At 48.0% G+C, this 142771-nt stretch overlaps 2 protein-coding genes across 4 annotated transcripts; both read left to right on the forward strand.

Moving 5' to 3' along the window:
• The first annotated feature begins 36848 nt into the window (after positions 1-36848).
• Positions 36849-118702, forward strand: LOC108934662 (zinc finger protein 609-like). Of its 3 annotated transcripts, none has more exons than XM_018752663.2 (9): positions 36849-37358; positions 61096-61957; positions 98596-98821; positions 108353-108440; positions 109695-112038; positions 112289-112667; positions 112804-113133; positions 114176-114254; positions 114795-118702. In XM_018752663.2, the coding sequence occupies exons 2-8, from the start codon at positions 61211-61213 to the stop codon at positions 114247-114249; spliced, it is 4188 nt and encodes a 1395-aa protein (XP_018608179.1). In that variant the 5' UTR covers positions 36849-37358; positions 61096-61210; the 3' UTR covers positions 114250-114254; positions 114795-118702. The 3 variants fall into 3 exon arrangements, with proteins under 3 accessions (XP_018608179.1, XP_018608180.1, XP_018608181.1); XM_018752664.2 differs by lacking the exon at positions 36849-37358 and adding an exon at positions 43108-43156; XM_018752665.2 differs by lacking the exon at positions 36849-37358 and adding an exon at positions 48923-48994.
• Positions 118703-129958: 11256 nt separating this feature from the next.
• LOC108934542 (GRAM domain-containing protein 2A-like) lies at positions 129959-136510 on the forward strand. The gene is made up of 9 exons (XM_029256335.1): positions 129959-130139; positions 130495-130598; positions 131220-131376; positions 132171-132313; positions 132412-132474; positions 133846-134008; positions 135087-135180; positions 135957-136064; positions 136456-136510. The coding sequence occupies exons 1-9, from the start codon at positions 129959-129961 to the stop codon at positions 136457-136459; spliced, it is 1017 nt and encodes a 338-aa protein (XP_029112168.1). The 3' UTR covers positions 136460-136510.
• The last annotated feature ends 6261 nt before the right edge of the window (positions 136511-142771 follow it).

Here is a 142771-nt window from a genome sequence, read left to right on the forward strand (position 1 = left end):
CTCTCCTGCACTAGGCTTCATTATGTTGTGCCTGTGCAGCAGTGATTTGTGTTGAGCCTACCTCTCTCCCTGCATCCATCCACCCCCCGCTGCTCCCCACCGCCCGAAACCATTCTTCCCGTACCGCGCATTTTGCCGTCAAGGAGAGGTCAGACAGACTTGATTCTACAACACAGGGTGGAATATTGCCAGCAGGGTCTCTAGGCAGTGAGTGACAACTCGACTAGCTTTCGCATTTTTTTTATGGCATGAAAAATAAATAAGGCTGCTCCAGCAGCCCCAGAATTTTATTAGGTTTTGGAAACAGCCACGTTTTACATCATAAATTTCCATGCCATTTAAAAATTAATTGCAGTTTTTGTGTACCTCTCACTTCCACCTCTTCGAGGTCTGCTGCAGACCTAGAAAATTTACAGTGCGTGAAGACGGTCTGCACAGGATTGGCGAAACATGCTCAGCTGTGGCCGTTTTATCGTGACAGATTTACTTCCCACACCACTGCGGATCTCTGCGGCGTGTTTAAATCCTTGCTTTTAACCAAATACTGAAAAGGTTCGTATCCGGTTTACAAAATAGCAATTTTTTTCATCTACTTATTAAATCATTTAATGATTTAATGTGAAATGTGAAACAAACTCAGCTCTTTTTTCTTGTATTTTTGAAGGGCAATTTTCTTCATTGAAACTGATCCTCTGTGTTTGATTTAAAAAATAAAAAAAATCAGTCTGAACGTTTTGATTTTCAATTGAATTTAATGAAAGGTGTGCTTTCACAAACTCGCAGAATTTTTAAATTTGCCACATTCTCAAGAAGGCGGCTGAGCAGCCTGCTGCTCTTCTCACTTTGTCTGAGCCACTTGAGCGAGTGCGCGGAATAACTTCCAAACTGCAGTCATCGCAAGCTGTGCTCTCGGTGAGTTTTCCTTTGCGCTGCGTTTATCACCGAACGGGTTCCGAGAAAACGCTTGTCTCTGCGCTCCGGGATGGACTCGAGGACTTGACGATCAATAGGTGTCCTGCTGCGTACGCCGGCTCCGCCGGTACACCTGACACACAGCTTCTGGCGGAGACACCTCGGCGAGGGGGGCCGAGGGGCGGCGGTGCTGCGAGAGCCCAGATGAATGGCGGATGAGGGCTGGTTCAGCAGGTGGTCTGATTGGGGCTGTCAGCGGGGATGGAGAGGAGCCTCTCGCTCCCGTGGCCCCTTTCCTTGAGCCCCACGGTGTGCATTATTAATGGCCGGGCCGCAGCGGGCGGATTAATATGCTGCCCTAATCTGGCTGACATTTACCTCCTTTATCTGGGTCGGCGTGCAGTGGGGGTCCTCGCGGGCCCGCCGCTATTGCGTCGGCGTGGCCCCCGGCCCTCGGGCCCCGGTACCCCCGGCTCACCTCGCCGGGCGCGAATCCGTCTCGCTGACAGGCGGCGAGAGGAGAGCCGCCCCGACTGTGGCGGATCACAGATTGCGGTCGGTACAGCCGCTTCCTCCGGCTGCTGATCGGAGGGCGCTCTTCCTAGAATCGCTGTCATCATTAATCTCTCCTCCAGTGTCCGCTGTTGGGCTCTGCCACTATTGTTCATGGCTACATCATTGGCTCCGACACACCATCCTGCATGCAACAACAGCCCCCGGGAAGGGTTCCCAAAGTCAAATCGGGAGGCTGCCTCGTAGAAAAGGCACCTTAATTCGGCAACGGTCGATACGGTGGAAAGCAACGCGCGGCGGTTCCTTCCCCCAAGGGCACCCGGGGCAGCGGAGCAGCGGACTCGCGCTCCTCGCTGTCGCTCTGCTTGCGCCGGTGTGACTAATGAGTCGACGGAGGTCTGATGGCACCCCGCTCTCGCTCCGAGTCTGCCGAGGCAGGAAGCGAAAGCAGGCGGAAGACACGGTCATCACGCTGCGGTCGAGCCGTTAGCGAATGATGAGGCGTCTCACTTCCGACAAATCGCTCTGTGACGCCCTGCCTGAAAACCGATAGCCGCGTTCGAACGTTTGGTTTTGGACACAGATGTTTACAAACACTTTGGTCGGGTCGAGCCATTAGCGGACATTAAGGAGAAACGAACCCTGCCAAACCGTCTGCTCGTCGAAGGAGCTCCAGCCCATTTTTGGTTTTGCCTTTTTCCGTGTCAAAACTGGACATTTTTGAGGTTTCATGGGAGGCTTTCAAAGAAAAGCTGAACTCCCACAGTCCTCAGTGCTCTTTAAAGTCTCATTTTAGAGCAGATGTGTCAACTGTTCTCAGGAGAATGCCGCTGGCTTTTGGGGAACCGAATTATGGTTTTTTCCGTGAATCGGGATGGAGGCTGCGGTGTTAGCCGGCACTCAGACCCTCGAACGTGTAGCATCGTAATGCGCTGCAGCTCAGTGATTACACAAGGACTAGTCTCTCTCATTTAGACCGTGATCCCGGGGTTATTTGGACAAGCTGGCCTTACGAATCGAGCAAGATTCAAATTCAAAAGCATAAATATTTGCTCGAGTCCGTCCCATTTGTGTCCTTAAAGTAATATGTGTGTAATGTACGTGCCCCGTGAATGAACGGTGGCCCATGAGTCAAAGCCGGTTGCGTCTGTTGACTTAGCTGATGCTGATGGGAGAGGCGTCGCACTTATCGTCACAGACCCAGCTGCACGCGCCGCTGGGAAGTCGCTGGAGTGTATTGTTTGTCGAGCTGCCAGCGCAGGGTGTTGCGAGCTTCTCCTGTGTTCGTCTCGCCTGCGGCTCCTCGGAGGAGGTGAAGTCATAAATATGGCTTTGAAAGAGGAATTCCTCAAAGGCACGGTAATGTGGAAACCATGTTACAAAAATAAAGCACTTCAATAAATCCCGGATTGTTGAGCAAACATCTAAACACGAAAGCCGCGGCACTCCAAACGGTATCACAGTTGCTTTTAACCAGCTGGAACCCTTAAAACTCCATATTAACCCTTACATTTCAGCTGATAGCGCCCGTAGTTGCCTGGACACTCATCCAAAGTGTACACAGACACGTGTGCGGGCTGATCCTTGAACACAGGAGATGCTCGGTCTTCCCAACTGCGCGCGAAGAAGAGTTTAATCTTATGCTGCGGTTCTCCAAACTGTCAACTAATCTGCATTTTGGCATAACTGTCTGCGCTCGCTTTCAGAAGAAGCCAAGCAAGTCTCTTTCTTGGAGTGGATGGGAATGATCCACTGGCAATGTTTCAATTTACAAATCCACAGGCATGTTTTGGAATATTAATCATTTGATGTGTGTATCCTTGCGGTGTGAGAAATAATTATGTAAACCCGTATGTTCCCAAATTACATACTGTTTCATATAATTAATGTTCCCTCTCCAGTTGATTTTTATATGCATCGCAGCATGCTGGAATATTAATTACAGCACAACATGCATGCACAAAATGCAGTAAAAAATGGTCAACTCTCCACATGTGAGCGAAATATTGGGAAAGACACCTTGATAGTGCATGGGCAATAATGTTTGCTTAAAGAGATACTTGCTTAAAGTTTTTAAAATGAAGCACAAATGTCTGTTCTTTTCGCATAAACACAAAATGTGCCATGTTCCAAGTTGAAAAATGCAATATTTATTTTTCCTTCAGGGCATGGAATATATATTTTTCATACAAAGACATGGTGGCTTTGCAAAATCAAAAATCAAGGTGGGGGGTTGGGGTGCCTGGGGCTGGGGCTGGGGCTGGGGCTGGGGATGGGGATGGGGATGGCGATGCGGGGGTGACAGGCTGAGGGGAACAGGGGAAGAGGGGAAGAGAGAAGAGAGAGAAAGAGCGGCTATTCATCCTATGGTAATTCTATTTTCCGACATCCTCATCCATCTCCCGAAGAACGGGAGTGAAATTGATGTTATTAACCCTCCTCGGCCCCGGTGACACGCAGGGGCTCTCTGCTGTGCTTAGGAGGGAGAATTCCCCGCGCTCTCCCCCCTTTTTTCTCTCTCTCCCCCCAGCAAGAGGGCATTTTCCCTCGTGCATGTTTTCCATTCACTCCGAGGCTCTAAGCTGACAGGGGCCCTTTTTTGTTCCGTGTCCTTTCTCTCCTCCTACCCCCTTCTCTCTCTCACCCTCTCCTTTCAAGCGAGAGTCTCCTCGGCAGTCGCTGCTCCAAATCAGGAGGCCTCTGCCAATGAATCCCTTTTATTTGGCTGAGATTGAGTGCAGCCAGGCAGGCCAGCCGGCCGCGCAGCCCTATTACCGCTGCGTCGCCGCGCGGGAGATTGCTTGTCTCTGCCTCCTAATTGCGCGCCGCGGCTGAAAGGCAGCGCCGTGGCGAGCGCCGAGTGGGCGGCCGCGCTCACGCTCATCGCTCGGCTGGCCGGCTGTTAAAAGCCCAGGTTCGCCTCGGTCTGGGGGAACGGGGATGCGATTGCCGAGCATCCTTTCAGCTGCGCGCCCACCCCCGGCGCCGCCACCCCACCCTCGCACCCAGCCTCCCCTTATCTTGTAAAATTTCCTGGCACCGCTTCTCTCTCTGTCAACTCTCTCGCAGTGTGCAGGCCGTGCCTCTCACCCCGGAGGAGTGATTGCCTTGTCATACTGGCAATATCCCAGCAAATTGAAAAGAATGATCCATTTATTCTCCTGACGCTTGTCTGAAGCTCATTGTGACTAAGAGCATCTTTCAGCTTCCCTCACAGAGCGCGTGCGTGTCCTTAGAGCTCTGTGTTACGCTCTTATTTTCAGTGTAACGTAGCACATGCTGCACCCCACACGCACGCACACGCGCACACACGCGCACACACGAACCAGGTCGTGCAGAGCTGCTGGTAATCTGGGGAAAAGTTGTCGGACGACGCGGAGTTGACGGTGCGCTCCGAAGGGCCCCGGTAATCCCGTCGGATCCCATTTTCCTCAAACGCGGGGCTACCCGACCAAGAAATTCCTCGTTTCGTAATAACCGATCAGTTCGGCCGTGATTTGTGGTTTCCTCCCGCCAGGGCAGAGGAGTCCGGCAAGGAACGCGTGACGCACATGTACAGCGGTGCCGCAGTGAGACGGTTAATTTGTGTTATATTTGGTACTTCAAAGGTAGCCGCGGCGGTGTGCGGATCATGTGCCGTGGCCCGTTCATTAGCATGATATGGAAACAATTATGGGGGAGGGGGTTCTGGGTTCGACAGCTTTAAAAGTGAATTAGTTGAGTGAGGATGAAAGGAGCTGCGAGTGGCTGCGTTTCACATGAGCTCAAGCAGCCTTTGATTCGCAGGAGGGCGATTTGCTCAGATTCCGAGGGTCACTTTCAGTGCGTTTTTTCCCTGCCTTGGACTGTAAAACGGCCCTTTTTCATCCCATTGAAGTTTTAAAAGCTACAGTGTGCAGATTCGGTGAAACAATAAATTTCACCGCTAATGGATTGCCTTTTATGTGAAAACACTTATCCGTCTCCATAAATCCAAAAAAAAGACCATACACATTTAAAGAGCTTACATAAGAGTATGACAGAAAAGTGAAAATGTTGTACTTTTACTTACAAACCTCAGTTTGATTCAGCTCTCTTTAAATTTCAGATTGTCTTCACTGGTTCTCGTTTTATACACCCGGATATTGCTCTCAGGTTTTTGGGACGGACGGATGGACGTCTGACAGATGGATGGACGGACGGACAGATGGACGGACGGACGGACGGAGGGATGCTCTCTGGTACTGCTAACCAGTGATCACGTTACTAATAAAGCCCATGCCTGAAGTTTTCTCACGAGAGGTTTTCTGCGATGTCTTAACAAAGCGATGCTACAGAAACGTCACACTGATTTACTGGCTGTAATAGGTGCAAAACTGATAAAAACCTGTGTCGCGTCCAACGGCGTTAGAAGTGCAATAAATCCCACATGCGGCCGAGCTTCCGTGAAATGAAGGTGAGTGCAAATAAAGTGCAACTCCTGCCTTCGCTTTTCCTCCTCCTCAAGTGCGCCGTTGAAGCTCGTTACACATGTTTTTCAAAAGCTGCGTGCATGTTTTCTTCTGTAGTTGCATGTGTTTTATATTGTGGGCTTTCAAAGAGGTCCTCCAGGAGAGCATCCCAACTCACACACACACACACACACACACACACACAACGTCTACAGCCGCCTGACCCAGGCGGGGTCACGGAGAGCCGGAGCCTAACCCGGCGATGCAGGGCAGAGGGGAGGGACCCACGGAGGGACCTACCCCGGACGGGACGCCAAGCAGGACTCGAACCCCAGACCCAGCAGAGAGCAGGCCCCAGCCAAACCCGCCGCACCACCGCGCCCCCGGCATCCCGACTTCTTGTCCAAAAGGTCAGTTGTGCGTCAAGTCAAACACAGAGTCTTTCAAGGCAAAAAACGAAAAATACAGTCCTTGAGGAAACGGGAGGTGCGATTCCACCGAACGCACCGGGTAAACACTATGTATCTTGTTTTTGTTGCTCTGTTTTGCCTTTCTGTTTTTTTCTGGGATTGGAAAATGTATGAGCGCGTTTCTGATTATACAGCTATCATGATGTGTGCTTTAGCCAGCAGCCTTTAAAGAGATTAATTCATATCGAGAATATTATAGTATCAATCTTTCATGCGTTGTCACGCATTGTGAAATATAGCTTTGACGATGGTGAAGGCTTCCAGTTAAGATCCTGCATACGATGTTGGGTAATATACTTACAGGGATCTGTGTCTGAGGTCAGGGAGACGCTAAATAAAGAGGCTCCATTACCGCCGCGGTCGCTCTGGGAGAAGACAACGCTGAGGCGCCACTGCTCTAACTGCCCCCCCTCCCCCGCGCTCCCTTCGCATTCCCCGTTCTTCTGCGCGTGATTGAAAAGCGCTGTCAAGAATGGCCCCTGCAGAGATGTAATCCTGTCATTATCTGACTCGGGGAGAAATGGGAAGAGTCAAGCCATCCTCCAGACAGACTAGAAAGATTATTCCATTGTGGAGAAATTGTCAGTCAGTCCCCTCTCACCTGAACTCCCAGTCAGCGACAGAACGGAGAACAAGTTCCATTGTAAGGGTGGGAATTAATTAAGCCCTGGCCCAGATGTGTTTTTTCTTTTTTTTTTTTTTTTTTTAAGTTCTCCACGTGTGCTGGAGATGGACCGGACTCACCTGCGTTCCGCTCTTCCTGTCCTTTTAAATCACCGGGAACACCCGGACCGAGAGTCCGCGGTTGTCTCCTTGTATTCCCACGGCCAGTCGGTGAACCCCGTCGATGTCAAGATCACGCTTCTTCATACATGGGTCCGGCTAGGCCCTCACCGGAGCTGTCGCTCACACACACACACGCAAGCGCGCACGCATACGGAGGCGATGTCAGACGGGCGTCGGCAATGACCGTCAGGTGGTTTTCCAGAATGATGTATGATGCGTCACACACTCTGCGGTGTGTGCAGTCATGACATTATCACCACTCCCACACACACCCACACGCCGGCCTCTTAAGGAAAGCACGAACGCGTTTTTCAATCGCTGAAACGCTGAATAAGAAGAAGAGGGCCACCTGATTTCGGAGCCTGATTAGCAGGGCAGCGAAAAATAATGGACCAAATGGACCTTCCCCATTAACAGCGTGTTCCTACCTGTTAGCACTCTGTCTCCAACACACTGCTCCTTCAGGACTTTTCATAGAACACCGACCCACCGACCCACCGACACAATGCTTTCCGCAAGAGATCTCTCTACTTAACTGAAGGTGTTTCTCTGCCTTTGCTGTCGTCTTGTTTTGGAGTATTTCGATATTTGGGAACCCTTTGGAAGTATCCAGGATTCTGCATGAAAAGCTCCTAAAATGTGATCTTATCCTTGTCTAAGTCATAATTAAAGCAGGCACTGATATTTAATAAATGACACATAAAACATTTTACGTTTCCATATCTTGACTGAAAAAATTGGTCATTGATGGGGAAAAAAAAGGATATGAATCTCCAGGATAATGACATCTCGATCAGTTCAGGTGTGGCTTTGACCTGCTCTGCCATATAAAAAAGAAAAAAAAAAAATTTCATTTGTTTAGTATTTAGCTGACACTTTTTCTCCAAAGCCACTAAAAAGGGTCAAGCAATGATTCATCCGTGTAACAGGTTTTGTTTTTTTAAATTTACTGCCGCATTACAAAGTAAGTATATTCATCAAGTGTACGAGGAATTAGAAAGACAATGGGAGAGCGCAGAGCTGACTGAAATCAGGTTTTAATTTTCATGACACCGATGCGTTTTGGCAGAATCCCTTCATCGGCGTCTAAACGTATTACATGAGCTGTGACACGTATAAAGTTAGGGATCATGTAACAGGCAATGACATCACGACATGTACAAGTTGGACAAACAGCAAGGTAAAACACCAAAAGGTTCCCCATAGTGTGTGAGTGACAGATGGAGAGAGTGTGTTCAACTGATGCATGGATGAGTGAGCCAGTCTAAGTAGTGTATCTAGCAGTGTAAGTCACCGCGGTGAACACGATGTGTGGGCTCATAACACTACATAGAGTTCATCGGAAGTCGCTTTGGAGAAAAGCATCTGCTAAATAAATAAATGTAAATGTAGCCCTTTGGAATTATCCAGAATTCTGCACGAAAAGCTCTTAAAATGGGATCTTATCCTTGTCTAAGTCATAATAAAAGCAGGCAATGTTATTTAATGAATAAGAAGGAATTAGATGGAATTAACACGAAGCTGGTGCGTGACATGTCGATACGATAAATACAATATGTACGTCTTGTAACATCTCTATACATATATCTAACTGTAGGGCAACTACATCAAGTGTATCAGGCAAAAGGAGAGATGTGAGTTTGACCTCAGTTGGTGGAGCGTGAACGAAGCGGCTCTAACCGCTACGCCACCTGCTGCCTCCCAGCATTTTAACCGTTTTTGTAACCAGATTCCAAGGACTGATTTCAGAAGAAGAATGACGAGACGGTGACGAGTGTCCTCTGACAGCGGACACTTCCGTCCATCGCGGCACCGACCTGCCTCGGCTATTCCGGCACGCCCCCCCGCGCTCCGAAGGCCTCGACGAGGGCGGTGCGGGTGAGTGCGGAGTCGGGTTCCCGAACAGGGCGGCCAGACATCCTCGCTCCATCTGAGCAGGGGGAGACCGAACGGCACGGTGCCGGGGCGGTAATATGATGTCGCTCAAGCTCGGGGACTAATGAGAGCGGATCGGCGAGCGTGTTCGCGAGACTTGGATGCTGATTGGACCTTCCCGTCACTTCTGCTCGGCCGTCTCATTTCCCCACGTTAAAGGTCACCCGCTGCTGAAAGCTGAGGACGCCCTGACAAGCGCTTGCGTCCGTGCGTGAATATTTTATGCCGAAGTCGTGAATCCTATTACTTGTCGGCCCAGGCGGCTCTTGTGGTTTTTCTGTTTCTGGTGGAACGATCGCTCCTCAGCCTCCAAACAAGGGCATCCCGTCAGCCCTGCGAGTTTCGCAAGACGTCGCCAATCCGCTCACATCTGGCACCCAGCTGCTGCCCCTCTCCGCACGTCACTAACCGCTCTTCGGTGTGACCCGGCTCATCTCGGCCTCCTCCCGGGCTGTTTGTTTGGTCATTTGTTTAATTTGACCATTAGCTGCCGGTCCTGCTGCGGTTTGGCAGATGCACGCCAGCTCTCCCAGCACTTCTCCTTCCCCACCAGCCACCCAGGCTTGTTCCGCTGCATCACCTGTGACTCAGCGGCCTGCTTCTCCGCATTCCTGCCAGCATTCATAACAAATTCTGCCCTGAAGAGTGCTTTGGCCGTGATAAATACAATGGTTTCGGCACTTGCCGCGACACAGTACACCTATTGAAGGTTTTCAAAGGCTGAGGTGCCTTTAAAAGAGCCAAGGCTTTCAGGAGACGATCTGAATTTGCGAGTCGGTATCAAATGGGGCCAGTGTAAGCACGCCCGTTATCTTTCAGCGAGGCGCACGTGTCGACGGTGCCATATCCCAGCTGTAGCCGGGCAGGAATGAGTTTTAATAACGGTCTCTTACACCATCACCTTGCGGTAACCTCGTAATTCCGGGGGAACGGGAGCTGCGGGCCCCAAACGGAGAGACCTAATTAACGGGCCTGCAGCTTTCCTCTGGCGGCGGGGCTTGTTATTTTTCCTTTATGTTTTTTTTCCCTACCTCATCTGCTGGGAGAGAAAAAGAGGAGCGGTTATTTATTCATGGATTCCATTTAATATTCATCCATTTTCCGGGACTATCCGGGTGCAGAGGGGAATTTTCTGCTCCGAAGGCTGCCGTAAAGAAATCCGGTTTCAGGTCCGCTGAGCCCAGCTGCCGGAGGGTTCTTCCCCCTCCTCTGTGTTTTACTCTCCGAATGCGAAGCGGGGCTCGGAAGTGACGGGACTTGTTTATTACAGATCTGTCATTCGGCTAATGGGGAGAGCGGAGCCGGCCGCGCCGCTAATGCGGGGGCCAGCCATGCGCTCGCTCCGCATGCGTACGCCGCCCCGTTGCCAGCCAGGCTTGGCCAGGCCTTCTTCCCTCCGGTGCGTCTGGCTCCCGGCGGCTCACGTACGCAGGGAAAGGGCCCGATCCGCGCTCGCGGGACACGCGGCCGCCTTTAGGAGGCGCTGACACGTTTGAGTTCCGGTGCCAGCAATTCTTCTTAGCGGTTTCCTCTGCAGTCGCACGGCTGCGACTTTGGCACCGTTTGATATCTGTGCCGCTTTTTGCCGAAGCCAGTTTTGCGGCGTTGCGCTTATTAACGTTGCTGAGTTTATGGGGAAATATAACTCCTCGCCATCGCACTGGAAGGAGCTTGTGCGTAGCGGGCGTCACTTCCCGATTTTATTTTCTTGTTCGGCTTCCCCTCATCACGAGGATTATATGGGCGTGATCAAAGCAACGTGGCGCAATCAACAGAACGGAGCCTCTTCGAATCGTAAATACGATGGCTTTATAATGAATCCATTTCGCTAGCGTGTGTTAAGAATCTCTACACAACACCCCGTACTAAGCAACTGATGGAAAGAACAAGAGAAAGTTTAATGTCAAATATGCTAAAATGTGTGAAATGCTTTAAATTTTAATGTAACGTGAACCTAAGAATGAATCATGTGCCGGTGAGTCGTGTGTGTAATTCGCCCACCGTGAAGCGTCACGCGGCACTGGAGTGTCGTGAAGAGATGAACAATTGGCTCTGCCTTCTGGCCCAGACCTGGCTTGATGGCTCCATGCGTCTCTGCCAAAAGCGCATCCATCCGTCCATTTTGGCTCTCTCTCCCGGAGAAATGAAATCCCTCAAGCGCGCCTCCATTTTTAGCAAAATGCCCCTTGTTGCTTTAAGTGTATTTAGTTCGGGCTGCCTGAAAAGAGAGATGCCATTAGTCCTGCGTGAACGCAGCCGGTGAGACAGAAGCTGGAGTCGGCGAGGGCAGGTTTTACAGTTCAAGTGAAGACTAAGCAAACGAAACCATGAAAGCCCTTTGTGGCTTAGCACCGACCTGGGAGCGCAGCTGACGTTTGCCCACAAACTGAAACCGGCCAGGACTCACATCCTCCTTGTAGCCATTGGTCAGACCCCCACAAGAGGCCCCCGGAAGAGGCCGATGAATAATACAGCGCGAACCAGAGAGCCGGGCCCCGGGATGCGGTCGGACGAGCGCTGTCCGGACGGGCCGTCTCCCGCTTTTCGAGTAACGGGAGAAGCCGAGGGTCGCTCTCGGGGAAGGTTCTGATCACGGGTCGCAGCCCAGCACCTACGCGGCGTTCTCCGACGGCTCCGATGGTCCGGCCGTCTGGTGGCGGACGGTCTGGGAGCAGACCGGAGCGCGTAAAATGAGCTTAAATCCGAGCTGTCTGAAGGATAGATGGGAGGCGGGGAGCTCTGTGTTTTTTTTTTTTTTTTTCCTGTCTTAATTTGACTCTAATTTCCTGAGACAGTTTGTAAGGAAATGTCTAGATGAAACAGTTGAATTTCAAATGGGGAAAGGTAACAGCCGAGCGAGAAAGGGGGATAATTGTCTCACTCCCCGCGCTCCCCCCGACCCCCCCCGGCCCCCGGCTGCATTTAGACGCATCCGCCGAAAACGTACACCCGATTGTCACGGGCGGCCAGAGCTCCTGACTCAACGCCACTTAGGAGCAGCTGTATTCAAAAACGGGAGGCGAGCGCGCTCCCCAGGCTCATGCCAGGGCAGCCATTTAAGCCTGTGATTAAATTTTCATGTCGGCGCGGAGAGGGAGCGAGATGGATCTGTAGATGCTAAGAGGAGAGAGGCTTTTTTCGTGAGGTGCGTTTGGAGGGGAGAGAGCGCAACGGCTGCTCCTCGATCACGGCCCGAGCCCGCGAGCACCGCGCCGTTGCTCCCACCCGTCGTCCCCCAGCCCCCCGCGCCCACCATGAATATTACATCAGCGCATGACAGGCCTCGAGCGAAGCGCACAGGGGGGCGGGGCCACGTGCCCGCCAACAGTGGCGGCGAAGGTGGGCGCACGCCAGGCAGGCCTCCTTTGCGCCCCGACATCTGTCAGTCGTCCAAATCCCCCTCCCGCGGCAAGGCGCCAACGCTTATTGTTACGCGGGCGGCACCATTTAGCGTTCAAGCATTAGGAGACGTTCGCCGTCTTCACAATATGCTCGCGCGCGTGTGTCGTCGAGCGTTCCTGTATTCGCTGCGAGACGTGCTACTTCCATTGATATTTAACGTCGGTGACACTTACGCGGTGTTTTGTGGCACAAGCGACACTGCCGGGTGAGAACTCTTTCCGCGCGTCTCTTCCTCGTAAAGAGATTTCACGCTTGCGAACGGCGAGCCGTCGAACCTGCCTCGGCCCGGTTCGAGGATGCGAATTTGCTGAGGGGATAAGGAGGTGGGCTAAACCCCGTCACCTGCGAATTACCGGGAGCTGCAGATCAGCTCGTTGCAGCATCCGCAACGTTTCTTTCGTGGCCGACTGCTTCGTTGGCGCCGATACGGGAAGACGGCACGCGGGACACCGTTCGGTTCTTCGTTTTCTCCGGAAGCGCTGCTCAGCACACCCAGCTGAAAAGTAGAACGCGGCCGCTAAGGGAAATATGCAGCATGTAGTGCCTTGAGCTCGGAGCACCCGCGTTTGAATCCCACCTCCTGCAGGCAGTTACCCCGAACTGACACAGTAAAGAAATGGGTAAATCTTCATTTACGTTTTTTTACGCTTATTCGTTTAGCGGATGCTTTTCTCCAAAGCAACGTACATCTCGTAGAAAACGCAAATTTGTCCATTACCTTAGGAGAAAGAGACATAGCTGCAGACGTGTGATTAAGTACAGTCGGTTAGTTTCTTTCCAACGTTCATCGTGAAACTTCATCGGAATATCGACGATTCCCGATCACCTTCCTCGTAATTTTTTTTTGAGATGCACGTAAACATCGTGTCGTCATAAAATCAGCGTGAGCAGGCAACGGATAAAGTGTTGTCGGTAGATGAGTACGCAAGGTGAACGTTGTCAGTTGATATCGAGGACGGCGTTAAACGAGTAAACGGTAACGATGTGCCCTGTCTTCATAACGTGAGCTTTTCGGCATCGGCTCGGCCTGTTAACGTAACAACTTGTGTGCGATCTCCGTTATTTCACGACAGCTGGACGTGGCGCTGCGCTGCAGACACACCGGAACCGGGGTGCTTCTGAGTTAATTCGGAGCTGCAGCCAGCAGCGGTGGGGCACGAGAGCGAGCCAAAGGCAGCGCTGCGGGCACCGGATTTGACCGCAGCTCTCTATCAGTCCTGCGCCGGCTCCTTGCGGCTCATGTCTCTCCCCTGTCATCCGCTACTCAGTTTTCCAGGGAGTCCATTATGTAGAGTGATATCCACTTAGCGGCGGCGCACTTATTGCCAGCGTGGCGAACGTTCGGCCGGCCGCGTGCTCCGCGGTGCCTCGCCTGTTCAACAGGCCACATCCTCGGGGAATTTCAATTTGCCGGAAATTCAAAGAAGTAGTTTATACCCTCTTCACTTTTCCTGTTATTTAATTCCAGCCACTTCTTACATAAGCCATTAGTAATACGTGATTCACTTGCCGCTGTCACCGCTTGAGTCGTTAATGAAATGCTGGAGGAAATGGCTTATCAGCGCAGAGGCAGGAGAGCCGCGCCGGGTTCCCGTTCGCCGCCGACGCCTACTCGGCCGGCCGTTATTGGGGAAGGAGAACCGCGAACGGAGGAGACGGTGGGCAGCCGAGATGTTGTTCGGCGCCTTTCCCTCTCCGGTCGCTTTCGCTACGAGCGGGAGGCGAACGTCACTCGCTATCTGTGCCCAGCAAGGCGCCGACACGTTGAGTTCGAGGCAGGTAAGCGTGCACGCAGCGCGCGTCTTTGGCCTCGGCTCAACGGTTTCGGCTTGACGAAGGAAAAAAGGAGGGAGGGGCACTAAGGAAAGCAGCAGTGAGGTGCGTGCGCACATATTTTTGTTGGAATGGGAATATTATGCGGCGGAAGCGCAATCGCCGCACGTGTTCCGGGCCAAACCTTTCGTTGCAAGCACGAAGATCACCAGCGGCATGAGGAGAGAGAGTCATTCACAGACAATCCAGAAGAACCTCGCGCGAAGCCTGACGCTTGGGAACGCACGAACTCGGGCGAAACGGAGAGCTGAACTCCTTTTCTCGGGTTACAGCAGAAATGCAACACGGATCGATAGAACTGTAAGAGCGAAAATAAGAGACGACAAAACAGGCAGCGAGTTGAGCGAACGACGGTAATTTAAGCGTTAGAGAGAAAAATGAGAGATGACGAAACTGGCATCGTTAGCTGGATTAGCTTAACCGTCCGGGCGGAACTCGACAAAACGCTCATCACGCGCAAAGTCGGCGTTTTTTTATCTGGGAAATTCGAAGACGCAGCGGCGACCTCCCGGCGCGAGGAGCACCCAAGGTGTCCTGCTGACCCCGTGACCCCGCCGTGCGCACCGGTAGCGACGGCAGCGCTCGGGCTAAGCCGTCGCCGGGACCGCGGCTCCGGATGGCCTCCGGCGCCGCCTCGGTGAACCTGGGGACGTGTTGTTTGTCTCTGGCTGTCAGATATGCCTGGAATTTCCCTTGCAGCCAGCTGCAAACCCACGGCACGCAGGGCATTCGCATTCTCTCATTAACACGCAATGATCTCGCACACGATTCTTCACGCACAGGCTGTCTCGCACGATATTGTACGCGGCCTACAATAACAACACGATTCAAATAGTTTGCGTTTGTTCGGCAAACGGAACGTGTACGTCTTCGATAATCCGTTTCACGTTAGCGGCACGATGTGTTAGCGGCCTGCCGAAAACTATTCGAGCAAAGTAAAAAAGGAAAAAAAAGAAAAAAAACATAAAGAACTACACTGATTCATTTCACAGACACTCCGAAAGGATTTGCATTTGCGATGATCCACATTTACGTTCGCACAAGATGTTCGGAAATGGACACATGGTCATCGCAGCGCAGTTATCATTGTTGGGTACCATGATTTTACTACCGCTTACTGCTTATGACAATAAATGAGTAAACTTATTGCAAATATCAATAAAATGTAAATAGAACCTATTATTTGCTTGAAGTCATACATTTAATCTGAAGTTTTAAGTGCACCTGGTCGAAATTCTCGCCTGGGCCGAAAAACAAACATTTGATGTCCGGATGGACCGATGAAAGAAAAAAATTGAAATTTTTGGGTCCTGCCCGTCACTATTTGAAGAAACAGAGAGAACGAGTCCATGACGTTTGATCGTGTGGTCTGGGCTCTGTGTGTCGTGCTCTGGGGTGGCTTTACCGGTCACAGAGTTGGTCATCCTTACCAAGTTCATGGGGACCTCAACCAGCACGGACATCGTAACACACGTCAGAGAGACACGCCTTTCCATGAGCGTTACAGCCAGACGGGGGGGGCATCCTTCGCTACCCAGCAATACAACCCGAATACACGTCACAGCTGGGCAAGAACTAGCTGGCGGAGAAGACGTAAATCATCGTCAAATACGGATTCAAACTTTTGATTTGTACTGTATAATAATTCTATGCCGCTATAAGGAGATCTTGACTGACTTGCATTTGAGCTCAGTTTTGACACCTTTCCTCAAGTCTGTGAGTAATTTTGCAGTCCTGAGGGAGAGGGGAACTTTCTTCCACGAGTAAGTACATTATTTACCGCAATACAGACATTTATAAATGATGGTCTAAAGCTTGGTTTTCATTATGAGTATTTTTCTCTTGTAAGGGGGGTGCGGTGGCGCAGTGGGTTGGACCAGGTCCTGCTCTCCAGTGGGTCTGGGTTTCGAGTCCCGCTTGGGGTGCCTTGTGGCGACCTGGCGTCCCGTCCTGGGTGTGTGCCCTCCCCCTCCTGCCTTACGCCCTGTGTTGCCGGGTTAGGCTCCGGTTCCCCGCGACCCCGTATGGGACAAGCGGTTCAGAAAGTGTGTGTGTGTGTGTGTATTTTTCTCTTGTATTTCTTCTCTTGTATTTCCAGGGAGTTGCTGTAACATGTCATACTATCAGCTAAAAAACCGTAAATTATAGAGAATATACAGTACACGTCCACGATAATTAGTAAATTGCGTGCTTATTTAACCATGCGATTCGGAAGTCGAAATTTCAGCTTCTTTAGTTGTGTTCTGCAGCCAGTAATCTTGATGTCTGGGTGAGTGAGCCAGTGTCAGTAGTGTATCTAGCAGTGTAAGTCACCACGGCGAAAAAGGTGTGTTGGCTGATGACACCACATAGAGTTCATTGGAAGTGGCTTTGGACAAAAGCGTCTGCTAAACAGATAAATGTAAATGTATTTCTTGAGAACACATTAAGGCAGCTGAGCACTGGCACAAAACCCCTTCCAGGCTAAAACAGCACACTGAAAAGCTCGCTCTCGTGTCTTTATCTTATACGCTGTCTTTGACGATGCAGCCCAAGAGGGTGAAGAGTGCAGATAGCATGTTTGATAAATATAAACTAAGAAGGAACACTTTTTTGCTTGGCAGAAAAAAACCCAAAAGAAATTAGGCCATCTCTTACATTGTCAAGCATTTCACAAATCCTAATTCCCTAATTATATTTATGGACGGTTTTCAGTTCCTCCTTTACTTTGCGTTGATGGGCGATCAGCCGTCCCTAATCAGTCAGGCTTGCTGTACCACTTGAATGGGTGTTTAAGTGGCACAAAGGCTGGCTCCAGCGCAGGCCCTCTTCAAAGCCCTTCCTTCTGTCATCTCAACGGTGAGCGCCTCTGAATAAACTCAAAGACGGCACGCTTTTGTGCTCCTGTGCCGAGCGGACACAAGAGACCGCGTTCGCGGCAGCCGTAGAAATTATCGCAGCTATCTTGCAACATTTCTCGACGGAAAGAGGAAGATCGCTCTGTCGAGCAGCTTGGGGATTAGATTAATCCCTGTGTTTTATTATACTTAATTTATTCCCTCGGGACGTGTATAACTCATGTCAGCTCCTTCTGCGGGCCCCGCCCCCTGAATTAATTAGAAGACAAAGAAAAGGCTTGTAAAAACAGTGATTTCTACATTTTATTATGTAATATAATGTTTCTTTCTCTCTCTCTCGCTCTCTCTCAGACACTGCTCCCCGTAGCTGTGTTAGAGATTTTATTAACCCTGCCGGAACATGCGCGGCATTCGACTTGCGATATCTTAGTTAGTTAGCGTTGCACGGCACACGCCGCGACCCGCGTCCGGGAGCAAGCGCAGCGTTTCCGCTCAGGTCGTGCGGGACGCCTCCTCCGCATCGCCTTCCCTTCGCAAGCAGTTCGGATGGCTCGAGAACAAGTCGTGGCACGGAACGCTTACGGGCCGTGCGACTGACCGCTTCCCGCCAGGCCACCTTTCGATGCGTAAATGTCCAATTTCATCGAGTCTAATCGACTGATGAAAGAGCCCAAGAAGCCATAAAGCAACAAGGGCGATTATTTATGAAGCATCCGTTCAAAATACGATTACGAAGGCTGCGAGGAAACAAAGGATTACAAACCATATGGACTCATTATTCTTATTTCTTTAATGAATCGTACCGCTCTGCCACGGCACACTGTCTGTGTGTTTTGGCAAATGGGCCCCATCCCCCTCCCGCACCCCCTGCTTCCTCGCACCCCTCCCCCAGCCCTCTCGCCTCTATAATTATTATCAAGAGCTCCATTTAATTCCACCCTCCGCTCGCTGAGCTCACGACACGCTGAGCTGACCTACTTCCTGCTGTTGTCTGCGCGCAGCTCCTCAGTGGCTCCTCTCACCATCGACCCGGGCAGCGTGAGAGATCCTCCGGTGCAGAGGGCTCCCTGTCCGTGAGACCCCCGCCCCAGAGCACCGACAGGTCGCGAGAGATCGGTGCACAGCATCTCATTCGGAGATGTGTGCGTTATAGGTTCAGACACTAAGCTACTTATTTACCCCTTTGTACAGCTGAGTAATTTTTATTAAGGCGCTTCAGGGTAAGCACCTTGCTTGAGGGTACGACGGCAAGAGCAGGGGTTTCAACCCGGGTCCTTTGGTTACAACGCTTTTTCTTCTTCTTCTTCTTCTTCTTCTTCTTCTTCTTCTTCTTATTCTGCCTTCCACCCTTCCTGCGCCATAGGCCGCCAACAAGGGCTCTCCAGGCGTCCCTAAGAGCTGAGATGTCATGAAGTCTCCTCGTCGGCGTTTCTGTAGCCGGCGAGGTTTAGCCGGGTAACTAGGCCCGTGCCCGACCCTCCTCCTTTCTCGCCCGGGCCTGGGACCGTCCGTGGCGGAGTTCGAAGGTTTCCCGTTCGCCTATAAGTGCCGCGCGTCCTGCTGCAGACTGCACTGGTGCTCAGGCTCTTGCGGCGCGTGTCCCCCGTCCTCGGCGGCGTCAACGTCCCCAGCAAGCTGGAAAGCCTTTGAGTCGGGGGAAAATGCGCCGATCGTTGCTTCGGACATAAATAACATTCTTTTTAAATGTTTTTCTTTGTAATTTGTTCTGTGATGCAGAGCTTTCAAAGGCGTGTTGCTGGTTAGTGGTGGAAAACTGATGGCTTGAAGAGTGCACAATACAGAATAAATGGGCGAGCGTGATATTGCATTAAATAACTGGAGCTGTGAGAAAGAGAATAAAATTAGTTATAAAGTGTGTTTAAAGGAGGCTTATGTGCTTATGCTGCAGACTGTGTGCTGGAGCCGAGCACTTCATTAGCAATGCCGAACGCTCTGCCTCCGGCTGAAACCCGCCATAATGACACAGCTTCCTATAAAAGTGTGTAGCTGCACAGAAAATGTGGAGCCTTGGGAACAGAAATCAATCCGACCCGATGCCTCATTGGTAGTCTCCTTTGTTGCTAAGCATCCGAGGTGGATGCCAAGAAAAGGATAATTGATTAAGTATCGAACCACCTTCAGAAATGATGGATTCTGGAAGTCAAACTGCTTACCTGCGCCATCCCCACCCCCGGGGTGGTAATTGAACTACATGGCAGTTCATGAGCGAGGCAGGGCAATACATCAGCTGGCAGAGGCACAGAACTGACTCGTCGGTGCCCGGCGGCTTGTTTACATACAGAGGCATCCTCCTGGCCTCTGGGGCTCCCTCGTGCGTGATTGTGCGCGGCCGCGGCGTGGATAAGATGAATTTCGCATTAGCGGCATTCCCTTTTCGCATTATCTATTTATATGAAGGCAGAAAGACACAAAGCCCGGAGTGTAACTGTCTCTGGTGTGCAGCCCTGCCTCTGTGACAGTAATTTGTAGGGATAAATCTGGCTCTTGCGATATGTCTGCACCAGCCCCCCCCCCCTTCCCTCCCCCACACAGTTACAGTGATCTGGGGTGCAGAGCTCAACTGTTTGCACACTTGTGTGTCTAATCCAAGACATGACATGAAGACATCTGCAGGAGTAACAAGCCCTCCTCCACCGCACTCCCACCCCCCAGCCGCGATGTTAGACGTGCATGCGTTTCCCCTGATGCGGCGTACGACACCCCCGCGCTGACCCGCGGGCGCCAGCATGAGGACGCCCATCGCCGAAGCGCGGCGACGGCAACGGCCGGCCGGCCAGGCCGCGCCAGAGCCGGCCGCGGGTTGAAGGTTGCGGGGGAGCGCGGCTCCATTTCCATTTTTATGAACAATCCGGTTTCCCCTGTCAGGGAGACAGATGGATACGAGCGGGCGGATCAATGTCGTTCTGCCTTCAGCATGCCAAGGAGGCCGGCCCCTGCTTCACGGAGCGCTTGATTCCTGATACACCGCTCGACAGCCCGGGAGAGCGGAGACCCTTCCAGTTCAGCGCTTGTTCTCACTCTCGTTTTTATGCTGACATCCGTTTCTGCGTCCGGTGCCTTCGTCGGGGCTCCTTTTTCTGCCGTGCTCGGTGTTTGCAGTTTCTGGCGACTAGCGGAAACATACGAGTGTTTTTGGCCAGCATAGCTGCGGTGAGGCCAGCGTGGGCTGTGAGCACACTGGGGAAGCCCACTCGGGGAAGTATGTCTCCTTTGCATTTTAACTTTTCATTATGAGCTGTTAACCTTCAAGGGGAATTTGGCCTCCTAAGGTGAGAAGATTTATGACTGCTAGCAATTATCTTTGTTCAGCCGCTTCATCAGATTTCCCTGGAAGTCCCTGAAGTGAAAGAGAAAGGACTTTTTCAGGAACAGAGTAAACACGTCTTCTTTTAGAGTGCTTGCCCAGCGGCACGCCGCTGAATTTCGCAATCGAAGCTTGCTTGTGGTTGGGCGGTGAGGTGGCTGGGATGCTCCCACCAGCAAGGCTCACGGTGACACATGGCATCAGCCTGGTGGAGCCAGGTGAGCAGCACTCTCTTTCAGACTGGTGTATCTATAGATGTAGTCCATGGTCTTAAATGGCAAGGGTGTCCCGCAGCAAGCAAGACTCTCGACTTCGTCCGTCAAGTCGGCACGGCTTTGCGGCTTTGACGGAACGCGGAAAATGTGCCTAATTGTCTGCCTCCAAACTGGGAGAAAATTGGTACGAAAAACTGGAAAGCTTTGTTCTAAATGAATAATTGTACCTATGCTGGAAGCTCTCAGCAGTATAACACAAGTGACAGCACCAACGGCCCTGGGCTTCAACAGCGATTTATAGCTGCTGCGGAGTGTGGCTCGGTCTTTGCGGTTGTACCTATTAGACACATCCACACAGGTCCTCTGTCTCCACAACAGAAGGGCCAGGAAGTGTGTGCAGTATTTGGACCGCCAGAGGTTTGCTTTTGTCCCTTTGGCTCTGACTAGGAGTATTTTGTTTTCCTTGCCACTGTTGCTAACTGGCTTACTGTACTATTAATTATGCATATGTGTTACAGAGTAACTATCCCCGTTTAGCACTCGCACCTTGTTTGATACCGTGTCGCTCTGGTGAAAAGAGCACTTGGTAAAAAATAAAGGGAATTGAACTAATTTGATTGTTTTAAAATATTGTCAAGATTCATAAAAGGAAGAAGGTAGTACGTCACCATTTGCACTATTGTAGCAAGCGCCATCTCATTTATCTCTCGTTCTACCTCTACATGAATATACCTTGACGCTCAGCTTTTCAACATTTATGCTGTTCAGCAAAGCACGAAAACATGCGCGGTCAAGTCGCTTTCAAAACGTGCCGCCGTGAAATTTCAGTCAGTTGGTTCCTCAGCAGGACATATTTAAGTGATGACAGTAAGGAAAATGTTGCACTTGACTTTAGCCTGCCCCTCCATTTCTTGCTAAAGAACTCAATTACGGCCTAGAGTGACACAAGCGTACATACAATGATAGTGTTACACCATCTAATTAAAGCGTGAGAATGACTAAAGCGCTTCACATTAGCCGCTCACACCCAGACCTTTGAAAAGGGAGATATTGTCCCTTTATTTGGTCTGTGTTTAGCTTATCGGGGTTAAGTCTGCTCCTAATGAAATTTTAAAATGCGGACAATTGACAGAAAGCTCAGCTGAGATACTATTAAAGGAGGAGGAAGAATAACAGTGGGATCGGACCAAGGAAACCGATTCGTCTGGAACTGATTACTCCTCCGTTTCCGTGCCAACCGAAGAGCCGCAGGCGGTCGTAGGGGACGGTTTGGTCAGGAGAATCGCTCGCTCACGCACTGCTGTCGATGGCAGGAGTGCGGAGGGGTGGTGGCGGGGAGGGGCTGATGGATTTAGCAGGACCGGAGAGGTGACGGACAGACGTGAACCAGTTATTCCTGTCTTACTTCCGCCGAAGCAGGGGAGGTGTCTGAAGGTAATGTGTGTGTGTGTGTGTGGGGGGGCCTACTAGGGAGGTGGCCCGGGACTTGTAATGTAAGCAGCTCTCACTGCCTCCTATTTTAGGAGCAATAACGTCAGAGAGCTTGCATGCAACCGTCCGCACGAATTGCCATTTAGGCAGCATTCGCACGTGCGGCCCGGTCCACACACGCACGCATACACCGCACCGTAATGATCACATAAGCACATCCATACGAGTGTTTCTCTCTCTCTCTCTTGCACACACACACACACACACACACACACACACACACACACGCATGCATTGGGAGCAGATGTCTCTGTTTGCCCTTCCAGTAAAGAGGCCTCCCTCTCCATTCCTCTCCGCTCCTCTCCCTGCTCGTCTCCCAGGGGAGCAGAGCTGCACTTCAGCTGACCGTTAAACAAGCGCCACTACGCAGCACACACTCCCCACCCCAGCCCCCCCCCCCCCACCATTAGTGCGTGCATGCGTGTGTGTGTGGAGGCTCCGCTCACAGCCACCGGGCCTGCTCCTGCGCCAGGTCTTCCACAACAGCCCTGGTGTGTGTGTGCAGGGAAGGAGGGAGCACCTGCACACTTGCGGGATCAGCTTCCCCGGAGCGTGCGGGCTGTCGGCGCTGGCACATCTCCCCCACCGCACCGCTGCACACGTATGCAAATCCCCCCGAACACCGTGCCGTAGATCAACTTCAGTTTATTCCCCACAGAGCTCCATTCTGGGCTCTGCCTCTAATAAAGATTTTTTTCACTTCATAGCTCTCTGTCAGATGAGGGAGGGATGAAATATCCCAAACTGCATTTGCGGTTGCATTTTGGCACCGTGCTCAGAGGGGGATAGATGCGCTTGTCATAATCCCAAAGCCGACAGGTTTTTCAAGGTTTCTCAATACATTGTACGCTGCGCATTATGACGTCAAACATGCATCTTTTAAAGAAGAATTATGTCACTTGAACACAGTAGTAAGTCATGCAATTATAAAAGCTTTGACACACTCATAGTGAGCTGTTTTTTTTTTTTTCTTAACCTTTTTACATTGCTTTAACATCTTTACCTGTATGGTACGTTGTGTGTTACATTTTTCGTTTTTAACCGGATTTTTCCCCCATCTGTCAAGAATAATGCTAAATAGAGGCAGGACAGAAATTGAGGTCAGCGGATGAAATGCTGTGAATGTCTTGAATCGCACTTCCACAGGCAGCGACGTGAGTAATGTGTCCCAGTAAAATGACAATATCAAGCAAACAAGCTGTGTTTCTGTAATAGTTCTTCATCTGTTTCTGAATGCACTTTTGCATGCCCTGAGTTCTGCGTCGCTTCAAAGGAAACCTTCTGCCAAATGAATAAATTCAGTGTTTCAGCACGGGTAGCATTGCCAGCATTGCCAGTGCCTTGGATCATCTTCACTGGGTTAACAGACCAGCCATAGATGAACTTCTTCAGGGCAGCTTTGAAAGAAAGTCATTTTCTCTGCATAATTTTCTTTCCTCGGCACTTTTATTACAGAAAAGAGGCAGGTGATTAATTGGCTCGCAGACGGAGCCCAGGAGGAAATTTATTAGAGAAAACGGGAGGGATTATGACCCCGGCTTCTTGGAAGTGTTTTGCTCCACGTGAAGTCCTTCGGTCGGTATGAGTGACGGTGCAAGATTGCATTAGCTACACCAGGAGGCCTCCTGCCTATGGACAAACCCTGCTCGGTGCCCTCCCAATCCCCAGTGATCACCAGGACCCAAACACCATGTGGCAGCTGGGATTAACGTCATACCCTATTAAGGGCGCCGCTGCAAACTCAGCGTGTCCCTGCCTCGGACCCGCACGAGGCATCCCGGCACACTCGCTGTCAGGCCTGACAGGAACAGATGGGCACAAGGGGAATCACGGAGTCATCGCCGCCCTGAACCGTGACTGCGGGACGGGAGACTGAGTGGCGCTCTCGACGGGACCAACACCGCTTGTCAGCTTGCACCTTGACGTTACGCTCAAGCTCGCCGGCCAACAAAGGCAAAGCAGACGAGGGGGTGCCCGGGATGAGACTAAGAGGTAGTTTCTCCATGCTGAGGGATCATTTGGGCCGAATTTACTGCGGCGCAGAGCCGGGGAACAGCCGAGGGGCTGGGAACATTCAAACAAGGGTCTCTGTGCTGGGCTTTGATCAGGAAGGCAGCAACACGCAGATTGGAAACATAAGACCTGCGGGCGTGTTTCACCAGCTGTGCCCCATGTGTGTGTGCTTGACACACTCTTTTTCTGCAGGTTTCATTCCTCTCACGTGTAAAACTTTCAGCTGAGCTGCTGCAAAAGTGCCTGTTAATTCATATGTTAAAACCGCAAGGGGTAACGTGAATAACACGTGTACCACCAAAGCTTTAGGGTTGCCCCAGCTCAAGCCTTGTCCTGTTGCTCATCCTGATGCTAGCGTTTACTTTGGAGCATTTAACTGGGTGGTTTCCACTTGAAACGGACCGCGCGGTGGGGCAGCGGGTTTGGCCGGGTCCTGTTCTCTAGTGGGTCCGGGCTTCGAGTCCCGCTTGGGCCGCCTTGCGATGGACTGGCGTCCCGTCCTGGAGTGCCCCCTCCTCCTCCATCCTTGCGCCCCGTGTTGCCGGGTTAGGCTCCGACACTCTGTTTCAGACAGCGTGTGTGTGTTTCCACTTGAATTGTTTTTTTAAGTGCCTTTTTTTAGGATTTGAGCTGTAAACAAGTTCCTCAGAGCCTGTCCCAGACATGGCCCAGGGAGGAGCCGATAGTTCTTAGCCTTGCGAGCCGATCTCATCTTTCCTCATATTGTTAGCCCTGGTGTCCTTTTCCAGCTCTTTCCCTGGTCCGTCCTGTAATCTCTGCTAATTCCTGCCACCCTAAGCACGAGCTGGCCCTATAAGTCCCTGCCACCCAGGCCTAATCTCCAGCTCGCCTGTGCATGTCACCCCAGTGGCAGCTGTGTCTGTCAGTTCCTGTCACCGAAGGCCTCTTAACCTCATTTATATTTGCTACCAACCTCCAGAATCCTGTCCAGAAGTTGGTTGTATTTTCAGATTGGGTTGCTCTTGCTGGATAGAGGGTCCTTCCAGAATCGTGCAACTCAAGCGTTCCTTCGGTGTTCTTGCCGTTCTGCGACTCCGTTACACAGTGTCTCATAGTTTCCCCTGTCACATGCAAGAGGAACAACAGAGGGAAAAAGAAAGCTGTTAATCAATACCATACACGTGTCGTACGTCTATCGTGCGGAATTTCCTTCTCATGTGAGTGCGTTCATAGGAACCATGCAACGACCAAAAGAGTGGTTAATAAAGAGCTACGGCTGTAGAAATAAGTGAGTCCTGGAGCCCACATCATCGCTCTGCAGTTTGTGCAAAGAGCGTTATGCATCTGTCAATGCTCAATGCATTATGCATCAAGTGTTGGAAAGTCATGGTGCTGTTATGTATCATGGATGCGTTATAATGTGCCTTCAGTACACGACAGGTCACGCTCATAGAAAGTGCAATATTACTGGAAGTTTTTCTGGCGTTCAGAACGAGAATTTTTGCTTGATTGGAGGAACGAGATAAGCTGCATATGCTACCATCTGCATTTTTTGAGATATCAGCCTTACATTGCTGGGTTTGGACCTAAGAGCCACAGAGAGCCAGCGACTGATCCGAAACGGTGATTTGGCATGCCGGCAGCGGAGGATCGCACACCTGTTTAGTTCTGGGAAAATGGCCTTCCAGCACTGCTCGTGATCTCGGTGGGGGCGGCGGTGGGGGATTTGAGCCACGACAGCGGAGCGCGAGCTGCTCAGAACACCCTGGATGTGCCGTTTGGCTCTTTCCCTGCTGCCACGGGTGCAATAAACCGCCGTGAGCCGAACAGCTATCAACAGTTAATGATCTTTCCAGATCAATGTTCTGACTCTCAGGAACTACCTCCCCGGCCAATCCGGAATCCTCCTGCTCAGTAGCTCACGAGAGCCATTAGCTGAGAGGAATGTGCTCACGGCCGCAAGCTGATCAGAAACACCAGCATGCGCTTGAAGCAAGAGTTCCTTCTTAGTCTGAATGCTGCAAGGTCATCCGAAGCAGTAAATCTCATTTATTGGGCCTGCTTTTGTTGTTCTGCAGAGATGAATTAAAATGTGGAGCAGTAAGTGGGCTTTGTCTGGCTTCTGGGCAAATCGGCCGCAAGACAAAAAAAAACCGATTGGAAAGAAAAAAAAATGTTTCCCTCTGTCAGATGAGGATGTGCGTGGATCAATAGTGCTGTGAGTGGAGCACTTAAGGCTGGCTGAGGAAATGCATTACTCGCTGACAGCTCTTTTCAGCAGAATTAACAAAAAACATTTCACAATTTTGCTCCTTTACACTCCTGCTATTTTGCACTTTTTCTCAGCTACTGCTATGAGCAACAGTGAAACGCACTGAGCGCTTCTTGTTTGGTCTGACAGCCTTAAATCTCCTCGGTAACACCTGTTCAGTCTTGAAAGCCTGCGACTTGGGCCTGAGACCGTTTCTGTAAAATGCGCTTATACGCGTCCTCTTTAGCTTGTTGATTCAATTGGACGGGTAATAAACATAGATCATCGGCAATTTCCTAGACCGGATGAAATGTCACGAGCGACTGCGTGTCAGCTCTTGCGGTTGCATCTGGGTTTGGGTCTGCAAGAGACGGAGGAAAGATGGTGATGCGGGCACGGCGGCAGGTAGCGTAATAACACGGGCCTATAATCTGAAGGCACTTAACCCGATTGCAAAATCGTAAATCACTTGGGATGAAAGCGTCTGCTAGGTGACGTACTTTTAATAACACGCTCTACAGCTATAAACGGCATATAAAACACCATTCTTGTCTCCGTGCCCAGGTCCTGAAAATGAACCGCGCGGCTTCGCCCGCCAGTGCTAACGCTAATGCGGACTAGAGTTGGCTCATATGTCTCGTCGGCGATTCGGCCCGTTCGACCGAGTGAGGTAAGAGAGCCGCTTGTCACACTGACATCACCGTGCTCGGCTGACACTGTGCAGAATTATAAAAAGCAGCAGATTGCTGTGGTGTCCAGGGCTCATTTAAGGAGTGGGGGCTGTCGGAGGGTGTCTGACCCAGGCTTCAGTGCAGATTAGCCAGCCTTTGTGTTCCAGGCCTGAGATTGCCGCCAGTCCTTTTGTGGCTGACAGCTAGAACAAGTCAACACCTTTCATGGCTAATTGGGGTTGCGAGCTGCAAATGGTATAAAGGTTAAACTGGTAGACGTGCAGGGTGTCAGTCCCGGTGCTGATCCAACGGGGAGTTGGGTGTGGGGTCACCACCTGTTTGCGTTTCACCCCTTCACCTTGCTCAAGAACGCATGTCTAACCAGCTCCTCGTGCATCTCCAAAAGCCAAAAAATAGAACATTGTTACATTTAATAAACAATCTATAAACGCTCTGGCATAAATTTTTTGCTAAACAAAACAGTGTGTGTATATGCTGTCCAAAGCCTTTGTAGAATGTCTGTTTCTGTGTAATTCTGCGCAAATGCAGCACACACTGAGGCTTCATGCCTCTGAAAACTTATTTCACCTTTGAAAAATTAAAATTACCATGCTGTGGGGAAGAAAACATCTCAGCTGTCCGTGAACTTTTTCACTTAATGTCTTAAGCAAAGAGGGGGGCACCGTGGCGCGGTGGGTTTGACTGGGGCTTGCTCTCTGGTGGGTCTGGGGTTCGGGTCCCGCTCGGGGGGCCTTGCGACGGACTGGCGTCCCGCCTCGGGTGCGTCCCCTCCTCCTCCGGCCCTATGCCCTGCGTTGCCGGGTTAGGCTCCGGCCCCCCGCGATCCCCCATGGGACAAGCGGCTTCAGATGATGATGTGTGTGTGTGTGTGTGTGTGTGTGTCCTAAGCCATTTTGAGGTCGAAATGAAGGCATTCCATGCATCATGCGAACTTGCGCAAAACTTCGCGTTGCATCATGTTAGCACATGGGTGCCAGGACAAAAGTGGGGAAGCGGGACGTCGCTCTGTCGCCGTTCATCCAGCACCATTAGGCAAGACAACACTGGATCGAGGAGCCCTCCTTGCTGGGAATAGGGCCTTTTTGTACATCATCTGGGAGAGAAAATGAGAATTTGATATAGCCACTGTAAGATGGTCTCTATAAAGCAGATGAGGTGGGCGCAAATGGAAAGAGCACACATGCGCTCACTAGAAAAGCAATCAGGCTCTCGCTTGTAATAGTTCAAGGAACAGGATCCGAGGGACACATCTTGAATTGATTTTACCCCGCAGTGTCAGAACCCGGTGAAAGCTTCCATTAAATCTTCTATTTCTCATCTCATCCACTGGTGGACATAAAGGCAGTGTGATATGTGTACGGTCCTTTCTCTCCAGTCTGTCCACTTTATGAAGCACATAACAAATGCCTCCTCGCCCCCCCCCCCCACCCCTCTACCAAGTAAGATAAACGTCTTGTTCTGTCTCAGCGGGTTTGCAGAGAGTAGCAGGTCGCCATGCTGTACCTACAGTACAGCAGCTTATTAAAGACCTTGTCCCCAGCAGTAAAACAAACAGCTCCGTGGCCCTTTTCCCTGCGGTCAGCGCTTTTCCCGTTGTCGTGAGCAGCTGGGCTGCACTGGCTCCCTCTGTACTTCCTCAGATTGCCTCTCTAATCACTGGCCCTTGAGCCGTGAAAAGGTCACTCTGTCTGTTCTGATGGATTTTTGATTCATCTCTCCCTCTACCCCTCCCACCACCTATAAAAACACTCCTCTCATTCTCCCCATATGGATTTCTCTCGAGTCAATATTGCCAGCGCTCCAAGAAAGAGTTAACGCCATTGCCAGCTTCGGAGGAACATTCTGGAAGGACCGTCAGTGCTGGTGGAGGGAAGGGGACAGACAGACGTTGAAATGACAGGGTCATAACCGGCTATGAAATTAGCATCTACATTTACTTGCTAGAAACAGCAAACCTGAAAATGAGCATTTTTCCCATGCGTTTCTTCATGGTTTTCGTAAAGCAGATTCTTAAAAAGCTTGTATTCTGAGGCTTTGAAAATAATGAACACCATATACCACTATGTTCGGCGTTCTACTAAGCGTTCTTCTCTGTGTTCTAGTTTACATTGATTTTTGGAAAATGTATTCTACACATTACTGAAGTCCCTGCAGCTCTGCGCTGGACAAGTAGATAATGATAATGGATGGATGGATATGGCCATAATTACTGCCTGCAGTAATAATGAAAAGTAATTCATAAACTTTGATTTTTGATTAGTTACAGAATTAATATTATATTACTATTTAGTTGGTAGGAATTTGTTTTACTCAAGTTGTCAGCTACAGATGAGGATTTCACAGCTCTTTCTTGCCTCCTGCTCTGCGTTTCACTTCATTTCCTTTGACTTGTTTGTTTTCTTGCCTAATTCTCTCTTGCAACAGTGCAATAGTGCAAAATATTTTTGACAGCCTGGAAATAACGAGTGAGCTCCGAAGAGAGCCGGCCTTTCAGACTTAATGAGCTGGCAGCGGCGAAACAACAGAATACTTCTGCAGTGACTAAGACTGCATGTGAGTGCTTTACTTCTTCTCTTTGTCAATTTGGCCACAGCGGCTGCCAGAAATGAGCCGCGCGGAGCTGCGGCAGACCGGCCTCGGTGCGGATTCGGCTGCCTCTTTGTGAGAGAGGTGTTTCTGCGTGTTTGAAATGCACCAAGGTCTGATTGAGAGCACGATGGCCAGACTCAACCATCAAAGCGCACTCGCATTCAAATAAGTGTGACGCACGAGCCCTTGTCTGGCACATGAGACGAAACACATGGACACCAGCAGCCCGGCTCTGTTCACAGTCCGGTGTGTCCTGTGAGCGTTCTGCAAAGTCAGATGGATGGTGGAGAACGTCATGGAGCCGAGGAACCGCGGCCCCATCTTGCTATTCCCACGTTGCCCTGGCAGCTCAGCACCAGGCACAGCAGTAATAGATCGCCTGCAGCTGTGGAAATTTGATGCATGCTGACGTGTTGTCCTTTCCCATGTTCCTGACAAAGGGGATCGTGTGTGTGTGTGGTGACAGCCCGAGGAGCACACATCCCGCTCTTTCTTGTTTCGGCACAAAGAGGCTGAGGTGCCTTCACAATATGATGTGCGACGCATTCCCTGGCTTGGCCGGGGTCAGTACGATCTTTTTCTGGGTACGGCGGATGCATTGTGCAACACTTCTGTCCTGCCTATTTGAAGCTGTCCTTAGGCAGCCATCCTGCCGGGAGATTACAAACCCGAGGTGGGTAGTCGCAGGTCTGCTGGCTTTTATTGTTTCCTGGAGCTTTGATTTGCCTCTTACAGTTACCGTTTAAAAACAAAGCCACTTCACCCGGCTGTTGCTGGTAAAAAATTAACTGCAGACCGAGAAACCGGTCGGTGCTGAAACTGAAAGACACCGGGAGATGTTACGTCACGTCTAAACGATAATGTTAATTAATTGCTCGGATCCGCCGATTCCGTTACGACATTGAAGACCTGTCTCGGAATGTCTCCTTCCGACCCGTTTCCCTCTCGAGCTCCCAAAACCTTTCTAAGTCAGCCCTTCGCTTACTGCTGCTTTTTATCTACCTGTTTTCTTATTTATACGTCTCTTCAATCGGTAGCTAACATGCACACTATAATAATGTAGTATCAAACAAAAAAGCTGTGCCTTAGTAACCATGTTCTATGTATCTACCGCGGGATGCATTTTGTTTGGCCTGAGCTATAAATGCAGTAATACATAGAGTAGTAAATGTCATCTGTTAGGGCAGGACAGCACAGAAACCAAGAGACCCAGCCACCGTCACAGGCCGTGACTGTTCACGCTCATTACAGGCTCCTTGGGTTCTTACCGGAATGGGTAACAATCTCCCAACACTATGCCACTAAACGTGAGGGAAAAAAAGTAGAAAAATTTGCTCGTTGTCCAGTTAGTGGCATTGTACTCTATCAACTGTATCTGTACAGCTCAGTTCTTAACGGTAAAAGCTTCCATCTCATTTTATTATTGGGACGTGCACTCATTTGTCATCTGCCTGAATCATGTCAGACGTGCACAGTTGCAGACGGGAGGTTGAAGTCACATTGAAGAAGAGCCGGCGTGACCGTGAGAGGCAGACAGCAGATCCAGTCCTGTGTAAAAAAAAACAAAGGGCACTGTAGGGTATAATGAGGGCAGCGGGCTCCTGCTCCTTGTTAGTAATCACCCTGCTGGGATAGCATTCCTCAGAGCATCCCTGCTGCTCCGTGAGCTTTCTCACCCTGTGAGCGGCCAGACCCGGGAAAGGGGGAAATGGGCCATTATCCAAAGTACCCAGAAGGTAAAGAGCCTCTCCCATTAATGCTGCTACACTCAGCCAGTCAGACAAGAGGTCTTAAACCAAGGTGACAGAGGTGGGATACTGTTCGGAATAGTGAGCGGTGAGCTGAAGTTGTGACTAAAATTTCTTTGGCGGTCGTCCACTTGTACAGATGGGGGATATGTTAAAAGTTGCCATGTGCTTGGCGAAGCAAAGAGGTGGAGGAATTGCACGTAACACGGAGCAAAGAAAGCCGAGAAGCTGGCGTGGGAGAGATGGATGCATGTGAGCTGTAGGAGCAGTTCCCGATTAATTCCGGGACGGTGTTCCATAGCCATAGTCTATGTTCTCTCGTTTCTTTTTTCTGCTGGGCTCGAGCACATCGTTGAAATAGTGTAACATAGTCGTACTTCGGGACCTTTAACTCTCCAGGCTTCACCACCTGTTCAGCAACCGAAAACGGAGAAGGAAAAAACACGGTTCTGTGTAACACCGCGTCGGTAACGGTTAGGTATTGTTGTGGATTTTGCCGAAATGCCTCCAAGGTAAGGCAACCACTCTTGGTATGAGGTATTTTCATATATTGTTAGGAGATACATAGATGCGTACTTTCGAAGCGCTTTAAAACACTCCTGCAGACGCATGTGAATTGTGCGACAAATTTAACAATAAATTACTTAATTTTTTAATGGGGTTTCTCAGACTGCACTTAAACACGGACTAGATCATATGTTATGTAGTACAGGTGGTGCTCAGCCAAAGAGGTAGAGAGAAGCAAACAGATCAACTGCGAAAACAGGAGAAAGTACTATTATACTATCATAAGGGTTTCCATGGTAGCAGTGGTGCCACTGTGGGCGCAAGATACAATTGTTTTTTTTTTGCTCTGTATGAGTCTCAAGGATGGTTCACCTTAAAACCAAGTTTCCTACTGGCAGCAACTCTTCTGCCGATACGGTAGTTGCGTGTATAGCGCAGGCCTTAAGAGGACATAACGAAAAACAGAAATTATTTTCTCTTTCGTAAGAATGTGGCGAAACTCCAAGTGGAAACGGGTGCTGACTGAAAATAGCCACCTGCACTGACACACCTGGACTACTTGGTGCCCGTAGGTCTCTTGGGGGACCCCTGCAGAGACTTGTGTACGCATGGCTGGAGCGGTACTGCGACTGCGGTTCACCGCAACGGAGGCCCGCCCTCGGAGCCCCCACAGCGTATGCCACGTGACGCATCCCGCTTGTCATCATCCCCGGCAGCTGTGGCGCAACGGCGCGTCGACCGGCCGAGGTCTGTAAACAGAGCACAGGAAGAGCTGACGGCACAGGACCTCCATCCTGCAGCCAGCAGGCAAATCAACTGACTCTGTTTATGCAAGACTTTCATGTCAAAGTCTTAAAGGAAAACAAATGCTCAGCATTTATGTTTGCGCATTCCCAGAATTGTTCTGCGCTTCCCTTCAGCCAGTAATGTCATGTAGGTGCAGGTGAAAACACGGAGTAAATGTTGTCGTCTTTTGCCCTAGATGCTGGAGTTGACCGCTTGCACCTTTGCGAAGCCGTAATTCCTTCTCGCAGGGACAATTAGGCAGAATATTTCTGACTTAGTACGACAAACTGACGATAGTAAGGATGGATGACTTTATAAGTTCGAGGCAGTTACATCACACCCAGACACAGTAAACTGGCTCGTGATTTTTTGCGTTGTCAAGCATGCCGAATGATGGATTCTTTACTCTGGGTCTGCAAATTTACCCAGGTATGAACTGCCTAGAGATTCTGTAAGGAATGTAATTTAACAACCGGCTTGTGTCAGATGGCTCTTTTTCATTTGCAACATCATTGCTCTCTTGTGTGCAATACAGGCATATATTACAGCACTCATTTCCTCTGCACTTGCCTGCATACCAATTCTCCTTTTAAATCAAATGTATAATTCCAGATCATCCTTGACGAACGTGCAGCTAGTAACTCGAGAGGTTTTTCCTCCACGAAACACTCATTTAACACAGTAATGCTTTACAGATGGGCAAAAAAAGCAGCTGGAAGACAGTAATTTGCCATCTCTTCACCCCGACTCATTCATCCTTCCAGGGATTTTTTTTTTTTTTTTTCTGTAAAGCTGCTAATTATAATTAGCGTTCAATTAGCACGATGAGATCCAGCCTAAGACGTAAGGAAAATAAAAAAATGGATGTGGAAATGTTGTCCAGCTTCTGGAGTATCATGCCGATAACAACGGGAAAAAAAAATTCAATCGGGACCGAACAGAGGCGATGTCAAAAACACCTGATAAGGATGTGGATATTTCAGACGGCGTGCAAATCTCAAGGTGTATGACACGTACAGAGGGCAGAGGCACTTGTGCTGAGAATGAGGGTTATAGCGCTGTCACCCCTAATAACTGATGTACGGTTGAGAGAGAAATGTATTCTACTGACTCAAATTACGTATAGCGTGTTTGACAGGGCGCAGTTTGAAGCTGGCGGGTAAATCATCGGTGATATTCCCTCGCTGTGCCGCCTGCTGATTTGAAACTGAAAAAGACCACTGCTTGCTCTCTCAAAATGGAAGCCGTTGTGTGTGTATGATGTGTGCTGGCCGGTGTGACCGCACGGAGGCATCTGGAAAGATGGAGCGCGGCACAGGACCGGCGCTTTCTCAGCGTGACGATGCAGCCATTTATCTAGTTCTTCCCGGCCTCTCTGTGCCTGCTGTCTCCATGTGCTACTGAGAGGATTCCTTCTGTCATGTCAAAGGCAGTATTTTCATACTCTTGTTGTCAAGGAAACCAGCTCTAGGAAAAAAAAAAAAAAAAAAAAAAAAACCCTCAAAGCCATCTTATTTGAACCACATAAGCGAGAGAGGCTATCGCTCCTGCTGTACGACAAATAGCGTGACGTGTTTGGTCATCCAAAGACCTGCTTCTATTTCCTGCAAGCCTGCGGTTTGGGTGCCTTCTTTAATATGAATGCGCCGCACAAGCTGTTTGCCTTTTAGTCCTCTAGAGTTCAGGGCAGATGCTTTGAGAGAGCCTGGGCAGTTCATTAGCATGATTTTCTCGTGATATAAAGTGCCCAATTTGTCACCACTTCAGCTTGCATTTCAGCAAAGAAGATAGAAGTTCAAGGGTTATCCTCCCACCTCAACATACTCCTATTGTCAATTACCTTTTTTCCAACGCAAAGGGCCCGGGCTAATTATCTTGTTACGTATAATCAAAACCAGCGGACATGCGCCGAAAGCCAACGACGGCCACAAATCCAAGCCTGCGTATTCCAGGGCAACCCGTGTAAATTGCAAGTTAAGCAATTCTTGCTTTACCTCAGGAAAATATCCTGTACAATAAGACCAGCAGAGCTAAACCAACTCTGGGAAAGTTAAATGAACTCCAAGGGAAAAAAAGACTCGTTCAGATATGGTTATTTCCGATTGATCGACGCAGTTTGAGTGTTTGTCTTGAATGTGTGACGTTGTTCTGCTGAACTAACACATTTCGCACATTTCGCCGCTTGGTACACTCATGCTCTGTACAGAATGTTTTTGAGCATTCGTAAGATGTCGAGAACCAGATAGAACCAGACTGGCTATTTTATTGACCTTTTATGTTATGTGTAACATTCATGAAATAAACCACAGCGACCATAATTATAGGCGCATGATATGCTATAAAAATATGTGATGCTTAAAAATAATGCGTATGTCGAAACATGCCGGTGAAAATTCTTTGGTACTAATGGAAAACAAACTCACGTGTATTTTAAAAAGTTAATCCCAGAATTTTTGTATTTTGTGCATTTCAAAAAGATAAATTTTAAATGTATTATTTCGACTGATTGATTTTTATTTCATGAAAGAATAGAGCAGTATCTTAGACATGCTTCGAATGACAAAAACTAAATCGCAGTCATTGTCCTTCAGGCTGAATATCTGTAATTCTTAAAATAAACTCATCTTGGGAACCAGTGAAAAAAGTGTAAAGAAAGTAAAATGGCTATTTTGTGATAATAAATACAGTTTTGACCTTTAAAAGTTTGTCCACACTCTTCAGTCTGATTCCTGAACTGGTCGTTCCGCCAGATCCCAATTATGGAAAATGTGTTCAGTTCAAATATGCAGAAGCTATTAAATGACCAATTTCAGCTACATTATTATTTTAACTTCTGCAGTCCGACACAGTAGAAATTATATAAAACCCAATTTTGTCTGCTAAGAGACACCTGGCTGTTTATTCAATAATTCATGCACCTGAGCAGCTATTTCAAATTACGACTGAAAATGGTTTCTTGGTTTCGGAAAATGATTCTTCTTTCGGGTCACAACAGCGAGCATAACATTGCGGCGAAAGGCGTTGAGCTGGGCCTTGGCAGTTAAGGAGAGCCTCCTCCGATGTGCTACTCCAGTAAGGCATGTAGATACGAAGTGGGCAAACCTCCGGGGAAACGTTATAAGGAGCAGGTTGTACGTTCTCCACGTTCACACTGCTGTTAAATAACATCTTACATAAATTCAACTCATAATGATCAGTATGAAAAACACAAATTACACCTGACCAAAAAGAGGCAAGTTTATTGTCATTAAGTACTATTCTTTTGTCCTCTCTAAATTGCTGAATTTTAAAAATGGACATATTCAAAATAAAAAGTTATTTCCCATAATATTTGTGCATAATGCTTCCACTGATTTACAGGGGCAGAGTATTTATTAGTTCACCTCTTTTTTTCTACAGCTATGGTCTTATCACAACAGCTAGCCATATATTTACAAATAAATTAAAACTGATTCAGTAACCACACATGCAGAGCTCATAAAGAAGAATTGTGTATTGAGGTATTTCAGTGTTTTCTCTCATGATATTGTACATTTCCAAAAGAATCAAACGTAACGACTTTAATGAATCACAGCCTGAAGAGCAACGCTTTAAATAATGTTTCACATATTAGCAGTTCAACACAAAAGCAACTGTGGTAATTTCAAATTTCACATTTCCGCTGAAAAAAAAAAAAACTTATTTAAAAAGCGTGCTATATTATATAACACTTATATAACCATTAATGATGTCTGTGCCTAATTCTCAGAAACCACAATGCTGGTCTTTCCCTTTACTGTATATTTACTGTCTGTGTATATCACTCAGTCAGTGTCTGTTACATATTTCAGAAATACCATAACTCATTCATTGCTTTTTACAAATAATATAGCTTAGTTTATAAGTTCGCATGCAGATATATACACATATTGTTTTAACGTAGACACTCAAGTCTAATTATGCTTCTGACATTTACTGTAAACAACTCAAATTGATTCGACTTTGTGAGCGACCTATTGACAGATTTCTTTAACGTCCAACCGATACAGTATCAGTGTGGTCAATGACTGAGACTCGGCGAACTCCAGGATCCTGATCCAGATCCTATTTCCGATCCAGTTCCGGGTCATGGAAACAGCCATCCGGCACTCCGCTCCGGCGCGGAAGGGGCTTTTCCGGCGCTTCCGAGCGCCTGCTCCTGCTGGTTGGTTACATTGTATCAATCTCCCAGCACCGAGAGATACAAACAGCCATCAAGACACATTATAGAGACACGGCAAAAAATAAAGAAGCAGAGTGGAGGATTTTGAAAAACAGGTGGACCCGGGCGAATGATGGATTTTACTGCTCGGGATACCGAGGAGACTTGTCTGAATTCGAACGGCTCTTGAGATAATTTAGAGTGTAAAGAAATGCTCGCTGTAGCCGCCGGTGCTCCAACGTTTGAAGGGGATCAGCGTGCGATGGCTGCAGTCCAGTGAACTGGCCCTTCCGTCCCCCGTCCCCCGTTCCCCCCCCCCCTTCTGTTGGATTTCTTGGGAGTTACAACGACCGATCGTCGCCGCTGTTATTATTAAAATTATCACCGTCGTTATTATCGCAGAGATCTCCAGTTTTGCCTCCTACTTTTTGTGGATCTATGGAGTGCACTTAAGACCCCCCGGACCTGGCTGTGCGACTGGGGTAAGTAAGTAGTGCAGGAATCTGCTCCATTTTCAGCGCGAGGAGGGCAGTCAGAGTCAGTGGCAGGCGCAGTTGCAGTTGCAGTTGCAGTCGCAGTCGCAGTCGCGTGCTTCGACTTGCCCTAAAAGCTCCTTTGTCTGCGAGAGCTGCGTGTAGCTGAGCAGCGAACCATAATGCCATACAGCCGTACTATAACCCCTATAGAAGCGCGCTGCGTCCACTCCTCCTCCCTCGCTATTTTGCGTCTTAACGATAATAATAAACGGCGCTTGTGTAAATAAAACAAGAAGAGTCGACGGAGAAATGGGGCTGTTCGTGTTCACGCGGCGATCGGATCATCATCATCATCATCATGTCATGTGTTGGGGGACACGAGCTCGTCGTCGGTCGTGGCTCCTCAGTCAGCGCTTTTCTCTCCGACCGGCGGATTTATTATAATATTCTCTTCGCGAAATAAAAAGGCCATAAATTATCGTTATGATTTACAGGCACATACATTTCACGCTGTCACAGGCCGCTACGCTCATTGTTTGTGAGTGTACAGTACTGTAGGCTGTAGGGAATGACATGATCATCATGATCATGATCAGCAGTGCTGGAGTGTTTTAAATCACAGCTCGCGAGTCATTCATTCAGCACGTTTTCGAGCTTGTTGTTCAAGTTGTTGTTCGATGGCCGGCGCTTCCAGCGAGTTGCTGCTGCTGCTGCTGCTGGTGGTATTTGTAACGGGGTGATTTCTGCTGCTGGAGCCGTGTGTGTGTGTGAGTGAGTGTGAGTGTGAGAGTCGTGGTGGGCTGAGTGTCTGCGGAGAGCCGCGGTGTGGCTCCTCAGCTACTACTAGGCCTCTGCTCCGCTGCCTTCACTTCAGTGGCATCCCTGCAGGAAGCCTCGGCTCTCTTTGTGTCACATCAAGGAGACAAATAGACCCATTTGTGGTGTTTAAAAGCGACGTCGTTTCTAGACAAACGTATCTAGCTGTATTAATTTGGCCATTTGGGGCCTCCTGTTCCTTGTGTGGCACCTACTGCACACGGTTAGTGGTCATTGTCACACAGGCAGGCTGCAGTAACTACTTGTTTTTTGTTTGAATGGCAGACAAACGGGCCAAGAAAGGATTTTCTTTGAAATAAAGGAGTAAATTGTATAATAGCGCACGGTGCTTTTTGGAACAGAAATCCCCTACGTAACTCTGCTTGAGCGGCTGAAGTCAAGAATCCGAAAAGGCGAGCATTGTACGCTCCTCAAAGAGGCAGCGCCGCATCACGATGATCATACTTAGTTTTACACGATGTTACATTTTGCTTGGTCTTATTGTTGTTCTCACAGTTTTGGAAATTTGTGCTTTTCGGGTAAGAATTCCAACACTGATTCGTCGTAAGAATCGTATTTTAATCCCACACGTTACAAAAGTTTAACATGGGTGTTAAAATTTTTCTTACGTATATTCAGCATCCGGTTTGGATGCAGCGTCTGTGATGGAGCACAAGAGATGCTTTTGAAACGGAGGTGCATTGGTTGCATACAGAACATGAGAAATGCAACTATTAACAGTGGATACATGAGACCTCGTGTTGAGACCTTTTGTTCAGAACTACTGATCTAAAGTAATGTGCTGTTCCAAGGGCATTTTGTAGCAGATGAATTAAAAATGACAAGCAGGCATAATTGAATGGTTTTGTTTTTCTAGCATTGCATGATGGTTATTATAAGCACTCTGCCAGATATGGCTGACAAATCATTTTTTACAATAGGTCAAATCACAGTGTTTGAATCAAAATTTGTAATCTCTTAAGGAACAAACCGCATAAGATAAACTCTTGGATTTTGTGAAATAATGCTTGATGAGGTTATTTTATACTCTCGTGGGGGAAAAGATCTGATTTAGGGTGAGCTGAGTCATGGATGTCTTTCCTAAGGACATCGGTGAGGGTTGTTTGGAAAGGGGAACAAAGTATTCTGTCATACTCTTGATCCACGGAGACCTATGAATTGTGGGTGCAAATTATATACTGGCAGTAGGTATGATGGCAGTTCTGGAGGTCTGCGTGCAAGTTCTGCAGTTCAGGTTCCCAGGAGTGCAAGGTTTTTGATGAGTAAGACGACAGTTTACAGTGTAAAGGCTTCAAGTGCCTGCTGTGAAAGTTAGGATTAAGGCAACAAATACGGAGAAAAGATACATTGAGGAAACACTGCAAAATGCCTATTTTAGTAATGTGTATTATGTAATGGAATATGTTTCTGTACAGCGTGACTTTTATGCACACTTTAAACTGATTGTTTTAGTTTTGTAATACTGCCAGGTTGCATTCACAGTAGATTGTTTTTGCATTAGTTGCGAATACTGTAAATCACATTTTTTGGCAATGGTTTAGTCACCCAGGAGTGTGCTCTGTCACATCTGTAACATTTGGCGTTTGAAAAATTGCTTTGACTTCAGGCACCAATGAATGAATGAGTCGCAGACTATTCATATTTTATATCCACTTTTAATGTACTGTATTTGTAATCCTGTGTGCAGTCTTGTGCTTAATGCAGAGTGCAAATGTTGCATCTGTAATCTTTTCTGTTTTGTGTCGCTTGTGAGATGACAAAAAAATCGTATAACTCACATTTTTATACTCGTGGAGCGGCAGCTTGGTTGGGAGTCTTTTCGGAAATTTGCCGAGTTACTTCAGAATGGGCAACTTCAACCTTAAAATGAGTTTGTGGCATTTTAGTGCATGAGTGTTCAGCCCTGATCCTGGTGGACCCCATGTATTCCAGTTTTTGTTCCAGCTGAGCAGTTAATTATGGCTGATTGAGCTGTGATTGCATGTGTGGCACAACTCAGATATATTAAATCACATACTTTAGCTGAGGACTCTATTAGTTTTTTCCATTGTTAATCCATATTTGTTCAATAACTGTGACGGCAAAAGAGATTAAGATGTTATGTAATTTTCTCGTTTAAAACAAATAATACTGTACTTTAAGTTGATCAGTTTTTATGGTGATTATGCATTTAATTGTTCTTTGTCCAAACAGTTAAGTAAATGTGGTGTTTTTTTCCCCCATCTCAGCATGATTGCAAACTAAAGCATTCAGTGTATGGAATGATTTTTCCGGTATCATCGCATGTGTAAGACTTCTTACACCAAAGCAAATTGTTTGACGTGATGTACAGCCCATCGAGTCCTTTGCGAACGTGTTTGGTCTGGCACAGTTTTCATCGTGTGATGCATTCAATCAATAGTTAAATCACTGCAAATTAAGAGCTCAACAGCAACAAAAGCTACATACGCAGAGATCTGACAGAACCAGTGTTTAAAGCCAGAGCTTTATAGATAGCTTATTATATTACTAGAGAAGAACATACTGGAAATAAGGTTCACTACCACACTGGTGTACTGAACATAGACTACAGAAGATGAGCCAGCTTTTTGTACGAACAAGTTTAAGCTGCTGCTGACATATCCTTTCTCTTCTAGTTTTTAGGGTCTTGCTTAAATATATTAGTTGTCAGGAGAGTGGTGGTTGCTGGTTGGCTTGAACTGGCAGCTGAACTGTGAATCTGACCACCTTTTAACACGTCAACACTTTGAGCTTTCAACTGGCTTTAACAGTGACCATTATTAAGTAATTTTGAATATGGTTGCACCACCTAATCTTATGCCTAACCTTGGTGTACCATTGGTGTGTTAATACATGACACACTGTCAACATTGTGATCAAAGGTAACACGAGTAGTTTGGCTGCTGAATTCTGGCAGGTAGGAGAGCTAGTCTTAATTTACTCAAGGACGTAAAAACGCAATTCGATTGATCTTTCGGAGCTGGTCTTCTGTCGGATTGTTAACACTTGCATTTATAGGCAGCCTGTATCTGATCGTTGCGTTGACACAGATAACACAGTGAAACTACAGCTGTATGCAAATGAAGGAGATCTGTGACATAGCTTGGGTGCGTGGTGTTATTTGCTGGTTTCCGATCTATCGCTCAACAAATGCGTTAACGTGGATGCCGATTTAACCGTACGTCTCAATTCTGCCTCGCTGCAGGAATGATCATTTGTACCCCTTTTACAGCCATGCTGGCACCTGTATCCTCAAAGGTAGTATTGCTTTGATTGCATCCATCTCGTTTTGGTTCCGCAGAGGTATTCGTTCATGGGCTGTTAAATTACCCATGGCTATAACTTCACTGCCCTGTATTGTTAGAGTTTGTGCGTATTTGTTTCCAGCTCAATTTAATCATTGCGCAAGTTGATGATGACATTGAACTGTGTTGTGTTGAGTGACTGGGGGTTGAGCTAAGCCCTAAGTATAGTCACACTGGTCATTTTTTGAAAAAATGGAATTGTCTAAATTGAGGTCTGCATCTAGTCTCGTCATTCTGATTAGTAATTTTAGGCTGATGTAAGGAAGGAGCTGCTGGAATATAAATTATGCACACTGCTCTTTCATTCGGACAAGTTCTTGTACGTTAAGCTTCAACATACCGACATTTTCACTTAGTCACTCGCTTGAACAGTATGTGGTAAAAAACCAGACATGCTGTTTGTGAATGTGTGCTCATTCAGCTAAATGGACAAACTGTCAGTCACTGGACACAAATGTAAGAGAAGAATGAGGGTTGGTGTTTCTTGAATGGGCTTTCAACTGAAAGATAAGTCACACTGGCTAGCGACGTTCCATTATCAAGCCGGCGGTTTCCTGGTCCAAGGTGGCCCCTGGCTTGGGGGAGCACTCCGGAGGGGGGTGAAGACAATAAAAGCAGAGCCGCCCATTTGTATTCGGAGGTACTTCTCCAAAATCATCACCTCACACATGGGCCTCCATTGTGAAGGGAACAAGGCCAGTTCTGTAAAGATTATGTGACGACAATAGTGGGGGGGGGGGCAGCGTTCGCCCCTTCTTTGTTTCAGGTGCTGTGTTGAGGGATCTGCCTGTCAGTTCGGGATTTAGTGCCCTCAATAAAATGTTAGCAGGCTGAAAACAGCGGTGAATCACAATTACCACAGCAGGCCTCTTGAAAACTTTCTCATTAAGAAGGCCCTTCAGCTTTTGATGAAAATTAGATGTTGAGTCACTGACACCGAACGAGGGAAATGGATTCGGATATTGTCTGCAATCCAGATTTCTTGTGGTGAGACGGGTTCACGCAGCACTTACTGCTGAGATCCATTAGTCACAGTAAACAGTTTTGATGGAGACAAAAGGAAAATATGCCATGGTAACCAGGACCTGGAGCTTCATCTTTGTTGTGCAGGTGTCTGTCTCTCTGTGTGTGTGTGTGTCTGTGTGGGGTAGACTCATTCCTATCTATCCTTTATGTTGGCCCACCCACTGAGGATTGAGTGGTTGTGAAACAACCATGAAATATTGTTTTAGCTTGGTGGCATGAATGGGCATAGGATTTGCTGTTGACCTGTGGGCATTGCAGTGTTGATTTGTAGCTGATGCCCGGCTTGTTTGTAGAGCCCGTGTTTGTCTAAAGGATTGATGCAATTTTCCTAGCGCGCTCATCCACAGCATTGCGTACTACAGTACTCTGAGAGTGGATGTAAGTGACGACAATGGTGATGTCTGGGTGTTTCCTCAAATCTCAGAAAGCAGTGACACGAAACACAGGCTGCTAACTTTTTCTGTAAAATATTACAGCTTCCATAAAGCACCTCTGGGCACAGACGAAACTTGCACTGCAAAAAGAATTTCCCGTTTTAAATGTCACACTGCATATCCTGTGGAATAAAATTAAAATAATCACTATCTGAAATCCTCATGCGTGCCGTCACACTTTGTGGCTCTGAGAGATAAGACGGTAGGTATATTTAATGTGGAATGTCTTTGCCTGCTTATGTGTGTTGGTATAATTTTTATCTGTAATAGACAGTGGTGATTTTAGGGGCAAAATTTAGAAATATAGGAATGTATTCTTGGCTAAGGCAGTGGTTTGACAGCCTGTGGTGTGAATTTAAGTCTGTTAGCCTGGAGTGTACATGTTTTGAAGGTTGCAGTTTGAAACAAGTCTATTTTAGAAGCTCTGAGTACAGTAAACCTTTGAATACTGCTGCTTCAGCTGTTGCAGGCTTGACTGCTTGCAAGCCATTTGTGCTGCTAGCTGGCAGAACTGCTTCGCCTGAGATAGCAGAGATGGCAGTTTCAGTCCTTTTTCACATTGGCTTTTTGTTGTAATTATTATTCCTAACAGGGGAATTGAAACTCAAGATGAACTAAGAGAAATTAAAGCTGTTTAGTTTGGGCTCTCTTCTATTGCATCAGTTAGCTAGTCACTTTGGAGGGGAGGAACCTTTTCTGTCGAAAGCCGTAAACTGCTGTATTTCTACATCGCGTTTTTACAGCGGAATAACTTGACTCGGCCTGTCGTGTGCAATTCGTAGCAGGTTAACGCAGTGGTAACATTGTTTGGTCTTGACAGCCAGCTTATTAAACCTGCCTGTCAGTTCCCGTTTTTCGCACGCTTAATCGGTTTATTTCCGTCGTATTCAACACTGTAACAGCAATACTCTGTGTTTAGGTTATTATGTAGCGAGATGCTCGAAGAATCCAGATTAAGTGTGTGTGTGTGTGTGTGTACGTACGTTATTAGCCTTGGGATTTGATGTTAGAAAATTTCCAGAAGCCCTCCAGTTTCCAAGTGCGGTGCATATACATCTTTAATGCTATCATTGCTGGTAGCCTTGTTAATATTAGTCTGTCTAGGCCATCTTTTACCGAACGTCCCCGACAGTGTTTCTGTTTGCTGTTGTGGCGGCGGTGGCGGCGGCGTAACTGCTGTTTTCAAAGTGCTGAATTCTGCATTGTGCAGTCACCTAGCTGGCAGTCCCTGCGGTTGAACTGGCCTGGATAGAAAAGACACTTGGAAAATTCCACGGGGTGCACCCCTTGAATGTAAACACTGTCTGATCCAGCTGGATCGCCGTGTAAGTCGGAAAGTTATAGTTCAACTTCCCATTGTTGAGTAATACCTAGAGACGAGATAAACAGAAATGTGAAGTGCTTCAAAGGGGATTTCGATGAACTTCTTCAACAGGACCAGACTTTAAGGCTCTGCATCTCACGGTGATTTAGGATAAGGGATTAAGACTTTTGTCGAAGGAATGATCTTTTGGCTTTGTACCAGCTGATGACAAACTAGATAGGATATATTTACCCAAGGGTTTTTTTTTTTTTTTTTTTTTAAAGGATGTTTCTGATCATTCTCTTGAAAGTTAACTTGGGGAAAGGAGTGGAGTGTAGACATAAAATGACTCGGTTGCATGTCAGTAGTTGCGTATGAAGTCTTCCTTTTCTGTCTGCTAAATGTTTTCCCCATGGCTAGAGAAGGAAGTTCGCACCTTATCTCATGTCATCTTATCAAGGGTGTCATCCACAGTGTGTGTTCTGATGGAAGATGCACGTTTGGAAAATATTTAATGTCAGATTTGGAAAAACTTTTTTGTTTCATTTTAAAACTTTCATACCCTTCAAAGTCAACAAACTAAGGCATTCTCTTAACATTTTGAAACAACTGTGTTGTGATTATATCCATTTATTTTATTAGATCAATATAGTTGTCTGTAGAAGTTTCAGAACATATGAGGAAATTAGCATAGTGAGCCATTTAATGATTTTGTTCTTCACAAGATGATTTGATTTGTAAAATGTTCAAAGTAAAAAAGGATTTATGACTTGCCTAAATAATTTGTTTGGTATTTGATTACATGCAAACAGTGAATCGAATGCTTATGCTAAATACTATTGTAATACTCCTACCATTTTGCCTGAAATGGATGTCTTGTTTCCCATCATCAAGGTCTTTGAGCTGTACATGGTCAACCGGTTAATTGCTATCTAGCAGATCTTGTACGTGGTCCAAAATCTATGTGGGTGTTTTGATTTTCAGGCATTTCCAAACAGTTTGCATAGACTCCAGTTTCTGGTTTCTCGTCATGAAACAAACACATTATTTAAACCCTGCAGCTGTTCACTTTTGTGCCCATCTCCACAGAGGACTATTTCTGGCTTTTGGCCTCAACTTCAGCTCAAGCTTCAGTTTTAACCGTCTTTGTGTAGCATACAGACAAAATGCAGTCCCTCACTACAATTACAACAAATAACTTTTACTTAGCAGTTTGGTCATCCATTACCTTTTCACATGTTCAGTGTGATGTGCAATTCAGTGCTTAAAATGCAGCTGAATTGAACTTGTTGAAAGCTTGTCCAGTCTAGTGTTTATCAAATCTATCCATTGTTAGTAATCAACTAGCAAAAAATTAAAGCATATTGGTTTAAGATGAACTTCTACATTGTTTGTTAGGTGTTTTTCTTCAAAGCACCAGAAATCCGTGCTGTATACAAAAGTGTGATTAACATATGAAGAGCTTTAGATTACACAGCTTTCAAAGTAGAGCTTGCTTGCTGGTACCAACATTTTGCCGGCACACATCAGTCAAGTAGTTGCAATCTGATGATAACATCTATAGGCAAATATGTGTTCATGGCAGATGTTGGACAAATTAACAAAGCTTTTTGTTGGTTGACTTGTTTTTGACACTTATCTATTAATCTTATTTCCTTTCTGTTTTTATATCGTGCCTTGTTTTACTAGAATTTGTGATATTTCAAAGAAAGCATCTCACTTTATGACTACCTTTGACTATGTTGTAGCATTGTTACCACCTCTGGTGGTGATTCAATAAAAAATGTTGCCTTTGTAATATGTTAACTAGAAATTTTGAATTTTAATACAGACCATAATTGCTGCCTGTTACAGTGGACTGCAATTTGCTCGTCATTCACTTAATATTAGCATTTTATAGCAAACAAAAGATGAAATATCAGGTCATGGTAATCCTTATACTGTGGCTCTGTCAAAAATAGAGAAGAGGTTATGAAGAAATGCCACATTTAAGGGTTTAAATTATAATTCAACAATTAAATTGGAATTTAGGGCATACTCATACAAAAGCAGAAATGCATGTTTTTGTTGTGAATATGCTGAGAATTCTTTACTTCAATGTGGTCTCTATCTTGTAAATGGAGATTTCTTGGGGATTGGGTTCTTTTGGTGAGGGAATAAGTGTTTAATTTGTGCTGGGTGGTTTGGAAGACCAGCCCCCCCGTTCTCCCGGGGGACTGGGGGACTGAGACAGAAAAACACGTCATGACCGTCGGCTGAACTCCTGCTTCTGACAGAAGAGTGACAGGAATGGAGGTGATGGAGAACACGGCAGAGGCTGAGGTTGGATGCAACGGACTAGATTCGGTATCCATGTGCAAATCAGACCTATGGCTTTTTTTTTTTACTGACAGCACCAGTGTCTCATTTGCACTGTTACCCAATTGCTTCTCGCACATCAGATATGGATCAGCTGTTATTGACACCACAAGGGGAACTGCAGGCAAGGCTGGCTTGTCACTAATGGATGCATCTGTATTTAGGCAGGTTTTTTTTAAATTTGCTGAATGATTAGCGAGCTACGTTTATCAGCACAGTCTACAGCAATGCTGGTAAGATGGGGACTGCTCAATGGTCCATATTTGGCTTAGTAATAAATGTACAAGTAAGTGCTCATGTGATTTGAGATTCTGATTGTTGCCTGAGTTTTGGTGTCACATTTTCATTGTTAGCCTCTTGGGTTGTGTGACAGTGATGGGAGCCTGGAACTCAGCCCAGAGGACTAGTTTACTTTCGTCCAAGTAGTTCCACTGAGGGTTCGATTTTGAAGGGAACTAGAATATTTTTTCAATATATATCAGCTGGTCTGATGGTTTTAACTCTTCGGAGGGTTTAACGTAAGTGGCTGAGATTCTGTAATGTAACTACAGGAATGGTTAAAAATACAACTGAGTCAAAAAGATTAGTGCAGCTCCTTTACTGCCAGCACCTGTAGCTTGTTCCGTAGTTTGGTAGTGCTGTACTCTTAGTGTAGGTCTCTGTCCCGAATGGTATAGTTCCACAGCGTCAAAAGATTTCAATATTAAGTGGGGAGATGTAAATATGTTCAACTTTCAGCATGAAGTGAACATTTTTATTAACCTGGAGTAGTTTGTTTGGGAAAGGCTGTCTCATATACAGGTGAAATTAGCAGGGTGAAAAAGGCTTAATTGTAGATATTTGATATTATTCTCCTGCCACGGTGGAAAGTATCTTCTATGCTAAACAAGATTTGTCCTCGCGTTTCACTCGGATCCATTCTTTATTGACCAAATTGTTCCCGCATTTACCTCCACTGTCAGGTCATTAGCCCGGATAATGGAGCCCTTTCACATCTGTAGGATGGAGCTTGTATCAGTGTTTCATCTTCCACACAATGCCTGCACTTCTCCTGCTCTGTGTGTGTGTGTGTGTGTGTGTGTGTGGGACTGTAAATTCATTATGAGACCATTACAAGTGTTGTGCAGGATTACTGCCTTTCTGCAGTCCTTTTTGCCTACCTAAGTTCTTTGGAACCATAAATTACGCAAGTAGGTCACATTGTAAATCCGGCGTCATGCACAGTGCTTCTTCTCTTCTCTCTTTGCTCCTTTAAGGCGTAGCTGCTGTGCTCATGAAGGGGAACATATAGCTGTTTTCTGTTAACACGCAGAGTTTTATTGTTCCTCAGGGAGTATCCGTATTTAGTTGTTTAATATTTATGGCTGTTTTTGTTTTCTGTTTTCCCTCCGCTTTGACGGCTGTTTCAGGCAACCATTGTTAAGCTGGGGAGCTTGACGTGGCGCTGACTGGAGGGGATGTAATGGCCACATGAAAGTGGTGTCTTTGTGGAGAGTCACGACTGAACTGGTTAAACTGGAGGCAGTGAACGGCGCTCTGTTTCCTTTGTCAGGGTTCCAAGGCCACGTCCGTTCCGTCTCTGTGGCTTTTTTTTTTATCACATGTCGCTGTTGCAGGGGGAGAATGTGCGGTCGATCAGTTTCAGATCATAACCGTTGATGATCACATGCTCCTTTTCACTGTATGAATAGGCCAGTATTTTTGGTCAGCGGTATGCAGGCGTAAGCCTTGCAGGAACAGAATTTGTAATGTAAACAGGCTACATGGCGTACACTACAAAGGCAGTCGGCTTTAATGGTTCTTCTTGCACTGTTGACATTGTGCATTCCCCCCCCCCCAGTGTTTGATATATCTCTTTTAATCAAACATGGTGATCATAAATCAGGCCATCAAAGTGGAAAGTTCTCCTCCATGCCCTTTGTTTTCCCTATGTGTGTGTTTGTGTGTGAGTTTCTGGTCTTCGGGGACTGTGATTACACTGCAGTAAATGCTCTCAAGCCTCAACACACCCTTCTCTGGAAGTCTTGGGTATGAGGGAGATGGAGGGTTTGTCTGCAGGCGGTCTGTGGTCGCGGTGTTTTGTCTGACCGTACCCCGTAATGCATATGTTTACACAGAAAGGGAACAAGAACGAACAGGAAGCATACTGAACGGGCGAACACGAATGTTTCGAGTTGCATCACATCAATAGTGATATGCCGTAAGCATACCACAGCGTGCTGTAAGTATGCCACAGGGTGTTTACCCATCTCTTTTTCTGACCTGGATGGCTCGTGGGTGTTTAACACACTGTCACACAGTCGCACAGCAAGAGAGGGAGGACAGGAGATGAGAGGCACTCTAAGGTAGAGGACTGCTGAGCTGCTGGAATCGCACCAGGTATTCATCAGTCGCCATGGATCTGCTGCCCGATCGATTAATGACGGGCAGCGGATTTGAACCAGCAAGCGGTCTGAGCCACCTGACCTACCTTGTGCCCAGAGCAGCCACGTCTGCTGCGCTGAGGAGCTGCGTGCTTTCCTCGTGTATATCTTTATATTTACATTTATTGTTTTGGGAGACGCTTTTCTCCAAAACGACGTGCATCTCATAGAAATTACATCTCGGTAGGAAAGTAACTGCTGTAGTGGGTGGTTTTCTGATAGAATCTGAAGTATTTCAATAAGCATAATGCAAAAATTGTTTGCTTAAAGGTTCTCGCAAAAACACGGACGACAGCGGGGTGGTCAATACATGGGGCAGAAGTAAAAAAATTTTTTTTTTTTTTTTTTTTAATAACCCTCACAGTTTCTGTAATTAAATACCTCAGTGTTTCTGCAGAATACCAGAACCTCATGTTGAACCCTTGCTGTGAATTTGATGCCAAATGAGGTTTTCAGATGTAATCCTCCAAGTGCAGCTGTATTTTTTTTTTTTTTTTTTTTTTGGTTTGCCTGTAGGAACAGCTGCTTCATGGGGGTGATGTGTTATAGGTTATTTATTGAATTAGGCTGATTTGGAAATCATCTGACACTGCAGCACAGTCCTCTAGGACTAAAGCTGACTGCTTTTTGACTTCATTAAAGTGTATAATTGGTCTATTGTATGCATGTGTGCCAAGTCAACAGAATGGTGGTTTAAGGAAAAGCTTATCTGAAACAGGGTTTGGTGTCTGGTGAGAGGAGAGCTGAAGATCTCCAAATTAAAACAGAGTAGAAGAACAGACCTGGAAAATTCCAGCTTTTTCCCCAGAGAGGAAGCGATCCCTCCTCAAGCTGAATGTCAGATTTATAGTGGATGCGAAGGGCACCTTCAACAGTGTCTTTTTTACTGGAAAGAAGCATATTTTTAAAGTAAAACTAGTGTTGTGCAGATGTGTTCAGAAACTACTTGCAGTTTTGTTTTGATCACTGCTTGCTTGATTAATTGACTTGTGCTATTTTCTCGGACTGATTTTCTCTTTGCGTACGCATCGCATACATTACATACGTAAAAAGGCATATCCAAAAGATTTACTCCATGCGACTGGGGTGGGGATCTGCCTTAATTTCAGACAGGGTCTCCCCAGTGGTGCCTGGGTAAATTGTTGCATGCAGTGTTGCAAAGATTCAGGTTCGAAAGTAGGACCATATCGGTCCTCTGAGGCATTGTACAAGATCAAAATTAATCAACAGAAAAATGAAAACCGGCAAAAATGAGCAACAGGAACTTGCCTGTGTTTCCTGAGGTGGGTGACAGGCCATCGTCCTCTCCCCCGTGCTGCTCGCGTTGACGCCTACGGTCCGCCAGGTGCCTGCAGGGCTGTAGGTGGATTCAGGTGAACAGCACTGCCCTTCATGCTCTTTACGCTGACTGATGAAAGCTGCACTTTCACCCGTTCAGAGTTCCTCTAAGTATCATGCTTCAAAGAAGAGATCTAAGAATTTAAGTGGCTGCTAAGTTGGCAGGAAGAGATTTAATAAAACTCAAGCCAAACAATTAATGCCCGCAAGCAGAACTTGCTATCAGCTATCTGATGTGGACAGTTTTTCCCCCCACAGTAATCCCAGTTAGCTATCATAATTGGCATTCATACTTTCATATTAAAACACTGTGTGAATGTAGACATACATTCCTGTGGAGTGTGGGAGTACACCAGTGCTCTTTAAGCGGTCAAGTTTAAACTTAAAATTCTGCTGCCTGTACTCTACAAAGATTTATCTCTCGGTCTTCTCTGGAGCTACCTCGGTAGCATTCTGTTTCACAAATGACTATAGTTTGTCGCAGTTGTTTTTATAATTTGAATTTTAGCTCCGATTCAAACTTTTCAGCTGTGACGCGCTGATTTGACTATAGTACCAATGTGGTGGAAACCTGGCAGAGAAGTGATGCTGCGATGGACCTTTCTGTGCACCCCACAAAATGGAGTACAGTAGGTCTTCTGCGGAACACCAGGCCGTCAGAGCTGCAGCGATGGGATTTGGCCTTTACGTCACCAATTAGCTTATTTGATTTGGGGAATTTGTTGCAGTTAAATTGGATGAGCCCAAAGGAAAGGGCAGGTCTGGAATATCAATGGCTGCTTCTGTTGCCCTGGAGCAGTGCAGAAGTTTTGGTTAAAATGATTTGTTTTATTTTGGTCCGTGTTGAGAATTGATATCAAGACTCAAAGTCAAACGGTTGAAGTTTCAAGTGGTTTACTTAATTTGAGGTAATTGCTGCCTTTCGACATATTATTGACGTGTACCTGGAGCACCATGAAAAGTAACTTAATCTCCAATAATGGCATCAAGGTAGATGGAATAAATACTGTGACACCCTGCTGTCATAGGGAATGGCATTTCCCCTCCCTGCTATAAACCAACTTGTGCATAGCCTTTGTAGATCAATCGCTGTTTGCTGCCTGTGGTGCAGGAAATTCCATTTGCAAGCTAGCGGTAGCCGAGTCATTGAAGGGATCATCGTACCGTTCGCATAGCTAACGCGTTCGGTAGTTAAGATGGATACGTAGATAGATTGGTCTGAAAAGTCCAAGCTTTATAACTGGATTACAGGGTAAAACCGCAGTGACGTGAAGTCACTTTGGAGAATCTCATCTGATAGACATCCTAATTTTGCTGTGTAATGCAGATCAGGCAATTATGCGACTTGGCTATTGGCTAGAAGTGAATGCTAAATATTTGTGCGACGCTAATTATTTTAGCAGGCCTTTGTACAATAATGAATTTGCAGAAATCCTAGTAATTTGTGTAATTTTGCCGCGCTAACGATTTAGCAGTCAATTTGTAGTATTTCTCTCATCTTCAGTGGTTGCTCTTCCAGCCTTTTGCGAACATCTTTCTGTACAGTGAACTGCCTTCCTTCCTTCCTTCCTTGACACTCTAATACATTTTGCAGGTGATTTGCTATTTTTAGTCGTGTTTGTTTGCTCAACTGAAGTTTCTGTGAGAACAGGTGCCTCCGGGTTATTTAAGGAGCGAGAGGGCCTGTGGCCTGTGGTTCTTGTGTTGTCGGACGCTCCGGGCACCAGCTGCAGGTGGCCTTGCTGTGACCTGGTGCGAGCTGCCCTTATTTTCATTATTTTCATTTTGTTCCTCAAGATCAAGATAACAAGAAGCCTTGTTTATGCTTTGCGCCTAACAAAGGAGGCATACAGTATCTCTTAAAAACCCTGTTTAGGAGGGTAACGGGAAAAAAAAAGTCAGTCTAGTACAGGAATGCCAGTCTTTTTGCCGATGGGTTTTCACCAAGCTATCCATGTAGGTTCGTAGTTTTCAACCTGAGATGTCTCCGCTTAACCACTTGGATAATATTTCCACCTCATTGCAGTTATGTTGCTTTTGCATCAACTCTCATACAACTATGGAATGTGTGCTTTGGGTATCGTAGCTTCCGTCCTCTTCGAAATGTCTTTCCAGGAAAATTACGACAAAATGAACGTGTAAGAGGAGGTCTGTACTGGCAGCCGTTTTTCCTGCTTTGTATCGCTATCCATTCAAGCATTTTTATCCCCTCTAGCCAAAATCAAGATTGTTTTGTTTCAGAGGTCAACATTGACTGTTTCCGGTGTCTCCCACTCCGTCGGGACCCCTCGGATTTCCCCTCCCCACCCCGCGCCGCAGCTTTGTCCGAAGGAAGCTAGTGAATCAGTTACAGAAGCTGGCAGAGTTTCTGCTGAGAGGCTCCTTACGAACTAGGAAAATCAATTTGGCGACTTGTCAGGCTCTGAGGGCAGCGGTTTTCTTTGGCTCTTGCTGGCATTATTGACTCCCCCCCACTGTACATCTGATGGCCACAGACACTTTTACATCCATTAGCCAATGGGTGTAGTTGAGAAAACACGACTACCTCTGCAAATTTCTGTATGTGTTGCCTGGTGCAGTCCTGTCCTCCGGCATCCTGTTTTGAGGGTCTTTCTGCTGTACGTCGGTCCAAATCATCTAAGTGTAGCAAACAGGGAAGCAGTTGTGTGACTGCTACTCACCTTCTCGCATTGCGAGCAGCCTGTTGTCGAGCGTGTCACCTTGGAAGGTGTGTTTTCCATCTGGAATGCTGTCACATTTTAGTCGGGTCTCTCACCACACTGATGGCGCATCTTCCATGTTGCCTTATTGGCTTAGCTGTCAGGTTGATAAATCACTCCAGAAAAGTCACTGTCTCCCATAAAAACTCTGTTGGCGAATGCTGAAATACTGAACGTGTGTTTTTTTTTTTTTTTTTTTTTTTTTTTTTTTTTTGGCGAAACTATAAATGTTTGTATTTTTCTGGAGTCCATTTAAAATCAATGGTACTTAATGACGGCAGTGAATTCATACAGCTGGTTTTGCGTCGCTTTGTGTGCTTCGTGCGGTGCAATCGGTGACCTTGTCTCCCGAAGCTCTCGGGCACGCAGAGCACGGTTGTGGTAGCGTGCCACTGGAACAGGGCAACTGCGCCTCGGCCTGGCGTCACCGCTTCCCACGGTGACATTTGTGGAGATGGAAGCTGGCAGACCCGTGGGGGCATGCTTCACATCACCTCCAGGCCTCAGTGCATTTCTATTTTGGTAACCAGCTCAAGCACACAATCCAATTACACGGGGTGGGGGTGGCGTGGATCTCCTCACAGAAACCTGTCTTTTACCAGAAGGCAGTGGGAAGTTCCCTTTTATCTCAGGTCTTTGACGCTTTATGACACCGGCATGCTAAAACGCTCAGTTTGTGCATTGCTAGATTTTCAACATGTTGCTTTTCCTAGAGTTCTATTATGTCCGTGTATGCAATAAAACCTTCACAATTTGCATACAGCTTTAAATGAAAGTTATGAGGGTTACTAATACAAGGATTTGTGGTACAAATGTTCTAGGAATCTATGTGCCTGTGCTGTCATTTAGAAAGTATTAATTCCAGTAAGAGGGGGCTGTGCTACTTGGAACAGAAATGAAGCTCGCCTATTTTCTGAGGTTGAACTACTAAAGTAATGTGCACAGTTGCTCGTAGGTGTGTTTTCACAGGGTCCCGCAGAGATCAGGCCCCTGATTTAGATGGGTCCTCAAAATGGTTTCTAATCCTCCACTTCCTGCTAAGTCTGGTGGACTGGACTGAGTACCAGTAGTATTGCGGCCTTGTAGCGCTGTGGTATGAGGACCCCCACAGCTGTTTACACCCTCAGACTGGACAGCTGCAGCTCTTGTTTGCTTCATTTGATGGAGGGAGGGGGCCTCTGGAAACAGCCAACGGGCATGATGATTGAATGGCAGCTCATGGGTGTTAATGTGGTACCTGAGGGTGGCTGATAGCGAAGCCCGTGAGTTATGGCCCTGGCGTGCGTTTCGGAGTCGCTCTGTCACCCTTAATGAGGGCTAAATAATGCAGGCAGCTTCCCATTAGGTCAGCAGGGCTAAGTGCGGGAGAAAAACCTACGTCAATAGCGGAACAACGGATGTCAGGCACGAACAATGGCACCCGCGAATCGCTCCTGTGTATCATGGGCCAGGTTCAATAAATCCCTTCTGTTACGTGTTCTTGACTTGCTGTCAGAAGTGACTCGAACGTGCTGGATTTTCTGAGAAACGTCTTTGAGCAGTATGCATTTCTGCAACACGCATTCAAACCAGGGAGCTGTTTTCCATGCATAGAAGGCAGTCCCATTTGTTCTGGGACAGTAAGCTTTGAAAAAGAAAGGGAGGGGGGCGGAAGCATATTAGAGATCCTCAATTACTCTACATTACGAGAGGAATTATAAATGAAAGCCCGAGAAGCAAACAGTCCCAGGCACAGGCTCTCAACAAGCAGGTCAGAGGATTTGTGGAGCTTTTCTTGTGTAATCGGTGCTTTTTCTGTCAGCAGGTGTTTGCCACACGGAGGGAACCATCAGTCCCTTTGAATCGGTATTGATCCCATCTCCCTGGCTGTCGTCTGAAATTCCTTTTGTGCCACCTTTTTTCTCTTCCACCCCACGTCCCTCCTCGCTCAGGTCGACCCGCTGCAAATGGACAGGTTAATTATTTGGTTATGCTCTGATGCAGGGGCCCCAGCAGCTCCAACTTGGTTGCCTCCCAGTTTCCTGGCCCCCTGGCTCCCTTGTCAAAGCCTCCAGTACATGAGTTTATGGGGGTTATTTACAGCCTTTCAAATAGCGCCCAGTAGCAGTGGACTGAGCACGCGGCCCCATGCTTGTTGCGTGTTTAATGTCTACTGAAAAGGCCACCTGTTCAGGGGGCTGAGTGTTATGAAGTGGGGACTGGTGGGTTGAGGCTAAGACTCTCCATTAACTGGGCTAATTCAATCCACAGAAAGGCAAAACTGAAAAATGTGAGATTATTGAAAGTACTTGATCTCGTGTCACCCTCAAAGAGCGAACATTTATCTATAAAGATTTGTCTTCTCAAGATAGTTTACCATTGAAATGCTGTTGTGTAGTTTCATTATGTATTATTTGTGTTCCGTTTAGTAGCTAATGTATCTTCTACATAAGGAATGCAAGGCAGATTTTAAATGAATACATCTGATCCACTGATATGTGTGAAATGGATTTTACCAGAGACTTGTATGTGCTTCAAATCACAAGTTTTGGAGATTGACATTTTTTAGGATTTACCGTTATTGTTGGCATCTCATATTTTAGTGTACAGTAGTTCTGAAATGAGGTTGCCTTGGACAAAGGTTTCCCCTAAATTCTAGTTATTCTAAATTGATTTGTAAAAGAGTGTCTTCTGAATTAACAAATGATCATTTTTCTTGTATTGCTTTCTTGTATTTCTCTGTACCCCCTGGGGTGTGGGCAAAAGGCATTGGTCACGCAACACGAAGGTTGCAGTTGAAGCCTCTGCTATGGTACTCCTAAGAAAATTACTTTGTTTCTTCAGTAAGATACACAGGTGTATGAATGGGTAGAAGTAAGTTGCTTTGGATGAAAATATTGGTTAAGCAGTGAAAGAGTGGTAAACATGGAATATGTGTGGCCACCATGAGTCATTTGACAGTGTTAAGTCAGCTGTGTGTTCGTGAGCGGAGGTCTGTTCTCCTCTACAGCCAGAGATAACATCATATCTCCGGGAGCAAAGACAGGCAGTCATTTAGAGTTCACTCAGTCACATTTGTTGGCCGAGGATCTGGGTTTCCGTGTGTTGCCGTGGAGACGGCAGGAGTGGGTTCTGCAGCACCCAGGGGATTACAAGAGCTGGCGTGCCTCAGGTGGTGGGAGACCATTAGAGATGATTTAATGTTCTCGCCAGTCCCCACAACAACAAACTCTTGATTGTTTTGAAGCACATTTTGAGTAACGATGAAGAGCTAATGAATGACCGATCAGATGGAATTAGTTTGTTGTGGTCTTGAGTGCTAGCAATGTCTGAAAGCCATTTTGACAGGAGTATGTGAACCTTCTAAAGACTGATAATTTAAGTGATTGAATGTTAGTGTAGTCCGTGAAAATACTGACAGTGCCCATTTCAAATTTATGTATGGCCATTATCAGTGCATTAAAAAAAGACTTTGTTTTTCATTCTTGTATTCCCTAATGAGAATATCACCTGTTATTTATGTTTTAATGAGCTATGGTGCATTCAGCACTGACTAAAGACTCCCTGCTGAAAGAAGGGTTATGTCATGTAAATGAGTCTTTTTGTGGCAGCAGTCCTCGCCTTGTTGAGCAGCTCAGAGGCTGTGGTGTCTACCGGGCTCATAGTGGAGTTATCAAACCTCAAGCCATGAATGTCTGGGTCCCACAAGTCGTCGGTGCAATATGCTTCCGAGGTATTTGCTCGCTCTATGTTCTGGATCAACGCTGAACGAAGAAAGCACGAGAACCAAGGTGTGCCAAACGCCCCTGAGAAGCTGTACATTGTCCAAAGAACTGAAAGAATGATGATTTGGTCTTTACATTTATTCGTTTAGCAGAGGCTTTTTTCCAAAGTGATGTACGTCTTTGCATTTTACTTTAAATTTGTGTATTTACACCACCCCTAATCGTGTAAACAAAGTTTAGGTTTAGTTGTTTCAAAAGTATCTTATTGAGCATAAAACTGTTTAGCATTTTAATTGCCTGTGAGCCACTGCTTCCCAGAGCTCCTCAGGATAACCACGGGAGGTGTCCACAGGCTCTTCACTTTTGATGAGATGTCTTTACCTACGCTTCTGTTGCTTCTGTAGGAATTTTATTTTTTGCAGATGTATGGAAATAATTCATTTGCAAGCCACCACTTGTAAATGCTTGCAGTTCTTCCGGTCGCAGTGATTTGAGTCACAGTCACACTGAACGTAACATGATTTGGTCTTTACATTTATTCGTTTAGCAGAGGCTTTTTTCCAAAGTGATGTACGTCTCAGAGAAAAAATACAAGGAGTGCATTACATCAACAGAAGCGATTTGGGAGCAGACACGTGATTTTAGAGTACAGTCGATTTGTCACATTCCACCACACGATTCAGTATACCTCACATGAGTAGCTGCATAATGGTTTGTTCGTTATTCAACAAATTGCTAATAAATTTTAACAAACACATGTATGTGTTAGTCTTTAATGTCTGAATCGCAGCTTTTGAAATTTGTTCCATAAACAATGCGAAAGCCTTCACAATGATCACCCGCAACTCCTGGGAAAATAGTTCCGCACTTCGTGAACACAAAGGGGAGGAAAAATGATCTGCATGTTGCCTGAAACATGTATACTGGGTGTGGTCTCTCTGTGAAGTCCTCGTATTTGAGAAATGTTTTCCTTCATTCAACCTTAGCGAAGACCGCTTGCTTTACTTGAGCAAATAATCAGTATGAACCGAATTTTTGTGACTACCTGGTTCTGTAGCTCCTGTGTCTTTACCTTGTGGACAAAGTATATAGAGTGACCTAATGTAATGTCCTTTGGGACAGCGTAGCCTAGTGTTTAGAGCTGCTGCCTTTGGACTCAAAGGTCGCAGGTTCGATTCCCACCTCTGGCTGTAATACTCTTGAGCGAGGTGCTTACCCTAAAATGCTCCAGTAAAAATTACCCAGCTCTATAAATGGGTAAATAATTGTAAATACCTTAACACTGTAAGTCGCTCTCGAGAAAGGATTCAGCTAACTGAATAAATGTAATGCAAGTAAAGAGTCATTCGGGCACATCCGCCTCTTCATTCAAAGCTCGGAATCCGATCTCTTCTGACATATGTGTCCGTGAATCATTGCTCCATTATACCTAGGACTGGACTGCTGGGAAAGAAGGTGGTCTACAGTGAGTTGCTGTTGATCACACACAGCAGGTACTGTTTACACCAGTATGAATAAAATACTTTTAGTATGAACTTTGATTATGGTAGGTGGCAGTGAGCGTCTATGACTCTTTGTTACATGCTTGTGACTTCTTATAAATGCCTCAGAATGCCAAACTGTTAGAATATTGAAACAGAATTTTAAGCGTTTCACGCCATACTTTGTTTTTTTTTTTTTTTGTGTTCCAATTAGTGGTCGGATTAACTCGGCTTCAGAGTAAAGCTGTCGCTCAGGTCTGCTCTTCTCTTTGTATCCATGTCAATGCGTCTCTGTCTCTGTGATCCGCAGAGTTCATTTAAAGGACAGTAACTTTATTATGTATTGTATTGTGAACTGCCTTTTTTATACCAGAGGTCTTCATTTAAGTCCTGTTTTTATGAAGTAATTTGCTTCCCTTCCCTGCTTTTGTTTGAGATGAACTCAAGGAGCCCGCAGCAGGCCTTTGCTAGCTAGCTAGGCGCACATGCGGGTGTCGATTTCCTGCTCGTCTCAGCCACCGACCGCGTGCGGATGGCTCGTGCTGTGCCGCTAAGCAAGGGATCAGACTAGACCGCGTGTTGCTCCCACCCTACCCCCCAGTCCCACCATCTGGCTGCTGCAAACCCACCAAACCCTACGGCAGAGTCTAGACAATGGGTCTCACCCCTGCGCCTGGCCATGGGGGAGATGGCCGTGTCTGGCAAGAGGTCCACCTGTCCCGCCAGACCTCTGAACCTTGCAACTGCCTTCATTTGCTTGCGGCTTTCCCTCCGAAAGCTTATCAAGCTTAAAATGGTGATCCACCATCTCAGAATGGAATGAGTGCTGGTAGCTAAACCTTTCATAACTATTCCTAATTAAAATACTAAACAATGGCACACACTGTTGTGTTAAAGTAGAATTTATGTGCTCCTCCCACCACTTCCCTTCTTTAAAGTTCAGCATTTGGAAACGGTTATTTTATATAGTCGTGGGCCACCGGTGGCATTACAGGCTTTTGAGTGAGAGCTTTATGTAATCTTATGAGCTGGAGATTTAGACGTGGAGCCACACATTTGGCCTCTTTACTTTGTCTCTGTCTCCTCTCAGTGTCTGTGTCTGTCTGTGGCTGTCTTTGGGGCCACTCGGGGGTTGGGGGGCCGGGTTATTCCAATTTATTTGAGCAAATCCCCCTGAAAGAATACTTTTATCTCTCCACGCAAGTCATCGAGTCAGACTATGAGAAAAGCAAGACCAGTAATGTTTTCTAGACACTTGAATAGCTGCTTTGTTCAAATATTCATAAAACAGAAGAGTGTTCTTCTTTCTTTATTCCTCTGCCTGTGTGTTTTGAAGTGGATATAAACAGGCCAGTGAGAAGCCTGTGTTTTGCTTGGACTCGTGCTATGAAAGATGTTATAATCTGCTGAGGAGGACTGATAAACTTAAATAAATGCTTGACATTTAGAATATGTTCAGTTCCTTTGGCTACTGGTGTGAAGTCCTGTAATCGCTGTAAGGTAATGATTGGTGTAATTTTTTTCGCCCCGGTACTTTTAAGAAATTCCTTCGTATTTTTCCCAGTCTAAGGCCATTGTAAGGGCCCTGGGAGTAATCTGTTTCCGTAGTCATAGAGGAGTCTATTGTTCAAACTGCATTGCCATCACTCGCTGTAGATTACACAATGCGAGCTGCTTAAAGGTTGAATGGTTTGTAATGACATAAGTAGCAAATGGAATTTTCATGCTTGCTTTCTTCACTGTGTTGACACGTCACCGCGTTCCGCAGAAGGAATGTCTCTTTCAGCGAATCCACCGAGGGGTACAGAACACGGTTTCTAGGTCAGTCTTGTAGCTTTGACTTGAGAGATCCTTTTTTTCACACGCCCGCTTGTCGTCAACCTGTAGATATGAGGGGAAATGGGTTCCATGTGTGTCTCTGACTTTCTGGGTGTGTGGAAACCATGCTGAGCAAATGACAGGGAAGTGAAGGTATATACAAGCAGGAGACCACAACATGTTAATTATCAGCGTTGTGGAAAAAAAATCAAAAAGGAAGTTAAAAAGCCTTGCAAAACCTAATTACATCTAACTGCCTGATGATAATTATCGTTACCCGCATCTTGAGAGCAACAGATTTTTGTGCGACTAGGCTGACAGTAACCGTAGTTGTACATGGACAAACCAAATACCAAGATACATTGCTTGCAGCTGAGCTAAGCCCTCGTAATGAGTTTCAGAAATGAAATGTTTGATTCTGATCAGGATAAATGCATGCAGAAAAATGAAACAATAAGCAGGTAATGAAAACCCAGTAGTTCTGTTCACATTTTTCCTTCTGTCTGCATTACACGGTAGGTTTCGGCTGAATATCAGATTGCCGTAGCACTGATGCAGAAAAGGGCAGAAGAGATGAGAGTAGACTAGCTGTGTAAGACATAAACAACCACATTCTTGAACAGTCTTGTCATTCTAACACGGTCCAGAAATTCCCAAAACTAACGTTACTAGAACAGGTATCGGTGTTTAAGAACCGCACTTTTTAAATTATGAGAGATGAGACCAGTTGACTGATCTGCAGCTGTAGCTTTGGTTTTGTATAGACATTTACATACCTTTTAGTTCTGTTTGTTACAAAAAAAAAAGGGTTTCTTATGCTGAGGCTATTTGTAATTCAGTTTTTCTAGCTGGTGAACCAGCATTTTTTTAGGAAATTGTATGATGTATGTTGTTTTCACTGACAGGAAACTGCTGCATAGCCATGTGTTCACTGCTTGTCTCCCCTTTCTCTCTCTCTCTCTCTCTCTCTCTCTCTCTTTTTCTCTCTTTCTCTAGGACAAAATGTGGGTAGCTGGGAAGGGGATGCCAAGACCCTGAGGCTGCCGTGATCCCCAGTAGTCTTGGAAGGCGAGGGACCTGACTGTGGCGAGCCTGGGCCGCTGGCACTAAGATGTCCCTCAGTGGTGGCACTGCAGGCGGGAAAGGTGTGGACTCGAATGCGGTGGACACTTATGACAGCGGCGATGAGTGGGACATTGGAGTCGGCAATCTGATCATTGACCTCGACGCCGACCTAGAGAAGGACAAACTGGAGATGTCTGGCACTAAGGATGGTGGGAGCATGGCAGCGCCTCCAAGCGCCGTGGCAGCGTTGCCTGAAAACATCAAGTTTGTGAGCCCCGTGCCCACCAGCCAGGGCAAGGAGAGCAAGTCCAAGTCGAAGAGGAATAAGAGCTCGAAGGACAGTAGCAAGACCTCAGCTGGAGATGGCACCAAGAAGGACGTGCAGGGAAGGACCCTGGGAGAGGGCGCTGGCACGGGTGCAAACATGGGAGTGGCGAGCACTGGGAACTCTGGCTCTGGTAAGGGCCAGGAGAAGGGCGGGAAGTCATCCCGCAGCGTGCCTAGTGGTAAAAAGGACAAAGAGGGGGGTTCAGGGAAGAACAAGAAGGAAAAGAGTGAGGTGGTGGGAGCAGGTGCTTCTGAGAAGGACACGGGGGCTCAAGCCCTGGTTTTGGGAACGGCCCGTGGCGGCTCTTTCGAGGGGTCACAGAACGCAGACTTGGCAGCGGCTGAGCAGGTTGGGAATATTGCCCTCGAGGCCGCTGGACTCGTGCAACCATTGGCCATTAAAACTGAGTCGGAGGACCTGGACAACGGCGAATGCAGGTCCATAAAGAAGGTGAAGAGCGAGAAGGTAAGTGTGCTCTCCATAGGAGAACAGAGATGTCTTGGCGTTCCAATTGGCTGCATTTGGCTAACAGTGTGAGCTTGTATGGAAATAGTCAGTGTTGTGTGGAGTTTTATTGTCTTGGGTAGCATGCAAGTATTGGTACACTTTTTTTTTTTTTTTTTTAAATGTTGAAACATTTGCTTGTGTGGTCTGAATTTTGCAGTTGCTGTTTCACAATAGGTTGTTTTGCTTTTCGTGTTCTCAACACTGGCTTTTATTTGGAGGGTTGTTAAATGTGCGTGGTTCCTTTACTCTCATTGTCTTGATTGTACCCAGGTTGTAAACATGTGTAGTAGCAGTTGCAATGGCATAAAATTATACAGGTTTTTTGTTGTTGTTGTTAAACTTTTTTTTTTTTTTTTTGCACTGTTGTTATTCATAGTTTACGGTGAAGTAGGCAGCAGGTATCTTTATCTTGCGATTGGTTATCTTCAAGAAAGCAATTCAGTTGTTAATCCAAGTGAAGTTGAATGAAAGTACTTACATTGAGAAGCTTCCAACAATGGGTAGAATAAACCAAAAAAAAAGGGGGTTGCCCCAACCTGGCTCTCACACATGTGCGCACACGGCAGCACATTTTGGTGACAGCCACTGGTTGGAAACGGGTTAACAGCCTTGACTCCATATATTTCCAGTTCTAACAGGTTAGAACTGGGCACCATGTTTGATCCTAAAATGTATGAATGTGTGAGGTGCTCTATTTTGAGTATAATGCAGAAAATTCCGACACTGGTAGTAATCCTACTGAGGAATTGTATGAAAAACAATTGTGTGTGTGTGTGAGAAAGAGTGTAATCATTCCTCATACATGGAAAGAACTTCATATCAGGGTGGTGTGCTGAAGCTGTTAAAAAAACAAATATCTGCATGTTTCCAAGGGAACAGAAAGTGAGAAATGACTTTTGGACAAATGTGCAGATGGGTGCTGTTTGCTTACTCTTTGTGAACACCTGAAGAAACCACATTACTTTCCTTTGAGCTGTGGTTGGAGCTCGTAGGGGACTTCATCTGATTCTGTTTCTGAGTGCAACGAGTGCTTTGCCAGAGCACGCAAGGCGTTTTCGCATCGTGAATTTTATTGTACCTTTCAGTGAGTCCTGTGCTCGCTTTGTCTGTGGTCTTGGATAATAAACTCTGAGTGACTGTGGTTAGTCTGCCCCGTCTAGAAGAAGGCTCATTTCAGCCTCTCCTTGCAGCCTCTAATCTCCTTTTATGGCAGCCCACGTAGCTTTCTGTCCGCAGTGCAGGTATGGGTTTATTTTGAAGACTAATTCTCCAGGTCAGTATGGAACTTTTGCTAATTGGTGCACCATAATTTAGCTTGTGAGCCCAAGATAAGTCATTAAACTTAATTGTTTTTTCTCCTCTCTATGTGCTGCTACAACACTAGAGCATTTATTGTCTTGATTCCATATGGCCATCTTTTCAGGCTGCTATATAATTCCATAAGGTCCAAAGTCCTGTCATGGTTCATAATTTTCTGGTTCATCTTTGAGAAGGCAGTGGGTCTTATTCCCACCAGACGCCTGTTTGGTAAAGTATAGCATTGTGGGAAATTTGCAGTTTGTAAAGAAGCCGGTGTTACTGTTGACACAGATGGTATTGAGTGTGGAGTGAATAAGTCATGAAGCAGGATTTTAAAATTGGCCACACCACTTGGCTTTATGGCCTGTTGTAGCAAGCTGTGTGATGAGTGTTGCGTAGCCATGATAGGACACACAGTGGGGCAAAGTCCTCTCTCTTCACACAATGTGTCCTTTATCAGTTACCTTGTTCTGTATTGTTCTGGGCGTTATGAACTCTTTGAACTCGTCCTCCTCTCTTTCTGCTAATGCACACATTGTATTTTCTATAAGATGTACATCTCTTTGGAGAAAAGTGTCCGCTAAATGAACAAATGTAAATGAACGCGTGTGTTGTGAAAGTCGTCTCTTGCTGATATCGATAATTCAAAAAGTGCTAGTTGAAGTACAGTGCTCTTTTGTTTTTGCTAACCTTTCTCAGCTCGTCTTCCTCCGTGGCAACTTTATTAGTTTTGTACACTAAATGACATAAGATTTATCCATTTATTAATTTACTGAACTGAGTGGTTTTTACTGTACCAATTCAAGGTAACTACCTTGATTAAGGGTACTGCAGCAGGAGTGGGATTCAGTCCCTGTTCCTTCGAGCACAAGGTGACTCCTATAACTACTTGTTTTTACCAGTGGAAATAGTGGCAGTTGTATTGAATAATCTTTCTTGATATACTCTTGGTTTCATTAGATACACTGTAGGGTTTTTTCTTGTACAGCCATTTGTTCATTAGGTTTCGTTTTGATTTGTTTGGCTTTCAGTATTTCCTGCCTCTGCCCACCAATATCTACAAGTCCTGAGTCTTCGTTACATATGGAGAGCAGCCAACTGTAAAGCAGTGTGGCTTCTCAAAATTTTCTGAAAACAAGGCCAGAGCTTCATATAACACACAGTAGCATTTTTAATCACTCATTCTTTTATGCATTTAATTTTAAATTTAGTATACTTCTGCACATACATAGTGGTTTTTTTTTATTACATTTATTTGTTCAACTCTTATTTAGCATTATTTCTTCCTTCAGATTCTCGCAAGATATCACGAGTCTTAAATAAATGTGAACAGTTGACTGTAGTGCCAGTATAGGCCTTCGTGATAAGCTTAACTGGTTACTAATAACTTGTAACGTGTATTTATTTTCATGGTAGACTGGTGAGAATGAAGTGTGTCCTCCTGCTGTAATACTGTTATGGTTCCTTCTGTACCGAGCAGCTCAGTTTATGGAAAGGGATTTAAATGTGTGGGTTGAGTCTCTGTGCCCCTTTATGCTTTTTTCACTCCGGCTCTCATACCCTGCAATCCCTACGCTTCCATAATAATGGACTGGTTCCTGATGGAGTGCAAATGCCAACTGATCTCTGCAGGAGTTGTCATCACCAGAGCTGAGGACCGCCTTTGATTCACCGTATGGGTGCTCCCTAAGCGCACACATCAATCACTTGAAACATGTTGAACTTACAGGTGAGGGAACTTCAGCGAACCAACCAACAAGGCAAATCTCCAATTCTGATTTATAAAATGTTAAATGGGTTTAATTCCTGTTTTTTTTTTTTTTTTTTTCCCCTCCTTTTTTCTTCCCCCTCCCCCTTTTCACCCCAATTATAAGCCTTCAGGAAACTCATTGGCTTTTCCTGAATAGGTGCTGTCAAGATCATATGAGACTGAAAGTATCACAGCTAAATGATGGCAGCAGTGTCACTTGAAAATGAAAGTCAATCTGCTCACAAAGTCAATGTATGTAGCCATCACGGGGTTTAATCACAACTGCACAGCTGGAGAGAAATGGGCCCATTTGCTTACCCTGAGTGCTGCTGACTTTGTGACGGCTGTCATTATGTTGCAGCACATCCCAAGTGCTACTGTTTAATTGTGTATATATAGTTATTTATTTGGCTGGGAGACGTATGATTAATACTTGTTCCATCCTTCCGTAGAAAAATGAACAAATGTAGAATAACTAGCCTATACACGTGTGTGAAATTCATGATGTTGAGTGACTTGTTGGGATTCTATTGGTTTTTCTACCGGGTTTTGTAGACGTGAAGGAATGTAGTTTAACAGCTCTGCAGTGTTTGCACCTGGAGTATCTCACATACAAGATGGAGTGCTAAGTCGTTCAGAGTTGCTTGGAATTGTGCGAAGGCAGTATTGGGTCTCGGAGCTCTAAGTGACAGAATTTTGGGAGCACGTCTGTCTGTTCAAAGCTTTGGAGATGGATCGCACCAGCTGGTTGCTTTCAGACCACTCACACGGTGTCCGTGATATGTAGCCAGGGGTGCCTCGTTTGAGGCAAAGCTGCGTCAAGAGCTGCCTTCTGCGTTTTCAGTGGTGCATGCAAAATTTTTGAAGACCATTCAAAGACAACTGAGCTCTTTACAAGAGTAAAACCTTCGTAAAGTTTGCTTGGCTGGGTGGAAAATGCCCTCCTTGTACTTTCCATTAGTCATGCTCTTGCACTTTTGGTGTTCAGATTGAGGTTTTTTCAGACTTTCTTCTAGCCGACTGTCAAACGATTCCGACTTGGAGTAAGCTACAGTGAATGTTTGTCATCGTTGCTGTGTTTTGAAATGTAGGTGCTGTGTTCTGATGTCAAAGATGTTTTTTACTTATTTAAATTGGACAGTTGCCGAAAAATATCTTTGTGGATAAGCAGTTAAGGATCGTACATTCTTGCCAATGCAGAAGCTGTTTTAAGGTTGTAGGAAACTGGTTCTTTACTGTCTATCACAATAGGGGTACTAAAAATATTATATTTCATGCTTTACAGAAAGGAGTTTTCTGCCTTCAGAAGCTGGATCTGTTTCTGTGTGTAGTTTCTGATGATGATCATATATAGTTACCAGCAGAATCCTATTGTACAGGAAGGATCCAGGATCTAAAGGAAATCAGTGGGTGTTCTCTTCGGTCAATACTCGTCTTGTTTTTAAACTGCTTGCAAATCTTGGTTTGCTATGCAGCATTTCATAAAGATCAAATTTTGAGCTGGAACTGAAGGCTAATAGCAGCTGTGTTTTGCTCAGTCCTGGCTTAGTTAAATGGGCATTGGAGTTCCAGTTACTCATCTGAACACCTGGTCATTCAGCCCATGGTTCACATCTGAAACACTGTTCATAGACCACATCATTCGCTCGGCACAGTACAGTCACCCAGGTGGTGGAATTTGAAATGTTGTCATCTTCTGGGGGGGAAAAAATTTTGTTGCACTGCAGCAATGGGGTTTGAGTGCTGTTTTGCAAGGAAATTGCATGAGTCCTTGGACACTTTTGAGCTGTTGCTCCTTAAGCGTTCAGAGATGGATTATACAGACCTTTCCATCTTAGGTAGACACACACTGTCCACAACCGCTTGTCCCAAGCTGGGTTACGGCAAGCCAGAGCCTAACCCGGCAAACACAGGGTGCAAGGATGGGGGGGACACACACCCAGGACTGGCCGTCTTAGGTATTTGGGGGATATTTAGTAAGAATAGTGTTCGTGTTCCATTTCCAGCATTGTCTTTCTGATTTGTAACACTAATGAGTTTCAGGCCGCACTTCATATGGGGTACCAAGAGAAGACCTTCTGCATTAAAATCACAGCTTGCTTGCAGAGCCCTAGGTCACCTGTAAAACTTTGCATAAGAAATTAACTCACGGCTTATCTATTAAATGCAAATTCAGAAGCTTTGCTCACTGGCAGAATTCTTTTGCTTCCTCTTATCAATGAAGGTTCCCTGTTGCTGTTTGGCTTTGCTGAAGGGAAGGTTTGTGCTAATGTGCACCTCTTCGTTTCTCATGAGGGCCAGGTGGATGGTGCTGTTTTGGCTGAGAACTCTGGAAGGACACATGAGCTGGTGAGCTGGTGTGCTGCTGGGTAGATCAGCCATCCTTTCCCAGGAAGGCTCCCAGAATCCCCTTTTCTCAGCTCCTGTTGCTTGTTTTTCTCTTGGACCAAATCAAAAATCTCTCATAAGGGGAGTAAGGGGATGTTGTTACAGTCTATTGAAATTAATATGCTCAGAATATCTGAAGTAGAAAATATTAACGCAAGTTTGTACGTGTGTATTTTGTTGTCTGCGTTGTGATATCTCCTGGTGTATCTGTCAGGAGACGTCATGGTTGGAGACTACATTTAGGTATGCATCAAGGTAACAGATAAAATGCTTACATAATGAGCTGGTTTTCAGTGATTCTTACATTGGGCTAGTAGAGAAGGCATTTTGAAGCAAGAGTCTTCTACAGTGAGAACGTAGAAGCTCCGAGTGCGAGAGATTATGGAGGAAGAATGTAGACATCAAGTTTTTGCATGTTATTCAGGAATGTGTGAATGCTTGAACTGTGCCTTAAAGTATATTCTAACTGGCTTAAAGACATACTGTCAGTTTTCCGCTTCTGATTAACTGTTATTTAGCTGACATCTTTGTCAAAGGCAACATAGAGTGTTAGGTTTGTAAACTAAGCTATTCATAATGGTTTACCAGTTTAATTTAGGGCGGCACGGTTGCACAGTGAGTAGCGCTGCTGTCTCACGGTGCCCGGGTGGTGCGAGAGGATGTGGGTTCGATCCCCGCTCAGTCGGTGTGGAGTTTGCATGTTCTCCCCGTGTCTGTGTTGTTTTCCTCTGGGTGCTCCGGTTTCCTCTCTCACTCCAAAGACACGCTGTTCACGTTCCTCCATAGTGTGTGAGTGACACAGAGAGAGTGTGTATGCGTGCGTGCGTGCGTATGTGTGTGTGTGCGTTCCACTGATGTATGGATGAGTGAGCCAGTGCAAGTAGTGTATCTAGCAGTGTAAGTCACCGCGGTGAATAAGGTGTGTGGGCTCATAACACTACATAGAGTTCATTGGAAGTCGCTTTGGAGAAAAGCGTCTGCTAAATGAATAAATGCAAATGTAATTTTTGCTGTATCTGGGCAGCTGGTTGGCTAGTGGTTAGAGGTGCTGCCTTTGAATCCATAGGTTGCAGGCTCAGATCCCACCTACTGCTGTAGTACCCTTGAGCAAGGTACTTACCTGAAAATGCTCCAAGAAAAATTTTCCAGCTGTACAAAAGGTTAAATACACTATCTTTAACATTGTAAGTCACTTAGGAGAAAAGCATCAGCTAAATGAAAAAATGTAAACACATCAATTCAATGTAAGTACTTTTATCAAGGACACTACTGGAAGGATTTGAACCTGGGCCCTTAAACTGAAAGGTAGATATGGCTCGAATATCATGCTTCCCACTGCCCTGGCCTGATTTTCTTCAGTTCTCTGTGTAAGAAAATTGCCAAGATTACCCGTGTTTAGGTAATGGGAAGGGCTGCTATTGTGTTTCCGTTTCGGAATTTTTAAACCTTTCTAAACCTTTTCATTTATTTGCATCTCTCATGTGACCCATGAAAATAGTCCTCTCGGAGGACTAGGTCATTTGCCTTTTGTTTCCCTGGAAGTCATCTTGACAGCGAAGTAGGTGATGGTTGCTTTTTACTTCCTAGTATGTCCTCAGATTAAAGGGGTTTTGTCGCTCGCTGCGTGTCACGTGCGTTGGGCACTTTTGTCAGCTTAACGGGCAAATCGGCCGCCATTTTCCCGGCCTTTCCGCGGAGGCTCGGGGGATGGCGCCCCTCCTGTCGTGCCGCTTCAGCCCGTTTGAAGCGCTCGCCCCTGGGGAGCTGTCTCTACTCCAGTTAAAACACTCGACGCTAATTGTTTTCCACATGTCCGCCATTAGCCTCTGTCTCTGCAGTGCAGAAAATGGCTTTGGGGCTACAGGAGCCGCCTGGGCACATGACTGCAAAGCGGGAAGCGGACGCAGAGGGCAAGGAGGTAGGTTTCAGGCCAACCGCGTCAAGCTGCGCCGACCACTTCGGAAAGGCTTTTTGTTCACTTGGTGGTTCTTGGTGAAGACGAAGGCGATTCGCCGCCCCGTGGCTGTATGACCACTTCTTTAACTTTGTCTTTTGTAGGTGATGTTGTCTCTTTTACGTGATTGGTAGCGCTTAGAAGAAATGAGTGGCTTTCCCTCTCCTTATTAAAAGTTAATTTGTTTTTTGAATATGCGTCTCGTTGCCCTGCGGATCAGTGCTGTTTATTACGTCTGCGCAGCACGTAAAGGAGTACGTGAGCAGTGAACCTTGGCAATCGATGGAGCTGCCAACCCACACGGCTTCCATTCCCAGCTCACACACAGGCAGCTCGAGAGCTGCAAGTTTTCTTTCATTTTTTTTCTCCAAATTTATTTTTATTGTTTGGCCTTTAGCCAGCGCACCACAAACAGGCTTCTGCATGGCCTTTGAGCGAGGGAGACTCCTGTACCCAGGAGACACGAGCTCCAGGTTACTGGATACTGGCGCTTTGAAACGGAGACCTCAGAATTCTTGTGTTTTGCGCATTCTCTCGGATTCCGTTTCATGTCCGGCGTGCCTCGCCGCACCGTCGTCTGGCCCGATCCATCACTTGCAAAATAATGAGGGAGAATGCTGCTTTTTGTTGCAAGTTCACCCTAAGCATGCAAAAGTGGATCTTCCTCTATGAAATCGGCCACAAAATTAAGCGTTCAAGCTCCCTTTTTTGGCCAGGAAACACACTCAAAATAAACGTGACGGCAGCCTGGCACGTGAATGTCAAGTGAATCTCGCAAGTATTTACATTGTTTCTTGGATTTTTGCACTAATAGTAATTTTTGTAAATTTGTCATTTACACCTTGTTTTTCTTTCCTTGTGATGTCCTTACAATTTATGTCATAGGCTGCTGAGAGGATTCACAGAGTAAGAATTTCATTGTATGGTGTAACGAACTCTTTACTGTGCACGTGACAAACTCGAATACTTGAAAGAAATTATACTCAGTCTCTTTAGCGTAATAGTTGGATACAGAAGAAGAACAAGTAATATAAATTATTTGTTTTACAGGATGATTTAAGTATATACTGAGGGCAGTAAATGATCACATTCTTTCTGGTATTGAAACAAATGATATGGAGCACAAGGTTTTCTCTGTGTGTGTGTGTGTGTGTGTGTGTGTGTGTGTGTCGGGTCATGTGCTGCATGGTTCCATGGTTGTTCTAAATGCCACCATGTGCAACAAAGGTGATTTCTCATTTGATTTATATTTCATTATGTTTTCTCTGTGCCTCCGCAATTATCCTTTCTGCTTAAATTATTAGTCATTCTGGAGGTAAGTGCCAGCAACAAGCTCCAAAAGCTTCCTGCCAAATTCCTCATGGGCTTTGGTTTGGAGAGCTCTTCGTTTCCAGGGGTTCCTTAGACTGGTTTTACTTCTGTTGATGTTGGGAAGCAGAACGGCGAGGTAGCAAACAAAACAGCGTAACGAGGTCCAAAGGAGCTGTCTCCATGGCCGAGCTGTAACCGCAGCTCTTAAAAGTTGTTGCTTGAAATCCCATTTTTCCCCCGTTACGCATTTATAGGTGCATTTTACATGTATCTAAAACGGCATCCCTACCACAGGAACAAGGGTGAATAATAAAACAATTGTCAATGAGGAGAGTATACCCATGTGGTTGTGCTCCTTCATCGGAGAATGCTCTTAGGGCGGTGAGTACCGTTCAGATTCTCGCTTTATAGTGAGATGCATTTTTGTGTCAAGTACAGCTCAAATACGAAAGGTTTGCACTAATTCACTCTTTATTCAGTTAAAACACTAATGATTACTGGGACTTCAAGTCCGCAGTAGTTTTTCCACACAGTGTTTGGATTCCACCCCCTGCTGCTGCCTGCCTTCAGCCCATAGTGTTTAGTGTCTCCTCATTGTTACTGGGGTAAAGGGAATGGAAGAACATGGAATGGACTGGCAAACTCATTTAAAGTGGGAGTTGAGGGGGGGTTGGGATTCTGGGCTTGATCTGTCCCCCATCCCCCACCGCGTCAGGCTGGAGGCCGTCTCGAAGTCATCCTCCTGTCCGCCAGCACATGGTTGAAGCTCAAAGCTGCACAAGCTACCGGTTTATAGCGCACTTGGACGACTGTCCAGGAAATCCTTGTCAAGATCTGTGGGAGTGTCCCGTGTGGAAATATTTAATACTGGAATCCTGACATTCCGGCCATAAACTCTGCTTTTTTGAACATCTGGAGGTCTCCTTGACCTGTTGACCCTGAGCATGCCCCCTCCCCGCCAGAACAAGCTGTGATACGGTAGCCACTGTAGAGGACATCACATTAGGCTGAATGCTGCTAAATGTGTAAACTAAAATCTTTCACAAAATCAATTTCTTAAAATCTCTTTACATTTCCTCAGTTCACCCTTTGATGTGGAGTTTGAATATGCTGTAACTGCAGGTAAGGAGAAGTTGACATGCAAGACTAAAAATTTGTGCTGTTGTTTAAAACAAATATAAAAGTGAATAGTGTCATTTTGTAAGTAAGATTACTTTTTGTGTGTGCCCTACATTTCACATTTGAGGTGTCAACTGAGACCTCATTTCAGATTTAATCTTTCTAGTTTCCTTTTAAACAGTTTTTAAACATTCAGTGCTTGAACAGTACTTTAAAAGTATAGTTTGGAAATGGCAGAATGTTGCCATAAGGATTTACAATTGTTGTTCTTTGAGTGAGTGATGGAGCGTGAATACAAACGGTGGCTTTCTTCCTACTGAGGGTTTCTTATTGACTTCTCTGTATACATTCTTAAATGCAAAATTGTCTCAGCTGAAGCTTTCAGCTGCAGTTCATTTTGAGGAATGGTAAAAACGCACAAATAGTGTAATTCATATTTTGTTTGTTTAGTTTGAGCTGCCACACGCAATATGAAACCGTTTTAGTGTTGGCTAAAGAAGAAAGGAGACAATTTTGTCTAAGAAAAAGGGTTCCCTTGCAAGTCACTGCACTTGATTTAGTAAATCTGCTCAACCAACTACCTGCGCTGTCACTATTGACAACCTGATACGGCAGTTTGTTTTCTAATATGCGCTGTTAACTTATTCTATATGCCTTGTGCCTGGGTCGTTCATATATTGGAGTTACTGGCAGAATTTTTTTCCCCTCTAAGGTCTATTGTGCATATCTTTTTTTGAAATCCAGAGATACGGTTACATTGTAATGTTCCCACCTTCAAGAATCACTGATATATTGCTTATTAGTATGAGTAGCTAATGAACAATAAAAATCCACGTAAAAATAGCCGTGCTTTTATTTTTTGCTTTATTTTCTGAGCCGATGTCCTTTCCCCGCTCATCGTGAAGTTTGTTAGCCCTCACAGCACTGTGGTTAAAAGAATCCCTCTGAGAGAGGGCTAGAAAGAAAAGAGGATGACAAACATCTCAGGTCAGGCTTGTAAAAGCGATCACAGATCTGTGAAACAAAGCCTTTCATGGCTCACTCTCCCCTCCCTCTGCTGTCTCCGAGCTTTGTACGAGGTGTGTGTGTGTGTGTGTGTGAGTGCGTGTGAGTGCGTTCACATCTAGTTGAGCGTGTGGGGGAAGGGAGAGAGACTTGCTCGCACTGCTAATTCAGCCCATGAAAGCCTTGTGCAGTGAGAGCAGCTGTCTCCCATTGTCAGCCAGAAAATTTCCAACGCGCCTCATTTCGCCTCTCGATGCGTGAGTAGCAAAAAAGAGAGAGAGAGAGTGAAAACACAGCGAGAGGAGGAAAAATGAAAGAAGGCAAGGATTATTAATTGCTGAGAGCTGGAGCTGGGTTTTATTTTCGGGGACAGTGAGGGCGGAGGGTTTGCCAGTTTCCTAATAATACAGCATTAATTGTTCATAGTGGGCTGCGTAGGGGAAGAGTAGCGGGCGGGCGGCTGGGCAGTCGATGGAGAACAGGGCGTCGGAGAGGTAGAGGAAGGCATGGCGAGAGAGTGCAGGCGGGTGGAGCCCATGGGGGAGGGGTCTACATTATGAATGGATTAAGTATTTTAACCCCCTGCAGACAGTTCAAAGCCTGCACGGCTGAACGGAGGGTAAAGCTGGGGCAGGGGAGTGGGGGATGGGGGGTTGGGGGCTTGGGGGCTTGGGGGCAGCCTTGTCCACCAGGAGAGAAGCAATTCCAGAATTCTCGAGTCCTTCAAGCATGTTGGCTGATTATCAGAACAAAAAGCGTCTCAGTAGGAGAGCAGTGCTCGGCTCTGCTTCGCTTTCCTGGAATCGGCCTCTTATGGAACCTCATGTTAGATTTGCGGTTGAACTGTGGAGGTTTCAAAGTGCTGCTTGCCTGTTAAGTATTTTGTTTTTCTGCGCAGCGCTATTGCTTGTCTGTAGGGGGGGGAGTATAATGTTTAAGTGCCGCTACGTTTTGCCGGGTTTGTTTCCAAAGATGGGACTTTTTAAGGTGGGATTCGTTTCCCTTCCCCAAGAGCTCAGTACTCTCTTTGTGAATGCTGTACTGCCTCGCCGGTTATTTTTGGTCGCTTTGGAAGCTAGCGAAAGTTTGAGAATTGTTGGGGAGGGGGTGGGAAAATTCACAGGAAAAGTTTGGAAAGGTCTTCACAATGGATATAAATGACCCCCATTCTGGGAGTCCTCTGTACCAACGACTGGCCGTCCCTCGGAGGACATTTTTCACGGGACAAAGCCTTGAAAAGGGAGAGCTTGCACAGTGACCGATCTGAGTGGGTGGGGGTGACCTTTGACTTAAAGGCTGCCATTAGGTGGTTTCGCCGTGAACAAGGGGGTCGTCTTTCAGGTCAAATAAAGAGGAACTTGCTTTAAACAGTGTGTGGGGGGAATGGTTGGGGGGACTGGTTGTTCTTTAAAGCCCAAGACACTGTGGGCAATAGTTGAAAATATCTTTCTTTGTACTCAAAGGCTGGAATTTCAATAAGTTTTCTACCACCTTTTCTTCCTTCCACTTTTAAAATGTGTTGTTCTTAGCAGTTTTTCTGGGGTAAGACCCAAATGAAAGCAGTAATGGTTTGTAGTGAAGTGTAAAAGAGCACAGCTTCTATCCAGGGTTGATCTAACGTTATTTGCGTATTTGTTGATTTGCTTCACATCGTGCACTTGTACTGCAATCTAGTAATATGTCAACATGACTATTACTAACCATTATGTAGCTAACACTGTTCTACAAAGAAACTTACAGGGTTTATAAACTAAGCTACTTACATTGACGAAACCATTTAAACAGCTGGGTAATTTTTACTTGCGCAGTTTAGAGTACGGCTCTTAATGAAAAGTAAGTGTACCTTGCTCGAGGCTGCTACAGACGGAGTGGGAATTGAACCAGTGAATTTCAAGTGGAAGCCTTGTTGATCCTTGTGTGTGTGTCTTGGTAAGAGGTCGTAACATTATGATGGACTGCATTTGATACCCAATTTATTGCGAGCCAGTGGCTTGGTTCCGGAGGGGGCCTTTCAAACTCATGGCAAAGACGCTGTGAACAAGTACGCTGTCAGAATGAGCGCTCATGTAACTGTTTCTGCTTTTCAGGAATCTCAGCGTTAGAACTGAGAAGGCAGTGCTAAAATTGTCTAAAATGGACATGACAAACTCAAATGCCATTTTACAGTCTAGTACAGTTTTCCCCTACAGCTGGCTAGCTGTGCCGTAAAGGGGTGTCTGTGCAATTGAAGTATATTTATTTTCTACCCAACTACTGCTCTAGTATGCATGACTAGCATTACTCTTAAAGAGCTTGCGCTTTGCTAACCATTACTCTTTTTTTTTTTTTTTTTTTAAATATACATGCATTCCTGCAACCACACCTGGCAGCACCAAAAAATGCTAATCCACCAGTGGGGTACATTTGAAATGGGGACTCATCTCAGGGCACTGGGGACTCTTGGCATGCTTGAAGGGGCTTTAAATTGGTTTCTACCTCTTTCAGCCCTCTGGGGTCTGAAGTGTACTTGAGGCATGTACAGACATGTATAATTCAACAGCAGCCCTCACCTGTCTTATCGCTCGTCTCCATCTAGCACTTTGTTTTATTACTACACAAGTGCTCTTTCCGCTCGGCTTTGGGGTGGGGGGCGGGGGAGGTCATCTCCAGTGTGTGAGCCTCGTACCTTTTCCCACACAATGGCAGAATGAGGAGGCAACACAGCGTGAGCCCGACTGTACCGACGGTGGCTCCTTCCTGGGACGCTTGAAGGTTTTAACTGTGACGTGTGGTGGCTTTGTGGTTTGAATTTGCCTCACTTCTAATGAGGTTAGTGTCACACGGTCGGTGTCACGCTGAAGACTCCTTCAGAAAGATTAAGGATAATGTAGACAGACACGGCAGCCAAATAAAGCAGGGGACTTTCTCCTTTTTTCCTTCCATTCTTTCTCTCTGTCTCCTCATTTTAGGATATTGAAGTAAACCTGTTCTCACAGGAGCTATGTGTGGTCGTTTTAGGTAACATTTAAAAACTTCCCCCGTATTCATTAATAAGTAAATAGCCAAGCGAATGCGAATGTTTGAAGCACAAGCTGCCTTTTATATCTGCTTCATGCCGTTAAATTCTTCTGCCAATGGAAGGCTGTGCCTAATGGGACTAAACATCTTCTAAAAGTTAAAAGGCAAAACCCCTAAAGCTAATCATACATTTAATTTGCCCAGAAATTGATGAGCTGACTCTCTCAGGATTGTGCTGTCTCTTGGGCTTTGAGAAAAGAATATTTAGTTCATGATCAGCTTCTGTTTGGTGTGAACAGAATTATTTAGACTCGAGGGAAAATGACTAATGGTGCGGGAGAGGTAAAATGTTGGACTGAGTCACCGGTATGATTTACTGCCTAGTTGAGTGCCTGTGCTCAGATGTTCTGGCTTGTACAGAGAAAGATATTGATAATTTTTGCCCAAATGTACAAAGAACAGGATGTGGGGGGGAATCCAAGAGCTGCAGTGGAATTTTTTTTCTTTTTTAAATCGGATTTTTACCTTGCCCGAAGCACCAGCTTCATACTTGTTTCTGAAGTCTCTTTCTGGAGTCATAACACCCGATAAATCCAGCATTAAGCTAGCAGACACAAAATGGCTCCATTAACGGGAGGTTTGATGGGATTTAAAAATGGAGATACAAACTGCATAGCATGAACAATGGTATCTACTGTGAACCATTCCTGTCTCCCCCCCCGCTGTAGAAATCTTGACACAAATCATTTGTCAACCAAAAAAAGGCTCCATATGTGATAGCTGTATGTTGCGTGTTGCTGTGAAGATATTTCAGATGTCTTATAATGGAATAATTAAGAAATAACTAATGCGTTCTCCTTTTGAGAAGGCAAATGTACATTTTGAAATATAGGAAAACGGAATGTGAAAAATAACACAAGCCTTTTTTGCCCTCTGTGCTTCAGCCATCCTGTTTATGAAAGGATAAACAAGGACGAGCACGTGACGGTTTCCGTCCGCTCCTGTCAGGATTAGACATCGACTTCTGTTTAAAATGATAATTTATTCACGTCTGCCGTCAGTGACATGGATTCGTCACTCGAGGAGGACTTTGTTCAGAGCGAAGTGCTTCGGGCACTTAAATCTGTTATGTTGCGTTTAGCTGGTTTAGAAGAGCGGCCTGTGTTCAGTTTTTGGCAGCGCTCATATGGTTTGAATGTAGCCTTGTATGAACAGTCGAGTTTTTGAGTTTATTTTTTTGTCGCTCTTTAACTGGACCTTAAAAAAATCTACGTAGTGAAGAAAAAGCCACATTTTCTTCAAGGTGGTGCATGAAATGTTGTTTTAAAGGGAAGCATGCATAGAAATGCAGCAGTTAAAGGTCTGGGTATGTTGTGTCTGTGTCACCAGGCCTGTTAGCTTTGGATGTCTGTCGGCACACTGCATGTTTTGTCTCGTTCGGCTCCTTGTTATTGTAAAATTAGGGGTTTTCCCTCCTCGGTAAATCTCTGCTGTACCTTGGTGAGTTTGTGGAGCTCATGGAGGTTGGCCTGCTCTGCACCTCCCAGCCCAAAGCCCGGGCCCTTTCTATTGCCGGTGCTATACAGGGACGTACATATATGATACGTTTTTAGTGCAAGAATGTTTTTGTACATTTTTTTTTTTTTTTTTTTAATAAATGTAATTTAACATTATCTGTTTAACACAAGGCAAAAAAAAATAACTGTGCAAGTTTAAAAGCTCAAACATTCAGAGAGCTAGGAGCACACAGAAAAATGTGTTGTAGTTGCCTTTGGCTGAGAGAAGGTTTCTGGATGTTTACTGAGTGGTTCAGAGCTGGAAAATGTGGATCTAAGATGAAAGGATTTTCTTTCCCATGCTAATCCATACAGACAGCTTGGCCCTTGTGATTTTATTACCACCCCCTCTCCCCACTCATCTCTTTGAATACAGGGCCTTTCTAATTCATCCTAAAAAGGGTTTCAAAAGGGGATTATGCTGCTGATAGAAATTAAAGAGAGAACACGGCTGTCCTCGGGGGAGCAATGTCTAACATTCATAATTATCTTTGGAAGCCGTTGGCGCACAATGTGGGGTTTTATTTTTAAGGATTGTAACTACTGTAGTTATCGGAAATGGAAGCCCTCTGGCTGCAGCTGAGCATGCTGGAATCCAATTTGCCGGAAGAAGCTGATTGTAAGTGTCACATGCTTGGGTACATTAGTTTGTCTGACAGGCTATTGTGAAAACAAGGTTGAGAGGTTAAACGGACCCCCCCCCCCCCCCCCCCAAAAAAAAAAGGAGGGGAAAAAAAAAGAAAACAGGGGGGTGGGGAGTAGAAATTTTAACAGCTTAGCCCATAGTGTTAACAAACTAAAACATTGTTTGAAAAATTGACTTAACTCCAGAACCTTCCTGAGCAGATTTTAAAAATGGCAAATTCAAAAAGCTGGCTCTTGGAATGGCCTGCTCTGAGAGCCCATTGAAGGATTGTAACTATGGTAACCACTGGGGCCTATAACTATAATGACATTAATTCGCAGTGCCTGAGAGTACTCTAGCGGCACACCGAACATTCTGCGACAGATGTTGAGGCGAGGAAGGCTTAGATACCACGCAGTTTGGCGTGGAAGCCATCGTGTCGTATCAGAAGGAGCAGGGCGACTTTCGGTTGTTTTGGCTTTCCCTTCGTAAGCAGCATAGCTGAACTGTTGAGCACATGGAGGGGAAGGAGTCCCACTGCTCACTGAACTGGGCCCCCATCCAAGATGGGGGAGGGGGGCTAACCAGAACCACCGAGGCTCACGCTCGATGCTTTAGCAAAGCTGACGTTATGTAACATGACAGCAAGAACAACAAACTTTTTTTTTAACGAAAATTGTTAGCACATTTGTATTTGTTATTCGGTTTGTGTCTTTCGTTCCAATGGCCGACAATGCGCTGTGTTTGTTTCCCGATTCTCATCCGTAGCCTGACTCGGTAGATCAGTCAGATGGGGCTGGTGGATCTCGTGGTGAAATACAAAATGTGGAGGGCATTTCTTAGCATTGGCGTCATGGACTCTCCAGAGCCTCCGGGGAGTAAGATGACATGCTCTCGCTGTTGAGCTGCACAATGCAGCTGTTTCATCACCACGTTAGTAAGTAGGGTCCTGGTTTTGATCTTGTTTTTTGTGCGGTATGACTAACAGTTTAAGTCCTTGACAAGAAGCAGTTTGGTTTAGATGCATTCAGCTGGAGCGCTCTTTTGGCAAGCTGGTTTAAGTGGTCCTTCCAGTCCAACCCCTCTACATTACCCACTTAGCAGGGTGCTTGTTTATTGCATCTCAGCAGCAATGGAAATGCAGGCTTTCCAAAAATAGGGGGTGTTCTTCCCTTCATTGTCCTCTCCTGTGGGAGAGAATATTTCCCCTGAAGCTGGGCTTTCTTCTGCCTACCTGTGATTAGGCCTAACCCTGTTTCTTCATCTTGTTGTGCTGGCTAAAAGGTTGAGCTTCTGTTGGCGGTTATATGTCCTTTGCTTTTGTTGTACTCATGATCCGTATTGCATCAGCTGCTTTTGCTCCAAGATTGAGTGTGAAGGAAAAGCAATCTTGATCTTGCCTATATATATTTTATGACATACTCAAAGCTATTTCCCCAGTGTGCAGCTGTAGCTACCTGGATGTGTGAGGATGAGAGAAGTGGCTTTTACTTGGTTGCCTCTCTGCAGATTCTTTTCCTAAGCAAAGCTGATGTGCCTGGTGCATGTGGAGGAGTTGTGTCCTCGGGGGCCACTGGCAGACTGTCTGGATATGTCCCTCTGCCATCAAACCTTTCTTTGCATGCCGTCCAACTCTCCTCCGCCAGACTGGTCCGCGGGCCCTTCTCATCCTTAAAGGGTCAACTGCTGCAGCAAAGCAAATTCTGCCCTTGTGCCGTTGTCTTTGCTCCAAGTGGGAACTCGAATGCCCTGCTGCCGTTATTAAACTGGACTGAGCCAGTTTGGAGTCCGGTCATCTGAAGGTGAACAAACCAGTTTGGCATGCATGACTCTAGCAAGGGGAACGTGGGTTATAGCCATTACCAACTACCCTCTTCCTTAAGGGCGTTGATCTTAGACTCTGAAAAGAACTTGTTCAGATTTTTTTCCTTTAATTTAATAACGGAGGGATTTCAAAATCACTTTTGCAAAAAACATCAATTTATAATGGACTGACTTCCTAACGGACTACTTGGGCTATAATGCTTTGTCTGCCTGACAGCATAATTACTGAAAGTCTAAACTGTGAGAACATTCCGGCAGACAACAATGCCCATTTGAGCACGTAGTGCCAGATGTAGCCGAGCTTGCGGAAGACAAAAAAGAAGCAGGCCAGCGGTAACCCTAGCTGAGCTCAGCCATGTGGCACAGTTAAGAGCTGCAGCACCCTTGCATGCTTCACTTACTCTTCCCACTCAGCGGGAGCTGGCTGTGCGCCACGCGAATTCAACGTGCAGAAAATCCAACCAGGCTGAAAGAGTTGGGCTGTTAACCGGATTATCTGTAAACCCAGCGTTTGCCTACTTCTGGTGTCTGTGAGAGAGGTTCTTTCCGGGAACGCACTTTTTCCCTTTCAAAGCTTGATTGCACGGAAAGGAGCGTTTGTGGTTATTAGCCATGACTGTTAAAGCGTTTTTGATTCGAACACGTCAGAGGAATGTTCTGGCGATCAGAGGGTAAGGTTCACAGCCGGCTCCTAGATACGAAGATAAACAGGGAGGAATTTGGTTGACAGCCAGACCTGCAGTTCAGTGCTGCACTTGAGCCATGTGAATACTTCCTCTTGTTTATAGGAGTGCAGGTCCAAGCACCAGTTCCCAAGCGAGTTCCTTCTCGCGCGTCTTTGGTCAGGGTACCGTTCGGTTGTTCCTCCGCAGTGCGTTTCTCTCCTGCTTTCCAACCGAAATGTTGGGAACACTGGCAGTGGCAGAGCTTCCTGGACAGTGCTGTGCATAACAGGGGATTGTGATGGGCATCGTCCAGGTAATTCATTGTCTGCGAGTGGGATGGGATGGGATGGGATGGAATGGAATGGAATGGAATGCTGGGCCACCATTATCTGTCCTGCGAAGGAGATTACCTACCACCTGTACGTTGCTCTTGCGGTTTCATTTATTTGAAAGCTCCAGAGTGAACTTAATGGAAAGTATTGATTGATAAATTACCCCGTTGTACTTTGCGCATTAGTTCACAGTTTTTTAATCTGTCCTTCTAAGTGGGTTTCATTGCACTATAACTGCGTTGCCTTTTTTGATCATGTTCTGTAAAGTTCATCACTGAACGTGGCGACCTTTGCAAAAAAAAAAAAAAAAAAAAAAAAAGGGAACTTCGGAAGGGTTCTGAACTGTGCACCTGACAAAACAGCAGGAATGCAGTGCGTTAAACTCCAGAATGATTATTCTTTCTTCTGCTATTACTAATGATCAGTCATTTTTACCAGATGGTTTTTGTTGTTGTTGTTGTCGTCGTCATTGTTGTTGTTGTTGTTGTTGTTGTTATTATTAGCATAATACGTACTTGGCACCTTTGTCTAAGGCCACTTACAGTGATAAGTTTAAGGTGAGAAAGGTTAAATAATTAACTGTGAGTGCAGTATCTGTTAAAGGAGAAATGTCAGTAAGGGAGGGTTTTTCCTCAGGTATTATGAAAGTAAGGCAGTAAAGGAAATGTAAGTACTGCAGTAGGCGGGGAGATACTGCTTTTGTTATTTCACCACAAAGCTGCAGCCATTTCCTCAGAAGGCTTGCGATTCCTCTGATCGCTTAGGCTGGTTGGGGAAGTGATACCAAGAGACAAAAAGAGCAGAAAAGCTTGTGGTTTTCATCCAGGCACCAGGAACAGAGTATAAAAATGATATAATTAAGACAGTGGGATATAGCATGAAAATGAGTGGCTCTTGTTGGAGATGCTGGCAAGCTGCTTAAACCTTGGGATTATGCTGTGCTCCCTGACTCGGTTATGATTTGTAAATGGGCGTCTCTCCATCTGGAACACTCGGTCATACATTTTAATTATATTAATTAGTTCTTTGTCTCAAAGGCCTCAGTCTTGCTGGGATCAGGTTTTATGGCATTGAAGTAAGGGGGCCTGACACTAGTTACAAAATGTTCTCCTTCTCTTTCCTTTATTTCAAAAGAAATGTTGATGGTTTGTGTATTTTGTTAGTTTATGGGAGGATGTGAGACCAGAATTTGACAGGCAATCACATGTAGTTTAAGGCCTTTGGGAAGCTGGTAAGAGAACCACAGCCTTTAAGTGGGGCCCACGGACACTGAATATAGCACTGTCCTCTTCCTCCTCTTGGTGATGTGTTCATTTAAATTAGTGGTAATTGTCCTTAGTCTTTTTTGTTGTTGTTGTTGTTGTTTTTTCCCAGAATGGATTCGGTGTCCAAACCCAACCCCCCCAACTCCAATCTGTAATTCGGTACACACATTAAGGTCATCCCGCCGTCCTATCTCCTCCAGCAGCTTGCCTTCTACTGTATGATGGCTCTCTCCTGGACATTAGATCCAAGCGTCGCTGTGAACGCTTTTGGCTCTTCCACATGGACTTGCTGATGAGTATTTCTGGAGTATTTCTAGCACCATTTTCAGCAAAAAGTTGTAATTGGAAGCCGTTTTTATTGGCGAGTTTATTGTGGAAAACTTTTTTTTAGCACAATTAGCCTTTTTGGTGGTGAAAGTAAACATATCCCAGAGGCACAGTAAATGGAGTAATTGGTAACACATTGTGATTATGCTCCTCGGTTCTGTGTCGCTAAGTAACAGGAGTGCACGCGATCCGCTAATGGCGTTCTTACGTTGTTGCCGGTACTGTACGCAAGATCAGCATGATGGCGAATTGGGGCTCTTTGTATTACCTCGTGTCGAACACATTTTGGAAACTGTCACTTTTTATCACTTTGATTAGGAAGAATATAACAATTCCTTAAACTACTTTGTCAAATTTGGGTGCCCAAATGGGTGAGGGCCACCCGTCAGCATCAAGTGTTTAAAATCAAGCCATGCGGTTCCCGCAGCCAAATAATGTATTAAGCTGTTTGTTCATTTTGGCTATGAAAAATAACAGTACCGCTCAACTTTGAAGTCAGATAATTCACCAGAGGCAGGGAAAGAAATCCTTTTGCCGCTGTTAAAATGGCATGGCGATCGTCGTCATCGATCCATCTTGTTAATCCACAGCGCCTCGACTGCAGTTGTGCCTGCTCTTTACCCAAGCCCCAGTTCAAATACAGGGCCTCCGTTCATGTGTATTTTTGGCACGGCAATATCGTGTCAACAGCTCCTCATGCATGATGCATTTGTATCGAGGGCCCTGGGGGAGCAGATGTGGTGGTAGAAATGGTGGCGGCGGTGCTGGGGGGTGGGGGGAGAGAAATGCCCCCCAACCCCCCCAGTTTTATTTTTATCAGGGCATTAGCAGATCAAGTGCTTGAACTAATGAGGTCATCAAACTGTGATGGCAGGGTGCTGCGGGGGAGGCTGAGTCGAGCGACCGGCAACAGAGGGGAAACGGTCAGCGCTTTCAGCGGAACGCTCTACTCTCCCCTCTCTCCTAGCACCCTCCCCTACCCTCCCAGCAGCCCACCATTTGAAGGACACACAGGCTGGGTTTGTGCAGCACAGGCCCCCGCTGCTTCCCAATGGCAGCTTGATTGTCAGCCGGCACCCTCACCCACGGCCCTGTTTTTGTATCGTCGCTCAGTGAGGGAGAAGCCGGTCCGCCGTGTTTGACACACTGACGTGGTTTCCATAGCGTTACAATGGATTGGCCAGCTTACGTGTCATTGCCCAATCGAAGACGAGCCAAAAGACTTCTTTTGCCGTCCCTTACCAGGAATTCTGTGTTTGTATGTGTGTGTGTGTGGGGAGGGGGAGGGTGGCTGCCTTGTGAGCTCCCCTCCCACTGCTTCTTAACCAACTGTATTTAATCATTTTTGCTTCACTCATCTCCCAAACCTGGGTTCCGTAATGTGAGCGGAATGGTGGCGGTCCAGAGCTTAAATGCCCAAAAGCCAGAAGGTCCTTGGACCAACGACATTTTTGGCCTCTTGGTCCAGGGCAATAAGGGAACGCTGAGCAATAATCCTTAACCGCGCAATTTCTCAGGAAGGAACAGTCGCCTTCTTAATTTGACATCCCCGAAACGCTTGCATAAAGCCTTAGATTCGCAAATTGCCCCGCCCCCACCCGGCCTCAGGGCTAACCCTAAAAGCGCTAGTGAGCGGTGAATGGCCTCCCTGCTGCGCTCCAGCTTTTCATTATCGTGGGCTGGACTGTGTCTATGAGCCAGCAGGAAGGCCTCCTCCAGGGAGAGAAGAACCTGCCCTGTGCACCGGGGCCATTTCCTCATCCTTTTCTACTGCTGGGATGCACTCTACACTACAGCAAATTTCAAGAGTTCACACACGCAACCACATCCACATCTTTCACACGTGTGAAAGCAGGATGAAGCAACGATGACATGATACGTACTGGTGCGTAGCTCACATTTTAGTCATTTGCCAGTTCTCCACTATCTTCTGATATCTGTGATGTATAATTAAGAAAGGTTATTTTCTATAGTTTTTCTTCCTTATTGTTCTTGTTTACACAAATCGTTGTTTTTGAAAGAATGGTGTAAATGTTTGTAAACATATTTTTTGGAGAATGTCATGGCTTTAGACATCTAGTGACTGTCCTAATTACATTAATTTCTGTTTTCTATCATATGTCCGGTATTCAGTCTCGCCCTCTTGGAAATATCGTGTCCTGGTCAATGCCAGCAAAGCTTGATTTAGGCCATGCTAAATTGTTTGTATGCCGTAGCCTATTAGTGTGTCATTTGAATAAAAATAGGTCTGACTGACCTGAAAAAGTACTGCTGATTTCTATGTAATTGCCTTTTGCTATAAGCATTTTTATTAAGTGCTGATTACTATTCTTGTTAACCTTAGCAAATCATACACTTGTCTTTTTAAAACTACTGTGGGTTGTCCTGTTTTTCATGCATATTATAGCTAAGAATGGCAGTTCAGCTTGGGTTTTAGACCCCTGAAATTAATTGTGCAGTGATGCCTCCCACAATTGCCTCCAGCCCTAATAAATCTCATCAGGCCCTCCTTTGCATTTATTTGCATAAATCCTGCCCCTTATTTTATAGACTCATCAAAGTTCAAATCACGTGAATTTCCTCCGTATTCCATAATTTCCTTTGCATAAATGAGTTTTGATGCTCAGAGTGAGTTGTAAGTATAAAATGCCTTTCCGTGGGAGAGTTATCATGTAAAACACCATTCATATATGGCTGTTTTTATATAAAACAGCATTAACTCGTTGTGAATAAGACACGCTGTAACTCATTTTTAAAGGAAATGTTCTGCTCGCCGAGTCAGAAAATTACAGCGTTGGACATGTAGGGTATGACAAGAGGCGCCTTTGAGGAGAGTTTGTGGCGAGCGAGCGTTCACCTCCGTGTTTTCCCTCTCGGCTTGACGCGGCGTGCTGTTTGCTCAAGACTCCCTGTGAAAACAGCACGCGCTGTTAGCAGTTGGCGTCCACTCATTGGCGGCTCCTGCTCGCGGAGCTCATCCTCGTTTTCTGCTTTGGAGATACGTCGGAAGGCCGCGGGGGCAGGGACGCGGCAAGGTCGGCGGGGCGTCGATGGGGGAAGCGTTGGCGACGAGGACGCGCGGCGCAGCCCGTGAATCCTTTCATCGCGAGACCAGGCTTTGTGCTGAGAGAGGCTCCCCGAAGGCATCCTACCGCACAACTCCCAGACAGCCTGCGACCAGGGGAATGACCCCATCGCAAGAGGGGAGCCGTGTTTTGTTCCAGCAGACCCCACGGAGGGGTCGGAGTCCTTCCGGGGGTCATCCGCCATCGCATTCTTCTGGTGCGTCTGACCGCAACCGTTTTCAATTCCGTTAAACTCTTCTAAAGACTTCGAGTGAGCAACGTTCGACCCGTGAAGGGAAAGCCTCTTTTGACAAGGTTACTACTCCGCTGTATTGTAGCCTTTCCTCATTTCCTTGCTTTGCATTTCACGTGCACTCTGACCTGCAAGACCTTTAACCCGAAACAGCCGTTTACAATGCAAGCAGGGTGAAGTGAGGGGTTCTTACTTTACAAGTTGGGAAAAGCAATCTAGTGTATTGAGTGAGCATTGTTGAAAAGCAGCAGCAGCAGCAGCAGCGCTTCAGGAAAGTGGTCCGACACTCAGGGAAGGCAGGAAGTCCCGCCCCTGGAGGAGTTCACTTTGGCGCAGGAAACCGGGGGAGAGATGACACCATTTATAAATAGTCTCTGAGTGAGTCTCCTGGGAGGTGGCCCTAGTGGCATAACAACTTGTTTTGTTTTCTGTAGTCGCTGGCACTCAAGGGCGTGGAGGGGAACAGTAATTTTGCTCAAAGCAAGAGCTGGAAAAGAGACCCGGAGTGCATCAGGCCCTTCGTTCCACACAAGGATAGCGCTATGCCCTTCAGCATCCCTCTGGGAGAAGGATCCAGCATGTTAAAAGCCTTCATTTCACGTGGGGAAAGCAGGGTTCCTGTGTGGGAGATGCAGCGGTATCAGTCGAGCCGAGCAGAGCGGAGCGTCACGGCTGCCTTTGAGTCAGGTCTCGTTGCGAACCGTAATCCAGAACCCGAGAGCGGTGGAGAGACCGCCGTCCAAATCGAGACGTCACTTCTCCGGTTTTTCACTCCGACGCCTCGAGCGCTTTAAGGAGGAGGAAATTACATGGTGTATGACAGGCCTCCGTCCAGTGAAATGCACCACCGGAACGTTAATTATCATTGTCTACCAATCTTGTTTTTGCATACGCTTTCCACAAAAATATAGATGGTATTGTACAAATATAAAATTTCCGTTTGTCCTGTAATGTAATTAAACTGGGTTATGGAATTAGGAGTAGAAATTGGAGGAGGGGAATAAGTTTTATCCTGAATTTTTAAAAAAAAAAAAAAGAAAAAAAAGAGCTTTCTTATTGTCTGTCAGAGAGCTCTGCGCATGAGATTCGCGGTACTTCCTGCCGTTGTTGACTAAATGGTGTCGGTCCGGTGTCAGAGAGTCCGCTTTCGCAGTGGCTCACTGATTTGATTTCCCCTTCTTCCCCGTGGCCAGAAGAGAGTACTGGTGAGATAAGGGGCATGACTAAGCAGCCGGCCGGACGACGTGCTGGGGGGGCGAAAATGTTCGACGGCTCTGGGCTGCCTATCAGGAATCCTGCTCTTCCTTGCTCGGCCGCGCTCTCCGTGCCGGACGGGGTGACCTTGACAAGAATGTGGATTATTATTGTAATAAAATACTGTTCTTGTGGAATGACTCAAGGGTCAGAGCACAAGGCAGGGCGGAGGAGAAATATCCGGTATTTTCCACCACGCAGGCTGGAGTCTTTCGGAGCACGTGACGGAGATGGCTACAGCGCAGCGGCAGATCGCATCCCCAAACGTCCAGGCCTATGTTTGTTCAGCGTCAGGACACCTGGATTGTTTTTCTAGTCTTTCTGTTACATATTTTTAAAATATTTCCTCTTCCTCTCTGGATTTTTTTTGTGCGAAGGTAGTGATTAGCCTGATCTGCTGCCTTGGAAAGTCACCCTCCAATGCCTCAAAACTGCTGCATCCCTTTCAAAATTCAGGAAGGGTCTTAAAACGCATCCTCTTCAGAGCACTTGTCTCCCGATCTGCTGTCTGTTTCATAAACTTGCGCGACATCATCTGTCACAATTACCTTTGTATTTCCTATCACTTCTATGTGCGGCCACTCGCACAATATGCGCGGGCAAAAAAACGTCATCAGACAAACTAGCTGGGCTTTGACATGCAAGTGTCTGCATCTATAACTCTTCATTTGTCGATGAAATGCACTTTTGTTTACTCAGTTTGTACATTGGTTTGGTTGTATTTATTTTGTTAAGAAAGATTCTCGAGCATATGAGGTAGATCAGTTATTCGACTTTGATTAGGAAATTGTGGCTTACGTGAATGGGAATCTGGCAGAGGGCTGGTGGGGGTAATAATTCCCTTCACTCTTCACGCTGGTGGGGGGAGGGGAAAACATGTTTGCCGGCAGTTTCCCACGCAGGCTCCTTTTTTTTTTTTTTTTTTTTTTTTTTAAGCAGGCTGCAGTGGAAGAATTTGGGTCGCCACACTTGAGGAACGGGCGGGAGGGAGACCGCTCTGCTCGGGGGGCCCCAGGCCCTCACAATGTTGCCCCAGCCCCCCATACAATGGCAGGCTCGGGCCCGCGGCGGCCAGCTGCGTGGGGGAGGGGAGGGGTCAAGCAGGCGCAGTGCGCAGAGAGAATAGTCTAGCAAACACCTGCTGGGCGCGGGCCAGGACCCGGGCGGCCCGGGAGCCAAACCTCGGCAGAAGACGCAGCTGCGCCCGGCCGTACGCTGCGGCTCATTACCGCAGCCCTGAACTGGGCCGCGTGTGTTGTTGCAGGTAACGCTGCCAGGATTTTCTCCTTTACCTGGAGGGAATGGGCCAGCAGGTCGGTTTTACTAATCCTGTCCGTTTGCACATCACTCTTTGTTTGTGTGACATGTGTACACAGTCAGTGATAAGTGCATGCAAACGAAGCCACGCTTCCCGTCGCAGAACGCCGCGCGGGTCTCCTGTTCAGCCCCCACGTAGCAGTCTGACCATCCCAGGTCTCACCAGTAAAACAGGGTATCCTGATGTTGCTGTGCCGGCGAGTTGGAGTTCCTCGAGCACAGACTGTGTGTTTTTCAGACACGGTGACATCCTGCTCCAATCCATGGCTTTCTGAAGGTCTCCCTACGCTGACGGGAAGGACGGAAGGAAGGAAGGTTCTGGTGTTCGGCTAGGCAAAGAAACGGGGAAGAAATCAGACCAACCTCAAACGTAATTGAAATTGTCTGCCGAAAAATGGCTTTTTTTTTTTTTTTTTTTTTGAATTGCTAAACGAGCCACGGAGAGCGGCGAATGAGGGCTTGTTAACGTGTGTGTGTTCCGGCCTGGCCTGGCCTGGTGGCTCAGCGGGTCATTGCTGCAGGTTGTTCGCTGCGTGTCACGGTCTTGGCTTGCAGGACCAGGTACCGTCCTTGTCGTCTCTGACCCTGTTTATGCGCTGCGGCTGCAGGCTTAAAAACTCTTCGGAATGGATACGCAAGCTTTTCTACGTTCACGAAGCGTTTCAATATACCAGTTACATCCCCTTATTGCTTAGCGGCAACAATGGAGCGTTGTGGTTATATACTTACTTCTTATCTCTGCATTTATCGCCTTTTTTTTTTTTTTTTTTTTTATGGTTTGGCAGCTTGCTGTCAGTTTCTGATAATGTGCATTGATTTCTTCCCCCTGCACTGTATGCTGTATTTTTTTTCTTTTCATATTTTACCTAGCAGAGCCTTAGCAGTCTAGGTCAAAACACAACATCCTCCTGGGTGAAAAGGCTTGAACCCGTGAGCTTAGCTACGCCTTGCGTCGCCACTCCACTCCCGAGATAAATACTACAATGCTTTCTGGTTGCTCGCTTGCAAATTACAGGTGTTGTGTTGACAAGGTTACAACTAGCGACTCCCCTCCCCCACCCAGCCGTTGGCGCTCTCTGTCTCCAGCCTGCTTTCATTCCCATTAACGCCACAGGTAGAGCAAAAAGGAGCCTCTTCCTGCTGTGAATTCGCTGCGGAAAACTAATAAAGCACCTCTTTTAAGGTAAATCTGCGCTTCCAGCTTGCACCAACATCGCCTGTTTTCGCGTGTCTTCATCGAACGCGGGGAAATGCAGATCTCTGCTGCCGCCGCTTCGTATTTGCAAACCCGAAGTTTCCTTTCTTCCGAGAGCTTATTTTGTTTCGGGAGAGAAGGCCACCGGACAGCGGCAGTTTACGAGAAAGGTTCAGGCGACGACTGGGGTTTTTTTTTTTTTTTCCTCCCCTCCTTCTTCCCCTCAAATTTTTTCCCCCCTTCCATCTTTCTCACTCATGTTGCTAGGGTGTGAGGCAAGATGGACTGAGAGTCTCTCTCTCCTCTTAGCAACAGGTGAAAAGCAATCTGCAGCTGTTGCTAAGGGCCTCGAGATGAAAGGGAAGTGAGCCTTTCAAGCTGTGTGATGCAGTCCTCTCCTGGTCGCTCCTCGTGGGGAGCACGTCTTTCAATTGGAACCCGAGCGCTAGATCAGCTCTGGCTAGGGATGGTCAGCTCTGACATGCAGGCAAGGTCCTTCTACCTTCTTTCCGTTTCGTCTCGGTCTTACTTTTCACTTGGCAGCTTTGTGTTTTTAGCAGAGGAGAAGGTGTGCAACGGATCGGCGCTTACCGGTTACTTGCCTTCATTTGTATGCACGGTGTCTCTCTCTCTTTCTCTCTTTTTCTTTTTTTACCTCAATTTCAAAGTGTTATGTTTCGGGCATGTCACCGTTAAGCGGTCGTTAAGCGTTGATGTCTCGGGAGAGGGGGAACGCAGAGATGGCTGGGAGGAGCCGTCCGCTTGCCTGTCGTCGGGATTGAATTAGCCCTGGTGCCCCCGCCCCGCTGGGGACTGGACAGGAGCTCGAGAGCTGTCACTTACTCGACCCGCGTTGTCAGGCCTTTATTTCCGTGAGACCCCTGCAAACCTCTCAGCTGACTGTCACTGTCACTGTACCATAAAGCACAATTTAACACATCCTCTCAGACAGCCAAGGCAGGCCACAGCCTGACACTTAGCAGCAAGTGAGCTACAAAAATTCTTAAACTGTAAGCAAGACTCAGGTCTTCGTATCTAATTGTGTTTTTTTTTTTCTTTTTTCCCCTCCCGGCTGCTGCCGAAGGAATATTCTTGGAGGTATATCCATGCAAATATAAATGAAATTTTACAATACTCCATTAGTCTCTTGCATCCAGTGTGACTTCTTTTTTCCAGCCAAAGATGGATCTGGCCTGGAGGCTTGGAAGGTTTGGCGTATGCAAATGTGACATGAATGTTTCAGCAAGTTTTCCTGCAGGGAGAACTGCTGGCAGCAAGAGGCCTACAGTTTCTGTTAACAGAGGTGCTACGTTTAATGTAAATCTTGGTTATGAGGAAAGGGAGTCATACCGTGATTAATCTGTGGCTTCATCCATTTAATCTTCATTATGCTCTTTGGAATCAGTCATCTGAAGCTGTTTCCAAGCAGTTGGGTTGTGGACGTGGTAACCATAGGCACCCGCTGGCGGCTCATCTCTTGTCATTGTTCTACTCCTTGGAATCATCTGGCTGTTTTGTTGGACTCCTTTCCATTGAAAGGTAGGGGTGTTTCCCATCAAAGACCATGTTTTGAAACAAGATGATGAATGTCTAGCAGTGCTTCTCACTTGTGTTCGTCGCAAAGATAGCAGGGACACTGACATGCCTTCGGCAGCCCAAGTGCTGGCAGTGATGTCCTGGGTCACAGGAAGCTGGCGACGAGCACCGAGGTGGAAAAGGCGGCAGAGGAGAAACCCAATGCACAGGTCGACGTGTTTTCGGTGGGCTAAACATCAACACGTCACGCGTATCCCCAGCGACGGTTCGCTGCTGAGAACCAGCAGCTCCGACTTGGGCTGACTCGCACCTACCAATTACAGTGCCTCAAATGTGGTCGAGTCAGTGGTCTACCGAGGCCAGATGAACCCAAATTACAGGCACAGTCTGGTCTCTGCAAATGGTCTTTTAAAATATTTTCCCTTCTCTAATTACAGGAGAAGACAGTTAGTGCCCGATTTGTTTTGGGACCCAGGGAATTACTCGCCCTTTTAGAATATTCTGGCCCGTCATCCCAGTGACGGTTGAACCCAGGCTGCATGGCCATTCACAGCATTTGAAGCTGGTGTAAAAAATTTTAAGTGAATGTACATCTAGTAAAGTTGAGAGGGTGTGAAGTGTTTTGATGCCAATAAAGATTATGGGGGCGTTTCTCATGTAAACGCTCAACCTTGACCCATTAAAACAAAATTGTTGCGAGGTGTGTGTTCGTCCTTGTCGGTTGCCAGTCTTCTGCTCCTTCCTATGTAAACGTGCTCTTTGCAGACCATTATCGTTTCGGTCTCTGATCTCACAGGAGGTGTCTGCGGACAAAGTAAGAATAAGTGTCAGTTCTCCCCATGAGCTTCTCCTGTTGGGAGCAGAACGAAATCTCAGTGGAAGGGAGTGGTGTGCAGGTGCCATGTGGGCAGGGTAGTAGGAGCGAGGGGCCGATCTATACGTCACTGTATTCCACAGGGAGCAGTTGCTCCTCTTTCCTTTGTGTCTCCAAATGTGTGAAATGGCCAGTCCTTTCATTAACCTTGCGTGGGACTTAGGGCGTGTGGAGTCGCTGGAAGCGAGTCACTGGAGACAAGTCGCAGGAACCTTTGATCGCAAAGCTTATGTATCCTTTAACGATAGCTGACGTGGTGCATGTTTTACATACGCGGGAATACAGCTCTATATGGCATTAGTCTCCACAGATCCTTCTTGTTTACAATACCGCTGTCATTTCCTTGTGCGATGCTGTCACGCCAAACGTAATCGAGAAAGATGCTCGTATTGGGGAAGATGAGGCATTTGAGGTAGTGAGGTGTACGTAAATCCTGTTGTACCGCGAATACTTACTGCAGCCTTGTTTATTTTACTCTGCAAGAAAGATATGAAAAACTGTGTGACCATCAAAAGGTTCAATTGAAAGGTCACGCATATTTGTGCCCTTTGGCCAGCATTTGAAATGTGTCCTTTTTCCTTTTGGTCTTCATGTGTTTCGGTTTCTGAAATTTTCTACCGTTCATGCTTATTTTTTGCCTGGTGTTTTTTATTATTTTTAATTTAGCTGATTACTTTGTCTAAGGCAATTTAAGAGCTGTGCTTGGGAGATTTCTGGCTCTAAATAGGTCACACGTAGAAATGAAGCCGAGTCTCTTCAACCATTTTGTTTTTAAAGTATGGTAAAGTGTCGTTAAAGGAAGAAACAGACGTTTTTCTGCATCTTCATTTCTAATTGTGTGCTCCGTGATATCGGCCTTTTCATAACACGCACATACATAAATGCATGATAGAGGAAGTAGACGAGCAGGTTGATGAGCAGCGTGGCGTTCCAGAGGAAGCGCCTTTGTTCTTGAAGAGAGGACGCCTCGCAAGCTGCAGCCCATGCGTTGTGCGCACTCTGGAGAGCCCAAGCACTTTGAGGAGTCCTACCTCTGTTTGCTGCGGTTCTGCAGCGTGCCGTGGAGATTGACTGACTCATTCTGAAAACGGCCCTTCCTCTCGCTGGAACATCTCCGGGTGTGATTTTACACTCTCTCCTGCCCCGCTCCCACCTCCTCTTCACATTGTGCATGTTTGGACTTGATGAAAGCCAGTCCCTCACTTCCCCCCAGGCTGCCTTGCAGCCCTTGTCTTCTTTGCATGGGATGAATGCAGCCTGGTGGGCTGGAGGGCCCTCCTTCCCTCTCATATGCTGCTGACACAGACGCAAGCAGCCCCGTGAATTCCAACGATGCCGGGACCGGGACGGTTCGCCTTTCGTCGGTGGCCAATCCGAGCCAGTTAGTGCACGACAGCGACCCGGCCTTGGACCTCAGCGCCAGCCGCTGCCCCGCATCCGTCCCTCTTCCCGCTCCAGATCCTTTCGCGAGGAAGCCGAGATGTTGAGATCATCTTGCGAAGCATCAAGATTTAGAGCGTACGGCAGCCCCCTGCCCGACTCCGTGGGGAGGGAGGGGTGGTGGGCGCGCAAAGCGAATTTTCTGTGAACTCAGTGGAAGTGCAGTTGTAACATGTGTAGAGCTGCCAAAGGCTCATTTTTAGCACTGGGGGAGGGGGCATTCCTTTCCTCTTATGCCTCTTCTCAGCTTTAGAGCTTTTCCATGTTTTTCTCTTTCCCTTTTGTCAGTGACTTTTTTCCCCCCTATCCACTTCCACTGAAATATGATCCGGGGGGCGTATTGATTCAACGTAGAGCACCAGGCCGAAAGGCAATAGACCGGTTTGATGCTTTCCAGAGCCGCTTTCTGAAGGAAGGAGAGGGTTCCCTCAATGGGGTTCGGGGGCTGTGTCTAGCCTCCCATCGCTTTCCTCCAGGAATAGTATGCTTTGGTGTGTGTGTGTGTGTGTGTGTGTGTGTGTGTGCGCGCGCGGACGCGCATTGAGTAGTTAGACTTGTGCGTTGTGTTCTTCATAAACACTCTGCTTAGTGTAATCATGTGTTCATGGGTACCAGGCCTGCTCCTCCATGCCTTCGTTGCACAACCTTTCCTGTTTTTGCCATGACCTGCTTCCTCTGGTCTTCTTTTCTGCACATGGTGAACAAGACCAGGCAATGCCAAAAACATCCCATTTAACTGTGGGGGGGAAAAAATAGATCAGTACTGAAGGACTGTCATTCAAGAAAGCAATGCAGAATGTCCTGGAACTACAGGACCCAAACTGAAATTCCCGTCTTACTGTCTTGAATGTGCCTCTTTCCCTCCTGTTAATTTCCACACACCGTTTGCAGTGATGTTTCTCTAGCTTGACTTCAACAACAGTTAGTGTTCCTTCTGATTCAAGTCAAACTAGGATGTTTGAGTAACATAAAAATAACTGGGTGAAGTCCTCAGAAAACACAGGTTCAAAGGAATAGGTGCTCCAATTGCATCACTCCTGGCAAAATCCCTTTCTGATCCCACTTGACGCTGTGAGCTCCAGTCCTTAATCCCAGCGCTAGTAAGTAGCCAGTTTGACTGTGAACCTCGGTGGCATTTTGCTAATTGAGGAGGTACACCCGAGTTGTGTCCACCCAACGTGGGAGAGGCACCGTCCTCTCTCTCTCTTCTACGTTTTATTCGTTTCAGTTTAACGATTTATCCGTTTATGCTGCAGGATAGTTTTTACTCTATTAGTTTAAGGCAAGTACCTTCATCAAGATCGCTGCAGCAGCAGCAGCAGCAGGCTGGATTTGAACCTGGGTCCTTTGAGTTCAAAGGTCATTTAAATGAGAGTCTTGTATCCCAAATCTGTCATGACTTGTGATCATTGGATTTGTGTCCTGGGGTACTTCTCGGAGAGGGCTTGTGTGACTCCACAGCTCCCTGTCGCACGCCGCGCTCTGGTGCTCTTTTAGAGACCTGAAAGCAAAAGGATGAGAGGGGGAAAAAGTGCTCCAGATCGCCGAGTGACACTTTTGTTTATTTATCGTTTTGTCGATTTCCCTTCTTCTGACAAGGCGGTGGCTTTGAGACATCTTCGCCTGCCAGGCCAGCCTCTTGACCGTGACGAACTCTGCCAGGGGACGCGCCGTGAGCCCAGAGCCTGTCAGTTTTACCGCCCTGCGAAGAAGCTGAAGTCATCACTTCGGTGCTCCTGTAAATCCGCTGTATATCAGCGTGCTCTTGTTACTGGGCTATTATAAAAACTCTGCTTTCGACCTCCTGCGTGCTTCTCGGATCTCCTTGAGAAGCCCCGGTAGCACAGGCTGCGATTGCCAAAGAGGGCCAGGTAATCTGTGGATGGCAGGCGTTGCAGACGTGCCCCGCAATATTCCCCCGACTGCCGGAGGAAGCAGCTGCTCCCTCTGTAATTAAACGCCGCGCTCCCTGGCCATCTGAGAGGGAGGGGGTGTTCGTCCCCTTAGGTGAACACACTACACCAACAAACAAGCGAGTTGCCATTGTCTCCGCTCTCTCAACGCCTCTCTGCCACTTGTTTTGAAAATGAACTGGGGGGTGGAGGGGAGGAGTAGTTATGCAAATGTTACCTTTTCAGTTTTCCTTTGGCCACCGAGCCAAGCCTCTGCTGCCAATAGCCAGCGTGTGTAATGGATTTGAAAATGAGTTTCAAGGCTCTTTCATGCCCCCCGCCACCCCCTTCTCCTTTGCAGACATGCAAAATTAGTAGCGATTCAGGAAATAAACCGCCAACCTCAACCACGATCAAGCCGGTGCAAATAGCAATAAGACCTGGGATCTTTTCTCTCCACCAGCATTGGGCTGAGCTTTAGATGGAGCCCTCGGTTTGGGGAGGGGGGCCGGAGGAACAAAGGGACCCCCCGTCCCCACAGTAGTGCAGGGGCTTAGCTGATACCATCTGTGGATTCCCTTTAATTCAACGCTTCCTTGTTGATTACCCTGTTGTTGTTTTTCTATGGCTTGACATCTGCTTCATTAGCTCCTCATTGTGTGTCAGTAAGAGCAGAGAGAGCGGGTCGCAGGCTGCCCAATCGCCCATGTACTCTTTTTTGCTGATGGATGTAGTCACAATTCACACGTCAAGCAGTCGGTTTGTTGTGACAAGTAATGGGTCCGCATCGCCGAAGCATTTTGGCAATCGGTGTACGTTATTTTTTTTTTTTTTTTTTTATTTTATTTTATTTTCCCCCCTGTCGTTCCATCATTATCCTGCAATTTCAGCAGAGCCACTTTTGAATAAGCTACACCCGTTTTAGTGGTTAAATTGTTTGTTTTTGTCCTCCAGGCTTCATCTGCAGCTTGAGGTGCTTTCAATTGCACCTTTTATCCCAAAGGTTTGGAATTAATGGGGGCGACCTCAGTTTTTGTTAAGTGAAACTATATTCAGGAGAGTCTACTGCTGCAGCAATATTCCAAATGAGATGTGGTCCTGTCAGTATTATTTAATATTATTTTCCTCTCGAATAACTCGAAATTAAAAGAGAAGGTGACAGTTATTGATTTGGTGTTTTAAATATGGCGGCTGGAAATGTAGAAGCGCCGATGGCCCCGAACGGTACCGACGTGTAACGATATTGAGGATTCTCGTTAATATGTTCATCTAAATTTGAATATAACGCGGAAGGTTTTCCTCATCTTGCTGTATTGTGATGCTCTTGAGAAAAGTAGTGCTTTCGACTTTTTCTGTCAAAGAAATGTTACTTTGTGAATTGTGGGGTTTTTGACAGCGCACACCACATGCAGCTTGGAACTGGTTTGATTCACCCAAACACTTGACATTGTGTGTTTCTTCCGTGCCCGGAAAGATTAGAGGCTTATTGGAAAATGACAGCCCGGGCGATCTGCACAAGATTAAAAGCACCGGTGTCAGTAATGTTAGGCCAGAAATGAAAAATGCCTTTATAATTGTGTTCTCGTGCAACGCGCACTTCGGTGAGTATACGGCGTAAGACTGTTTCGCTTGGCTCGCGCGCATTCCCTCGACCCCCAAAGCGATCGTCTCCAGAATCAGTCACCCGGTCGGTCATTCTGAGGTGGACCACGCGCTGCCGCCAAACACTAGATTTGTTTTGCCCGCGCTCGAAAGTAGTGATTTCTGTCGAACGATCGATGAAATGTAAAACAGCACAGCAATGTCAATAGCCTCAATCGGAGGCCGCCCGATCGTTTGCCTCCTGTGCTTTTTGATTAAATGTACCGGGGGCTTGGCGTTTTAATTCAGAGGAGGCTTTTTTTGCAGCGATGAGAATTGCATTTGTGACATCTAAGAAGAATTATGTTGAGGATAAATTGCTATAAAGAGGATTTTCAGCCCCCCCCCCCTCCCAAAAAAAGAAAAAAAAAAAAAAGAAAACAAATCAACTTTTATGCTACAGGATGACTTGCTACACAGCTAATGTTGATGTTTCATTGCTGTTTTGGGCAGGTAATAGAAGCTGTATGCATACATGTGTATTTTTAAAGTTGATTAAAAGCATTTGCTGCTCTCTGCCTTCACATTAATCACAGGGGCCTCGATGAGGTGATCCGTTACGATGTCGTATGCAAATGTCCTTGTCAAACTTGATAAAAAGCACAGTGTATCCTGACAGCGGAAGATGATACTCCGATACTCCTGACTGCAAGGAGAGATGCAGGAGCCGAGGGGAGTCTGGGTCTCGTGTTACTGAGCGTGCCTTCGGGATGAGGTGCCGTTTAAAATACGGTTCGACTTTCGGCGACTGCTGTGGCCGCGCTGTGAAATCGTGCCCGGGGCTGCTCCGAGGGTGAGACCTACCTTGTACCCGTTCCGCAAGTACCGGTCCCTTTTCTGGGGTCAGGAATCGGAGCCGTAATGGGATGCGCATCACGGAGGAGCTCCGCTCGCTCCGGTTTTTTCTCAGATCCCGTCACTGCCTCCCAACATCTGTGCGGAAATGGGCCGATGGAGCAGTAATTACCTGTCCTGTTCTCCTCAGCCCCCACCGCCACCTGCTCCACCGTGTACAAAGCACACGTCACAACCTGGCGTCCAACTTGTAGGGCTGCAAGGTGTGCTGCGACGAGCCAGTTTTGGTTTATCACAATGCTACGAGATTTGTTGTTTCCATTGACTAACTGTTCATGTTTTTGTGTAGCTGGTTAGTTGTTTGATTATGTTCCAGGCTTTTTTTTCTTCGTTAACGTGAACTTAATATCCAAAACCTGTTCAACATCATGGAATGTTCTTGTCTTGTTGAGTTTTTCCCGGATCTTGGAACTGATTCGGATCTTTATATTGCTTATGCTTTATTATACAGTATCTGTGTTTGTTTGACTGTGAGTGACGAACATGATTTGCTGCGAGAAGATTATGAAACGACAGCGAGGCTGGTATAGTGGTCTAGATGACATGCTGAGCCTTGGTGATCATCTCGAGGCACTTTGGCATTACAGGCAGTAGAAGGACTGGGGGAACTAGCCAGCGATCACCCTCTCAGGTGAATCCATGGCGTTGTCCTGCTCTATTGCAAACCCTGAAAGAGCGTCAGTGGAATTTCTAGAGTGCTGTCTTCCTGCTTCTGAATCAATTTAAAGAAACAAATCAATGTCTAGGGTTGGAAAGCTGCTCCTGCAGTTCCACACGAGTGTTTGCCTGCTTTTCAGAGTGTCGTCCCGACTGTCCTCACCCAGGCCTTTCTCTTTCCCCCACCTATCTTGCTGCAGATGGAGTCTCCTGTCTCCACACCAGCGCCTCCCCCACTGCACCTTCTGGCCCCCATGGGCAACAGTGACATCGCCTCCCCCTGCGAGCAGATCATGGTGCGCACACGCTCGGTGGCCGTCAACACGGCGGATGTGGCCTTGGCCACGGAGCCCGAGTGCCTGGGGCCCTGCGAACCTGGGACCAGCGTCAACCTGGAAGGCATCGTGTGGCAGGAGACGGAGGACGGTAAGAGCTTGACGTCATGGGGAAGTGAGGGCTGGGTGGGGGGTTGGGTTCACCATGGTATCTTTCAGTGGCTGCTTGTATCATTAGCAAAAGTACAGTTACTAGCAGGGGAAGTGTAGTGTATAAATGGGCTCCTTTATCAGCTCTTATCAGTTTTTCTGCCTTCCCATACTGCACTGCTGTAGAGTATTTATATCCCCCCTGCCCGCTCTGTAAACAACCTGAATGGTTGCACTTTTACGACATGTACATGTTTTTCATGTTAGTCAGCACGCTGTGAGCATACAGCGGCCTAACAAACCCCCTAGTCTGACTGCAGCCCACACAAAGGGCCATTAGTCATGACAATGTAATGATCATGTAAGAATAAAGGATTCACCACCAATATTGACCGGAGGGCAACTGCAGTATAAGTGCTTTTTGTATTTGAATATAGCAGAACATAGTTCCTTCTTCAGATCTTGTTTGGATCGATCTTTAATGGAACAACGTCCTTTCGGCGTATTAGATTTTAATAATTTTTTTTCATTCGGCCGATGCCTTTCTCCAAGGTTACTTGCGCTGTTTGGTTTGTATACTTGGTTACTTACAAAGATCTATTTATTGAAGGAAGTAAAGTAGTGCCTTAATCCAAGATGACTTACATTTACATTTATTTGTTTAGCAGACACCTTTCTACAAAGAGACTTCCAACGAACTCTATGTAGTGATATCAGCCTACACGCCTTATTCACCTTGGTGACTTAAACTGCTAGATACACTACTGACACTGGGTTACTCATCCATGCATCAGTGGAACACACACACTCTCTCTGTGTCATTCACACACTATGGGGGAACCTGAACAGCCTGTCTTTGGACTGCGGGAGGAAACCGGAGCACCCGGAGGAAACCCACGCAGTCGGCACTTTCGGCGATAGGTTTATAGAACCCAAAGCAGTGCTGACTAGGTTGCAAGATGACCAGCTGATTAATGCCTTGGATGAAATAATGCTGCAACCAACAGAATGAGTCTAGAACAAAAATAGTAATTTCACAATTTAATACATATTTCAAATAGTCGTTACAGACCGACCCTGTATATAATTAGCACAGTGATCAAAAGCAGAGGTGGGAGAAATGGCTGGAAAATTTTTAATGTATCAGTTTTTGCCTTGAGAGAAGAGACTACAGCAGAATCAAGAATTCAAACCAGTGTCCTTATATTGTGAGATGACAGGTTTGAATACTACGCCACCCATCGTACACTACTTGTGTCCATTTTATCAGTACAATAATAGAGGCACGTGACGAACGGGCCCTTGGTCATTTGGGTGCCTGAATGGCAGCGTCGGCTTTGAGTCGGATGTAAGCAGGCAGGGCCCCAATATGTGAAACTACATTTCAGTGCCTATAGAATTGGCTAATTATTACGTAATTCACTACAATTGTTTTGAAAAAATGCATTAGGTATATTGTACAACATATACTATGTATTACTCCGTGTGTGTGTGTAATACAGTGTATTAAAATGTATTCTCTGTGCTCCACTGTCAGTACAAAAGGTCTGAGTAACTGGCCTCCTTCTCCATGAATCATATGCATGCAAAAACTTAATCTTCAAAGAAGTGCATATGCAAGCAGCGCTGGCAGGAAGGAGCGAGTCGCCCACACTGTCTGCTGGAATCCGTGAAGCCGCCGCCGCCGCTTCTGCAGGAACGAGCTCATCTGCATTCCAGGGTTGCAGCTACTCGATGTTTTCATGCCTTTTCCCTGCCGCGGGGTGGGCGCGAGGTGGCGGGAGCTCTGAATTACTCTGTCCTCGGCTTGTTCTCTTGGGATCGCCGGAGAACGCGGCTGGGTGTCCCCGGCGTGCCCGAGCGAGGCAGGGCGCGGGAGGACGAGTGTGAAATGAGGCAGGCGGCTGTCCTACGTGACCATGTCACAGAGCGCAGCAGCTGTACTCTCTTCCGTTCGGTCGTTCCCACACCGCTCTGAATAGCCGTGGCACGGGTCTGGTTTTTACAGCCTCCGGCCCTCCTGAAAGCTGGGGCGGTTTGATGGACTTCCTCCCCCAGGCCCCAGGCACATCTCAAGTGGTCCCAGTTTGCACTCGCCGGTGCAGAGAGTGGCATCCCGGTGCAATATGAGTGCTGGAGTGCTTGCTAGGAAAGGAGTAGCATGACTGTGCCAGACTGCCTGTCTGCCTTTTTAAGCCCGTTTTCATCCGTGAAGGAGGCCGATCGATATCTCCGTGACACGGCGTGTGGGCGGGGAGGGAAGCCGCGGGGGCCAGCTGCAGAGACTGACGAATCCTTTACACGGAAACAGGCGCTGCCCACATGTTTGGCTCACGGTAGCGTTAATCTCTTCCCCACAGAGTGCAAAATCTGAAGCATGGGCGATGTCTGCTCGCGCTGAGCACACATGTTCCAGCACGACGTTACCGCCGCTCTGTTTTCTTCGCAGCACTGTGGAACCATAGCACCAGACAGCCTTTGTCGGGTCTGTTTGGGAGGAAACGCAAAAATTTTTTTTTTTTTTTTTTTTTTTAATTAAATGGCTTGACTTCTCAGGAGGCAAAGGGTAGAACGTAATAGTACAGGTTAGACCAGCGGCCGTTCACGGACAGATATCTGGTTTGGCAAAGAGAATGCATGCATTCTGGAGATCCTGGATTAAAGTTCACTTTTTTTGGCCACGTGACCGGTCTCTCCATAAGCGGCCGTGAGTTGTTGTGCTTCCTGCTGCGGTTTTCAGATATGCTGTGCCTCCGGTCGAAGCCGTGCTGCCACTTCCAAACCTGCAATACCTCCTTCGCCTTGAAATACGCGTATTGTTTACGCCCCGGTCCCCGATGCGGAGTATCATCGAAGCAAAGCCGTCACAGTGCTGCGGCAGCCTGCTTGACAAATGGCAAGCGAAGCGGGCCGTCTCCATGGAGAGCAGCAGACAAGAGGCACCGTGCACAATTTCAAGAGAGGAGCCCGAACGATGACCGCTTACTGCGTCCCGTGCCGGAGCTTTGCGATGGAACTCCGAACGAGGCGTTTCGGAGCGCGCCGCAATGTTGATTGGAGCTATTTAGTATGCAGAATAGCAACAGATTGTTTTTTCCTTTTTTGTCTTAGCCCTAGCCTTTTGTGACTAGATGAACAATGGGTACAAACTAAACAACATATGTGCTCTCTAATGTCAGAACAAAAGGTCAGCACGGAGGGACACGCTAATGAATGAAAAATCCTAAGTAGATTTTTTTTTTTTGCTTTTCTGTCTACTTCCCTTACTGTAGTCAGTGCTCTGTCTTGACATTTAATCAAATTCTAATAGTTTTCTTATGTATATTTTAGTATACTATGAATAAAAGTCTTGTTCATTTCCATCCTAAAGGGAGCAATCTTCGGAGGTGAATTTGACTACCAAATGTTGACCTTTAGCAAGCCGTGTTTGTACAGCGGTGTGTGGATCAATGAGCTGCTCCACAAAGAGCTGTCAGGGTGAGCGGGAGAGAGAGCAGAGCTGCTGTCTGACTCGCATCAATAATCCTCCCTCCCCCCTCCCTCCCTCCCTCCCATGTTGCTCAGGGATTGGGGAGCCAGAAGCACCGATCGCAGACAGAGGGGTGGAGTCAACCTGCGGCTCTTCGCCGTCTCTCGGCACAGGGATGCGCCTGGGTCATGTTAGTGTCACCCCTAGCCCAGCTGTCTTGAGCGCTGAAAGGCCCGTTGTTGCTTCGTTAAAAGTTTATTGCTTTTGAAAGTTTCACTGGAGGGTATTAGTCGTGGCACAGCAGTGCGCACCATGGCAGCCAAACCGCTGCTGCCGGCACGCCAGCGCCCTGCAGTTAACCCCCTTCCACGGAGAGCCACGTTCCCTCAGTGATCCTTGGCAGTTGGAAGTCGGAAAGTGTGTGTGTGTGTGTGTGTGTGTGTGTGTGTGTGTGTGTGTGTGTGTGTGTGTGTGTGAGAGAGAGAGAGATGGAGAGAGGGAAAATGTGGGTGAAGAACAGGCTGTCTTAATGTCTGTCCTTGAGCTTGTGCTTAATTTCTCTCCATTTGCACTGTAAATGTGTTATGTGCTCCGGAGCTTGAGGTACCACTGAATGAACTAACACCCTTTAAACACTGAAAGGTCCTTGTAGGATATGTGGACCAATTGAGGCATTTAGAAATGTCACAGAGGCCAGAGTGCATTGCTGGAACTCCTGCTTGATGTGATTGGGCGAGTGTCTAAGAAGCTGGGAGAAACCAGCTCTCTGTCCACTCGAACCTGGGCCTCGCCTCATTCCCCCTATGCTTCTCCACGTTCTCGCTTTACTCTCTCCCTACCTCAGTAGTCTGTCAGAAGCTCCGTGGAGATGTTACCCCAGGCAGGATTGCCCGTTGTAAGTTCGGCCGTTCCGTCCTCGTTGTCGCGCAACGAAGACGGACGCCGGACCTGCCGAAACGCATGTAGCTCCACCTGCGGGATCGACGCTCCAAACCCCTCTCGCAACCCCCGTGCGGCCAGGGAGGCGCCCGCAGGCCCCGCGTTCCCCATCCGCCCAGCCCTGCCTTTCTTCCTGCGGTCGGGCCCCTCTCAGCGTTGGGCTCGGTCCAGCGGTGCAAATGGCCACCATCCAGAACACACGCAGCCTGCCACACTAGACAGATTTGGAATGGAAATTGAAGCTGGCCAGAGACAGGCGCAAATTTTCCATTGTTGACATCTTGACTTTTTTATGCGCGCTAAAAAAGACAAAAATCCCCAAAATAGCAACGAAGGAGGCATGTGTTTAGAATAGCTTCATGGTTTTGAAATTTGAGAGAACGACCTCATGCAACACACATCGGAAGACCGTCCTTATCCTAATTTGTGCATAGCTCTTTGTGTCTGAGTAAAGGCTTTAAAATTACAGCACAGGAGGCTGGAAGCAAAAATGTTCTCGTTTTATATACCGTACCTAGGCCAGATGGTAAATGCATTCACGTTGAAATATGTTCAGAATTTGAAGACAGTCCAGTCACCAGTGACTCAATTCATTCTGACCATTTTATATATATACATACATACATACATACATACATACATACATACATATATATATATATATATATGTGTGTATATATATATATATATGTGTGTATATATATATATATATATATATATATATATAGAGCTTAAACTTTTGTAGGTAACCATTCTGTCGTAAATGATTATACAGTCCGTGTGTTTATTAATCTCAAGAAAGGTGACTGAGTTTGTAATTTGATTGTCCCCTTCTTCTCATTACTTGTTTGATTAATTTTGGCCAGGTAGTGCAGTAGCTGGGAAGCCCAGAGCTTACTAGCTCTGAATCGATGGCACAGTTTTGCTTTAATATTATGCATCTCTCTGTGATTAAAGTGCATAATAGTGAGGCCATTTATCTAAATCTATGATTCATTCTCTAATTGGTTTCCATTTGTTATGCACAAGGCAATCTCTTCACCTGTGTTTAACCCCCCAGGCCCCAGGGTGCCCCTCTCATCACTGTAATGAACCCCTAGCCATCTTTGGGTTGATTTTCATAATGCAAAACTCTGGTTTTAATGGCTTCTACTTTGCGAGAATCAGAAGGACAGAAAGGTATAGGAGAACATATAATGCAACTAATGTAACATCTTTAAGCTGTCCATTCGTTTATATGCTAGTTCTGGCCATGTATACAAGCAGTGTTGCCTTGAGGATCACAACTAGAGTAGCAGAATAAGCGAAGGGACTATGTGGTGAGGTACCTTTTATACATGGCCGCCTTCAGTTTTCATACCCCGTGGAAGGCAGAAGTAGTTCATGCAAAAGAGTTTCTTTGAATTTGGGTTTAACCCTTGCCTCTTGAGTTCGAGGAGTTGGGTTTGAAAAACCTTTGGTTGCAGTTGTGCTTCAGTGCCTACACAGTGGAGCTTTATTATGCTCTACACAGGGCTGCTTTTGTCCACGAGGTCAGATCGACTGTCACTTGGTGGAGCCAGGACCAGGGGAAAATGAGACTAGTTATATCGCAGTGGGTAGGAGCACGAAGGTTAATCCCCGGAGCCCTCGGCCCACAGACTTGACCAGCCGCAGGGAAGCTGATTATGTAGACTGTCCAATTCTAACAAAACTTCTCATGAGGAAAATGAAAGCAGTGACCCGGGGAGGGAGGCCCAGCCCCCTCCGAGAGCCTGTCAGCTCACTGGTGTCATTAGGGAGCCATTTGATGAACAGGGGAGCTGAGGAGAGGAGGTGGCCTTTGTTGCATGCCGAGGCCAGGGGGCGGGAGCAGGATAGGAAATGACAGGCTGCTTCACATCGGGAGGGTCGAGTGGAGCTGCCCTCCCCTTCCCTTCCTCGTGCTGATCGATGGCTCCCCGGCGAGGCATGCTGGACTGATTCGGGGGATGGGAGCCGCTGGGCCCTCCCTGGGCTCTTCCCCTGCTGACCTCTTATTTCTGAGGGGAAGGGCTTGGCTTCTTCAATGACTGTCTAGTGACTCAACTCTGGGAGCATGCCACTGAAACCGCATTCTGTGTGTGTGTGTGTGTGTGTGTGTGTGTGTGTGTGTGTGTGTGTGTGTGTGTTTGCGCGCGCATGCAAGCCCAGCCTCGCACTCTCTCCCCCATCACATAAACACTGACACACTCAAAATTCATGCTCAGAAATCAATTAATATTTTTTGTTAATCGGAAGATCTCCATATACAAACTAAGGGCTGAATATGGTTGAGCTGTCGTCTGAACAGATGTCTTTATGCAGTTGAGGCTTGTCTCATCTACATGTTTGCTACTGTTGGCACAGAGCATCAGGGTGTGTCGTGGGGTGGGCAGCAGGGGGAATATGCAAAGAAACCTTATACAGTCCCAGACGTGGAGGTAGAACCACAGAGATGATGGTATGTTGAGGATACACAAGGAGACCCCGCAGGCTGTGCTTTTCAGTTGAATACAAAAACATGAAGCAAAACTCTATACGCTTCATTCAACTTGCCATCACCGCTCAGACTGGGATGAAATGTAGGTAATGGTGCTTGGCTGTAATCTTGTGTACTTGTCTGTCTCAGTCGAGCAGACAAATAATTAGTTTTCAGAGGCACCTCCTGTCTAACAATCTTCAAGTCATTCTTAGCGTGTTAGCTAGTACAGTTGGTTCTGTACCAGAGGACCCGGCATGATTCTTGTAAGCCAAAATATTTTGATTTGTTGACGGTCGCTGTCTTAATTATAATGAGATTGATGTTTAATTAATAAAGTGAAATTGCTGGATATTTAGTGTCTGACTGCCATTTTACATCCCTGCTGAGATGTCTGAAGATGAACACATAGCCTCTATGTATGTGTAGGTCAGAACACGTGTCTTGACGCCCATAGTTTAAATGGAAAGGCTGACATAAATTTACATTACATATTAAATTTAGCTGCTGCTTTTCTCCAAAGCTACTGACAATTTTTCACCTGTTTTTTAGTGGAGCAATTTTTAGGGTGAGTAGGTTACTCAAGGGTATTACAGCTGGAGGTGAGACGAACCTGCGACCTTTGGGTTCAAAGGCAGCGGCTCTAATCACTCTGTTACCAGCTGTGCCCCATATGAGTTTAGGACACTGGTCTTTTTTTATTATTATTATAATTTTTTATTCATTTCTAGGATTCCTGCCTTAAAAGGCCTTACAGTAGTAACTTACTTCAAAGTAAGTCCCCCCCCCCCCCCCTTTCCCTTTTTATTTTTTAACCACTTCGTTGTTAATGTGTAGCTCAATGGTACCATGACGGGAGTCAGACTGAAATCTCGGCCTTATGCTAGACGGTCGGAATATGTGATATCCAGGTGATCTAGAAACAAAAAAAAATAAAGAAAAATTGCGCCGCTGTGCTTACATCACACCCTTCATCCTTCTTAAGCAAAGTTGTCCATTGTGAGCCCCCTCCCCCACCCCACCTAAATCGTCCTCTAAATTACACAAATGACCTAATTGATAGTGGCTTAGAGACAATTAAGGCTTCGGTCTCAACTCTAGGATGACTGCAGGACTCTGTGGACCATGTCTGAGAGGTTGCTTCTCGGGGTTGTAGGGGTTGCAGCTTAGTCCCAGGTCAGAATAAAGAGCCAGTACCAGTCCTTAACAAAAGGGTTGTAAATAAGTTGGTTTACTTCGACCAGCTTGCCCCCCCCCACGCCTTTTATTTCCTCATCCTTAATCTGTCGTAAGGCTAAACCAGTGGTGCTCACAAAGCTACACAGTGCGCTCCTGTGCAGGGTGGCAAGAGGTCCAGGAAGAGTGAAGCTGTGTTTATGGTGAAGTTCACAGTGAAAAGTGGGCTTGTTGGTGGCTGGGTGTGCGCAGTGTTGGCAGGTCCACTGCCTCCAGGTACAAAGCTACTCATGTCTGCTGCAGCTGCTTGCTGAGCTCTGGCCAGCGCTCACCCCAGAGGAGTGCAAAGCAAACCTAGAGCTGAGCAGGTTCTGCAGTACCGGGGAGGAACGTAGAGAAGGGGAGGGAAGAAAGTGAATTAGACCGCGAAGTGCCAGCCAGCATTCCTGTTCCATTACACGTTAAACGTGTGCAGGCTCCGCAGGCCGAGCTGCCCTGGAACAGAGGTCGTCGGCAGCAAAACGATTTTGGCATGGAGGCCTGGCTGCACCGTGTCCACCGTTACACAGCCTGCCCTTCTTCTCTTCCTGCTTTTCTTGCTTTTTTCATGAGCTTCAACATATTAGATTAGTTCACAGGACTCATGACCGGAGGGGATGACATCAAAACACCCTCCCAGCACGAGAATGTATCCTGTAACAGTTTTTTTTTTTTTTAAAGTTCCTTTTCTTATTAGTGTGTTCTATTTACAGTTGTACCCTCAGATTTCCTTTAAACTGTATGGTCCGTTAAGGTAAAAATGTCCCCCAGCTCTTAGCCATAAGGGAAGTTTTACTACGACGGAGTAACTAGAAGCATAAGATAGACAAACGGTGAACTTGTCTTTTATAAAAGTAGTCTGCTGCATGTGAGACAGTGTAGTGGAGGATGAATGAATTTCCTTAGCTTTTCTCTGCTGGCGTGAAAAAAGCAGCCCTGAATGGTCGATTCTTCCGGACTAACATGAAGCCCTAGTGGTTGCTGCCATCTGCTGTTGAACTGAGCAGGAAAAGCTCACGTCCAGTACGGAAGCGCTTGGCAGCCTTGAACGCGGAGGTCCTCATTTGGCAGATCTGCCTGCACAGCCCTAACTGGGGTAGCCTGCATGCTGCTTGTTCACTGGATGTAAAGTGAGATCAATCACTGGTCACCACTTGAACTACTAAAAATCTGAGAGAGTGGTGACAGGCAAGTCATGGTGTGTGCTTAGAACAAGTGTGGCTGCTCTTCAGGTGTCATCTTCATACTTTTCTGTTGCATCTCTTCTCCAGGAGCTTTAAGAATATTAAAATGGTACACAGAAAATGGCTAAGAAGAGTATTGCATAACATGAGAGACCAGAGATGCTGAAGAAGGGCGCTTGCCTTTAATGTACCGTTCAAGTTGTGCCCTGTGGGTAACTGGGCTTCAACATTTTTCTGTTCATCCAGGAATGCTGGTGGTAAATGTTACCTGGAGAAATAAGACGTACGTGGGCACCCTCCTGGACTGCACCAGGCATGACTGGGCACCGCCAAGGTAAGAGTGGGATGGGATGCTTCTGGGGAACGTCATCCTCCAAAAGATAGCGCTTTGTAGTCATGACTCGTACCCACATCTTTTCCAGAACGGCAAATCTTGTTTTTCTGCGCGAGGCTTATAAATTGACAGGCTTCACACTGTCTTTTAAAGAATGTGTTTTATTCCTGGCTTCATTTTCTGCTGGCCTTCAGTACTCAGTGATATAGGAGCCACTCTCCCCCCAGCATATGATGAACTAGGCTCCTTCAGTGCATTTTATCTGAGGGCTGCTGGAGTGGGGCACTGCTCTGAGGTCCCAGGAGGCTGTGATGGAGATGGATTTTCCTGACAGGCAGGATGGCGGAGGCGTCTGGTTACTGCACTCATAGCTGCTTCTGGTTTCCACTTCTGCAGAATCCTCACGTACTGCATATAAAAGCTGCCAGTCCAATGGATAGTTATGTATTCTGCTTCTTATATTTTATCTTCGGTATTTTTGCTGAAACTGACAAGGTTGAAGGCATTACGTGTATTAAATTATGGTATCAAAGACAGTAGGTGTTTATAGCAGTAAAAGAAGCAATCATAAAATGTTTCTCATTTTTTTTAAGCTAAACTTGCTCCCTGTTGATTTATTATGTATTAAAAAGGCTAATCATCTTTAACCCGAGGAAAGGCTGTGTTTTTGAAGACATGACATTCATCAGTATTCTGATTTTGGTTTCTATTTCTATAGGATCATTTACAGGAAGCCATTAAAGTGGAAAATCATGAGCAACTGGTCATTTTGCACCACTTATTATCAATTTTGGGCTCCCCTCAGCTCATAGCTGCTTTCCCTGATGTTGTGGTAAATTGGCTATGGATGTTTTCTATTTCTGGTGTTCAGTGCATTGGCCCTGTGGGGCTAGACTGAGCTTTGATCAGCAGTAAGGTCTCCCGGGCCTTGTTCAAACGGGAACTCAAGTGGTGCACGCTTCCCCTGAGCCTGCCGACTCTCAAGATCAGGAATAACAAACGGATAGAAGTCGGCTTTGCATCTGCTTCACATTTGAGTTTTTCCTGCTGTTAAAATACCCTGGTTGGATTGAATCCCACGGTGACAGAAAAAGGAGCTGTATACTGTTGTATCATTCTTTGTTACTGTAGAATAACTACATTACCCTGTACATATTTTCAAAGTTACTTTTTAAATTTGTATTCTAAAGGCTATCAGCATTCTCTCGGTACTTATGCAAACAAGCAGGTTAATATTTGTGACATCCGCTTCAGGTTCTGTGAGTCTCCCACCAGTGACTTGGAAATGAGGAATGGGCGTGGGAGGGGGAAGAGGATGAGGCCCAACAGCAACACCCCCGTCAACGAGAACAGCAACTCCTCTGACAACAAGGGCAGCAGCAGCAGCAAGACTCGCGCCGGCTCCAACAGCAAAGGTCGACGTGGCAGCCAGAACTCCTCTGAGCGGCGGACCCCGCCCAACAGCAACACGGAGGACGTCAAGGCCAGTCCTTCCTCTGCTAGCAAGCGCAAGAGCAAGCCCACCTCTGACATGGAACCCAACTCTAGCTCTGAGGACACCAAAGGTAGCAAACGCATGCGTACCAACTCCAGCAGTGGTGCAACCCCTTCCGTCATGCCTGTCCCCACTGTCAAGACGGAACCCCTTCCCCCTCCGCTCGACCGCAACTGTTCTTCACCAGTCCTCATCGACTGTCCTCATCCTAACTGTAACAAGAAATACAAACACATCAATGGTCTGAAGTACCACCAAGCTCGTGCCCACAATGATGATGATATCAAGCTGGACTTGGATGGTGACAGTGAGTATGGTGAGGACTCCACCCTTCATCCAGAGCCAGGCAGCTGCAATGGGGCTTCCATCTCCCAGAAGGGTTGCCTTTCCCCAGCACGATCTGTGACCCCCAAAGGCAGAGGATTTGATACTCAAAGCCCTTCTCCATCCTCTGGGAAATTTACTACCAAGCCATCAAACAAGAAGAAATCCTGTGACGTGGATCCAGAAGCAGTGGCAATGCCCATGGATGCTTGTGAAGATGGCCCCTGTCTTACTGATGAGGCCAGCAATGATGGCATGGAGGAGAAGAAAAATTCAGACAAAGAAAAGTCTAAGAAGTCCGGCAGCAGTTCCAAGTCTGACAAGCTGTCACAGAAAGGCCTGAAATCAACTCGGCCAATAGCTCCAGCCATACCTCCTCAGCAGCTGTATGCTTTTCAGACAGCTACTTTCCCTGTTGGAAGCCCAGGTTCCTCTCCTAGCATGACCACTGTGGTACAGGCCATTCCCAAGAGCCCTCAGTTGAAAGCCATCCAGCCTAAGCCCACAGTGATGGGAGACCCCTTGACTGTGAACCAAGCCCTGAGCAGCTCCAAGGACAAAAAGAAGAAAGACAAGAAACGGAAGGAGGTCAGTAAGGAGGGTGATAGCCCAAAACCTCCAGGAAAAGGGGGAAAACCTGAGGAGGGAAAGAGCCCCTATTCAGAGGCGTCCGACTCTGGTAGCAAAAATGAGGGTCTCCTCAATGGTTCCTCAGATCCCCATCAGAGTCGCCTGGCTAGCATCAAAGCTGAAGCAGACAAGATCTATAGTTTCACAGACAATGCCCCTAGTCCATCCATTGGTGTGGCCAGCAGGATAGACAGTGGGGGAATGGTGCAGCCGCTCACCCCTCTTCATGTGGTCACTCAGAACGGAGCCGACAACTCCTCCGTAAAGACCAACAGCCCAGCGTATTCCGACATCTCTGATGCTGGGGAAGATGGTGAAGGCAAGGTTGAGGGTGTGAAGGCCAAAACTGAGGATCAGTCGATGAGGGAAAGTGCCAAGAAGGCCCTCTTTACCTCCCAGACCACCAGCAAGGAGTCCCCATACTACACCAGCTACGAGTCCTACTACTCACCGAGTTACGCGAACCCCAGTCCAGGTGGCTCCAATCCGAATGCTGCTCATGCAGAAGGTCAGTCTGCCAAGGTTAAGAAAGAAGAAGAACAGGAGCAGAATGAGGAGAAGGGCAAGGGAGAGCCACCAGAGGAGCGCAAGCCAGAGATCAGTGCCTCAGGTCAGCAGCAACAGCAACAGCAGCCCTCGGTCATCCAGCAACGCTCCAATATGTACATGCAGCCACTCTACTACAACCAGTATGCCTATGTGCCCCCTTTTGGCTACCACCCAGACCAGGCTTACCACAACCACCTCATGAATACCAACCCAGCCTACAGGCAGCAATATGAGGAGAGGCAGAGGCAAGCAGCAGAGCAGCACCGAGCAGCTGAGAAGAAGTCTGATGCAGCTCTAAAAGAGAGGGAGTCCTCCATGAAGGAGGAATGGAAGCAGAAGGCCTCTGTCCCTCCCACTCTCTCAAAGGCCCCTAGTGTCTCTGACCTTGGCAAGCCTCCACCTCCCAGCAAGCAGAAAGACTCCTCGGAACCGCCCAAGTCAGTTATCATTCCCAAGGGGGAGGATGCTAAGATACAGGGTCAACAGGCTGAAGGCCTCAAGGTAAAACTTGGAGAAGCAGCCCACCACACCAAGGAAGAGTCGAAAGCAAGCCTTGAGTCTAGCAGACAGTCGGGCATGGAAGCCATGTGGTACAGACAGGTATTGTTTTCTCTTAACTTTTTTGTTATATCTTGTGGATTGCTGCGGCATGTCGTTTTTATTTTCCAGCGGTGATCTATTGATAACTCGCAAGTATTGGTGTGGACACTCATTTAGTGTTGTTTCAAAGAACTCTTAGAATTAATAGACTTTGCATTGAAGCACAAGGTTGTATGTCAGCCTATAGTTGCATCAAATTCTTAAATGCCATTCTGGTTGATATTCAATTTGTGCTTGCTGACCCCCTAAGGAGCCAGACTCTAGGCTGTGGCCTTACGTCTACCCCAACAAGTACCCTGAGGCTCCCAAGCAGCAGCAGGATGAGGAGCAGCGCTGGAAGGAAGAGAGAGAGCGGAAGGGGAAGGAGGAGAGGTCCCGACCCAAAGAGACCACCCCCAAAGAAGACAATAAAGAGAGCACTGATCCACGGGCCTCGGTGGCCTCTGCAGAGGACCACAGGGGAATGGGAAAGGATCCTCGGCCTACTGCCCACATGCAGTTCACCTCTCCCTTAGCTCCACACCAGGCCTACATGCCCTTCGTGCATGGCTACACCTATGGGCAGGGCTATGACCCCAACCACCCTGGCTACCGCGGGATGCCTTCCGTCATGATGCAGAACTACCCAGGTAAACGACAAATCTGTGTCTTCCTGAACCCCTTGTGAAGGTCATGCAAGTATTATTTACTGTAATTAATCAATCAAAGTAGGTAATATTGCAGTAATGTAGCTGATTCTTCACATCAATTCTGGATGTGTTCTAGGCTCCTACTTGTCAGCGGGGTACTCGTTCTCTCCGTATGGCAGTAAGATGGGCAGTGGTGAGGATAGTGATAAGGCTCGAGCCAGCCCAACCGTAAGCAGCAAGTCAGCCCCCGAGTCCAAGGCCCTGGAGATACTGCACCAGCACGCCAGTCAGTACAAGAGCAAGTCTCCCACCGTCAGCGACAAGCCCCCCCATGATCGTGAACGTGCTGGGCCGGAGCGGGACATGGACAGGCCGCGCTCGTCGCCCTCTCAGCGCGTCTTGGCCCCTCATCACCACCTGGGCTATCCTTTGCTCTCGGGCCAGTACGATCTGTCCTATGCTGCAGGTGAGCTGCAGCCGCGCTGCTGTGTAGGACGTAGGAAAACGAGGAGCTTGTCGTTGTTTTAAAGAGACTGCAGTTATCTAAAGTGATTTAAACAGCTGTTACCCATTTATGGTGGTCCGTTCATTTGCTGAAGCAACTTATCTCAAGGACCAACCTGGGTTTTGAACCATTTGGCAAGTCTTTAACCACTGTTCTACTTGTTTCCTGTATCACTGTATACTTTCTTTAATTATTGGCCATATGACCTGTTGCTTGTACAGTGGAACCTCGAAACTCGAGCTTAATTCATTCCAGAAGGGCGTTCGAGTTCTCAATCAATTTTTCCCCATAAGAAAAAATGTAAATTGGTTTAATCCGTTCCAGACCCCCAAATCATTGCCTTTTTAAACATATATACATACATATCTGATGCTAAAACCATAAATAAAAAGTGTAAAACCCATAAATACATGAAATGAAATGTATTTTATTACATGCATTCCATACTGTGCAGCCAGATGAACCACGCCAACACCTCTGTCGTGTTTTTCAATTATTTCCTTTTTAACCTTTATTGTGGCTCTCACTATTTTCGTTTTTGGCTCATTGCTTTCACTCGTAACCACCTTAAGACCCATGATGGCTTATTTAATATAAGATATAAAAAAAAAAAAACCCACAAAAATGTGGAAATTCACAGCACAATTCAGCGAGATGTTCACTCCGAGTTTTCAGGCAAGCCTGACTCGTACCGAGTCATACGCGTCATACGCACCCTTTGTTTCACGGGAAAAAAGACGCGGCACGTGTCCGACAGGTTTTATCCTCAAAGGTTCATCGGTTCGAGTTCCGAAATTTCCTTCGAGTTCTCGGACGTTTTTTTTCTCCAACAACTCGTTCGAGTTCAGAAGCGTTGCGAGTTCCGAGGTTCCACAGTAAAGGGAAACGTATTAAAAAAAAAGAGTTAATTCCTTTATCAAATTATTTTACCATAATTTAATACAAGGATTCCACTTGTGACTTATGCACCCTTGTGGGTTTTTCTTAACACTCTCCCTTGCAGGCCTCTCGTCGTCAGCCATCGTTGCCAGCCAGCAGGCCTCGGCCCCCTCTCTGTACCCCCCAGCGAGGAGGTGAGAATGGTAAGGCTCTCCATTCTGCGACTGATCTGCTCCCTCTTACGGGGGGCAAAAATCCTTGTTTGTGCGACAGTCACAGTTTCAACAAGAGCCGACAGACAAAAATAAACCTTCTGCTTCGTATTAGAATCTGACTTATTGTGTCTTCTAAGCTCTGCTGTTCAGGAAACATACAGAAGCAGAACTTAAAATAGGTCTCCAATTGTTCGGTGTGAATGACTGAAAATGTTCTGTCTTAGGATCCTTTTGAAATATTTGCTGTTTGTTCTCAGGCTTCCTGTACGTTTTTTGTTGTGCTCAGGTATTTATTTCTGCTCCCAACACTCCAAAGTACTACTTGAAAACACTTGAGACATGCGGACATGAAGTGGTAACCTTAGTAAAGCTTTGTCCTGCAGCAGGGTTTCAAAGACAGCCGCAAAAAAGGGATAATTGCATCAGCGATAGACTTGTTAGCTGCATTGAGTCACTCCAAGGTCTTTGGCTTCTGCTGCTTTCAGGGGTTTTTGAATAAACTGATAATCCTTGTTCATCATTTTGCAGGGAAATCTGACTGGTTCCCTTCAACCCTGCAAGGAGTCATGTGACTGGGTCACATGCGGAAGCGTGTGGAGTTCGTTTAGACATCAGTTGAATGGTGTTTCTGTATCGTTAGTTTTCCGCCTGAATGTCGGGCGGACTGCGTCCCCCCTCCCCCTCGGGTCCACGAGCTCGCCACCGCTCCCCCTCCGCTGCGGCTCCAGAGTCGAAAAGAAGCCATCGTCCACTGACACTCGCGGCCACTGGACCTCCTCCCTCGCACTGCTGATGAGACCTGCACAGCAAGAAGGCTGACTGAGCACCTGGGATGACTGACGCGTGTTGTTTTTCTCATTCTCATCCAACTGGAAATGAGGGGTGGGGCAAAAGACCGAAGAGAAACCGAAATCCTCGTTTGCTGACTTGCGTCTCGACGGAGGACCGTACGCACCGCCGTGTCTAAGCCTGAGAACTTCGGCAAAAAAGGCCTCGAGGGCCTTTGAGGCTTTAAGGTGGTTGCTCGCTGTAGAGACATCGAATGAGAGGGTTTGATGTGACACCTCCAAGCCTTGTAGTAGTTTCCCCCTCCAGCCCACAGTCATGGCGCTCTATGCAAACTGAAGCTGCTCATGTCTACATACTGACAGAACATCCAACATCTCTCGCTCTCTTAGATTTTGTTCTCAAGGGTAGCATTGCATTTTTTGTCTGCCTATTTTAGTTCTAAGAGACATGCAATATATAAATATATATATTATTTTTAGTGGAGACGTTTTATGCGTAATTGTTCTGCATGAGAGTCTTTACACTTAGCCTATACGTCTCCATTTCTTGTGTCGTTTCGAAATTTGGTTAGTCGTCTCAAACTTCAGTAACCTCACCGCGCTCGCTTGCGACGCTGCTTTGGTCTGTCCCAGAAGGGCGGAACAGTTGGCAGGTGGCGTCAGCGCACACATCGAAAGCCACACCGATGGCCACAGTGACGACGGGGAAGCGCACGTCTGTTACCGTAGGTACTTTGGCTTATGAAGGACAAGGCCGCGCCTTTCGGCCTGTTGACCTCAGAGCAATGCTGTGGCAGCTTACCAGGTAAAGCGGGAAGGAAGGGGGTTATTCTGAAGCTAACGCAAGACGGAGGGAGCCGAGCTTTCGTGGGGAGAAGAATCGCTTACGTTGCTGAAAAATCGCAGTACATTCAAGGTCCTACAGAAGGCTGCTGGTACGTGATGATGCCAAGCCAGCGGATGGCAAATCGCTGTAGTCCAGCACTCGCCTGAGGGCGACCGGACTGGATCCAGGCTGCTCACGTCTCCCGGCGGCCGCTCTGCCCGCCAAGGGGCTCGTGGAGATGTTGCTCGTGCGGAAGTCTCTCTGCTTCTACTCAGCCCGCATCCTGGCACCGATCCTGAGCAGTGGACTGCCACGTGTGGAGGCGCTGGGATTTCTGCTGAGGAAACTCAGTAACCTGTAGCATCAGGTGGCGTGCTGCGCCCGGCAGCTTAGCGTCGCCCTTCCTCTCGCAACTTTCCTCCTGGGGAATAACGGTGAGGCTTGGAAACGGTGCGAACAAAACCTCCCCATCCACCACGTGTCCTCTTGGTCCACCTTGGGCGAGCGTCAGGAATTCACCAGCTAACAGCACGCGATTCTGCTAGCGGGTCCTCAGGACTGGCTGGGATGGGCAGCGCTTCTCTGACGTCGGAGCGCCCCCGCGTCACGCTCACTATTTATTCGAGGACCCTGGATGGCTGCGTGCCATGGGCAGCGGCCGCGGTGCCGCCTGTGCCGTCAGTCGAAGAGCACTTGGAAATAACACTTGGAGTCGCCGCTCCGCCGTCCCTGCTTCTTGTCACGGGAAGTCCCGCTTTCTCGGTCGTGTGCTTTCGCATGGTGTAACATAGCACTAAAACACGTTAACGTACACAGCACTGGCAGGAGAGCGAAAGGCCAGCGTCTGCTTTCTCCGCCCTCTCCCGTTTTTTCCACTTGCCCCCGTCTGTCTGCCCCCACATGCTCACTATGCCGTTTTCTGTATATATTGTACAGAGGAGTTATTTTAAGACCCTTGGATGCTATTAAAATTTCCTACTTTGTCTGTTAGCCTTTTTTTTCTACCGTTGTTGATATGAAAACTGTAGCTGATGTAACAGCTTTATATTTGAAGTGGTTGTGTTTTTTTTTTTTTCTTTTTCTTTTTTCCCTTTTTTTTTTTTTTTTTTTTATAAAGTTTGTCCCTCTCACCCCACACTCCGACGCCTACCATGTCAGCTTCCTCGTATCTTCCTAGTTTTTCTTAGAGAAGTCCTTCTGTCCGTAGAGCGAGTGTTGAAGGAGCCTCCTCTTCCCCGGATGAACGCTTTTCGTTTTCGGCGAGCCTCCAGAGCCGCGGTTCCTCTGCGCTCCGCTCTTCGCGGTAGAAACGAAGGTTTCTTCTTTGACTAAAAGCATGAAGTATTCCAGCTTTTTCCGTCCTCAGGAGTTCCAAAGGAGATTCTTCTCATTCCTTGGCCCGCTGTTCAGTATTGTAAATGTGACTGGATGTTACTTGAGCAGTGATTCGCCATTCCTTGTACCTAAGCGATGCCAAGTTGCGTATGAAGATGAACGAAGCGACTGGTTTAGTGAGAATGTACAAATATATTTTACAGGTAGAGAAAGGCTCTGTGTGTTGAGGTGGCAACTTTGTGAAATGTGTACAGTTGTCGAGAGCCGGCCACTGGGACTGCATGCGAACTGAGCCCAAACGCAGGGAGAGCGGTCCTCAGCACGGGAAGAGCCCCGTGGCCGGCGGAATGTGGACCTGAGGACAGGAGAGGAACTTTTTTGTCGAATTATTTCCCACAAGCGACCTCCATATTGGAGGTTTCTGCACACTCCCGTTTTGAGTGTTTTAAAACTTTAATCCTTTTAAAAGCATCAACAGAGATTTTATTGAGAGACAGAGAATGACAATGACAATGACAAATTGTATATTAGCACTCTAGGAGCCCACCACATGTTTGGAGGCCCGTGGCTTCGTGGGAAGGTCTGAAATGCGAGAGCCCTGATTCGTCCTCTTCTGACGCACCAAAAGCAAAACACTAATGTTGACGTTGCTGGACGTGGATTCGGTTCCGGCCTTTTCTGATGTACGACCGTGTCGCGGTGTTCGTGCCGACCCTGTGCCTGTTTAGAAAACGCATGCGAGAATAGGCGGAGCGTGCCAGGCGTTCCGGGCACATTGCGCGGTTTTACCTGCAGGGCGAGGATCTTTTTAAGCCTTCTTTTTTCTTTTGTTTTCTTTTCTTTTCTTTTTTTTTCTCCCTTTCTTTTTTTGGGTCACGTAGAAATTGTGAATCAAATATATGTAGTAATAATTTAATCGTCAGCCTTCCGTTTCTGAAAGCTACACTAGTTAAACCCGTGCTGCCTATTGGCTTGGTGCACACTGAAGAAATAGCGCTTGATCCTTTGTAATTTATTTTATTACTTTTTTGACCTATTGTTGCAAAAAAAAAAAAAAAAAAAGGTTTTGATTTCCACAAAACAGCCATTGCTGAAGTCTTGTCTCAAATGGTGCTCAGTAGATGTCTTTTGTGATCCTACAAGGGAGAGGCAAAGTGATCTGTTGTTGTGGGTTCCTGTCTCTATAGACTCGTCACCCTGCCCCCACCCCCCGCCTACCCCTTCCTCCTCACCGCCAGGGGTTCAGTCACTCGGTATCAGTCATCGGTACTTGAAAGGAAGATGTTTACATGCTTTTTATTGTTGTGTGAACTCATTCCCCAGCTGTACTCACACCATAGGTTTTGCTGCCTGCTCCTCTCCCCTCCTGCCCCCTGGAGTTTTCTCTTATGTAAAGTGTACATTACCACATTTCTTTTTTTATACAATACTGTAACTTGCCTTTGTACATTTAGGCAAAAAAAATAAATCTTTTTATGAGACAATCACACATGTCCCCCGCGTCTCACTTTCTTTGGTGCTTTAGAGACCGAGAGGATTCTTTCCCTTTGCCGACCCACCGTCTTCCTGGCTTTAAAGCCGACAGTCTGAAATTTTTATTTTTTTTTTTTTTATTTTTTTTTTTTTGTTCCCCCCCCCCCCCCCCATTTCATTTCAAGGGCACTTTGATTATGTAATGTCATGGTACAAAACTGTCGTGCCATGTTGTTTCATATCAATATTTTCGATAAGAACTTCTGTCCTCCATAGAAAACTTGATGCTGTTTTTGTAAATTGCCTCCTGATCTGTTTTCGCTCTTTTCATCTCTCACTTGAGTTGCATAACAGACATTCTGTTAATCCAAAGTGAGTTTTAAATGTGTTCACTGCAAAATCAGGGAGATAGTAATCACATATGGAATAACTGTGTTAGGCATCATCTGTGGACTTCGTAAGCAAGGAAACTACAGAAGACGGCGTTTAAAACGGCTCTTTTTCTTTTCAAAATTTACATGTTCGGAATAAACAGTGGAGCAGAACATATTGTGTGAACTAGTTTTCTTTAAAGATGCACGTTTTTGCGCGTCACGTCAGAATGAGCCATTCCGATGCGTGGTTGGGAAAGAGAAGGCTTGGGCGGAAGGTTTGAGCGTGCCAATACTGCGCTGGGGAAGAGCTCGGAGCCGTGCGGGGTTTCGTCGGAAGAGCCCCGAGGACGTTCGCCATTAGAGGGTGCTCTCGTCCCTCACGTCCCTCACGCCCCTCTCACGCTGGTCTTCCATCAGAGGAATCTCCCTGCCGGGTCAGCGGGATGTCAGCGGGGGCTCTCGGGTTCGGCTGCCGTTTTTGTCGATCGTTCTTGAGGGAGAAGCTCCGACTGTTGCGCTGTGAAGAACGTCGAACGACTGCAGCGCTGGAGCACGTGGTTGGAGCACCACTTACCGAGACCTTTGAGATCATTGGTGAAGGTCATTGTGAAGGTCGTCGTGAAGGAACGGAGGGGCACTTCCCACTGTATGCGAGATACTTGCACTGAGAGAAGGCGTACGTCTCAGGTCGGTGGGATGTGGTTGTGTCTCTCTCTTTCCCTCAGCTTTGTTGGCTGTGGCTGTTCTCCATGGTGAGGACTCCCTCGTGGTCACTGGACACCATCGCTTCGCACCTGTTGCCTCTCCGGCACTGCTGGGTAAGAACGGCTCGCTGAGTTGTGCTGCTAATGTTTGACGTGAGAGTAACTCTTTTGAAAAACCAAAAGGACACGCAGTAGTAAACTTGTAGTAAAATGAGGAATGAAGGACTCGGGTGCTCGAAACTCGCCGTTGTAAGATTTTGAGCTGCGATCGGAGAGCGCGCTTCAGTCTTACCGAAAGGCTTAGGCACGTTTTGGCGGGAAAGCCTTTAGCGTGATTCTCAAGGTGCTGCTTTCCGCTGGAAACCACATTTATACCAATTGTCTCAACCTGTCCTGAGCGTTGACGCACGGGGAACGCCGGACGTCTCCTCAGATGCAACTTCTTCTGGGAATATCGTGGACTTGCAGAACTGGAGTACATTGTTAAAACCCATTTGAATGTGATATCGTCGAGTACTTTCGTACCGGTAATAGCATCACTTTTGAATAGCGCTGCACCCCGTTGCAGTTAATACCGCAACGTTTGAATTTAAAATTCACCGAACAGGAACGGCAAAGAACCGTAGTGGAAAATCTGTAGCTGTAGACAAACGTGTGAAGCCTTTTTAACATGTACATCCTATGTGCGTTTTACATGTGCAAAGTGTCCGATCGTTTCCACAAGCGAAAGGGTCACTGAGCTCATCCGGACTGGGCCAGCAGGTGGTGCAGTGGTTGAGAAGAGTTGCCAGTTTGAATCCCACTCCTGCAACAGTGCCCTTGATCGAGGTACTTACCCTGATCTCGTACCGTAAAAGTACCCTGCTGTACGGATGGGTCCGAGTTCCCGAGTGTCCATTTTCAGCGATGTGTGAAGGGTGGCTGCGGATGGAGGACGAGCAAAAGTGCGCAACCCCTGCCTGCGCTTCCCTCCAACAGTACCGTGCCCCACGTGCATTTGTGCTGAGTTTTCCTCCCGGCTCCCGTCCTCAGCATCCGTGTTTCACGTGGAAATGTGGAAAAGTATCACGCTGGAGGCCTGTGTGTGTGAGAGAGAGAAAGAGAGAGACAGTGTGTAGCCCACCCACCCTGGTTGTGTGGTGTAACCTACGTCGGGAGTGCGGCGCAGCCTTTTATCCTGAATCGGTCTCTCTCCTTTGTTTTCCTTCACTTTTGTCCGTTCCTCTCGTCTTTTCCTCGTAATTGCCTGCAGGTGTGTGTTCAGCTGAGAGAGCCAATCGCGTTTCGCACGTGTGCTATACGCGGAGGTTTCGGCGTCGCCGAGGGGTCGGGCACAGTCTGTCTTTGTACACGGAACACGTGCTGGACTGACACTCTGGGTGTCGCTGTCACTCAGCGCTGTCCTCCTGACCTGTGCGATGGAGAAATGCTCCGATCGATGCTGCTTGTTTGGCTCCCCAGGTGCGCGGGCGCTCTCGCTTCTCCACGGTACGAGTCACTGAACCGGGCTCTCGCTGAACCCTAATAACCTTGGGGCGTCGGTGATATTTGTCACATACCGAAATGTTCCGTTTAAATTATGCGGGTGTGTGAATAGAGCAGAACCAGCTACGGCAGGAGGTCGTTCACAGTTGCTTATTCACTTAGCTCTTGCTTTCTTCTCTAAGCGGGGGGTGCGGTGGCACAGCGGGTTGCACCGAGTCCTGCTCTCCGGTGGGTCTGGGGTTCGAGTCCCGCTTGGGGTGCCCTGCGACGGACTGGCGCCTCGTCCTGGGTGCGTCCCCTCCTCCTCCGGCCCTGCGCCCCGCGTTGCCGGGTTGGGCTCCGGCTCCCCGCGACCCCATCTGGGACAAGCGGTTCAGATGATGTGTGTGTGTTTTTTTTCTCTAAAGCTGTTTTACAACAATTTACCCACTTAGAGAACAGGGTATTCTGTTCCTACTCTATCAGTTCAGGGTGTGTACCTTGACCATAAGTACCTCTGTAGAAATGGGGATTTAAACCTGGCTCCTTTGAACACAAGGTGGGAGCACTAACCACTGCGCCACCTGCAGTCTGTGAACTACGTTCCACAGGAGAGTGTAAAGTGGACATTTATTCTACGCTTAATGGATGTATTTCCACTTATTTCCTGGATTCTATCATCAGTGCAGTTTTTGTTTTTGCTCAGATGGGACGCTGCGTATCGTGTGCCGCACGGTGCGGTGCCGTGACTCCCGCTGCTCCTGTTCCTCCCTTCAGCAGCTCGCATGCAGTGTACCGGCAAAAGACATCGAAGTAGTGAGTAAAAGTGTGAAGGCGAGTAAGTGACCACTGTGGATTGTTATATCCTTTATTTAGGTTCACTTAGCAGGTTGGGGGGGTGAAGCAGAAATAATGGAGATGATTGAGGTGATGATGATTTAATGTGAACTAAGTTGAGAGTATTTCATTAAATCATTCAGCTCACAATTTTCTATGGAATGACTTGCAGTGATTTACCCCTTTACACAGCTCTGTCATTTTTAATTGGCACAATTCAGGATAAACCCCTTGATGAATGGCCCTACAGCAGGATGTAGAATTTGAACCGCCTGCTGTCCCCTACCTGCCTTTGGTGCACCTAATCCTGCACACACCGGGTTAATGAGTCCATGAAGGGAACCTGGACGGCGGCGAAGGCGCCGCCGCAGGTGACGCGGGTGTGCCGAGGTCCAAAGTAGAGGGACGGCGGTGGACGCGGGGGGCGTCCGCCGTTTGCTGGCAGTTCCGGACGGATGCCTGGAGCACTTAGGCTGAGGTGTCATTTGGACGGGGCTGTCAAGATGATTGTCACGCCAACATGCAGCCGTTATCATGGCCGCGTGACGACGGGTTTGTCGGTAGCAGGTGTGCAGGACACCATAGGATGGAACCTGGTAATAAGTTGTTATTCATTTTCGTGTGGTTAGAGCCCCCATGGAGAGGGGTGCCATGTCTGGGGACAGGTAAGTGGCAGCAGGGTGGCGAGACAAGGTGTCATGTTTTAAGCTTTAAATGCGAGTCGCTTCACTCACTGAACTGGGTAACTGGAGTTCGGGGCTTTTCGTGCGACAGCTGTTCTTTGCCGTCCGTCTTGGTGCCGTCGACCTTTTCTAACGTCTCGAACTGCTTACCGCCGCTCGTCCCCAGAAAAGAGTCACAAACCGCACGGCGCCGCTGTGTGGACTGACAGTACAGAACACCGGTTTCCTGGGAGCATCTAGTCTTCGAAGTCCAGAGTAATAAAGCTCCCAGTGAGGTCTCCGGTTCCGAATCGGCGCTGAGTAGCAGCCCGTCAAAGGTGCGCGACGTCCCTGTGCTCGAACCCGGCGCCGCTGTTGTCCCGCAGCCGCTGTCGCAGGAGAGGGTTTCATCAGTGTCTTGCTGTGAACCTTCCAAGTCCCTGACCTCTAAAGGCGAGCGAGACGTCGCGCTGGGCTGCGTTTCCGCAGGGACGCATCGGACCCCTTGGATCACACCTCCTTCAGCTGTGCGGGGAAATCCCTAAAATGTCTATCACATAACTGGAGAAAGGAAGTGCGTGTTACTCACGGGGGGCGCGGTGGCGCAGCGGGTTGGACCGGGTCCCGCTCTCCGGTGGGTCTGGGGTTCGAGTCCCGCTTGGGGTGCCTTGCGACGGACTGGCGTCCTGTCCTGGGTGTGTCCCCTGCCCCTCCGGCCCTATGCCCTGTGTTGCCGGGTTGGGCTCCGGCTCCCTGCGACAAGAGGTTCAGGTGTGTGTGTGTGTGTGTGTGTCACTCACAGAAATTAATGAAAAGTAGCGAAACTGCGGGAAACGTTAATTATTTCAGTTGTTCATTGGTGATAATAGCTTGTCTGACCGAGGGTCCCGGTGATGCGGAGCTTATCCCAGAAACACGGGGCGTGACGCAGGGTACGCCCCGGAGAGGACACCAGTGAAAAATATAGCGGAAAATAGCGTTCTTTGGGTTTTATCGACGGCTCCCTTTGTTTAGGGGCAGTTTGTACTCTGACAGGTAGAGCTGTTTGATTTGGGCTCAGAGGTCACAGGTTTAAATCCCTTTTCCTGCTCTACCGTTAACTCTAGAATCGCGTATCGATATCCAGATCTCTCCTTCTGTCGATGTAGTACATTTCTGTATTGTTCTCGAAGAAAAACGTCTTCTAAATGAAAAAATGGAAGTATTGTACCCTTGAGTAAAGTGTATACCCTCAATGGCTCCCGTAGAAGTCAACGAGTAAATCAACGTAAGACTGGAGAGCAGAGTCAGCAAAGTGTATAAAATTAAATAAAGCGTCTGATATTACCTGTGTCTCTCCCCCCAGTGAATCTCTCTCTCTCTCACGCACACATACATGCACACGCTCTCTCCCTTCTTCTCACTCTTCTCTTGCCGGTCTCCACAGTGGGCTGGAACAATGGCCCCCGACCCATAAACGCTCCATTTTTCCTGTGGTTTCTTTTGCTCCTTAGGACTTGGGATCCGGCAGACCGCACGCCGCCGGCGCGTAATTTCACGAGGGACCGAGCTGCTCCGGCCTTCGCGGATACCAGCCGAGTACGAGCGACGACCGCTTCCCCGTTTCCCCGTTCCCCCCCGGGCGGGAGAAGCGGCGCCGGACGCGGGGAGCACGCGTGAAGCGTCGGTACGAACACGCAAGGGACAGCGGGCGAAGCCTCGTGATCCAACGCTGCGCCTGCTAAGAAATGGTAATGGAGTCGCTGCTTTTTCACACCTTTAATTGCGCATGGCTATGTTAACTACTGTTACTGTCTCCCGCGGGGAATGGGCGCGGCCACTGCCAAGACCGTGTTCGCGTGCGTGCGTGTAAACGGACTCCCCGGCTGCACGACACACGCTCTCAGGCACGGGACCACAATGGAGCACCGGGACCACGGTGAGGACCTGGATCCCTCCACCTCGCAGGATCCCGCATGGCCCCCACAGGAGGACAACCCGCAGAGCCCTCCGCACCTCGGGCGAGGAACCACGTGGGGGGGGCAGTGGGGCCGGATAGAGGTGTTCGGCGCGTTGGACTCGGAGTAAGAGCGGAATGTGGAAACGCTCTCCTGTCTGCCTCTGCTGAAGGAAAGGACACCGGATCATGGATGCATTCTGAGATGATGACGACGATTGTTATTCTTGAAAGGTTGTATTCAAAGTTACTTGTTAATTTAACTGAAATTAAATTTTGTGCGTTTGTTTTATGGAAGCGGGGACGTCGTCACGGTTCCTCTTTGAATACCGCGCCGCTCCGAGCCGTAGCTTTGTCCGCAGATACGCTGCGATCGGGTGGCGTTGCTCCTCGGCTCTTGTCCTCGGCGTGCGGTCCAGGCGCGTACGTGCTTGGCACCCCATCTTCACGCTCTCCTAGTCGCCATCCCTGCCGAGGGAGTGACGGAGTCAGAGTGTATGGGGAAAAAACAAGAACACGCTGACGGTTGTTCGGCGGTCCCTCGCAGCGGGCACTCGCGCTGCTTTGCTCAGATATCTGGGTTTTCTCAGTGTTGCCCACAGCAGGATCAACGCGCTCAGCTCACGCCCACCATGCCCGCAAGGGCAGTGTTTTCGTTGCTTTAACCCAAGGGCTCGCCGTGAGCTCCTTTCTCCCACATTCCACTGAAGACACACCCGAACGCCAACATCTACGCTCAGCGGCAGATGTACAGGCAGGATGGTGGAAACGGCACATGGGAAACACAAGAACCACGCTTGTTGACAGCTCTTTCACCTCGGGATTCATAAGGAATAAAAGGAGATCTCGCACCCAACAGGTAGCGCTTGAGAGAGCCGGTCGTGAAAAATCTGGAAAAGGTTCTCAAACATGCTGATGAATGCACAATGATGGCCGTTGATGATGAATGATTGTTCACACACTTGGTGTTTTTGTAACAAAATATGGATGTGAAAGTCGGACGTAAAAAAAAGGGAATAAGAAAAAACCGGACTACTTTGAATTTCGGTGATGGAGAGGAGTTTTCAGATCACCATGGGCAGCTCGGAAAAGATGTAGATCACATGAAGCCAGAACCCACATTCGAAGCACAAAAAAGTGGAGTTATCAGAATTTGGGCACAACACGAGAAGACTGGATGCTTGGAAAAGCTGAAGGAGAAAAGATGGGGATGACAGGCAATCGGACGGACGGACTCATTCACACGCACAAAAGAGACACCCCTTTCAGACTTGAAGACGCGAGCGGAGGACCGAATATGCTGGTGGCGGTACTGCGTTTACTCAAGAGCGGCAGCAGCACTTACTTCACCGCCACCTGCTCGTTGATGTCCTTCATCTGCAGTCTAGATGGTACCAACCGGGGTACCCGTGTCGCCGCTGGAGTCGTGTCCTATTCTAACGTATCGGAGTGAGCTGGAGGAGGCGTCATTTGCCCACTACTGCAGGTCTTACCAGCTCTGTGGAAAAGTCACCTTCGTAGCCATGGAGTCCAAGTTATGCAGCGGTGACCCGAGGCAAACCGTGAGACTCCACGCTAATGATGCTTGACCCGAACCCTTCCGTACGGCTTCACAAAGCTACACAACGTGGGGCCAAAGAGTGGCAGCAAGTAAGGCTGTCCCACGCTGAGCACTGAAGCGTATCTGATTTCACGAAGAGCTCGCGGTTAATCGTGCGGCGTGACGTGGAGAACCCAAGAAGCAGGCGAAGGTTCAATATCATGAAGAAAGGATGTTCGTTCTAGTCCTAGAGGGGGTGATGAGGCTTTTGATTCCTTCAACATGTGAACAAGCTGTGACTTTAGCTTTGACCCCTGACCCCTCTGCTCTTTGCTTCAGTAATGGAGCCTCCTGCTGCTCCATTATTGATGGACAGGCCTCTACATTCCCTGTCCTTGGGACATATTCGCTTTCCAAGACCAGACGCTTCTTTTCTTTCAAGCGTCTTTGATAGCCCAGGGATGGCGACCCGCAGCCGCCAAGACCCCGTAGCTGGGGCTCGGCGGGACGGCTCTCCTCCTTTGCTGTCCTGAAGGTCTAATGGCAGAAAGCAGAGGACAGTCCCAGCGTGAGCCTCCCAGGAAAGACGGCGTGTAACGGCAGGGAAACCGTAACTGATGATCGTTATTCTTAAGAGCCGCGGGAAGCTGACGGCCAGCCAGGCATCCGCAAACGCCGCCTGTAGGCGTGCTCGAGTGACGGAGACGGAAGACGAGGCAATCTCGTACCTAGAAGAAGGCCACGGCTTCTTCCTGCCTCAGCTCGCGGCTCAATCTCAGTTACGGCCCGTTTAATAACGGAGGGCGAGGCTCAAACCGCAGCTCCGCGGAATCCTCGCGTTTTTCACTTAGCCCGTGCGCGTGTGCCGCCGGGCCGTCCCCGACGGGGCGCTGACGCGGAGCGTGGCGTCGAGCTGGGCACGCGCTTCCTGTTGACATTAACTGCCTGTAAACGGTAGGGTGTGTTTGCCATTAGACGTTCCTCTGAGCTCATCTGCTGTGACAGATGCGTCAAGCGGTAAACTTCCCAAGGTAAGTCAGCCGTGACTTCTGTGCTAACAGGCGAACGAAAGGGAAGCCCGCGGAGAGCTGGTGCCCGACCGAAACGCGAGGCGGGGGGCGGTTTGAGTCGCGGGTCACTGACCGGCTCTGCTGTCCCTGACGCTCGGGCCCCGACTCCACGTGTTCCTGCCCTGCGGACGAGCGTGCCCCGTGGATCAGTACGTGGGTCAATACCGTATACGAATTTTTTCCGCTCGCGTGCATCCGTGTCCGTTCTCTTCCGTTCTTTGGTGCTTCAACAACAAGGCACAACAAAGCGTGAGTTTCCTTATTACAGTTCTCACTAGACGTTGTCCATCATAGATGGTGGCCCTGCACATTTCACCTCTCTCTTTAATACTCTCCAAAAGTGCCTTATCTTCCTGTGCCAGACACCCGTGTGGTGCGAGAGGACGTGGGTTCGATCCCCGCTCAGTCTGTGTGGGTTTCCTCCGCGTGCTCTGGTTTCCTCCCACAGGCCAAAAACATGCTGTTCAGGTTCCCCATAGTGTGTGAGTGACAGAGAGAGTGTGTTTCACTGAGTCACTCATAAGCAGTGTTTCTAGCAGTGTAAGTCACCACGGTGAATAAGGTGTGTGGGCTCGTAACGCCACGTAGAGGTCATTTGGATGTCGCTTTGGAGAAAAGCGTCTGCTAAACAAATAAAAGTATGTAGAATGTACCCAATCCAAGTGAACTGGAATTTACCAGCAGCAGAAATAGCGCCTTCCAGAAACTTCTACAGTAGGCCATATCGCAAGCATATAGTAACAAAAAGCATTCAAAGAGTATGCAATGAGTTTAAAATACGAGTCCCATATGATCAGTAACGTTGCAGCACAGCGGAGTGTATAGCGTGCACCTCCTTTATGTGAACGAGAGGAAGCGACGCGGTGCGCCGGTGCCTGTCACAGGGCCGCCAGCTCCCCTTTCCCGCTGATCACGATCGTCGAATACGGTACCGGGGGCGCGCCGTGCGTCGGGTCCGAGGTCCGAGCCCTGCTCGGGGCGCGTCCCCTCCCCGTCGGCCCGCCGCGACCCCGCTCCAGACGACGGGTTCTTGACGGTCGGTTGGCTGGTTGAATGCAGTACGGGATCCTTCAGCGGTTCAAAATAATATGTAAAAAGCGCATCGGTGCTGTTGGTCCCATTTCAGGTGGAAACCTGCGGAGGTTAAGCCAAGTCCCAAAGAGGGGAACGCGGGCTCGTCGTCGCCGCGGATCTTCCGCGACGCTGCTGTAGCTGCCGGGTGTTCTGGCGCGTTGCCGGAAAACTCGTTCGTGGCGCTCAAGGTCCGGTCGGAATTTTCCACGAGTGTCCTCCGAAGCACACGGAGGCACCCGTGCATTTATATTGCGCTCCGATCCGATATGAGAGGAATCTCAAGGTCGCGCAACCCTGCCTTTCCGCGTCAGTCGTTCGGCCCGTCGCGCGACCGATTGAGATGTCGGTTATCGATCCGCACGTCAGCTTCCACAGCTAATTTGAAATTAGAAGTGCTTTTCAAGAGGGATGGGTTAATACTCTGCTATTTTTGTTATTAAACCCTAACCCTATAAAAATGTTTGCCTCCTAAAGCAGCATGTGTTCAAAGTTTTTGGAAGTATTGTGTGTGTGAGAGATCCAGAGGGACAGTGAGTGTGAGAGCCTGAATGATCAGCTACAGATTCAGCACAATTACCCAGATCGTCTCTGTCTGTCTGTCTGTGCTGCTGCTTCCCTGTCATGCTTCCCATCCTCCTCACGCTTGTGCGTCTCCTCAGGGTGCGGCTGACTGACGACCCGTCGCTCGAAGACGAGGAGACGTGTTCCCGCCGCGTTCGCCTCTCTTCCGGCCGCGCTCGTCGGCTCGACGCGAAACGTATTTCCCCTGGGGCGCACCTTTCGGAAAATAATTTGTTTCTTGGTCTCGTGGCCGTTTCTGCTGCTGCTTCGCTACGCGGCTGGCGGCTCTCGTCAGCTCGTACGCGTTCGCGTTTCAGCCAGGCGGTACCCTGTACGGCGGGGTAATTTCGCGTACTTTCCGAGGAGTACGTTGACGGGGCACGTTCGGATCGCCAGCGTGCGTGCCTTAAGCACGTTGCTACCCGCTGGCGTGCGTCCGTGTGGCTTTTACATGTCGGTAAAAGGGAGGATTCGGCGAGTGCTCCGCCGCGTAGATGAGCGAATGACACCGCGCCGTATGCGCTGCGAGTTACCTTGGACAAAGCTGTCGGCTTATGATCGCTGCTCGTCCCTTCTGAGAGCATCTGCTAGAGGAATGAACGTAAACGCGATCCGGACGCGAATCGGACCGACGGGCCGGGCGGCACCGGCCCCGCCGCGCTCCCCTGTCGCGCCCGTTGCCCGGGAGCCCGAGCCGCACGAACCCTCGAGCGTGGCCGTTCTCTAAGAGCCCGGGGAAACGCGAACGGAGGGGTGCGTTTTTTAGGACGGTCGCGAAGCGGCAGAAAGGCAGCGTGGAAATGGAAATTTTCCTGTCGGTCGTAAAGTTTTACTCAGACGGCGATAAAGAGGACATTTTTTTCTGTCATGTGAAACGGAGACACGATGATGTGTATGTCACATGAGGCCTCGTTGCTTCATGTCGGAGTTAAACATTAAGAGGACACGCCTCGGGCTCCGCGGGCTCACGAGAGCAGAGTTACGGTCCTCATTTAAGAGGTCGACGCGGCGCGGGTGCGAGGAGAGGGGAGCGCGCGTCACGCTCGGCATGCTGGGTCTGGTGCGTACCTTCGGCTCGTCGAACGAGAGGAGCGGAGCCGAGAGGGAGAGGGCCCTCGGCGCCGGCCTCATGTCCGAACCCCGCGCCTCCCCGCGGGCGCTCGGCAAGTACGACGCGCGGTTCCGCGAGGCGTTCCGGAGCGTGCCCGAAGACGAAGTCCTCCTCAAAGGTAAGGGAGCGGGCGAGCGCTCGGTCCGGCCCGTCTCCCCGCCTCCGTAGTGCCGAGCGGCTCCGCAGGGGGTCGCTCCGTGCGCCCCCTTATTAGAAGCCCTGCGAACGAAAGTCCCGTTCCGGTTCGTCGTGCTGTTTGTTTTTGTTATCGCCAATAATTTATTATGGCCTCGTTTAAACGCGATCAGGCAGATTGCCATTACTTGGGCAGCAGCAGCGAATTAGCAAACAGCGCTGCGCGCGATGCCGGCGGTGCCGTGGTTCGTTGGGCCACGCTGGGCTTGGGCTTCCTCTCTCCGCAGTACATTCTTGATGTGTGTGTGTGCGTGTCTGTCTCTCTCCTCTCTCTTCAGTGTACTCCTGCGCCCTCCTCAGGGACATCCTGCTCCAGGGCCGCCTCTATATCTCCTCGAACTGGCTCTGCTTCTATGCAAACCTTTTTGGCAAGGACATCAAGGTGAGGCTCGCTTCCCTGCTCGGGCGTTCGGTCCGTTAGCAGCCGGCTTTTTAGTATTTCGCACAATTCTCTTGCGCTCACACCCAGTTGCTGAAAGAGTGGTCTGCCTGCTTCTTTTCAGCCCGTGTGCTGCGCTTTCCATTTGCTGGAATGAGCTCCCTCTGTCCCTCAGAGCTGCTGAATCCTTCCCAGCATTCAATAAGGGTCTCAAAGCAATCCTTGCGGATCCACTTGTCTCCTGATCATCTGTATAAACTTTGCATCACACCATCTGTCTTGCTCACCTTTCTACTCTGTTTCCTATCTGACTCACTTCTATAGGCAGCTACTGGTGTAACGTGTAATAAAGCTGTGCTTTGCTAGTCGTGTCTCTATTTTGAGAACTGTTTGACCGTGGTAAAACGTACTGTTAGCCTTGAGTTGTACATCACTTCAGACAAAAGCATCTGTTTATAAATAAGTGTAAATGTAGTTACTGCTTTTTACCCGTTCTCTCTAGGATTACCCTGCGGGATTCCGCTAGAACAAGGGTGTTAATGTCATTTTTTAATCTGATAATGTAACTTTTTACATTAATGTGTTCTCAGTGTGTTAATTTAATGCGTTTTTGGTCATTGTCAGTCGGATTATATGCATGTCCTCGGCGGAACGTCCCCATCCCTCTCTTTCCGCCCCATAGGTGTCCGTTCCGGTGACCTCTGTCCAACTGGTGAAGAAATGCCGGACGGCGAGACTGCTGCCCAACGGGCTGGCCGTTACCACGGACACCGGGCAGAAGGTATACAGTTGCAGCAAACGGTGCTCCGCACGAGCAAGCAAAAGGGCAAATTGGCGTCACGCTGCCGCACTGCACCGTGTGAAATGTCTCCAGCGTTCAGATGTAATCTGGCTCCGCTCCTCTTCCACGTTCTCTCTTCTTTTCTACAGGATCCGCATACCGTATTTCACCGCTGTTATGTACCCGGAACATTTCCCGCCTGCAGGACCCGCTCGTCTCTTTCTACCTGTCGGAAATTCAGATAAATCGCCGTCACGTTTGTCTTGGTTCCTGCTTTGCTTACTCTTCCTCGCGTTTTCGAGCTCCTTCGTCCGCTAAAGTGTGTGTCCGTGCGAATGTGGTTTGTGGGCCTGTGAGAAGTTTCACCGCGGTACACGACCGCTTTTTTATGGTTACATTTGAATTTGGCTTTGGATCAAAAAGGTGATGATGCAAGAGTGTCCTTGACGTACAGTAGTAAAGCTTTTTATTGGGCTGTATAATTTTACAGTGAGTACAAATGCCGTGGGCTCCTTCCTCTCTGCTCCCTCTCACGTTTTACCGTAAAAAGCCTGGAGACGTTAATGCGGTAACGCAGGATTCCGGAAGACCGATCAGTACTGCGGGCTGCTGGCCTTCGCTGGCGTGCGCCTTCAGGAAGATGCGGTTCACCGGGAACCAGGCCACGGTTTTCGGGGAACACGGAGTAATACGTGGACCTGCGCCGCAAGACTGCGGGCTGGTGCCGGGAGTACGAGCGTAAGAGGCGAAGGCTCGCTTTGTGATTCCGCGGTATGTCTTCCCACTTCCCGCAGTACGTCTTCGTGTCCCTCCTGTCCCGGGACAGCGTCTACGACGTGCTCAGGAGGATTTGCACGCATCTCCAGGTCAGAGTTCACCCCACACCTCCGAAGAGAGCCCAGAAAGGCTCTGCCCTGCTCTGCTCTGCTCTGCTCGGGTTAGGTGGACTTTTCCGGACATTTTAAATGCTGGCTGCTCAAGGAGACCGCATTCTGTCCCTGACCTCGGACCTCGGACCCTGCCTCTGCTCCACAGGTCAACGGGAAGAAGAGCTTGAGTCCGAAGCAGCATGTGGAGGAGCCGAGCTCCTTATCGCTGGTGAGCCTCGCAATCTCATCTCTCGCCATTGTGTTTATGGACCGTAGAGCAATAAAAGAGCCGCTTTACCATCCGTCACACCTCTCATTGCTTCTGCTACTGTTCTTCCTCAAGTTTTCACTCAGCTGAGCGGCAGGCGGTAGACAACAGTGTGTTTTCACCGTCTTCAAGGGCATCATCAACGTGTGCCATGAGGTATTTGTAGGTGACGATAGCAAGTGCTCCGTGGGCCAGCACAGTGGCGTTAGAGCTGCTGCTTTTGGTTCTCTTTGGTTGTAGGTTCAAATCCCACCTCCTGCTCTAGTTCCCTTGAGCAAAGTACGCGTCCTAAATTTGTCCAGTTCCAGCTGGATAAAGAGCTGCAGTCAGCTTAACGTCGCAAGTAGCGTTTGAGGAAAGTATCGGCCGAACGGATAAATGTCAGAGACGGGCGCTCGTGTTGGTTTCGACGAAATGTGCACGTTCGGTGAACGGTTTTCTTCCAGGTCCTCGTTCTTGACCACGGGCCTGCGTTCACCAACGGCTAAATCGGCGAGCGACGGTACTGTTCCGGCTCCGATGTCCTCTTGATTACGTGAGTGGAATAGCATCCAAAAGACTGCAGAAAGCAGCGTCTTGAGTTTAATGGTCCCCTACAGGTCAGCGGTGAATGACCGCAGTACCACAGTGCATCTGTGTCCTTCGCAGTTCGGTTTCATCTCAGAATCAGTTTGAAGTGAGACCTTGAACGCGATGACCCCTTTGCTGTTGCACGACCTTTTTATTTCAATTATGCTGTCGGTTTACATGTATTTATTTAGCAGACGCTTTTTCTCCAAAGCGACTTCCAATGAACTCTTATGAGCCCGCACACCTTATTCATCGTGGTGACTTACACTGCTAGATACACTACTTACACTGGGTCACTCATCCATACATCAGTGGAACACGCTCTCTTTATGTCACTCGCCCAGAGAGAGCGTGAACCTGCAAAGCATGTCTTTGGACTGTGGGAGGAAACCAGAGCACCCGGAGGAAACCCACGCAGACAGAGGGAGAACGTGCAAACGCCATGTTCAAAGTTGAGAAGGCAGTCACCGTTTCTCCGGAAGTACCAACTCTGAAGTGCATAGTCAGCAGGTCCCCCTACGTAGCACTGTATCCAGCAGCCATACGCTGTCACGGATGGCAATGAGAGAGAGTGATTTCGTGACCTGACATCTTCTACAGCTATTTGAACGCAGTGCGGTTAACATTTCCGTCTCGCTGACTTGGATGCCTCCACCGTCATCGTTGGCCAATGTGCCGTGTCACCCGTGTGAACCAGCGTATCGAAGACGGTGCATATTTGGCGGTCGAGTCCATGTGAACGATGTCGTCTTCCGCCTTCAGGTTGATTTCCCGGCGCCGGACGAGTTCCCTGTCCCGGTGCTCAAGTGGAGGAGCAAGTCCTCCTCGGGGTCCACGTCCTCGTCGCCGCCCGACCTTCCGGACAACTCCGCCAGCAGCCTCGGTATGGTGGACTCGCCTTTCCGGACGGACTCGCCCCTGGAGGGTGAGAGACGTACAGCGCGCATCATACCGATGTGGCGGAGGCGGGACCAGCATGCATTGTGGGTCACGGTCAGCTCGTTGACCGGAGCAGGGCACGTATCTGTCTGCGGGCGTCTGACCCACAGGTTTACGACCCAACGCATTTCACGTTTACGCTCTTTAATACACTCTGCACGTGCTGCCCTCGTAAGCAGAGCGGTTGCCTGCTCTTCTTCCTCCCGTCTTTCAGTTGCATTTTACCCTGCGAACGCCGGAAGCATCCGTCACAGCGACGGTCCTTCCAGCGAGCGAGAATGCGTTTGCGCTTCTAATTCCCTGCATTATGCGGGCGGGGCTTCAGTCCTCCTCGCTTTCTGGATTAGCGCGATGTTACACAGCCAGGAATGTAGTCTAACGCAGAGATTTAATCTGAAACGCGCTTAGGGAAAACGAGTTTTTAAACCTTTTACTGGCATTTTCGCACACGGTAATATGTCGCGGGAATGTGTGCCACGTGCAGATCGAGGACTCGGATTTCCGGTCAGCGTCGCTAACGAGGGCGACGCCTTATTAGTTGGCGACAAGCAGGTCTGCGGGGCTTATGAGCCGCACCGCGGTGCAAGTGTGTCACTTCGCTTTTACTTTTGCGCCGGTAAACATTCCCCGGTGCCCCTCCGGCGTAGCTGCTCCCGGCCGAAGGAGCTTTCGGAGCGATTCGCCGGGGGTCCGTTCCCGCGCCGCGTCCGCCGGGGCCGAACGGCGCGAGCGACCCGCGGAACCGCTTCCCGGATCGCGCGAGGACTTGGGGCCTCGTGCGAATATCCTGTTAGTAAAGCAGCCTCAACGGAAGCTCGACGGAGATGTGCGGTTTCTAGGTGCGACATCGCTACTGTACTTTGAGAGCAGCGTGGCCTTAGGTGTTGCGCTGCCGCTGCCTCCCGAAGGGTTGAGGGTAGGGGGGCGCTGGAGGGAATGGGAAGGTGTAGCGTTTTACCAGCAGCCCCACCCCCTTCTGGATAGCAACCCGATCGATGCTCCCGGTGTTCGGCGACTAGGGAACTGCGGAAACCTGACTTCCCTCTACCCGCTGCCCTCCACAGAGCGAAGCGCGCGGGCCGACGAGACCCCCGCTGGCGAACCGGAAGCCGTGCTGAGCCGCGCGGAGCGTCGGCTGCTCGAGCTCTTCATCGTGCTGTGAGTCCGTCCGCGCCTCCTTTCCTCCTTTCCTCGTTTCCCACGGCTCCCGTTGCCGCCGCTGGCCGCGTTTCCTCGACACGCCCGCCCTCCCCCGCACGCATTCCACCCTAATTCAATTACAAGCTTTCCACCATAACGTGAACAAACTGTTCATTGTGCAGGTTTGTAGCAGTTGCCGTACGCCGAGCGGACGCCCGGCGAACCCGAGAGCCGAAATGCGCTTCGCGGCGGTCACGGTGCTCATGTCCTTGCATTTTCAGCAGCTGAGAAATTGGTCATCGCCTGCGTGTTGCGAGAGCTCTCGTTTGCAGGCGATGCCGTAAAGCAAGACGTAAATTGCTGTCGGTAGAAATGGGAAGCGGGATGAGACGCGACGTTGCCGTGCTCTTACCGCGCCGTTACCGTGCCGTACGTCGGCGGCGATCACGGCTGCGGTAACGGCGCTCGTTTCTTCCTACTGCCATCTACTGTTGAAACTTGGAACTGCCGCGACCCCCGTCACCCTGTCCCCGCACACCGGAAAGCATTTCGAAGTATTATTTTTCAACATTTTCCACATCTTCACGATCTCGTTAGCATTCTTTAAGCTGCTCGCCCCGGCTCCTCATCAGCGCCCCGGATTTCCGGGAACAGCCGCTGGTAAAATTGCACTGCTTTGCAACTTCTCGCATAATGATGAGCAGGCTATCATAAGGCGCCACCCAGCATTCTTTGCACCCCAGTGTTGCTCTCCATTCACTCATCCTTCGTGCTGCTCTCGCGCTACCCTGCAGTATCGTCGTCCTCATCCTGTCCTCGTGCTACCTGGCGTTCCGCGTGTGCACCCTGGAGGAGCAGCTGTCCTTCCTCAACACCAAGCTGGCCCAGCATGTAAGGGAGAGGTGAGGACCCCCGGACCCCGGCGCTTCGGACGCTAGGCGGCAGCGGCAAGCGCCGCGCCCTGCGACCGCCGAATCCGTACTGCGGCAGTACGTCGAAATGGCTGCGGATCCAGCTCCGATCGTCTTCTGCCGAAGGTGCGACGAAGAGATGCCGAGGTGTTATTTTAGGACGTTTTCATGTTTCGTTTAGGCGTTCGTACTGTTAGGCTGGAAGAAAGATGTCACGGTCCACCCGCTTTCGTCTTGACGTACGTCGGCGCCCTTCGCGAGGCTCTGAGCTCGGCACCGCGTCTCATCCGTAGCAGAACCGTGCCATCCGTGCCATCCGTTCTGGAGAACTGGGGGGATTCGGGCAGTTTTTATAGTCACGTGCGTCTCTGTGTCCTCCCAGGTAACCCCTGCTCCTGGCTGCACCCCCCAGGAAGTCCCGCCTCAGAGGACACGCCCCCGCGTGCACTAACTACGGGGCTCCGCACGGCGAATGCTGAGACGGAGCGGGCCATCTGAGGGCACCCGGAGATCCACGGCTGGACAAAAATTCCCAACGGAAAAGCATCTTAAGGAGCGGCAGGAGCCTATAGGTCTGGGTGCCACCGCGGCGTCGGATCCAGACCCCAGTCTACAACCGGTGTTCTTCTCAGCCGATGGCTCACGTGTCAATGACCTTGGCGATCGCGGCCATCCGTGCGCTCATCAATATTGCGAAAAGGCATCTGAGAACATGTCGATCTTCAGGGACGTGGGATTCGTCAGTCCAGCGGCTTCGGAATTTAGAGACCGATCTGAACTTTTCACGACGGCTACAGATTGAAATTTGGGATACGTCTGCACTTTTGTCATACTGCTTTTCCCCTTCTGCTCTTACAACACATAAACATCTACTATTGTTTCATTCATCCATCTTTCTTCAAGTTAGAAATCTGCCGTTTGACCGACGTATTTTCTCACCATCCTCTACCACGTGCCATCAGGAGCACCGTGGGGTGGGGGGCAACAAGTCTGCAGTTTCTTTCTGACCTCCATCTGAAAAGCCATCTGAAAGAATCGCTTTATAGCCGTTGTACTCTTATTCCACACTGAGGGGAAATGAACATGATTTCACAGTTGCTGTTATCAATATTGTTGTTTGCAGTTCACTAGTTCCGTGTTTGCCGCAACGAATTCCGTTAACGTGAACCCCTGAAAAATGCATTTCACAACAGCTACGTGCATGTGGTTGACATGTGTCACTGGATTAACTTGGAAACCTGCGTCGCTGTAGCAATATCGGTTACCGTGGTACCGTACCTGGCGAGCGCACGCCTTCCTGCGAGCAGCGGCAGGTAGCCGAGGCGCTCGCAGATGTGGCCTTTCGGACGGAAAATTCCCGGCTCGGGGGGTCGAAGGAGATCTGCGGACGTACCTTGGGAAGAGCTCCAGTTTATTCCAAAGAGCCACAAAGGCTCGATAAATTAAGTAATAGACAGTAAATCTGCGTGAAATACAGAGCGGTTAAGGCAACGGCCTCTGAAACGCGAGCGCTTGGATTTGCTAAACCGGTTACTTCGGCTCTGCTTCTTAATCCAAGGAACGCTGCATCACGTGTGCTCGTCGTTCGGAAATTTCGTCGAGACGAGCGAACCGATTCCCGCTAAACCGTGACGATTTTAAGCGCCCGCGTTTGCCCCGCATCGCGAAACGTGCGGAGAAGGCCGAGGAGCGTCGAGTATTTATCGCCCGGCGACGCGGTTCATTTGCGTGCCGTCGCGCTCTCGGATTAGAACGCGTCGCCGCCGGGGACCGAGCCCGCGCGCTTCGGACCGTTCGCCGCGCTTCAGGCGTACGGGCACTCTTTGCTCCGAGCACCGCTCGTAACACCGGTCGGTCGTTCAGCGGCGTAAGGTCCCTGTAGCCGATAAAAGCCCTTCCGTTCTGCACCGGTGAGCTCGGCCGTAGTTCGCGGACGCGGGCGAACGGAAACGACTGACGGACGTCACAGGAGAACGTTTTTTTGCAACGAATTTCATAACCGTGGACGGGTGCTCGGCGGCACAGTAGGTAGCGCTGGGGCCTCACGGCTCTTGGGCTGTCTCTTTGGACACTGTGTGTGTGTGTGTGTGTGTGTGTGTGTGTGTGTGTGTGTGTGTGTGTGTGTGTGTGTGTGTGAGAGAGTGAGAGTGAGAGAGAGAGAGAGAGAGAGAGAGAGAGATTGCCTTCCGTCCAAGGCACACCCTGCGTCACACCCTACGTTTCCAGAACCGGTTGGCCCAACACAACCTCGCACAAACGGTTGTTGATAATAGCCGTACGGATGATGTAACTTCACGGTAACGCTGTAATTTCTTAGGAGAAAAGCGTCTTGAAAGAAATAGGGAAGGTAACGGAAATCTTGAAGAAGTAAGCGGTGAGCGCCTGGTCAAGCTGCGATGTAGCGGAAAAACGCCGCTGATAGTTCGCTACGTTGACACAAGTGTTACGACTTAAATTCGCTTTATTTTTACACGGCACCCTTCCTGCAAGCTCGCCTCAAAGCGTTCGCCATGAGATCAAGAGCAAGAAGCGCGATGAGATATGTAACGGCAGCAGCAGCATCGATAACAGCGGAGGAGGGGCGGTAAGGCTGAGGCTGGTTGGGGGGGGACTGGGGTTCCGCCGTTAACGGGGCAGCGACTCCTCCGGGACGCAGAAACTTCACACAAGTGCGAAAATGTCGCGGTTCCTTTCGGAGCGGCCGGCCGGACATCGAAACGCTTTATATGGGGACGGCGGTGAACGTGGTGAAGGCAGGTTTTGCCATCTGTGGGGTGTGTGTCACAGGAGCGTTGTTGTCAGTAAGCAAAGCCCCCGTGAGCCACCCAGTGCGTGTCCGTCCGTCCGTCCGTCCGTCCCCACTCCTGTGGGACCAAGCTGGCCAGTGAGGTCTGTTCTTACATTCAGCTGCTGCCCCCCAATCCCCCCAAGTACAGGTACCCCATGCCACGAGGGGGTCATTTAAGGCAGGAAAGCAGAGTGGAACCTGGGACATTTTCACGGCGAGGTACAGTCATGAGCACAACTTATTTTTTTTTGCTCACGCTTGAATTTCCAGCCGAAGGGTTTCTGAGGTCGGGATGAATAATTCATGGCCCGTTCCGCAGCCGCGCTTTGGAAGTGCCCCCGGCGGGCGATGGGTGGGGGAAACATTCCGTGTCGTGTGCAGACCACGACGCGCGCGCGCGCACGCACACACAAACATATTCCTCCATCCACAGCCAGCCAGCCAGAGTGGAGGGACTGTGTCTTAATTCATGTCGAATCTGCTGCCTTGGCTCGAAGCGCAGCACGTGGTAGAGCGGAGCTGTCGTACGGGGCGTCATACCCGTTCCGCAGCCTGCGGCTCGTTAGTTCCTCGTGGCCGAGACGTAGGAGCTGCGACGTCAAGTACCGACAGGACGCCATCGCTGCGATCCCTTCCGTTTCCCTCGGTCCTTTTCTTAAATGCCTTGCCACCATCTCTAGAGACCAGGGTCTTCGCTGCTTCTCGCTGGCTTTGGCCTACTTTGTTTCCATTGATCCGGAAGGAAAGGAGGGATGACCTCCCCCCCCCCATCCCAACATCTCCCCATCATCAGTAGGGGGGCTTTGAATTGGGCTCCAGGCAGCGGGGCTCAGGTGCAGATTTCGTCCGGGGACGGGCCACCCGGACCAGCCCCAGCCCTGGCCCCCTCGTCTTTTCGTCGTGTGCGCACGTTTGCAAATGCGCAGCAAAGTACGTACAGGATAAATTATGGATCTGAAAATGAATTAACTCTTGTTTTATAATTCTACATTTGAAAGTATTTTTTTTTTTTTTTTTTTACTGCTGGCACATTTCCCACAACTGGAAACCTGACAATGTGATTCTCTTTGTGGACCGCACTGCACATTTGAGAGAGAGAGAACCGAAAAATATATTAAAGGGTCTTGAATATTACTTCTATTCAGCCAAATGCATTAACACAGTCACTCGGGTACTTTTGTTTGGATGGGGGACAGAAGTTGCGCTCCATTATCGCGGGACTGTCGTCATGGCTCCGAGATGCACTAACAATCCCAAACACAAGGAGGCGACACGCTGGCGAGGCTTCGGCCTTACGCTCACACTCTTACATCTAGTTCCTCAGCATCTCCCTGAGCTGCCAGCGTGACCGTTGTTGTACGTTATTCACGTATAGTTCTAATACCTTTAGCGATATTAGTGTTAAAAAGAAATGCTTGTTCAAACACTGTTCTGGTGCTGCAGTCTCCTCTATTTGTCATTTACATTTATTCACTTAGGAGACGTTTTCCTCCAAAGTGACTTCCACCAGATACCGTGTGGTGTTATCAGCCCACACGCATTATTCACCGCGGTGACTTACACTGCTAGATACGCTACTTACACCGGGTCACTCATCCATACATCAGTGGAACACACACACACACACTCTCTCTGTGTCATTCACACACTATGGGGGAACCTAAACAGCATGTCTTTGGACTGTGGGAAGAAACCAGAGCACCCGGAGGAAACCCATGCAGACACGGGGAGAACATGCAAACTCTACACAGACTGAGCGGGGATCGAACCCACGTCCTCTCGCCCCTCACAGGCACTGTGAGAGAGCAGCGCTACTCGCTGTTCCACTGTGCCGCCCTGTCATCAGTCATTCACAATTAGGCTCTTTCTTCTCCTCTGTTCATCCTCAGAAATAAAACTAAAAACTTTGAGACGAGACTCCTGCATGTTCCCAGAGATATGTGGGGGGCGTTGGCTGAACAAGGGACCCAGGTTCGAATCCCTACTCGCAATGTAGTTCCCTTGATCATGGTACCTACCCAGAAGGGATACAGTTTAAAAAAAAAAAAAAACCAGCTGTATAAATAATTTTAAGTAGTTTAGTATCTGACCCTGACGCTGCAGGTCACCTTGGAGAGAAGCATCAAGTACACGAATAGGGAAACATGCAAGTGGGCCGCAGGAGAATTCCCGGCCCTGTGAGTCACCAGCTGTTCCGTTAACCGACTCTAACGGACAAAGCGACGGTGTCGTGATTCCTGGCGCTTGCTCGCAGTGCGGACGGGAGCGGTTCGGAACTGCCCGACGTTGCAGCTTTGTTCCTGAGACGCGACGGTTAGTCGGAACCAAGCGCGGAGGAGGGCCGAGCTCCGCGTTCGCGCCGTTAGCGAGGGGAGGGCACCGCGGGACGGCTCGCCGCGCAAAATGCCTTCAGGCGCGGTACGGACGGCGTTGCAAGCGTCACGTGCGGGCGGAAGGCGTGTCGAGCCGCCGTCGCCCCGCTTGTCCCGCTCTCGGGCGTTCTTAGCCGGTGCCCGATGAACCGACCGCGTGGCTGCCGGGATCGGGGCCGTTCGGGGAAGGGCGGACGGCAAGCGTGACTAACTTTTCCTGTCCGCATTTTTCGGAGGACTGACCGAGATTAGTCCGCGATCCTCCAAGATTATCACCCTCAGGCTGATTCTCGCCGCATACAAGCTAGAAGGCATGGTTTTAAGATACGGTAGTAGCTTTTAGTAACCGTAGCAACGGCACAATAGCGAAACCGAACAGCGGGAGAAACATGTCGCGTATAAAATTTTTGGCACTTATTCCCTGGGCAAATAGAGAGCTGGGCGACCGTTCCCGGAAGAGACCCCCCGGTGAGACGCGCGGTCGGACTCGGAGCTCTCGGGGACGACCCGCACGTGGGCCCGCCCCCTCGCACCTCTCCCGCGGTCCCGGCCGAAGGGAGGCGGACGTTCGGTCGCTAGGTGACCCACGGGTACGACAAGTTCCGCGTCACGCTACGGCTGAGGTTAAGCTGCTCGGGTGGAGGCCTCGCGAGAAGAGGTTGGTCTTTAAGAGGCGTCTGAGGCGCAGGAAACTGGGAGAAGTTCTTATGTTGAGACAAAGCTGGTTCCGCAGCCTGGAAGCTGTGAGCGAGTCTGAAGTTCGTCTCTTCATCGGTCTTGCGATCATAATGTTTAAGTGGGGATCTTACTCAAGTACACAAACCTCTCCCCAGCAAGAACGTATGTCGGTAACGCCTCCCCCGCCCCCGTCCACAGCTGCACGGTAGGTTTTAAATCCCCCGCTAATTCAAAATGTTTTTGCAGGGGATAAGTAAGGCTTACGCTCCTAGTTTATGGTGAAACACCTTTCCGAAGAACTTCCTAATACCCCACAACACTGTGGCGCTTACAGCGGTTTTCCTAAAGCTTTTTTGCTGGGCGTTTGCCATTCGTTCATTTCATAAATTAACCCGGGCTCTTTTTCATGCATTTCTTCTGGCTGCACGCTCACGAAAAATGACCGTCTAATAAATCTTTCGTGTTTTCACGTCGCAAGGAATCGCAACAAGACCGTGGGTTTGCGAAGTCCACGAAAGGTCAGTTTTACGATTTGGTTGATTACTCAAAACGACCGGAGCTCTCCGATAATGCGGGGAGGCTACGGAGGACACGCACGTCGCTGTTATAATCACGAGTTTCTGAACTCGGGCAACGAGTTGTACTTGTGGTGGTACGCGAGTTCACCGGGTTCAGATAATCGATCGTGCTGCTTTTCTCCCACAGGTATTATTTCACCAAAGCTTGCAAAATTTTTATGCTTTTCTTTACAGCAATCAGATGGGGTCCAAGAATTTACTTTTAATATTTCAAACATGGCTTTTATTGCTTATTGTATCGATAGATACTGTATCTAGCCAGGGAACGGTTCATTTGTGACG

The sequence above is a fragment of the Scleropages formosus genome, chromosome 11 (assembly GCF_900964775.1).
Source record: "Scleropages formosus chromosome 11, fSclFor1.1, whole genome shotgun sequence".
NCBI lineage: Eukaryota > Metazoa > Chordata > Actinopteri > Osteoglossiformes > Osteoglossidae > Scleropages > Scleropages formosus.

What these genes read in the sequence shown, in the direction of transcription:
- LOC108934662 (XM_018752663.2), top strand. Translation starts at nt 61,211, where the DNA reads ATGTCCCTCAGTGGTGGCACTGCAGGCGGGAAAGGTGTGGACTCGAAT. An exon ending in AAGCCATGTGGTACAGACAG is followed by an intron (nt 112,039 to 112,288) that starts GTATTGTTTTCT and finishes TGACCCCCTAAG; the next exon opens with GAGCCAGACTCTAGGCTGTG. An exon ending in CGATCTGTCCTATGCTGCAG is followed by an intron (nt 113,134 to 114,175) that starts GTGAGCTGCAGC and finishes TCTCCCTTGCAG; the next exon opens with GCCTCTCGTCGTCAGCCATC.
- LOC108934542 (XM_029256335.1), top strand. Translation starts at nt 129,959, where the DNA reads ATGCTGGGTCTGGTGCGTACCTTCGGCTCGTCGAACGAGAGGAGCGGA. An exon ending in AGACGAAGTCCTCCTCAAAG is followed by an intron (nt 130,140 to 130,494) that starts GTAAGGGAGCGG and finishes CTCTCTCTTCAG; the next exon opens with TGTACTCCTGCGCCCTCCTC. An exon ending in TTTTTGGCAAGGACATCAAG is followed by an intron (nt 130,599 to 131,219) that starts GTGAGGCTCGCT and finishes GGTCATTGTCAG; the next exon opens with TCGGATTATATGCATGTCCT.